This window comes from Musca vetustissima, unplaced genomic scaffold, assembly GCF_032173495.1.
Source record: "Musca vetustissima isolate MV318-11 ecotype Yass unplaced genomic scaffold, APGP_CSIRO_Mvet_v1 utg4278, whole genome shotgun sequence".
NCBI lineage: Eukaryota > Metazoa > Arthropoda > Insecta > Diptera > Muscidae > Musca > Musca vetustissima.
Genome location: NW_026882057.1, coordinates 108,280 through 252,458, shown reverse-complemented (window position 1 = coordinate 252,458; position 144,179 = coordinate 108,280). Strand labels below are relative to the sequence as shown.

The 144,179-nt window shown below is 34.0% G+C and overlaps 2 protein-coding genes across 2 annotated transcripts in view; both read right to left on the bottom strand.

Annotated features, from left to right (window-relative positions):
• Nucleotides 1-1,018, bottom strand: part of LOC133328210 (uncharacterized) — a 2,175-nt gene extending 1,157 nt beyond the window's left edge. Inside the window, exon 1 of the mRNA XM_061536760.1 lies at nucleotides 1-1,018. This exon is cut by the window's left edge and continues 1,157 nt beyond it. Coding sequence (XP_061392744.1) covers nucleotides 1-1,018 — 1,018 coding nt within the window.
• Nucleotides 1,019-51,563: 50,545 nt separating this feature from the next.
• Nucleotides 51,564-105,993, bottom strand: LOC133328208 (autophagy protein 5). The gene is made up of 6 exons (XM_061536759.1): nucleotides 105,838-105,993; nucleotides 105,674-105,773; nucleotides 75,047-75,149; nucleotides 58,326-58,548; nucleotides 51,869-51,974; nucleotides 51,564-51,682 (listed from the first exon to the last, which is right to left on the bottom strand). The coding sequence occupies exons 1-6, from the start codon at nucleotides 105,991-105,993 to the stop codon at nucleotides 51,564-51,566; spliced, it is 807 nt and encodes a 268-aa protein (XP_061392743.1).
• Nucleotides 105,994-144,179: the final 38,186 nt, after the last annotated feature.

Below are 144,179 nucleotides of genomic sequence, written 5' to 3'. Positions count from 1 at the left end.
ACAAAAACGATGACTGCGGCTGCTGCTTGTCTGACGGCTGGTGTGTTAGTGATTGTGTATACGCCAGGTTATGGTATTGATATGCTCGATGTTGATGGGCTTGTTGATGTATATGTGGTGGATGAGAAATGTGGTGTGCTAATATCGGTACTGGCAGTTGAACAGTTGCAGGTGTATGGTGTATGTATGGTGGGATACCGTAATGATGATGGTGGTGGAGTAGGGGTGACATTGTCGCTGCAGCGCTCCCACTGGCACCGATTACACGAGGGGGGCGTAAAGGCGATGACGAAACGGATTCACTTGAAACTGAAGATCCATTGGCTGACGATGATGGTGGGCTTGTAATAGTCATAGCAGCTCCGGCAGCAGCTGCAACAACTGCAGCCAAATTGGCAGCGGAAAATACACCCTGTGTTTGTGTGGTCGATGTTGTAACTCCAGATGACAATGATGGCACAATTATAGTACTATGTTGGGCTTCCGTTCGTGTCGCCTCTAGTCCCAAATGGCTATGTTGGTGATTGTTGTTGGTTCCGTATTGGTTCATCAACGGAATTGAGGCTCCAGGAATGCCCGATTTTTGACCATGTTGTTGGTGTTGGTGAATGCTGATATTGTGAAACTGATGTTTCACGGTGTTCTGGTTGATATTGGCCACGGACGAGCGTAGACTAGATTCGCATTGTAACCATTTCTGAATTTGTCTTCTGTGAATGTTGTATTTTCTTGCCGTTGCGCGTTGGTTGCCCTTGCAGTCATTGTCATTGCGATATGATTCTAGAACCTGCAGTTTGAATTGTGGCGTGAATATACGCCTGGAACCCATTTTGTGGCCACTACTTCCATTACCAGTTGGAGTGCTGGGACAAGCTCCCTCCGACTTCTTACAAATTATTTCTGGTTGTGTGACTGTGTCTCTGCATTCATGGCTGACTGTTATGCTGCCATTATTTGTGCTGGCACACTGTTGAACATTATCCATATTTTTCATCGAACTATTTTCATTATGTTCCATGTTGGTATTATATTCGTATTTATTATTTTATAAAGCAATACTGCGTAACAAGTTAAGTAGTATTCGACTAATGTTAATATTAACATATAAATATTTTGTATATAGGCACTTCCGTTCACAATGTTATGCTTTCTTAAATGTTGTGGTTTTTGTTTTTTATCGTTTATTTTCGTTACGAGTTCACATTTGATATGGTGATTCGTTGCTATCCGTTGCTGTCGCAATAGTGAGTGATGATGTTGATTTTTTAATGGTGAAATTTGGACACTTCACAAATTTGTTGTTTTTGTTATTATTTTGTATTTTTTTGAAACACATTCATTCCCACAGCTATTTTCTATGTTTGCGACCGAACACCTTCAAATCCAAAACACAAGTGTTATGCGTTCTAGTTCGAAGACTCGTTCTAGTTGTTTTGCTGTGCTATAGTGATTGCTCGCTTTGGTATTCACCGATACAACAACACATCGTAGTTGTTGGCTGCCGTCGGTTTGTCTCTTGGCGTGAATGTGTACAGAGTGTTTGTATTGTTGTCGCGCTCACAGTTGCCGACGTAGTCGTTGTTGTTGTTCTTACACTTTTCACTGATTCTAATTGTTAGCTTGAGTTTTTCAATTGACAAGTTAGTTGCTTGGTAAGAGGTGAGAGGAAAACGAGGTGTGAAACGAAACAAGCAGTGGTGGCAGTGACGATGGCGGCACATAACAAGAACACGTTCGATCGCTGTGTTTTTTCTTTTCCGACTAACTAAGCAACTCCGTAGAAGTATATTTTAATGTACAATTCGACTGACTCTGGCAGACATTCTGGCTCTAGGTGTTTTCGTTGTAGTGGTAATTGGTCTTTCACAGCAGTCAAACGAACACACACACACAAACACATACATATCCGACTACACTCCCTATGCATAACGTGTTTGTACAGACAATTGTTGGTGTGTGTAGGTACGTGCATGTTTAAAGAGAGTTCAGTCTTGCCCCGTCACTCTCTCTCGCGCTCTCTCCCAAATATCAACTGTTGCTATCAGTGTATACTTAACGTGTAGGTAGAACAAGTATAATGTTCTTTCGCATTGATTCAGCTTCGACGTCTGTTTGTAGGTATGCATGTGTTGAATATCTATGAGTCTCTCGGCACTCGAGTGCGGACATTCAAGAAAAGATAGAAAGGCGAAGAAACGAAATAACAGACATACTGGCAGACAAACGAACGAACGAAAAAACTTACATGCACATGGCATGTATAGATGGTTGGCTGGCTGGCTGGTGGGCTAGTCAGGATGGGATGTTCATTGACGAAAGGGGAACACAACAACTGCCACTTGTATATGTATACGTGGACATTACACTGCAATAACTAAACTCAAGTAATGTGTTTTGTTAGTGGTGCTTATGAGATGATAAGCAGTTCGCTTTGTACTTTTTGTACAATGCACAAAACAACAATGATGATAACACAGATTTATATCATTCAATTCGCCAATTGTATAAATCTATATATACCCCTAAATATATATGTATGTATGTACATTTAGCGATGAATACATGTGTCATATTTTCGTACGAGTGCCTGTGTAATGCTAAATATAAACGGTCGAAAACAAACCGAAAACTTAAATTTTCTATGCATGCAACTTGCACTTTCGGCTTTTATTTTAGAATAAAAACATGCATACATAGTATTTTAATTTTCAATACAGAATGAGGTCCATTCGTTACGTCAAAAAACATCCACATCAGGTGAGCATTAAAATGTATTGACACACCACTGTTATTTGGTTGATTGGCATAATTACTTCAATTCCGTCACACAATTCCTTTGCATTTGCATGGATGTAAATTCGACACATATAGATGTATTTCTAAATATGAAATGGCCAACCTGGAGACAAGCAGGCGCCATATTCTCTGATAAAAAGTTCATTTCATATATATTTTTCGACTTAAACGGGTGGGTCTGAAAACATGTATGTGTACGTGGGGCATACACACAGTTAATGCACCTATGAGCGAATTTATTTATTAATTTTTACAAAATTAGATTGAATCTAGGCTGGTTACAACTTAAAAGGAAATCTACGGAAATAAGGTTATGCCTAAAATACAAATTAATGGATTTCTTTAAATACATTGAATATGTATACAGAAGAAATGATGCATTAGTGCCAAAAAAAAAAAAGAATAAAGAGCTATGAAGCGAATATATACTTGTCGCCTATAGAATCATTCGAAGATATGCGTTTTCGACATGTGACAGCAAATTAACGAGCCAAAAATCGTTAGTTAATTATCACACTGTAAGACATAAGTATGTATGGATGGGATTAATGTAACCAACAAGGAGGAATGAAAGGATAGCATTAATATACTTTAACCATTTTAAACTGTGTGTCTTTTGAAAAACAATTGCACTATTTTATAGACTACTTTTTATCTGTCTGTAGACAGACAGATTTATATTTGGCCTGTTTCAAGACCTCCAAGAATGTACCATTTTTTACTACGATAAAAAATTGTCCTTTATGATATCGACGAAAATAGTACAAATTATGAGATTCTTGCAATATGGGAACAGACCAATTATTGTATTATTTGAATAATAGTAAGTCTTTCAACGACATTTATATTAAAATACGCCGGTAATTGTATTAACATCAGAATATATAAAATCAAATTCCTGTGTAACGATTATTATCATACTCTCCTATATATTGCAACAGTTAATAATTTTAGAATATTTAAGAAATTTTTACAAACTCACCTTTAGGCTCGAATCTAATTCAATGCGTTGCGTACTAAAATATCCACCTTCTCACCTTTATAGGGTTTGTTCGACGTCCACATTACCCAAATGCGCAAGGACCTTTTTTACATATGTGCCAATTGACAACGGCTTTTTTAAAAGCACAAAATTTTCAATGAATGGAAATCGATTTAAAAAAAATCAAAATAGGTAAATTTCAACTTTATATTTTGATACGCAATTCATATTTGGGTAAAATTCATTGAAATACATGTATTTAACTTTTGAGGTGAAGATAATCGAACGCATACGCATGAATTTTGGTACGATCGAAATCAATCAACATTATACATTTTTAACGGCATGTACATTAGAACTCGTTGCCGGGTTAAACGGCATTCACGTTAGAACTTTTTACCGGGTTAGCCTACTTTATGAGGATTTATTTGGCATACATACAATGGAATTGACCATTTAAACCCATTAAACGTACTTTTAGGCTTTATTTAACATTTATGCAATGGAGTTGATAACTTAAATTCTCAGAATTTACTAAATACAGTACAATGTAAATGTACGCTAGGTGTAACGATATAACGAATAAGCAAAATATTGACATTTTTACACAGACTATCGTATATAACGAACGTTTTTAAATTTGTATACTGGGTATAACGAATGATGCAAAAAATATTGGGGTATTCCTATAAAAACATATGTAAACATGTTATTATATTTTTGTTGGAAATCCGTTGAAATGTGGATTGCCATTTTTGTTATTAAATAAAATTGCAACTTTACCCAGATTACGTCAGAAATTTTAAATTTCAAATATTTTATTAATAAATAAATATTTTTCAGTAAAATGTTGTTTTCGCATGAAGCTAGGAGAGTATAGAACAAGATTTAACAACAAAATAAAATCATTTATAGAAATGCACTGAAATAGAGGTTCTTTCCTAACAGTGGTATTGACATTTTTGATGTTCTCTTAAAAGTACGTTGGCGCCAAATGAGTTAAAAAACTTCGTGATATAACGAATTGTTCGCTATAACGAATGGGTCTGACAATATATCATTCTATATACCGGTCGTTGACAATATTAGTTTTATTTTTATACTACTGAAACTTATTCAATTTCATTTTCAGTTCTTTAAGTTTAATTTTGCCACTGTCATTTTTAGATCGCACACACATTGGTCAGCGTAATAGTATTTGGAATTAATAAAAAAATATGTTTTCATAACATGAATAAAAATTGTATATATGGTTTTGTTCAACAGTGTATTGTGATGGGGTTCATAGTTTTTTTATATATGTACAAACGTGGGTAACGTGCGCTCGAATACACATATCTACATCTATACAATGTCTTTGTAGTCACCTCGTACGAGAGTAGAAGAGCGCCACTACGCCTACGTTTTAGTTTATTATTGCATATGACCAGGGCTCTTCTGTGTTCAGTCTGTAGACAAACAGGTTTTCTTGTGCCCAACAACAACGAACTCAACTCGACTCACCAAAAATGTACATGTTGCCATATTTCATCTGAATACTTGTTTGTGATCAGTTGACGCAATATAATCGAATAGTCCGCTCCACGCTCCCCCTCCTCATTTACAAAAAAATAAAACACTGTTTTTACTGACTGAGCGAGCAAGCAAACGAGCAGCCATTCGAAATAAAACGATTATATTATCATTCACATGAACGCACACATACATGCACTGACTGTATGGTATGGACGGATGTCGGTGTACGGCGTTCTACGGATACATTTATATGTTCGGTCGTCATACTGAGTCATGTGTGTCTGTCTTTGCGTTCATACAAAGCCACAGAGTGATGTGTATTTATATCTTATCCGCATTGGTGTGAAATTCCATTACAAATACACAAATGTGTTTTTTCGCTATTGTTATTTTTTATTTTTCTTTATTTCTTCTACTGTTGTTGATTTCATTGTTCTTGTCGTTGTTATTATTGCTGCTGCAGTTCTTGATTATATGGAAAGACAAACTCATACAGATGTACACTCGGTATACAAAGCACATTACTGAAAACGATAACACAGCACGACGGCACAGAATAGCAACACAATACACACATTCATACATTCGAGCAGCCAGCCAGCCAGCCCAGCCATCCATTCAATCAACCAGTCAACCAGCCAACAGAGTATAGTGTATATTGAGTTTTTGTTCTTTTGTATAGCCGAAGCTGTTGCTTCGTTGTTTATGCTCACGTCGTAGTCCATGCAGCTGTTAAATGTGGCAACAATGCCCAGCCTAAGCAGACAGAATGTCGCCACCTCATGCGATTATACCAGACATAGTGTCGACGTTTAGATTTAAGTCGAAATACCTTACCTTGCTTCGTGTTATTTCAATTTAACAATTGCATATACAACAACAACTGACTATGCCATTCAGCCAGCCAGACAACCAAACATCCAAACAAACTTATGTCTGTGTGTATGTTTTCCATTAGTATGTTTCTGCGTCCGTCCGATGGTATGTCTAGTAAATACGATATTCTACTAGATTATATGAACAAAGGTATATCTAGCCAAATTCATATGCAATGTTGGTATATATATATATATATATATAAATTTCAAATTACATTACAACAAGTAAAATAAGTTTTTTAATATCGCCGGTTTTATAAATGCAACATTATTTTATTATGATTTATACAACAAAAAAAAAACTTCTAGATATACAAAATATAAGAATAATATAATATGTCTTCGCCGTGAAGCAATGCAGCTAACATTCCATCAGTCCAACCAAAAGTGTATTCAAATGTCCTGTTCCCGCAAGAATCTTCTAGTTCAAATTTTCACAAAGGAAAGTTTTTTTTATCGTAGTAAAAGTAGTAGATTCTTGCAGTACGGGAAAATACCAAAATATATATAAGGAAATATAAATGCTAGTATAGTTTACATCATCTCATAATTTAAGAAATTAACTACGTGAGAAAGTCATGTATCTTCGGGAACTATCGATAAAATAGTGTCAATGAATAAAAAAAATGCATCCCAGATTCAACTGTAAAATTCTGACCATTTTTACATCTAAAATTAATTATATTTAGAAGGGACAATCTTGAATGTTACCAATTATTTATCAAAACACATACATATGACCCTATCCATTATTTTTTAGAACTGCAAATCAAGTAGTATCAAAAATTATTACAAATTAAAAATAAAATTGCAGACATATACTGCAATCGTATACAAAAAAAAAATAAAATTATTATTTTAGTGTAAAGAGTAGTACATATATATCACACGTTTTTTGTTTTTGTATACTACTATCATTAGCTTGAATAAACAATCTAAGATAGTACTTACCAAATACAGCATGGAACGAGTGTTTGCATTCTCCTACATCTGGAAAGAGTAAGGGAAAGTAGCCTGTCGTCTGTAGGAACACTTACACCATACCTACATGCGGGGAATTTCCTCCAAATGTGGGAAAGTTGGAATATTAGGTTCTGCACGGTGCAACGTTGTGTAAATAAACACTGTGCCAAACGTCTGTGTGATAACAAAGATAAGGGGTGGATTCAAAGGTGTCAAGAAATTTGGCATTATGGCTAAATCAACAAAACCCTCCTGACACCTTTCTCTGTGTTGTGGATTTCCCACAGATTATGCGCGATGAGCTCGCACATTTAAAACGAACTGTTGTTTTGATACATTTCAGATTGTAGGTGCGTACAACATAATACTAAGGTTTTTCCTTAATACACCATACTATACCGCTCAGTGCACTGCGGTGCACGGAAGATTGTATGTTACGCGTAAATCCTAATCGCGGGAAATACCAATCAGAACATAAAACGAAATAACAACGTGTCGTATTGTGGATTTCCCATCTACAATCCACACTTTCGTCCTCATTGTTCCTTGCCGTTTGGCTGTTGTGTGTGAACGTGTGAAATCTACCTGGATGCTGTGGGTTGTGTTCTTAAGACTGTAATTTTTTGTTGAATTAAACTGATCGCTTCCTTATACCTGACTAAGGGAGGGCACATCCTGCATGTCATATTAATGAATTTAATGTCTGCGGTTTGTCCTCGTTACAGGTAACATTTTCGATCAATTGTTTGGGCTGCACATCTGTGATGAAGTGTCTTACTAAATATTGCACAAATTTGCATTTATTTCCGAAATCGATAAAATGTGTGCCTTTTTGAAGTGGTTTGTCCATAATGTGTAAGAGTATATACAAATGAAGGGTTATATAACCGTGTGTAGTAGTCATACGTATGGAATATACATTGTTAATTTGTACCACAAAATCAATTAGTTTACTTATATTACTTTAATTCAATTTGACTACAATTCCAAATCTATAAATTATGAGTATAACAGCCTAGACAGAAGTCATCCTTAGTTGGCCAATTAACTTGTGCATCACCCTCGTTTTTAATGTACAAAATCAAACTGAATTTAACAATTTCAATATGGCAATGAAATTGATCATAGCTGTTATTCTTCATTTCTATCATGTATCCATATCATGTCAATACCTTCTTCCTACACGCAGACAAACAACTGTTTTAAAACCAGTAAGTAAAGTCGCCTTCACCTTTTTGGGTATATTCTGCATATGTATTCTAACAGACGTAGCCTTTTGGAAGGAACTTGACATGAAATTTAACGAACTTAAAAATATTATCTTTTTGTAAGCCCTACACATGTCATTCCGCAAACTTTGCTAATTATTATTAATTCATTAATAATATTAATATTATTAATTAATTAATATTAATTCAAATCAATAATTTACAGGCTTTCGTCTGTATAGATACCAATGTATGTAAAAATATATACATGCATATAAATGTGAGTCAGAATTGTCGAATTCCTGAATATTACACGATTCGGAATTAATTAAATTCATCCCCAAAATATTTATAAGTCTTCCACATAACGGTAGCCCAATATTATGTAAGATTTTGATTAGATGTCCTCATTTTGAGGTATTTGTAATTTTTTAATCACATGTTCCAAATGAATTGGTAACATCATGAGACTCTATGTTATATAAAGTGTTTTTTTTTTTTTTTTGAGATTTTTGGCATTTCTTTACATTCTATATTATCTGTGTTTGAAATCACCATAGAACTCGAAATACAGATGAAGAGCATTGATTTTTTGCACGATTTCAACCAAATTGGCTGTAATTTGGTATTTTGATTTTCATTATCAATAATGGACCCCCATATAATTTGGAAATTGTAAGCAGGGATTTGAAACTGAAGTGCATCTGTGGATCGCTATGTTGAAAGCGAAAGATCTCCGACCAATCCACTTGCTGCGATTGTAGTATGTGACGAAGATCTATTTCCAAATAAAAGCATACCCTGTTCCTCATTAGCACTTATGTCTATGCATTAAACATGAATTAAAAATGAAGTGAATACAGAATATATACAATAGATTTGGAAAATGAAAATATATGACAAAAACAAAAAATATATATTTTTAATAAAAATATAATATGTGTATAAAATTAACATTTTGATTTACTTATAAATATATAAAATTAGTTAAAAAGTCGTAAATTGCAACCGTGCCAAATTTTTAGTTCTAAGCGAATAAACTTGGTATCTTTATATAAAAAAAATAGCATACACCACAAGGAATAGTATACTACATTTACTTTTGAAGCCAGATTTTAGTTAAATTAAAAAAATTAAAAGTTGGGTTTCATTATATTAGGGGCACCTAGGGGAAATTTTGTAGGGAAATTCTTGAATTAGTTTAGATTCGAATTGAATCAAAAAAAAAAAAAATTGACAAAAATGGGGGGTCCCCTTAAATACATTTTCCATGGGAATATTATTTATATTTCTAATAAACAAATACGAATTTAATATGTGTACAAAAATGTATCTATGGGCAATATTGCCAATTTTTTAACATAGCTGAAGCGGAGGTTCACCCCTTTATAACTCGGGAACTACTTAAGTTTATGAAAAAAAGTGAATAGTTTTGGGTTAATTGATCTGTCGTTGCAAACTGTTTATGATATTGACCTCCAAACTTTTTTTTGGTGGAAGCTGTGTCTACTTTAATGTAAAAAATGTGTAAAAACAGGTTGAAGCGAACCAGTTTTTTTATGTTCTCTATCGTTTTGTGACTAAGCCACTCATTGCACGGTCTTCGTGTCAAAGTAAAACTCGAAGCCAACAAAATGGGGACTACGCCCCTTATGTATCATTTTTCAAAATTTTACCGGCATCTACCTTTAAATGATGCTGACATTTTGAAGCTCGATTTTGAGTGTTTTTTTAATTCTACTTCTAGCTTTAATACCCAAACAGGGATTTATAAAAATCGATTATAAGATTATTGTAGTCGCGAATCTGCGTAATTTGATATGTATTTTGTGTATGTAGTATGCACAGCTTCAGAGTAATACTCATCCGAAGGTGCGAATTTTGTGCGATCAAATTTCTAAAAAACCTATTTTTCGGGCCAAATTTTTTGATCTGTCAACTGAATGATATGGGTACCCGCGATCAATAAGGTTTTTTACGTTTCGGATGATATAAAATCTTCTTCGTGAAAATCCATCTACTAGAACGGCGGGAACTGGCCTTCCAAAAACACGAAATTTGGCAAAAAATGTTTTTGAAAATATCGCGGTTTTATTTGCGTTTTCTGTGTATCATTTCCGCTTCAATAAATGACCTCATACGGATTTTGATCTTTTTCGAAAAGACAACTTTAAAAACTTCAGTCGAAAGAGAGATGTACGCAATTTATCTCAAAAATAGATTTTGCTGGCACATCCGTGGTTCTTTATGGACCACATTGAAATTGGTATAGATCGATGTATTTTTTTAGGGTGCACACCGAAATCGGATGCGCGTTAATGGCATATGGAGTTTTCGGAAATTATTCGCGTTTTACGATTTTTTGGGTACTTCAATGCAACTTGTGGCACATCTTAGCCGTCAAATGAAATTTCGCAAAATATGTATGGATTGGAAGATAAACTTCAGTACTTCCTGGAAACCGCATGCGCATCAAATGATTTTGAGAATTACTCGATTTACACGCAATTTAAAATGTATATTTCATAATTTTATTTTATTTTAAGATATATTCCTCTTTATAGAACCCCAAGATTTATCGGAAGGGTCTTGATATAATCCGCAAGGCGTATACTTATACACAAAAAGTGATTAGTTTTATATATGTCAATTTTTCGGCGAAATTCGGGTAAAATAGCAGAATAACTCCAACATTTTTTTCTGAAATTTCTTGTAAAAAATTAAAAAAATAAATGTGATGACATTATTTTTTCGAACCAAAAACAAATATTTTTCCTCAATATCTTGTTTTGTTGTCGCTGTGATTTACAAACCGTTACACGGACTTGTGTGATTTTGATATCATTTGATTCATCATGGTGTTTAGATTATGTAGATATTTTTAAATTAATTTTTAGGTGTGTATATGTCATTAATATAATGAAAATATTTACGTAATCTCCTATATTTTCATTATTTTTCTCATATTTCGCGAAGATGTGCAACTTTTTCGCGATTATTATAATATATTCATATTCTTATTTTACAGAGGAAGATATATATCAACGTTTTTGGTCAATATAATAAACGGCGTAATTTTAAGATAACTTTTGCGCGCATCAACCAAAAATTTGATCGCGAACGGTTTCGGAGTCAGAACATTTTTCTCTATATATGTACCAAAAATCATTGATGTGCCACAAAAACAAAAAAGCTGATTTTTTGAAAATGGAATATTAAAAAATTGGCAATATTGCCCCTATATTAAAATCAAGCATTGTTTTACAACTTAATCATCTACTCATATCATATTTATGGAAGAAAAACTTTACTTTTTATTTTGCAAAAAAAAAAATCGTTTTTTTCTTCTATAAAAAATTCAGATGCGGAGACTTGCGGCTCTAAGAGTTATTTCACTTTTTTAGTGTCCACCACCTATTCCAAAAATAAAATGGTTAGACGCCTAGTTTCGGATATGTCATGTATACAATTAATAATTTATTGAGGACCAAATAGGAAGGAGAATGACGAATCTAGAAAATAATGAGCGTGGAAATGTTTGCTTAAAATTTTTAACAACTTGTACAAATGCTATCGGAAGCACAGATATGGTAGAATTAGCTTTAAAATATTGTTTTTGCATGATTGCATTTGAATTAGATCTGGCAAGTTTGAAGATTATACTTATTTAACATATTTAACGTATCATTTGGGACTTATCTTGTGAATAGTGTTGGGCAAATGATGCTATTATGGTCTAACTTGGCAGTTCAGAAACAAGGCCACCTCACGTCAGACCAAACTCACGTTCTACAAGACGTTGATACTACCCATGCTGTTGAAGCATGGGTATTTGCGTAAGCAGATGAGGTAGCTCTTAGAGTATTTGATAGAAAAATTCTCTGGGCCGATCTGCGTCGACGGTGAATATCGCCATCGAATGAACCATGAGTTGTAGAATCTATTCTCGGACATCGTCAAACGAATCGATCTGTAGCGACTACGTTGGCCATGGTCATGTTGTGAGAATGGATGAGGATGCCCCAGCTCAAATGGCATATAAAAACGAGTCAACTGATGGATCAAGAAGAAGAGAAAGTCCACGAACTCGATGGAAAGATCACGTAAAACAAAATATCTCCGGTCTTTCAAATTGGAATGACTCCGTCAGGAAATCTTTTTTAAGCTCGGCTTATGGAACAAATGTTCTGTCTCAAGATACCTATGTAAGTAAGTAAATGTAAAATACTAATTTTCATTAAATTTAGGTGTATATTTACGGTTTTACAGGCCATAAGTCTGAATTTTTCAAAACCCATTATATGGCAGGTATACCAAATCCAATCTATCCAATTTCTTGTCAATTGCTTTTAGACCTATAATAACCACTTGTGCAAAATTCCATCCAATATTTTGCCGCGGTTAATATGAACTCGCGACATAGTGCGGTGTAACTAACGTGTTTGCCTTTTATATATATATAGGGGAGAGGGGGGCACCTTTGAACAGCGCTCTTAAAATCTCCGTTTAAATTTTTTCCGACCCGCGACCACATTTTTGTGTATGGCAATCTTTCACATATCGCTGGCTTAACTGGTAAAAGCAGCAAGTCCATATTTTATAATTTTACAGGAGAGACAAAAAACTATACAATTTTTTTTGAATAAATATTTTTTAAATCTGTAAATGCGATTGGTTTTCATATGTTATGAGTATTTAATTTGTGTCAAAATAAAATTAAAAAAATATATATGTTTGGGGGATATACACGCATTTGTGGACTTAGAGCTTTTTCTGTTTAAATATTTTTCCTAATTTTATTTTTAGTTTGTATGTTTTCTTGGACTTATGCCTTTTTCTTACAACTTGTCTCTCATTTTGTTTCTTACTTACTGCAATGAAAGTATACTTTTGTTACTTTTTTATTGTTTTGCAATGATAATAAAAGATTTTATGTTTTGATTGTTTTAAAAAAAAATAAACACAATTTAATTAATAATATATGTACAAAATGAAAAGTATGAAAAATTATTTTTTTTAAATGAAAATTAAATCAGTCTTATTTCAATGCTGAAAAAAATTATATTATATTAAGGTCATTTTATTCATGTGGCAAATTGTCATAAAATTTGTGACATTTTTTGGGCAAAGAAGATTTTAAATATTGTAAGTCTTCGTACTTTCTGGCTTTTATTTTTCTTCGCTCTCGTCGAAGTTGTTGTAAATCTGACCACTCCCGTGCGACTAAATTTGCATTTATTTTTTGTGGGAGTTTTTTCCATTCTTCGGGAAATCTGAGTTTAAAATTAATTTCGCCATTAGGTGTATATTGCATTCCTCGAATGTCTGTCACTTTGTGATCGCCTTTTCCACGGCCCGGGCGAATATTATTACAAAATTTTACACTGTTAAATTTTTTAAAAAAGGAATAATCCAAATATGTAACCTCATAAGGTTCAGGATTTTTTCTTGCTGATTTACATATTACAATATATTCAGCTGGTACATTAACATTTCTATTTTTGGTGGCTCGTTCTATCATAGAGTGTACACTATCCGCTTCCATTTGTGTATGACCAATTTCCAATATTTTTTGCTCAATTGTTACTTTATGTTTGACGGCAGCATTCAGCAAGGCATTGGCCATTACACAATTACGGTTCTGGTATGTGCAACCGTCACTATAAATATTATTTTTACCGGATTGCTATTTTCACTTAGAATTTTTTTCTCCACAAAGTAAACCCATATACTCGCAAATTCTGCGGCGTTAAGCCCTCCTTCTACTTCATCCCACAAAAAACAATACCCTTTTTGGTTTCTTAGATTGTAGAAAACTAAATTATGAACCTGTAATTTTGTACGGTAATATAGGCTGCTAACATGGGATTTTGGGCCATTAGAACCGCTTGCAGGTCTACTGTAAAAACATATGTTTCCTCTTTTTTATCTTTTGCCTTTTCATATCTAGCCTCGTTTTTTTCTGTTGGTGAAGGGCATATTCTTCATAAGGGAGATTATCGACTGAATAACGTGCACACAATTCGCATTGATATTTTTAGGTAGAAACAATGCCAAATTTTTTAAATCAAATGTTTTATAAAATGCGGCAATTGAAAGTGACTTCATTTTTTTTTCTCTTTGCACCAGTCATTCACATAGAAATCGTACAGACCCTTCTTTGAGCTCCATTCTGGCAACAGATATTTCTTTTGGGTATCAGCACGACAGTAATGCGATTCCATTGATGGAAGGGCATCGAAAAATGAATTAAGACATAGTCTTTCACTTGAGTCTTTCCTTGGAGTATTTTTCCTTGAACTTGAAGTTGGGGGCTTATTCAACCAATTATACACAGCCTTTTCACCAACATCCAACGTATTTAAAAAATATTTTTTGCACACTCGCATATTTTTGCCATGTACCTTGAAGTAATATTTTAAAGTTATATTTCTTTTTGATTTAGATACAATTTTTCTATTTCGCGGTCTTTTAATTGGGACTATTTCAATTAAAGTGTTTACATAAACTTTTTTTGTTCCCAATTCATGTTCCAAAATTTTTTAAAAATATTTTTTCTTTCATCGTTATTTATCTCCGCACATTTCATGGTGCCATATTTTTTACATCTGCATCTACCCTTCATTATTCTCGATTCTTTCACCTTTTTGTAATTCCAAACATTGTTTTCCTTTACTCTTCCAAAATATTTTTTCCATTCTCTCTGCGCATTCTATTTTTGACCGCAACCCAAGTTGCATTTTCAACTTGGACTCTTTTTTTGCGAGATTTACATGGAGTTGGTAACTCGTTGGAATCTTCAGAGTCAGTATGGAACCCATATGGTACCAGACCTATGACTCCATCGTCCAACTCAAATCCATAATCAACAGGTTGATTTTCGAAATTGTTGTTAACATTAAATGACATGGTAGGCGTCTATTTAAATAATAATTAACAATATATTTTACCAAATTAATATGTTGTAATACAGTTATCTTAAGCACTATTAATTAAAAACTTACTTTGTTTTTAAAAAAACTGTACACTGAATATTTTAAAATATTTTGCCAATTTCAACACGTGTGATTAACCTGTTAATGTACTCACTAGACTGATCGATGTCCATACGATTAATAGCTTGATTCTAAATGATTTTAAATGAAACAATTGATAATACAGCACTGGAAGAAGTGAGATATTACGCAAACTTGTGATAAGTTAGACTTAGCTCTCTTTCTCATCACTACAAAACAAAAACAAATAATATAACTGTATATTTTTGTTTCAATTGACATAACAACATCAAATCTCAATTTATTGACAAATTGGACTTACAGCCTTTACATGTTGTTAAGCCAGCGACATGTTCTAAATTGGACTTACCGCCTTTACTCATCACTACAAAACTACAACAACAAATGAGATAACTGTATTTTTTAAAAAAAAATCGATGTATTTTTATTAATTGAACATGTCTGCATCAAAATCTCAATTTCAAGCAAAAGTGGACTTACTGCCTTTACCAGTTAAGCCAGCGATATATTTTCTACAAAAAAAAAAAATTATTATAAATTTCCGTAAAATGCCACAGGTGGGGCACGTTTGAACATGCCCGATAAACTCCAGTAAAAAACGGAGTTTTTAACTTTTGGCTTCGATTTCTCAAAATTTCAAATGGGCTAATAAGATTAGAAATTGACCGTATTTTTCAACATATTAATTGTTGTTTTTAAGTAATTTTATATTTTAAAAGATTTTGGTTTGAATTTTTTAATTTTCGAAACTTTTTGTATATGTTTTTTAAAAAATAAATGCATTTCTGATATGTATGGATAAAATACATACATATTTGAACATAAACACTATAAAAAACCATGTCGTCATCCATTAAAACAGTAATAAAATATATTTATCAAGCTTAAAGTATGTCATATGTATATTCATTTTAAAGGCTACATATGTACCTATTAGTTAAAATTTATAAGAAACCAAAAATTACAAAATAAAAAATTTTATAAGGCTTGAAAGAAAAAAGTGTTCAAAAGTGCCCCCATCTCCCCTAGATGAGACCTCTTTTGGGCTACATTAGCTATATTATGAGAACAGTACGTAATGTTCTATAAAGGACATATAAGCATAAACTCATACGTCAATAGATAGCTTTTTCTATGTTATGATATATAAATAACAGAGTAAGCAATGTTAAGCGCTATATAAAATGGAAAATATATGGTATATAATTTTGGGTGCAGTGGTGCGCCCACGAAAAAAATGAAATATCACTAAGATGCGATGACGAGAACTCCGGACTTTATATCGAGAATGAAAGATGTTTCAAAACGTATAGAACATGTTACGGAAAAACAAGCTTCTGATATATTGCAAAAACTTAAGTATAACGTATTATGCGAAAGGGAAGGCATCGCCATGAGGGGAAGTAATGCCTCCTGAATACAGTCGTTTGACATACACTTAGAAAATGTTTGGAGAGGACACCCAAAAATTCAACATACCTGAGTCCCAGAATACAATAGTTAATAGAACTAATTGGAGAATACATCCAGAAGTCTACTGTTAAAGAAGTGAAAAGTGCTGTTTTCTTATCTGTTTTAGAGGATGAAACCATATAGGGGTGACTGGGGCACATTCGGCACTTTTTCAGAGCTCTATATCTCAACAGATATAAAAACTTAAGGGATGTTTATTTTCGTCTGATACATAATTATAAAAACTAATACCAAAAACATATGATCAATTAGTATCAGTTAAACATTTTTACAGTTCTGTAAAAAAAGTCAAATGGGGCACATTCGGCACCTAGTCATAGCCTGTTAATTATCAGCGCTATCAGTCAGGTTGAAATTCAGGCAAATAAGGACACACTCAAAAACTTTTTAAAGAAATAATATAGCAATATCTGTATATGGCCGAATTTATATATTTTTTTGTATTATTTCTTAAAGCATTATAATTTTCATTATTTTTATTACTATTATACTTAACTAATTTTTAATAATTTGAAAAGTTTTATACACGAAATACTTACGAAATGGAATGGAAATATTACAAACATGTCTCTGAAAACACGAAAACCCGTGCATTTAAATAAGTTTATTAGCTAGAGATTTCAAACTTTGCGACAGTTATTTATTTTGATATTCGATACCTATGTATCGAAGCGATGTACGGCGAAAGCTTCATATCGAAAACGCGATTGCCGAATGTGCCCCAGACAAAGAATGTTTACTTTGATACTTGGATTATCAGGAAAATAATGTTCGACCGCCATAATAAACACAGAAATCAGTTTGGGTTTGGATTCAACATTATAACATTTTAATGTAAAGATTTTAAACAAATAATACAATTTTATGAAAAATGTCTGAAAGTGGATCTGTGGATTACTATGTGGAAAGCGAAAGATCCCCGATCATCTAATTCACTTGATGCGATTGAAGTATGTGACGAAAACCTATTTTCAAATATAAGTATATAATTACAAATCTTAACAACGATACCGTTAACAACAGTATCAGCTGAAAGAAATTATTATACCCCACGTCGAATAAAACAGCATCTGAAATATCAAATGCAAAGACCTCGCTCTTATGTCTATGTATAAATCTGAAGTAAATACTGATCACATAACTAACAAATCTAAAAATTGGTCTTGATTTGAAATAAGGATTATTGTTCTAATATGCAAAGCATTTAATATATAGGCAATAAATTAAGAGCAATGAAGTTATATATTTTTGTGACCTTAAGGAATATAAAATATTGTTTTTAGTTTTAATACATTTTCACGACTAGTAATATCTTTCCATATATTTTCAAATAAACATATACCAGTTTAACATGCGTACAAATGTTATATATTAAAATAAAACACTGCTTTTTGTTTAACTAATCATCTACTCATATTATATTTAAGCAAGGGATTTTTTTTTACTTTTTTTCATTTCGTACCATTTGGTAGTTTGGTAGCTTTGTGTAATATTTCACAATTCTTAAGCTGATTCTCATTTTCTTTAATTAACCAGAGTTTACTACTGACAGTTTTTTGTGAAGTTCGTTATATCCGTAATTTACTAAAAGAGTAATGATTTGTAAAATATGTCTTTAAACATCGGGACCAGGAAATGCGTTCCCTTTAAAACAAAAAAATTTCGTTATATGTAAGTAATTTTGGAACTTGGCGGTTGCCATTTCCGCGCCCTCCTTTATTTGAAAATAAGGTGCCGACTTTGCAAAAAACATCTTTTGTTAAATCTGAATATGCAATACAAGAAACCCGGGGACCGAAACGAATGTAATCATGAAATGTAAAGCAACTCAATTCGAACACTTTTTCACATATAAGAAAAAATTGTCACAAACTTTGTATAACGTAATATTTTTACTGAATCTATATCGTGTTGAAAGGTGGGTATTATTGGTCATCTCCTTCTATTACCTCCCCACAAAGGGTCCATGTATTGAATATGTGTAAATATCTTATAATGCGAAAGGAGTATCCGATTTCGTAAAGTCCTCAACGTCGCATAAAGTAATATTATCTTTAAAACATCTAGGTCATATCCGAAGATGCAGACTATCGTACACTCTTTCTGAAATACGTAGCAAAGGGTTTAAATTTAAAAAATGGAAAAATAGATCCATTCCGAAAATGGGTTCTTTGGATCAACTTTCCCAGGCACCTCTTCCACAAATTCTGACTTTCATAGCTCATGTATTACTAAATTGTTGCCCAGGACTGATATGCCAATAAATAATGTAAAATTTATAACATTATTGGTCTGTTCCAGTACCTTTTTAATAGTAAATATAGTAAAAGGGAAACATTTCAAAATTGCTCTCAGAGTACAAATTAATTTGAAAAGTTCGGGAACGCAAATCTAGTAAATATGCCAAAATTAGATGGCAATTCTTCAAAATCAACATAACAGAAGTAGGCATTCATGTTTACCATTTTTACTCGGCCAAATTTCTCGAGTAAAAAGTTAACAAAGAGAACGCCATTTTGTTTTGTGCTCCCTTAAATTTGATTCAATGTTTTACCAGTTTTGTGGGTTGAGGAAAGATTTTCGAGTAAAAAGTTGCAAAACATGTAAAATTAGTAGATTCTTTTAGGGTCTGGAACGGAACTTATATGAGCCAGCTTGGCTCACAACCGTACTAATAAGTATAAAACAACTTCGAAATGTTATGGTCTGCGGAGAAGGCGGATTGACCTTTATATATATTTCATTGCGTAACTAAAAACCAATGTATTATTTTTAATCGTTAGGGACGCTAAAATCTGTTACACTTCCTCCAACATGTTTTTTCGCGTAGGCCCGTAAAAGAATCTGATGGTCCCAACGACGAGAAATTAAGGAAACATCTCTTGCAATAAAGCCATATTCGCATGTGGCGCCATCTTGTTGAAACCACAGATTTTCCTTCTTCAATGCTTTCTTGCAGCGACTCGACAACAAGTGGTTACGCCTGAAGATGACGAGGAAGATGTAGACCCAATCCAACACTTTGCGAAGCATTGGCGGCATTGAATGTCCTTGAAAAATACTGCCTGAATTAATCAAATATAGACCGAATTAATAAGAATGTCAGCAATTTTGGATAAAAAATCAATGTCAAAATTATGAAATTTGTAGTTATTATATGTTATGTTTCTTATTTAATATAATTATAAAATTAATCTAGTATTAATATTACTAACTTAATCATACTTTTTATACCCTTCAACATAATGTGTAGTGTATATTAAAATTGTCATTCTGTTTGCAATACCTCGAAATTCAGCAAATCCCAGCTGATTTGATTCCAACGTAATAGCTAGTGTCAATATGAATTTGACAAATTATGTTTTTTAAAATCACACTCCATAAAGTATATACAGTGACGAGCAAAAGTGTTACACATATATGTGGCAATGTTTATAGGAAAGATGTGGAAGCGATAGAAATATAAATTTGAAAGATTTTCATTCATGTTTTTCAATTTTTATTTTGATCCTCAAAATAAAAATAATTTGATGATAATTTGTTTGTTTGTTTACATTTTTCTGTCTTCAACCTTTTTTTAATTCAACCTTTTAATTAATCCATTGTCACTAATCCCATAATATGGAAGTTTAGCAATATTGTTTGATCTACTGGGTCAAAAGCTTTTGAAAGGTCATAGAACACGGCACCAAACTCCGCCAAAGTTTGCATCTAAGCCATTACAAATTATATTCCAATATTAACTACATCATTTTCGTTCCGCACCCTTTCCGAAATCCGAATTGCATTGGATACATCTGTTCACTGTGTTCAAGATAAGTTGAGAGCTGTAACAGTTGTGACAGTTTTTTTTAATATTTTATCAAATACTGGCAATAAGGCTATTGGCATAAAATTACATGTTTTATTTGCATTGGCAATTTGGGTACTGTTACAATTTTAGCTCTTTTAAGAACATCTGGATAGATACATTTCGAACCATATTCGCCAAAAAAAAAAACGTAACCCACAAATTTGAAATTTTACAGGAGAAGGTTTGTTTTAATAAATTCAGATTTAATAAAGCTGTTATTTTGAAATTTAGAACTATAGTTTTGTTATAAACTAGTTTTGTTCTAAACTATAGTTCTAAATAGCAAAATAGTAGCTTTATTAAATCTAAATTTATTAAAACAAACCTTCTCCTCTAAAATTTCAAATTTGAGGGTTACGTTTTTTTGGCGAATATGGCTCGATTTGTTTACCATTATGTTGAAATTTAAAAACCATTACAGAACCTTTAAGGAATGAGATCCCAATATGTTTCAGGTTTATTATATTAAATTTTTAATTTAAAAAATTACATAAAATACTTTAAGAAAATAATTAGAAGAAAAAAACTCAATTCGTTCACTTTTGGACTTATAAGAAAAAATAAACATATTAAACGACTTTTATTTGCTTTTACCAAAGCACATTCAAATTTGTCCACACTTAGCATGTGCTTTAGTATACTATACACCAATTTTTTATATTCTCCAATGGCGTGCATATTAAATTTGTAATTCCGTTTGCAACATCTCGAAATATTCACCGGATACCCCATAAAGTATATCCATGCTTGATCAGAATGAAATTCTGTGCCCATCTGTCTGTCTGTTGAAATCACTATAGAGATCGCAATATATAAAATAGAGCTCTGAAATTTTGCACAGCCATTGCTAGTACTCCTAGGATGTTTGGACACGTTTTCCATCTGAATTGGCTGTAATTTGGTATTTTGAGTTCTCATTGTATATCTCATCTCCGTACCAAAAATTGTTAATATTGACCCAAGTTTCAGGGTAGCTCCCATATAACGGTAATGGAGGTACTATTCGGTATTTTGGGGAATTTGGACAGTTTTCCAACCAACATGGCTGTAATTTTGTATTTTGGGTTCACAAAGTGTTAAATATTGCCCCACGTTCAAGGGTAGCCCCCATAATTTGCTAATAATATGATATGGGATTCTTTAACACGTTTTTTTGTTTGACTGTAATTTGGTATTTTTGGTTCTCTCCGCACTCAAAATTATTAATATTGACCCGAGTCGATATTCTGAGAATTTTTGAGACATGTTTAACCCGAATTGGTTGTAATTTGGCATTTTCGTTGGTTTTCAAATCTATCAATATTGATCTGCGTTTTATTATAGGCCCATACATAGGTAGCCTCACTATTAAATATTTTTAGAATTTCAATAACCTCTTTCTCACGTATTTTTGGTATGTACACGGTCCTGTCATTACAAGATTTTTTTTAAGGAGAAATTACGATTAGCCGCATGGTTATGATAGGACCTCATGGATGTTATGATCGGACCCCATGGTGGAAGGTATAAAAAGTTCGACCGGACCGAAGATAAGTTCGTATTTACTTTTTAAGATTTCAACTGGATTTTTATTACATTTATTTACATTTTATTACATTCCTCTGGTGCTCTTTGCCAGAGCTCGTCCATGTTCGTTGGTGCTCTTTCATAGCTACCAGTCTCCTAATTAAAATCGTTCACACATTTTCGATAGGAATACGCCATGAGTTTTGTGCTGGCCATTTGAGCAATTAAAATTTTTAGATAGACAAAAAATTTCTAGCAAACTTCGAGATGTGCTTAGGATCTCAATCTTGTTGAAATGTTAACTCCTCCATTCTGAATAGAGATCGGGTCCATTCAAGGAATTACGATTCTAACATCAGGGCCCTAAATAATTTGGTTTGAAAATAATAATAATAACAATAATAGTTCCATAGGAACATGTTGTTCCTTAAAGTAAAAGTATAGTTTCTATGACACGGGAAATATCAAATCAGGATGGTGGTTATTTTCCTAATCGTTGGTCATTATTATTGAACTTATTACAACACCTCGGATATATCTGATACCAGAAAAATAATATACGAGGATATTTTCTTTGCCAAATTCTATCATTAAGTTCAACTCTTGGTATAATAATAGAAGGTAACAGCAAGTGTTGTTGTACAACAAACGATACAACATCATATGACACAAAAATGTAAACAAACAAATAAATTATATTTATTTTGAAAATAAAATATTTTCGAATCCATAAAATAAAATTTGAAAAAACATGAATGAAAAACTATCAAATTTATATTTCTATCGCTTCCACATCTTTCCTATAATTGAGCTATTGCTTCTTATATGTGTAACACATATGAAAATGCAGGGAATTGCGAGTTATTCAATGAAGAAAGATTTGCTTCCTCAAACTTTCCCAACAGGCAGATTGTGTAAAATGAATACGGAAAGACATTTAATAAAGAACAATTTCGAATTGTATGCGTTCCCAATTTTCCTGTTGGGTGATTTTTAAAAATATAATTTGTCAAATTCATATTGACACTAGTATTACGTTGGAATCAAATCAGCTGGGACTTGCTGTTACCTTTTATAATTGTACCATGAGTTCAACTATAAAAAAAACAACAATTAAAATGTAGCCAAGGCTACGAGGATATTTTCTTTGTCAAATGTAAATTTCATTTATTATTATTAAGCTCAGCCATAAAAAAATAATGTGAAGATTATACCAAAACGTTCGTCAAAAAGATTTTTATAACAAAGAGTCTCATGTTACCTATTCGTATTGAACATGTGACTATCAAATTGCAAATACGTCGTTACGATCAAACTTTTTATAACTTCCAATACGTAGATTCCTTAGCTCGGTCGGGACATTTATATGGAGGCTACGTTACAGAATTATGTGGTAGTGAGTTGTCAATATTACAGACACTCAGGTTGGAAAACGGGGGTAAGAACTACAACATACCGAAAATTTAATGGGAAATCTATAGAAGTTTTTTTATTCATAGTAATCCGTTATGCCAAACTATAGCCAACTCTATAAAAAAATTGGATCAACGTCTTTATAATACCTAAAATGGGGGGTAGAAACATTAGTTTTACACTCCAAAGAGGCCAAACCCCACAAAACGTTAAATAATGTGGAATACCATTATATGGTGGCCATTCGGATGTTTGGACAAATATTGTTAGGAATGTTTCCAAATACCAAATATTAAGTGATAAATTTATTTGAGGGCAACTATTGATAATTTAATGTAGGGAGATTTCCAGCACAATAGGTATTATACCTCATATTAAAGTAGAAACATTATTATTGAAAAACGAGCCAAGGTACTAAAAAAATCCATATTGTCAATAAATAACAATTTTTAAAATCCGATGTCGGCAGAGGAACGCGCTTTATCTGAAAATGTACCACCTGACAAAGCAGGAAATACACGAAAATCTAAGGGAATCAACCAAAAATAATCAGAAGGCTCTTTTCCGGAGGAATCATTTGAAAATGTTGTAACCCAGAATTCATCGAAGTCTAGGAATGTGAATTCAAGTTCAAAAGCTAAGGGCACTGTTTTAAATTCGTGTGATCGTTCTCAATTCAAACGACCAAGAATATGTCAAGCATCGGAAATTCAATCAGGATCAAATCAAGTCATCTCTCAAAATAGGTTTACATTGCTAGGAGACATTGATGTTCTTTTCGAATCTGTTCCAAGAACAGAACCATCTCAACCACTTACCGAATCAAATGCAAAAAAGGAATCAGACGTAGGAAAGAATTCGCATCGATTACGGATGGTAACCATAGTTTAGTTTAGTTGCGTTGCCAGTTGCCAAATTTGCATTATGGATGGCAACTGTTGCCAACTTCAGTTGCTTCAAATAAAATTTTTCGGCAACCATTTATTTCTGGTTGCTGTTTATAATAACTGAACTTTGTAGGCTTCCCATAATGGTTAATATTACTACAAAAGAACAATTTGAGGACCTTATTTCCCGGATGGAAGCTCACCCAAATGAAGCACGCGGAGTGCGGACTTTTGGTCAAACCAAAGTCACTATCGATGATGTGTGGAAGGCCATTTCAGATGACCTTAACTGCTATGGCCTACCAACACGCATTCCAAATGAATGGCAGAAATTGGCGAAAATCTTCTTTTTGGTCCATGATATGTGCGTGTGTATCATCAATACACCCGACAACACCCTGGAACTTAGTTTTCGAATAAAAAAAAATTATTCTTCCCTTTTTCCTCCTCCGTTAATTTGGATACAATCAAAATTTTACACAGTTTTTGCTCTATTAGCCGGATAACTTCGGCAAAACCACCGACATTGTCTGTTGAGCCATGCCTATGGGATTTTTGAAAACTTCCCTCAGACTTTAAGAGAGGAGGAATTGCTGTTGACCGAAGGGCTTTTCGGAAATCAGGGTTTAAGGCTTAATCTATGTACACAACGGCATCTTTTGGTAGTCGCAAATATGCCTTCAAGCTAATATGAGCAGTTAATTGAACATGTCTCTAAACGTCAGCATTTACCCACAGAACTGATGGTAGTTCAAATAGATTTATCTCTTAAATGCATTCTAATAAATGACACACCTTGAACATAATTTTCATCATCAAAAAATAGTTACGCTGAGCTTATCATCACATATAATTAGTTTTTCTGAAATATTTTATTAATTTTTTTGTTTGTTTACAATATTTCTAGTTGTAGAAATGTCAAAACAGTATTATCGACAGCAACTGAGAAAAGTTGATATTCATAATGTTAAGTTTTATTTCAATTGCGTTGCCAGTTGAACTCGCCACTGGAGTTTGGTTGCTTTCCATAATCGACCCATTAAAGGTTTCTGTACTCCTATTTTTCTTTTTAATGTAAACGTCACAGACCTTTTGCAGTCTTTAAAATCTAAGAACGTTGAAAGCTTCAACATATCGAAAATTGGGGTTACCGTTATATTGAATATTTTTAATACCAAATATTCTAGGAGTAGTGCAAATTTTAAAGCTCTATCCTAAATCGTGGATGCTATAAAATGTTTACTCGAAAACGTTATGTTGAGATCTTATAAATATATTGGAAACAATTTAAATAAAACCAAAAGTCAATCTTATTTTTTACATTTCATTTTTTCACGAATTCACAAATAGCAACAAGACTCGCTCAGAAACATCAAATTGTAGATATTCAGTACGGTAATGTTACTTTATATGTGCTTTGATAAATACCAAGGTATTACAAAGAGCTGTCCACTCCACCTTATGATGGACAGTATAAAAACAAATCTAAAATGCCGAAAGTTATACATAAACAATATTGCTAGGCAGGACAACGTTTGCCGGGCCTGCTATTAATATATATTAATAGCAAGGCCTATATAAGGTCGGCCAGTATGCGAATTCATAGATAAATTTCATTTTGTTGCAATCTTGGGTAGCCATGAATATATGGGTATGAACCCATATATTTTTTGAAATAGCCCCTTTTAAGTGTACCGTCCCATTTATGGTATTTTGACGGTCCTAGCTTCAATATCCAACCGAAGCAGCAGTAATTTCGCATATCAAGTTTTCAGAGGATAGATTACCTCCTCATAGAAATGTTTTTAATTCCCATGAAAACGTCCCTTTTTTATAATGGTCCACATTACCCGACTTTCCATTATTTTATTTAACCCTTTCAGTGTAAAAAAATGTTTGTCGGAATAAAAATATAAAAGTTTGTATTTAAAATCATATAAAGGCACAGAAAAACATCAATTGTAACGGTACATAGGATAACCGAAAAATCGCAAAGTAAGAGAGTAATTTTAAATGTCGAATATATTCGACAAAAACACTGAAAGGGTTAAAAACATTTTTTAACTTAAAAAAGTAAATAAAAATTAAAACTAACCGAAAATAAAGTTCTATATAACTCTTTGAGAAAAACATATTCATTGACTCTTGTGATACAAATCTTTTCAAATCACAGATTTCAATAAGAGCTTAACTAAATTTTCAACAATGCAATTATGTACTAAAAATCATGATAGATGTTTGTTTTTTTACTAATTAGGAATACATATGTCAAGGCGGGATTGCCATATTTCAAGCGTTTTCTTATATATGGGGGTGGTCCAGACTAGACGCATAGTCCACATTACCCAAAGTTACTCTACACAGTTTTTTTTTTTTTTTTTTATTCACCTAATTTTCTACCTTGCATTATTGAACCATGTAACAATTTCGTTAATATTTGAAAACGAATTTCAGAATAGTTTTCAAAACCTATATTAGTTAATTAAATCTTCATCGTGTAAGATGTAGTCAACATCTGATAACAGTGTGAGTCAAAATCGAAGCCACGTTTTGGGGTGGGGTGGAAAAAAATATCCTGTTTCTAAAGTTTTGAACTAGATATTTAAATGATAAAACCGATAATAATTCTGTTCAAAAATTGTAATTGGTTTAAAACTATTGTATGGTCGATTGCTAACACGCCGGTCAACTTCGATCATTTCTCCGATTTTATAGACCTTTTTGACCACCGGCCTACCTGTGCGAGGTGCATCTTTAACATCAAAAATTCCTGAACGGAATCTACGAAACCAAAATTGCACATATAGGAACCATAAACACCATTCACAATTTTAGCTGCTTGGCTTGCAATTTCGCCTTTGTCAAAGAAAAACTTTAAAATTTACCGAATTTTCTCTTTGTTCACTTCCATCTGTAACACCCTGTAACTTACAACTGAATGCACCAAACAAAAAACAGCAAAATATTTTTTAATGCGAATGTCACCCTTCCAAGGAGCATAAATCTGAAATTGCTTGATCGATGCTTTACGAGAAATCCATTATTCCATCATCCATTATTTTTCGCCAATATAATTTAAATTATTTTGTACTATTTGAACATCCAGTTCAAACATTAAGAATACGGCCTCTTTCTTCCTCGAAATTTGTTTGTTTTTTTCCGTATTTGGCATAACTTTATATGTTTTAGTAAATAATTTGACCTAATCCGACATTTCTTTATAATATGGAATTTGTACTGATTTCGTGGAATTACATAGTAACATGACCCGGGTAAATTTGAGAAAAGGCGTACAAATATTGATTTCTAGTTTTTGAGGTTACAATCTTTTTGTAGAATATTGCGAAGATAGAAAATCGCAAAAAAAGTGTACATCTGTTGTATTCGTTGGTCGCCATTTCAATGGTAAAAATACAGGAAATTCCCAAACATAAAGAATATATCTTCGGACTGGGAACTGAAACTATGTACATTCTTTACAACGATGGAATGGCGCCAATGCCAAATTGTGTTCTCATCGAGACGGTGACATGTGCGTGAATTTCTCTAATTTTACTTTTGAAAATGTTGGGCGGAAATTCAATATTGTATATATCAGTGCATGCCCGACATGGGCGCACGAACTCAAATAAACTATCGACGACCCTACAATAAATACACACCACTTCAAAAGAGAAATCATGGATTGCCATCACCCAGTTAAACATTTATAAGAGCGATACAATATGTAGCTCGAGATTATACAGAATTTAGTACAGTTTCCACAGGCAGGTTTATTCTTTTCAATGTGTGAGTGAACACGTCCATTACCATTCTCTTGGTGCCATCGTCGGTCTGTTCGGCTGTCCGTCCAGCCCGGTCTCTGATTAAACGCCACAAAATATTGTGTATTGTTTGTTCGTTTCCAAAAACCCCTATCCTCCCTCATCGAACTATCGGCAGACAGCCAGTCATTCAGTCTGTCGATGAACAGACCTACGTCTTACTGGCGTTCTCGTTGGCGTTGTTGTTAATATTATTACGATATTCGTGTGTGTTCATCAAGCAACACCAACATGTTTTAAACACTACTACAGCCTTATGTGTACTACGTACATGTGTAATGTGAATGTATTCCACAATGCACTCAGGCCATGTGAAAGATACTTGGCGACATACTGTCTGGCAGTATCGGCTGGCTCTCAATCGTTATACAAATATTTGTGTAGGTATATACATATATACATACAGACTTCTATATATGTACGTATGTATATACTTGTATGAAATTCGTAGAGTACTACGCCGCTACATAACGACCAAAAAAACAATGCCTTTTTATCATCATGAATTTCGGCGGCGATCCCCATGATAATCTCCACACACCACTTGTGTGCATATATAAAATTATCAAGAAAAATGTTTTGGCGGAAGAAAGTCTCGTCGTAAATGTTAACATACCCACATGTATGTATACAAATAAATTGGACCTTAAAAAAGTACACTTTCGCGCAAGGCTATTTGGTATTGATCATAATGTTTAAGAATATAAATCAAAGTTTCGATTAACACAATATATTATTTGCAGTTTAGTAGCATCTTACAGAACAGCTGAACTCCTATAGATTTATTGCATTTTTTATCTTTTTTTACTCGGTTTTTTATTAACAAACGGATTTTTTTTGGATGGTTAATACGTGAATCGGGTGCCGTAGGGGATGATAGATACCAAGCAACGGCTCTGATTTGCTTTAACATGGCCGAGAGTTCACCCATAAGAACTATAAAAAATGGGTTGAAAAAGCTAAGAAAAAGAAAACCAAACCCCCCTAATGATGACGGCCCCCGCAAACGTATAAAGGACCACGATCTGCGAATCTGCACTTGGAATGTGCGCACGTTGTACAGAACAGGGGCAGTGTTCTCAAGAAGTACAAAGCGGATATTATTGCCTTACAGTAAATGCGATGGAAATGGACTGGCGTAAGTAAATCAGACGATTACGCCCTGTATTATAGCTGCCATTAGACGGAAGGCATTCATCCAGTGTTTTAGACGTCCGATCGATCCGAGGAGCGAATATCGATTCGGACCATTACCTTGTGGCAGCCAAGGTACGCAACCGTCTTAATGTTGCAGCAAAGGTGCAATCTAATACAACACGGAAACTTGACGTCGAAAAGCTGCAAACACAACAGGTAGCCGAGGCGTACTCCGCTCAACTTACCGATCTGATTGAAGAAAGGACTTCTAGTCCCGATAATAGTATAGAAGCACAATGGCAAAGAATTGCCCACTCCCTACAAACTGCAGCAAAAGGAACAATTGGGTACCAAAAACCACCACCAAGAAACCCATGGTACGATCAGGAGTGTCATAATGCTACTGATGTAGCAGCGTATAGGGCAACCCTGCAGACAGTAGCAACACGTATCGTGATGGAGAATTATCGGGAGAAAAGGGGAGAGGAGAAACGTGTTTCAGAAAAAAGAAGGAAGAACAAAAACAACGTGAGCGTGAGCAAATCGAGATGTACAAGAGTCAGAATGAAGTCCGGAAATTTTACCAACGAGTAAAACACCAAACCGAAGTCTTTGGTGCAGACACATCCTCCTGTAGAGATGAAGAAGGAAACCTGGTGACAGATACAGACAGCGTGTTGAGGATCTGGAAGGAGCATTTCGAAAAGCTTCTAGTATCAAATAGTGGCGATGAAAAAGATACCCCAGAACCAATAAGAGATGATGGTATAGAGTGTATACCACCTAGCCAAGATGAGGTCAGAAAAGCAATTAATCGGCTCAAGAACAACAAAGCAGCAGGAGCCGATGGGTTACCAGCCGAACTATTCAAGACTGGTGGTCAGATGCTGGTCAGGAGCATGCACCAGCTTATTAGCACAATTTGGCTAGATGAACGCATGCCCAATGATTGGAACCAAAGCATCCTGTGTCCCGTGCACAAAAAAAGGAGACAATGCGATATGTGCCAACTATAGAGGAATAAGTCTCCTTCCCATCGCATATAAAGAGCTATCCAGTGTGCTGTGTGAACGATTTAAGTCAATGGTCAATGACATCATCGGACCATACCAATGCGGCTTCAGACCTGGCAAATCCACCATTGACCAGATTTTCACTCTGCGCCAAATCCTGGAAAATCCCACGAAAAACACATCGACAGCTATTTGTCGACTATAAAGCCGCATTCGACAGCACAATCCGTTCAGAGGCGTTTAAAACCATGTCTGCGTTCGGCATTCCTGCAAAATTAATACGGCTATGCAGGATAACTTTAAGTGGCACAAGGCCAGCAGTTAAAGTAGGAAAGGACCTATCGGAGCCCTTCAATACCGAACGAGGATTCAGACAAGGTGACAGTTTGTCGTGTGATCTTTTTAACATCCTACTGGAAAAGGTCATACGAGACGCAAAAGGTGAACAGAAATGGCACTCTGTACTCCAAACAACACATGTTACTAGCCTACGCCGATGACATCGATATAATGGTCGAACATTGCGAGCGGTAACAGCCACCTTTTTAACAAATTGAAACGGAGTCTGCCAAAGTGGGTCTGGCAGTAAACGGCGAGAAGACCAAGCTGGTGGTATCAACGCGCAAGACGTCCAGTAGACTCGGACCAACTGTGGAACTTGAGAACTACAGCTTCGAGGTAGTTAAAGACTTTATATACCTTGGTACCGCACTAAATAAAACGAATGACATCAGTTTTGAAATTCGGAGAAGAATTGTGATGGCCAACAGATGCGGCGGTATGAAATAAGTCCCCAATGAAATAAGTCCCCAAACAGAAAATGAAGTAAGTCCCCAATTTTTTATACACAAAACAAAAACAACGATAATTGAGGACTTATTTCATTTTTTTGTGACTTCTTTCATTTTAAAATTTGGGGAGTTATTTCATTATGAAAAAACCCCCCAAAAATTTAAAATGAAATGAAATAAGAATTTGGGGACTTATTTCATTTTTCTAAAATTACAAAATAATGAGAAACTAGCAAAAACTTTCTTTATATATGGCTGGATACCGATTGAAGAACGTCGAGTTGTAAACGCAATGTAATTCGAAATCATTGACGGTCAAAGAAAAACATCGGAACAAAAAATGATTTATATAAAAATCTGAAAACCAAAGTGTTCAAAAATTTGAATGGAGAATTAAAACATGCTAAACTAGGGTAAAAAAACTAGGAGAAAATTGAAAGTGTTTTTTTTCTTTTTTTTTTTTTGGCAAAAAAAAAAGTATATTGACCATAATCATCCGAATGAAGAACAATTCTATATGGAATTGAAATCTTTAAATCAAATTAAGAGTAATTGTGATGTAATTGGTAGTGTCTTGGGAGGAAATAGAACTGATATTAGAAATATGGATAACCCGACAACAAAAACATTTGGTTGTTGGTAAATAGACCTTTTTTAATATATTAAATATATTAAAGTAATAAACAATTTTCATTCGAACACTTATTACTTCAATATATTTAATAAATCTATAATGATATTAAGTATTTCAAAAAAATTGAGTAGTTGTTAAAACATGTAGTTATTTTGGACTCAAAGAGTTGCACGGAAAAAGTAATTCACAAACACCTAAAAAAAAACAGTAAGGAAAGTAGTAAAGTCGGACTGGGCCGACTATATGATACCCTTCATTACTTTGGTTATTTTCTACATATGTATCGTAACAGATCTCGCATTTTCGAAGGAACACTGACATGAAATTGAACGAACTTAAATATGCAATCTTTATAAGTAAACCGACACATGCCATTTTGCAACCTATTCAATATTTTGTAAATAGATTAATGCAAACTTTACACACGCTGTTTAAACTGTAATATCAATCAGGCACCCATTGATTATTTGGTGTACAATCAACATGAATACGTCGAAATTATATATGTAGGCTATATTATATCTAAATCTGAACCGATTTCAAGGAAACTTGCCAGAGATTAGTTTATATTAATCTCAGTACGTTTTGTCAATCGGCCTAGCTACGGTTCTTTAGTTCACCATTTACTTCAAATCGGACGAAAGTACGTTCAAAAGTACGAAAGGTTATAGCAATTTCAGTAAATTGTACAAAATTGTATGCCGGTCGGCCAAACTTTGGGTCGAACAATTTACATTAAATCGGACGAAAAATATATAAATATATGGATCCTAAGCACACAATTCCAACCGTAAAGGACGGAGCAGGCTCTGTAATGGTATGGGGCTGTAGAAGTGCAGTCGGAGTAGGAAATCTCGTTTTTTGTAGGATTTATGGATAAGATTTATTACTTAAACATTCTAAAAGATAATTTGAAATGTGATGCTAACAAATAGGGTTGGGACAATATTTTAATTTTATCAAGATAATTCCTTTCAATCCTATAGGGAACTTATGGTGTATTTTGGAGAAAAATATTAGAAGACATAACATCTCAAGCATATCAAGTCTGGAAAATGAATGGGGGACAGACATCTTACACGGAAAACTTCGTAAAATCTATGCAAGGTTGAATGCTGTAAAATATAACAAGGGATATCATACGATTTACGTATTACTTACTTACTTAGCTGGCTTGTTACTGAACGGTTCTTCCATAAGCCGAGCTTAAAAAAGATTTCCAAGCGCGTCGGTCTTGTGCGCAAGTCCACCAATTTGGAAGACCACGTTCCAAGATGTTGTTTTCTACTTGGTCTTTCCAAGGAGAAGGGCTATTTATGCCATTCATAAAATATTTCGATTTTTGGATGCAGAAAATTCAAATTACCTCTGCAGTAGTGGCAAAGGGGGCAAACATTTAACTTTTTTCTTAAAGATAGAATAAAAAATATATCACATAAAAAAAATTATTTGGGGATTTATTTCATTTTGCGAATTATGGACTTATTTCATTATGAAATAAATCCCCGTTTTTAGGGACTTATTTCATTTTACTTTGGGGGAGTTCCTTCATTTCGGTGGGGAGTTATTTCATATTACTTTTTAGGGATTTATTTCATAATGAAATAAAGCCCCAAATTTGGGGACTTATTTCATACCGCCAACAGATGCTACTATGGTCTAAGTAAGCAGTTTAGAAATAAGGCCACCTCCCGCCAGACCAAACTCACACTTTACAAGACGCTGATACTACCCGTGCTATTATATGGATCAGAAGCATGGGTACTTGCGCAAGCAGATGAGGCAGCTCTTGGGGTGTTTGAGAGAAAAATTCTCCGAAAGATCTATGGGCCGATTTGCGTCGACGGAATGAACCACGAGCTTTACAATTTATATGCGGACATCGACATTGTCAGACGTATTGAGCTGCAGCGACTACGGTGGCTAGGCCATGTTGTGCGGATGAATGAAAATACCCCAGCTCAAAAGGCATATAAAAATGAGCCTACTGATTGTTCCCGTAGAAGGGGAAGGCCACGAATTAGATGGAAAGACCAAGTAGAAAACAACATCTTGGAACGCGGTCTTCCAAATTGGTGGACTTGCGCACAAGACCGACGCGCTTGGAAATCTTTTTTAAGCTCGGCTTATGGAAGAACCGTTCAGTAACAAGCCAGCTAAGTAAGTAAGTAATACGTAAATCGTATGATATCCCTTGTTATATTTTACAGCATTCAACCTTGCATAGATTTTACGAAGTTTACCGTGTAAGATGTCTGTCCCCCATTCTATTTGTAAAGCATTTTCCAGACTTGATATGCTTGAGATGTTATGTCTTCTAATATTTTTCTCCAAAATACACCATAAGTTCCCTATAGGATTGAAAGGAATTATCTTGATAAAATTAAAATATTGTCCCAACCCTATTTGTTAGCATCACATTTCAAATTATCTTTTAGAATGTTTAAGTAATAAATCTTATCCATAAATCCTACAAAAAACGAGATTTCCTACTCCGACTGCACTTCTACAGCCCCATACCATTACAGAGCCTGCTCCGTCCTTTACGGTTGGAATTGTGTGCTTAGGATCCATATATTTATATATTTTCGTCCGATTTAATGTAAATTGTTCGACCCAAAGTTTGGCCGACCGGCATACAATTTTGTACAATTTACTGAAATTGCTATAACCTTTCGTATGTCAAGTTGACTTGAAATTGGTTCAAATTTACATATAGCCTCTGTATATACTTTCGTCCGATTTGAAGTAAATGGTGAACTAAAGAACCGTAGCTAGGCCGATTGACAAAACGTACTGAGATTAATATAAACTAATCTCTGGCAAGTTTCCATGAAATCGGTTCAGATTTAGATATAACATAGCCTACATATATAATTTCGACGTATTCATGTTGATTGTACACCAAATAATCAATGGGTGCCTGATTGATATTACAGTTTAAACAGCGTGTGTAAAGTTTGCATTAATCTATTTACAAAATATTGAATAGGTTGCAAAATGGCATGTGTCGGTTTACTTATAAAGATTGCATATTTAAGTTCGTTCAATTTCATGTCAGTGTTCCTTCGAAAATGCGAGATCTGTTACGATAACCAAAGTAATGAAGGGTATCATATAGTCGGTCCAGTCCGACTTTACTACTTTCCTAACTGTTTTTTTTTTTAGGTGTTTGTGAATTACTTTTTCCGTGCAACTCTACATTGAAGGCCTTGCACACGTAAAATTCTTGAAATTATCGGTCACTTGTCAGAGCAACCACTTTTGGTCTCTTCTACTGAATATTTTTGCAAATTCGATTAACGGTTTTGTGCCTAAATATAATTTTTTATTGGACAGCAGATCGAGTAATACAGTATTTTTCGGTTAATTGCACATCAAAATTTGCAAACATTTTTATTCAATTAACCGAGGAACCAATTATCCGAACCCGCTTAATTGAATAGTTTGTTCAATTACAGTAATCACGTATAATTGGAACTACTACAAATTACGCTTTCTCGCAGTTTTTCCTTAGCAATAAACATATATTTTGAATTAGTAGAGATGCCACCTAGTATTTTTCAGAAATTATGTCAAATATGTATGTAAAAAATGCCAGATTATTTTTCAATTATTATTTTGCAATTAACCGGGGAAAAGTAAAAGGAAATTTATTTTTGATGACATGAATTTTGAACCAATTAAGCGGGAAAATCAATTAACAGGGTTTAATTATCCGAGAAAATTTACATGTATTTTCCTATGAAATATTTTTTGCTCCATCATCTTGTTCAATTAAGCGTGGAAACCAATTAACCGTAGGTTCAATTAACCGAAAAATACTGTATTGAGTTTTTCCACTATTTTCCATTTAGATTTTCCTAGTTCAGCATCGTGAAGAACTTTCTCTCGCAAATCGTTGTGTGTCCAAATAAGCAAACTCACGCGTAAAGTGAAAAAAATTCTGATTCAATAATTAACTTGATATTCCGCGATAAGATTGATTTTTAACCTCTATTAAGTTGTATTATTCACAACTGTGGGTGGGTATTTTTCACTGTTTGTTTAACAATGTTTATTTTTTTATATGGAATTTTCATAAATATTCGTTATTTTATTTCATTAATTTTAAGTAGCATGTTAAAGTTCACATATAAAATATATACAAGATTATGGGGTCTCCGGTGGATATTTCGAGCTGTAGAAAATTTAATCCACCTTAAGGTGGAGGGTATAAAAACCAAGTGGATAATTTTGACTGTGACTCACAGTATACAGATGTCTCTTGTTCACTGACTTGTACTAAAATTGTATGAAGAATATTTTTTTATTCCGTACCATCGCTATAAAACGACATCTTGTGGGAAAAAGTGGTACAAATTCGGAATAAGAACAGTTTTAACCCTAATACCATAGACAGGCGGCAGCCTTAATTTGAATCAATATTTAGCCTGACAGACGAGAGTTTCTGCATGTCTGTGTGTAGGAAGAAAATGTTGGGATTTGTTTTCAATAATTTTCGGGATTAGATCTTTATGAAATAGATACATGGTATAAAAGACGAAAAGTCGCTATGATTTTAGCAAAGAATGCTACAATTTGCTAATGCTAAAAAATACTCCTAAAGAAGTTGGAAAAAGTCCAACGTGTAAGAAATTAAATAAATTAGATTTATTTATTCTATAAAAGTATTAACCAATTTAGGCGTTCACACAATTTTGTAACTAATTCTGAATGAAAATATTAATTATATTACAAGCGCATTATACTGTTTTTCATAAAAAAATGTTTCTTCGCTTGTTTGTACATGCAATGCCATGACATAATTATGCAAGGTAGTCTCATGCAGTCATACGTTTCCATTTTTTTCGCAAATTTTTTTATTTTTGACAATATACTGTTTTCAAAATTAAATGAAACACCCTTCCTTCGAAATGTTCGGATAGCATGGCAAAAAATTGCAAAACTATTTATAAATATATTTTAAAGATCCCTGCCTCTAGAACCTATATATACAAGTTGTAACACCCAAATTCTATATCTAGGGAACAATGTGCAGCTTTGGAAAATATAAATTTGTAATTTGCCAAACGACGTACACAAAATTTTATGGAATTTATTTTTCATTTTATTTGAAAATGGTTCGCTTTTGTATGCCTTCTAGGCTGGGGCTTCTTCATCCATTCTCACAACATGACCTAGCCAACGTAGTCGCTGCAGCTCAATGCGCCTAACAATGTCGATATCCGAGAATAGCTGGTGTTAAAATGAGATATTGAAACCCAACCTTCTTGTTCGATTGTAGTTTCAACTCTAATTTATTTATGAAATATTCGGACTTAAGTACTACATAAACTAATCTAACTTAGCCTATCTTAAACACATAACAACAATCAGTTCTCACAGTGCACATGGGGTTTGCGTTTATTTGTTTACATCAAATGAGCGCACCAATATCTCTGTGTTTGGACTTCTATATTCTTGTGACTGCATTAGCCACTTATCATAAAACCACTTGAACATCATTTATGAAATGCATAAATGTGAAGTGATCATAAAATAAAAAGAATGAAGCCGAGCATGTTCATATTTTTATGAACATTCTCCCGGCCGGCAAATATTATTCTAGATATATTATTCTAGATATATTTCAAAAGAGTTGCGTTATTAATTTCTCAAATGAGACTACCTTCCCTTATTTTGCAATTTATGTTTAGGTTTACTTTACTGTTACCGCGTTTTTACATATGACTTTTTTGAAGGCAATAGCGAAGATACAAACCTTTTTCAATACATTTTTATATTTGTCAATTGTCTAGTGACTGTCTTGAATTTTTCATTTTCAAGCCGTTGTTACACGACCATCAATGCATATGTACTGTCAAAATTTACCTCTGTGAATACTGTACACATCGTGTGGCCCAAACAAAAAATTCCATCGGTAAAGCAATATGGCAACACATACCCTGCATTTGCAAGTGACAGGACAATCGAAGGCAATTGAGTTCAAGTACTAATTGCCAAAAGATTAGATATTGGCTTTGTGTAGTGGGTGACTAGATAATATAAAAAAGGATTTGAATTTTTATGATAATGTTTTTCTATTCTTTTTACGTTTGGCAACACATACCCTGCATTTGCAAGTGACAGGACAATCGAAGACAATTGAGTTCAAGTACTAATTGCCAAAAGATTAGATATTGGCTTTGTGTAGTAATATAAAAAAGGATTTGAATTTTTATGACAATATTTTTCTATTCTTTTTACGTTTGAATTTTGACATTTGGAATGAATAGTTGAATTTTAGGTAGGGCTGTAACACTAGTGTCAGTTTGATATGTCGAATAATGTAAACAAAAATACGAAACATCAATAAATTTTATTTATTTTCAAAATGCATTTTTTTGAATTTTCAATATAAAGTTGAAAAAAATCCTATTGCTTCTAGATCTTTCCTGCGATTGAGTCATTGTCATATGTAGAGGTAACTCATACAAAAACGCTAAAAATAGCGTTTAAAATAGGAATTTTTCAGGAAGGACAACGAACTTCTGCTGGGATTTCTTTGATTTGATAATGTATAATTGTTAAAGCAAGAGTATTAAACTCTTTTATATTATTATAATTGAAATTCTCGTGCCAATTTATGAAAACCCGGTTCATAAAAAATTGAACGCTGAATATATCAAAAAGAAATGTCAAACATTTCACAAAATGGCGTTGTATTTTTTTCTGATTCCCTATATATTGTAAAGCGGTGTACACACTATAATTTTCGAGTGACAATTTCGATAACTTATCGGTTGTTACAGTTTTGTTGTGTTGTTTGTAGCGGCCATATTATCATTCATTCCTCTTTTTCAACCCGACATTCAAATTTATAAATTGTGCTATTAAGACGCCGTAAAAAAGAAATATATTAATAAAAATGGATGATAAAAAAATTGGATGTGAATTTTTAATGATAATAATCAAAAATAGGCTTGGAATTTTATTAGTTTCTTAATGAAATATCGGTCTCACAATTTTTTTGGGAGATTGTTGTTGACCATTATGTGGATTTTTATGGACGATTTTTTTTTTTTTTTTTTTTTTTTGATAAATCAGCTTAAATACAATTCGCTCAAAATTGTCATTCGGATCATAAATGTGACCCGTACTTTGTTTACAATTTAATATCAACAGACGACGGACATGCATAAATCTACTCAGAAAGTAATTCTGTGCATGTTTTCAAAAAGAACCATGTACCCACCTCCTTTTTTCATTTTGTTGTTGTATAAATTACCCTAACGGTCATTGTTGTTATTATTATTATAATTTATTCGAAATAAAAAGAAAAACAAATTAAATAAAATAAAAATAATTATTATAAACAAAACAAAAAATAATAAAATAATATTAAAAAATAAAACATATAAAACGAAAATTAAGCACGTCCTCATTTTTTATAAATAAAACAATAGACAGAGAGAATAGGGCAAATGTCGTAGTATTAGCAGCAGCAGCAGCAGTAGAAATTAAATTGAAAGAAAATCTCCTGTTTTGTATCTTTGGAATCGAATTTATCCGACCATTGAACCTTGAAATAGGCAGCATAAGCCAAAACCATTTAACTGTCGGAGGTAACATCACAAGGATTTAACATTTCGGGGATTTCGTTGGGTGTTACATTTGCAATCCAGTTGTTGATTTCAATGCGTCCTCTTCGGCTTTGGTTCTGAAGTCCAACGATTCAAGTTAATCTTGGAAATTCTCCTTCATGCAGGCAGCCAAATTGATGGACTTATCGAAGTAGATACGATCGGCAGCGGTGAATTCCAAAGGCATTTTCTTGGTACGGCTGTAGCGCATTTGTTTCTCCAGGCGATAGCCATTGTTGACATGTTTCTTGTTCTTGGCCGACTGCAGACGTAGTCCCTGAACCAGCTCCTCAGTGTTGATATGCTATCGGTTGGTTTCTCATAGCTCTGGAGAAACTTGCACGGCTCAAAACACGAAATCTTCGCCTGGTAAATATTGTCCGCTCCAGAAGTTTCAGACTGCTTTATTTTTTTGAGTTCCCTTCTGTAGGATGAACGAATTGTGTTGATTTTCCTTTTCACGTCGTCCACAGTACAATTTTTTATACTTTTTCAATTTATGCAGCAGTTCTCCATACGATTTCATTTTAATGTCGCGTGACATGTACTCTGGACTGGTTATGTCCCAGAGACACCGTTGCATTTCATAGCAACATAGGAATTCTTTTAAAAATTCGTTTTCGGAGTCCATGTTATTGTTGAAATTTATTGTCTGACTGTCGTTTTTTATGTTCACATTATCGAACCAACAAACATCTAACATCTGAATATCACGCAACCATAAATTTTTTTGTGGTTGCCTGATGACTTAGAGAAATTATCGGCCACACTGGCAAGCAAACAGATATTTCACCAAGAGTGTCAGTGTGAAAGTGTGTATACCGCTTAAAGCTCAAATTGTGTTATCGTATTTTTATTTCACATATAATTGGTCTGTTCCAATACTTTTTTAATAGTAAATCTAGTAAAAGGGAAACATTTTAAAATTGCTCTCAGAGTACAAAATAATTTGAAAAGGAACGGAAATCTAGTAAATATGCCAAAATTAGATGGCAATACTTTAAAATCAACATAAGAGCCAATCAAAAGTAGGCATTCCTGTTTACCATTTTTACTCGACCAAATTTCTCGAGTAAAAAGTTTACAAAGAGAACGCCATTTTGTATTGTGCTTTCTTAAATTTGAATCAATGCTTTACCAGTTTTGTGGGTTGAGGAACGGTTTTCGAGTAAAAAGTTGCAAAACATGTAAAATGAGTAGAATCTTTCAGGTTCTGGAACGGAACTAATGTGTACAAAATTTTCCTGCTGGGTCGTTTTACATAAATCAAAAATGTGACATCGTAATACACGAGTATTACGATACAATCAAATCAGCTGAGTATTGCAGTTACCTTGTATAATTGTACCATGTGCAAGCGGAACTAATTGATTACCTTTTTATCCTACAGTAAACGATAAGTCACTTGCGATATTAAAGAAAACCTCAGATTTTTTTAATAGGAACATTATCTCCGAACAGCCGTAAAAACTAGTTTTTGTATATTATGTAGCTGGTCCCAGCGCTAGTTATTACCAATTACAAATTTGATAAACCAAACCAATTAATACTACAGTCGGGCACGGTTATAGCGAACTAGAAGAATGAGGCAAAATATAGGCTTCGCAGAAAAAGTATATATTCAGTAAGAAACGGGTAGGTTTGTACCCTTTTTAACAATTTTTAAGGTGTTTCTCTTTTTTGTGATGAACATGACATTACAGCTGACATTTATTTTTAAAGGCTGCCAGCTTTAGCATCGTCAGTATTACATATATTTGTAGAAAGTTCGTTATAACCAAATTAAAATATATGAAAACTGAATGTTTGGACGAAAAAAAATAGCTATAAATGAAGTTCGTTATAAGCGCACTCGACTATATTTTATTCCGTAGTTAACGAGGAGTCACTTGCGATCTTAACCCTACCGTCAATAACCGGGTACATTTGCACATTTTTTTTTTTTTTTTTGAATCAATAACCGTGGTACATTCGCACATTTTTTTTTGAATCAATAACCGTGGTACATTTGTACCCATCCATAGATAGCGCTGTAATTAATTAAAAAATTGGATTACCGTGCGTTTTGTATACCCTCCACCATAGTATGGAGGGTATATTAATTTTGTCATTCCGTTTGTAACTCATCGAAATATTGATTTCCGACCCTATAAAGTATATATATTCTTGATCAGGGTAAAATTCTAAGACGATCTAGCCATGTCCGTCCGTCTGTTGTAATCACGCTATCTTCTGAAGGAATTGAGATAGGGTGTTGAAATTTTGCATAGGGTTGTCTTTTGTCTGCAGGCAGGTCAAGTTCGAAGATGGGATATATCGGTCCACGTTTAGGAATAGCTCCCATATAACAGTACCCCCCAATTTTCGGTATTTTGGGGTTCTTGGGCGCGTTTTTCAACCGAATACGCTGAAATTTGGTACATTGTGTTCTTATTGGGTACTTAATGTCCCTACAAAAAATTATATAGGTCCACTTTTTCTGATAGCCCCCATATAACGGTGGCTCTTAATTTTCAGTATTTTGAAAATTTGAAATATAATTATGAATATAGGTCAATTTTTTCGGATATCCCCCATATACGGGTACCCCCAAATTTTCGGTATTTTGGGGTTCTTGAGCGCGTTTTTCAACCGAATACGCTGAAATTTGGTACATTGAGTTCTTAATAGGTTCCAAATCTCTCCACAAAATATTATGAATATAGGTCCATTTTTTCGGATAGCCCCCATATAAGGGTACCCCCAATTTTCTGTATTTTGGGGTTCTTGAGCCCGTTTTTCAACCGAATTTGATGCAATTTGGTATTTTGTTGTCGTATATGGTAAGAAATCTCACCACCAAAAATTATTAATGTTCGCCCCCTTTTTGGGGTAGTCCCCATATAACCCCCTTTTTTATATTAAAATAGTTATCTGATTTGTTCCGCGTTTTGAGTTTGGTTCTAAGACACTTTTGTTATCATTTCACCTGCGGAGAATAGAGAGATTAAAAGTTAGAACGTAAGGTTCGATAATGAACTATAGCCGTATTTAGACCTAGCCCCTGATATTTCCAGAAGGAGTGGACCGATATTCCCCATCTTCGAATTTGAACTAAGCTTGGAAGAAATAATAAGATGGGCAAAGTTCGGATGAAATCTAAATTTTCTGAAACGGATTTGGTCCAAAGAAACATGGGGTCTAGAACCAATATTTCGATGAGGCACATTTTCATCGTGTTAAAGTGTAAACACCCTCATTAGCCATAAGGGTGAGGGTATAATTATCCTTTAAAAATGTCTAAAATTTTTATTATGGTTTACATAATCCGTTTTTAGAAATGTATAGGTCCACTTTTTGGTATGTTCCCCATATTTTCATTTATAGTACCTGTCAATATAACTATGGTGGAGGGTATCCAAAGTTCGGCCCGGCCGAACTTACCGCTTTTTCACTTGTTTGTTTTAAATTAGTCTTTACGGATCTGATCTAGATATATGAACTTAAATATTATATATTTAATTCGATGGGGTTGGTAAAAATTAACGAATTCATGGAAAATATATTTCAGAAACTATTTACCTATAGGCACACATAAGTTAGACACCTAGAGCATCTAATGCGCAATTGTCTCCATGTAGGATTCAAATTTATATATATCGCTCATTTGCTGCAAGAGAGGCATAACTCAAAAAACCTGATTTTCGAGTTAATGATGCACGATTGTTCGCTATAGTAGACCTCATGTTGTGTAAAAAATTCATATGGATATATCTTACACACTCTAATAGAGAAGCTGTAGAAGTTCCTCTGTCCCATAAAAGGTGTGAGTAAATTGAAAACCTAAAACGCATTTTCTGCAAAATCGTTGGGCGATATACTTCCCGAATATTATAAAATTCTAAATACAGTAGAACTTCGATAATTCGTAATTCAAGGTACTAGCAAATTTTTAGGAATTATCGAAGATTACGAATTATCGAGATTACGAATTAACGAGGTTAAAATAAAAAATACGAATTATCGAGGTTTTTTCATTGAAATATTTATATAAAAATTCAGAAAAAAACTAAAACTTCAATTCATATAGCTTAAATAAGTACACTTGATTTAAAAGCTAAAATAAAACTAAAGGGACCGAGAGTTTCTTACGAATTATCGAAGATAACGAAATATCGAGGTACGAATTATCGAAGTTCTACTGTACTTGAGGTATTTGTAGTGGACATTTTGGTATATCCTATGTATATGTATTGATAATTTTCACAAATAAAGCGGGTTTATTTCTTATTTAGAATACGTTCAAGTTTCAGCCAATGATTCAGATATCGTGTGGGATATATCCCATGTGTTGGTTTTATAATGTAAAAAATTGGCTCACCATTATTGTGCGTTTTTAAGCTTCCTTATATTTGGTCCATATTTTGGCATAGTACGATTTTATGTATTTTGAAAATAGTAACAAATTGCCTTTAATTCGGTATTTCATGTAGGACAAGGAACTTTTCTGAAAATTGTCGGTATAGTAGTACGTTTACATTTAACCAGATTTCGTTAACCCAGTGGGTTTCAAGTGTCATTTCCTTTGCATATATGTCAAATAAATCCTCATAAAGTAGGTTAACCCGGTAAAAAAGTTCTAATGTACAAGGAGTTTAGTATCACTTTATGGAATATGTCCCACATAATGGTAGGCAGATCGGTCCAGCCGTTGCTTCAAAATATTTTTGCGGATTTTTCTCAAAATGTTCTTTCTTTCAATTACAGACAACGGAAAGAAATTTTAAGTCAAATCGGTGGCGCTGTTCTCAATTGATGAGTTACTATACATTTTTACATCATTTTTATAAATAGATTTAAATTAGTATTACTTCAATTTGATAAGTTATTATTTTTTCGTTTGACTCCCACGGGCTTTTCGCGAAAAAAGGATTTATATGAGTCGGTTTCGGAATACTTAACGTCGGCACACGCCGATTAAGCACCCAATCTCTAATCGAGCAAAACACAAAGGAGCTATATATCGCGCCATCTGTCGGAAGAAATTGAAATTAAACACAAAAACACTACTCACGCCCCATAGAAAATATTCGTAATTTATGGTCAAAATCGGTGCAGTAGTTCTTGAATTATGGTGAAAAACCACAAAAAACTAAATATTGTGCCATCTGTCGGATGAACTTCAAACTACACAGAAACACTACTCACGCCCCATAGAGCATGTACATACAATTTGGTCGAAATCGGTGCAGTAGTTTTTGAGTTTAGCGATCACGAACATACATGTAATTTTTATATATACACCTTAGTCTGTTTTTACACGGTTTTGATATAACACGGTTTGAAAATTGAATATTTTTAATTTTTTTAGACGATTTTATTCCATTTAGCGCGATTTGAAATTTTTTTGTCAAATTTAATTTTTGCGAAGTATGTTCATATCACAAAAAAGTATTTATAAAAGAAAAAAGCCTGAAACCATCTATAGTATCGATAGTTTGCGAACACTAGCTTAAAGTTTAAGTGAATTCCATATAATTTTTACTGGTCAAAGCAAATGTGAATAGCACTAATTTAGGGGAATTCCCTTTATGTATAAGATCAATGTATTTTTTTACACGGCTTCTTCTGGAACCAATCTACCGTGTTAAAACAGACTTAGGTGTATAGAGATTTATGTGCTCCCCAACTCCTCTACAAATTTTTTGTGGTAAATGTAAATAAAATCAGAGATCTGGGGGGTTACTCTGTATTGCGATGCGTGAGAAAAATTGTAACGCATCGCGTAATTGGTACTCTCTAATTCGTTTTCGTATCTCCTTTCGCATCTAGTTTACGCAAATGTGGCATCACCGCACTCTGTAATACGAAAACGCATGTCAAACTCGTTCGTTAAGCGCAAATATCTTGCGTTAACAAAATAGCAAACGCAAAGGAAGCGAAACATATAAGTAAGCTCAATTAAATTTTTTATTTATATATAAATTGTAAATTATTTTAAGTAAAAGGCAAAAAAGTCACAGTTGCAGACCCAGCAACGTCAGTTCCTAACTTAAGTAGATTTTATGGGGCAACACAGTGATTTGGCAAAGGGACAGTTGCAGAGTTCAAATGCGAAACAACGCGCCAACATTTTGTGGACAAAACTGTCTGATGACCTCAATTCAAATTGACCTCCTGTAAAAGATGTCGGTGGTTGGAAAAAGTAATGTATTATATTTTTTATATAATATGTGAAACTATGTGTGCATATTTACATGTTGGTGTTGATAACCAACTTGTCCAAGCAATTTCAAAGCAGCGGCCTCTTTTATTGGAGTTGGAATTGTTGTGGATCTATTTGGAAAGACGAGCGTTTAATAAATACATAACGAATCTTTATTGAGACGAACATTTTGTATAAATCTATAAAAATTAAATATTTGAAAACGTTTGTCACATAATTCGTACTTCTATTTTAATACCCGTGGTCACTTAGGGAGAATATATTTGATCGATCTCATAAAATTATTTTTTTGATTTTAATTCGTTCATCATTTTTGTTTAAAAAAACACTTGTACCACACAAAAATATGTTTTCATTTAAAAATTTTTGACGTTTCCTTTTGTCATTCTTCGTTATTGATTACTTTGTGGCGACAGTGTCGCCGTATTTTCGATTTAGTTTGCGAATGCGTTTGCGTGAGCGTTACAGAGTACCAAATTATACTCGTAACGCATTTAGCTTTCGCATCGCACTTGCTTTCGCAACGCAATACAGAGTAATCCCCCTGTACTCAAAATATATGTTTTTATTTTATAAGCTTGCGATATAGGACTTAAAACGTTTAATAATGTTCGCTCTGTTGTATGTTGCTGCTATTCACGACTGTCTTTCACGAAATATTGAAGCATCTGAAATAGAAGATTTAAAATTATAGAAGCTTTTTTATCTTATATTTTTGCAGAATATTTAAATATTCAAAACTTTTAATAGTTAATGTAACACTAGTGTTTGATATGTCGAAAAATGTAAACAAAACATACGAAATATCAATAAATGTCATTTATTTTCAAAATATAATATTTATGAATTTCCAGAATAAAAATGAAAAACATGAATGAAAATCTTTCAAATTTGTAATTCTATAGCGAATAGAATGTCCGATTGGAACCATACTATGCACAATCCATTATCTTTACCAAGCCTAGATCAAGTCCGAAGAGGAAACACACACTGATTTGAACCAATCTTTGCACAACCTATTATCTTTACCAATCCTAGACAAAGTTCGAAGCTTGGTTATTTTTATTTATTTATTATTAAATAAGTTACCAGAATATACAATGGCCTTTACTTTAAATAATATTTTTAATGAACTCATTCCAAATTGGTCCCAAAACGTAACAGAAAAAAATAAAGAGATACATTTTAAATTGTGCCATTTTACCGTGATAATACAAAAATATGTTTATTTAGCAGATTTTCTTAATGTTTTATATATTTTCCGAAAAAAATTGTATGACCAATCGTAATATTCAATTACAGGCATTGACAATTCGTTTTCTATAACAATTTGTAATATAAATAGTTGTTGTAATTCATGCATACACCTTGGTACAAGCAATAGATAATTGGTATTATTGGAACGACATGCATTTTTTAATGGTAATATTTGTATGAATGGAAAATATCACCACCATGCTAAAGAATGGTACTTGCAAATATGTGATATTTATTATGGACAAAAAATTGGATCTCTGGTCCATAGTTGGCTGTAGAAAAAATCTTTTAAAGAAACAATAATTGGGAGTAGACAAAATATGTTCTTAAATATAACTTTAAATTCATCAGCTATTACCATTTCGACAAAAAAATACATTTCTATTATTTTTGGGAGCACATAAATCATAAAACATATAAATCCATTGTATATATATTTTTTCCCAAAACTTTAAAAAATAATATTAAACTAATGTACACAACAAACAATTTATAAATTTGATAGAATAACATAATTAATTTATAAATATATATGTAAATAAATTCATAGTCATAGTTTTTTTGTGTATTTAAATATATATATATAGTATTAAAACAAATAAAATAAATACGAAACTTAGATAAATTAATACTTAAAAATGGTTTAAAAAAACATGCTAAATTTGAATACGAGTTTTTGGATTCTTAAATAGAAACCAAATTAGAATCCATAGATGAAGATTGCAACAAGGTACGAAATGCATTTAAAAGTGTTTATTTTAGAGAAAATCATGAAGATTACAAATTCACAGCCAGAGATAAGTTTGAACATCAAAAAATAGAAAAAGTAATCGAAATAATGACGCTTAAGGTTATATTACAAATCCTTCACTATTTCAATATTCGAATACCACATTCGTAGAGATGGTATTTACCGGGTAAATACCCAAGGGGTGGGTTAATACCGGGTAAATACCCATTTTCGGGTATAGAATGGATAGTTTTACGATACTTTAAAGACGTGGGTAAATACCCGAGTATTTACCCAAAAATTGGGTATAAACTCATTAACTGCGGAACCACTTGACATAGGCGGCCAAAATTTTACATACATGTTTTTAATGTCAAAGCAAATATAGAAGTCCAAAATGGGGTCCCTGGGTCCAAGTTTTGATATAGCCCCCATATAACAGTATCTCCCGATTTGCTGTAATTTGGCACAGAGTGTTCTTTTTGGGTACCAAATGTCCATGCAAAATTTTATGGATGTAGGTCCACGTTTACTGGTAGCCCCCATACAAAGGTACCCCTATTTTGAGTATTTACCCAAAAATTGGGTATAAACTCATTAACTTCCGAACCACTTGACATAGGCGGCCAAAATTTTGCATACATGTTTTTAATGTCAAAGCAAATGTAGAAATCCAAAATGGGGTCCCTGGGTCCAAGTTTTGATATAGTTATTGAGCTTCCTCCAACTAATTTACAAATCTCTATATCTCTATCTCTATATTATTATTATATATATAAAAATTACGTGTATGTTCGTGATCGCTAAACTCAAAAACTACTGTACCGATTTTGACCAAATTGTATGTATAGGCTCTATGGGGAGTGAGGAGTGTTTCTGTGTAGTTTGAAGTTCATACAACAGATGGCGCAATATTTTTTTTTTGCATTTTTGCACCGTAACTCAAGAACTACTGCACCGATTTTGACCAAATTGTATGCACAGGCTTTGTGTTTGATTTCAAGTTCGTCCGACATATGGCTCTCTATATATTTTCTTTGAGTTTTGCCCGATTAGAGATTTGGTGCTTAATCGACGTTAAGTATTCCGCCACCAATTCATACATAACATGTTTCGTGAATAGCGCGTGGAAGTCAAACAAAAAAAAAATTTTCACATTGAAGTAAAATTAATTTAAATCTACTTATAAAAATGATGTAAAAAACGTATAGTAACTCATCAATATGAGAATGGATGGACGATTTAACTAAAAATTTCTTTCAGTTATCTGCAATTGAAGTGGGAAGGTTTTTATGAAAGAAAATTTTGCGAAAAATACTCAAAAATCTTTGAAACACATTTTTAAGGAACGGCTGGACTGATTTGCCTACTATACCGACAATTTACAGAGAAGTACATACTAAAATTTTTTTTTCAGTTATCCGTAATTGAAGTGAAAAGGTGAAAGAAAGAAAGATTTTTTTGAGAAAAAAAGGAGCGGCGGAACCGATTTGTCTATAATTATGTGGGACATAAAATGATACTATGCCGACAATTTACAGAGAAGTTCCTTACCCTACATTAAATACCGAATTAAAGGCAATTTATAGGGTATTTGTTACTACTTTCAAAGTACTTAAAATCAGACTATACAAAATATGGACCAAAGATAAGGAGACTAATTAGGAATAGAAACCTGCAATATTTGGGAAAAAATGTCAATACATATACATACGTTATTATGTTTAGGATATACCAAAATGTACATTTAAAATGTTAATTGCTACAAAAGATTACAAATACCTCAACAATTTAGCTAGCTTTGGAAGGTATTATTGAAAATTTTCTTAAACTCGCGAAGTATATATATATATATATAAATTCGAATCCGACATGGAAAAAATTGCGCATTAGATGTTCTTAGTGTCTAACTTATATGTGCCTTTATTGTTTCTCAAATATATTTTTCATGATGTGAAAAAGGTTTCCATTGAGAATGAATGCACCAATTTGACTCACATTTTCCTACGGCTATTTTTAATTTCAATGGAAAGAGTTTTACTAAGTTATGTCTTGAGGTAAGAGTAGTTATATCAAAACTTGACCTTCTCCTGAAAAATGTTTGGTGGAATAAGTTCGACAAATTGATAAACTGAAATATCACACATACTGACATAATTTAATATTTAACAATAACAATATTTCTTCAAATATTGGGGTATCAGTAAATGAAAGTTTACCGTCGTGAGGAAAACATTATGCGTATTTTTTATATTGGAAATTTGACATAAATTAAATGTAAATAGTTTCTGAAATATATTTTTCAGGAATTCGTTAATTTTTACTAAACCTAAATTGATGCAATTCTGATACGGCAAAACAACGTTTGCCGGCTCTGCTAGTATGTAAATAAAATTGTATTATTTATTTCTCGAACCACATTTTTTATTTCTAATGTTATTTTCAGAAAAATGTTGAACATTCCCAACTCTAAACCAGTGAGCGGAGCGGTATAGTCGTACGGGGCCAACCATATGATACCCTCCACAACTACCACGAAAATATAACTTTCTGTTATTCTATATTCTGAGCTTGGTCTAGAGTTCAACAAATATTGCTATTCAGTACAGCCTTTCTAATTACTTGTCGAAAAAACAAAAAAATAAGTTTTCGGTCCACTGCATCCCAATATTATCATTATCGAAAATTATATGCGTTGTCCTTGACCATACCAGGATCCTCATGGAAAATTTAAAGCGATCAGTGCTATATTTCCGGTAATGGGTTACTAAATATATGAATACGTAAGTACCTGTTAATATTTAAGTGTAACTCCCACATCCGAGTACATACGACAATATAATTGGTATAAATTTAAAGGCCAATCACTTCTCTTGGATATACTATCAACTTCTCGGGTCTATGTCCTTCAGGGGAAAATATATACGCTTTAGAATACAAATTTTGAAATTGTTCACACAAAAGTCAGGGTCCATTTGACCCGCTAAATATTGACTGATCTTTATCAAAACAGGCATGCTTATTCTTTGGCCCGATCCCCTTCTCTATGTAAAAATTCGCGATGTTTGCGTCATAATTGCGGTCTCTGGAGCGACCAGAAAATCGGACGAAAATAAAGTATTTGGTCCATTTCACCCCCTAAATATTAACCGATCTTTGTCAAAAACAATAGGGGTTTTCATTGGCCAGAACAGGTCCGTGTTTACAAATTATAAGGGACAGACGGACGGACGGACACACATGTCTAGATCGACTCAGCTAGTCGAGATATGACGATCGGTGTACTTAAAGGTGGGTCTAGGACCAATATTTCGCGGCGTTACAAACTCTTGGGGCTGCACAAAGCTATAATACCATGACAACATAGTTGTGTAGCTCATATTTCTAATTTAAAAATAAAATCCTGAACAAGTTGAATATGGGAGCAGGACTGGGATCTATCTGATTCCAGATAGGGGTTGGTATACTGATTACGCCAAAAAAATATATATACAGTGGTGGTCACCTAATTAGCACACACATGGAGAGAAACATGTTTCGAAACATATGTAGGGTAAATCCACTTTTTTCGAAAGATAGGACACAGAAGTTCGAAAAACAAATATTTTTAGTTGTTTATATTTATATGAATATACTGTCCTAAGAAATTTATTACACAGGTATGTGAAAAGTCACAATTATTGAGATATGAAAATTTATATCTGATATCGGAAATTTATTTCGATTATTATACTCAATTTATGACATCAAAAGTATTTGTTTATTTTCGACTTGCATATAAATCTCAAACATACATTCTTACACTGTGAGAAATGCAAATTGATGTGAATGAAAACATCTCGCCAAAATTGAAGTTTTTAACCACTATGGTAAACAATTACCAAATGAAGGAAGTTATCGGGGTAGCTTAGGTGTTCGGACATCCACTGCAGATGAGTTTCGGTGTGTATAACGATTCCATGCGTTTTTACTCCAACTGTAAATACATGAAAACAACATTTATCAATGTAGTCTTATCATTTTTGTTTTCAATTTTAATCATTTTAACATATGTTTGGCATAATTTAATGTACCGCGAATTTAGCGGTTATACTATAACCGAGAGTACTGTGTGTTTCTCGTACTCCATTAACCAAGATTTAGGTGAACAAATAATACATACCTGCCTTTCGTTCAGGTGTAGACAATTCTTCCAGCAAATCTTTCACGGTTTTCTTTTTCCCACTGGCTGTGATTGGAGACACAAGTTTCTGCATGTAAGTACCATCCTGCAATTGCGAAAGCAAATTAAAAATAATATAATCAATGGACTATCAATTACACAACTCTTGCAACAACATACATATGTATATATGTATATTGCCATTTTGTAAAATTTCAAAAAATTATGAATTTGTCGATGTTTTATTGACGCAACGTGCATAAGATTTGTATGCGCAACCGATTTTGGATAAAATACGCATGTTATTCGCGTATCGATGTATTTTTGATCTATATTCACACAGATTCGCGAATATGATAATACAAACATGAATGTATGTAAAAACAATTCGAAGAAAAACGCGATTTTATACACGAATTTGTCAAAATAGGTTTTTGCAGTTTTTCCTATGTACCTATATCCGCCGTTTTATTGGGCGGAATTGTAAATGACTGTGCTCATTAGATTCGGCACGTTGGCACGGGGTCCAACGGCATTTGAGTGGACTCCTTAAATTTAAACAAAAAAATCGGTTTTTTTTTATAAAAATTTACGCACCAAATTTTCGACTTTGGAATCCAATTTCAAAGAAGCTACGGCGAGCACATTCATGAGATATACATATACTAAACGACGCAAAATCACGAGCATTTAAGTGGACGCCTTAAATTTAAACAAAAAAATCGGTTTTTTTTTGTAAAAATTTACGCACCAAATTTTTGACTTTGGAATCCAATTTCAAAGAAGCTACGGCGAGCACATTCATGAGATATACATATACTAAACGACGCAAAATCACGAGTTCTACAATCCTATAATCAGTTTAGACCATTAATTAGTTGCGCGTCCTGATTATAAGTAAAATTAAAAAAATAAACACCGAAAACCCGGCTTCAAAATGTCAGCATCCGTTTTGGGTGGATGCAGTAAATATATCGAAAAATAATACATTAGAACCATATTCTTCAACTTATTCCCTGATCACATGTGTGTGCGTTGTGTAGTTTAGCCACAAATCAGGAAAGAACACAAAAAAACTTGTTTTCAACACACTTCCATAGAGTAGCCGCGGAAAGCGGGTCTAAGGGGAGAGTTACACCTGTTTCGCGACCTGGTGCCATGTCAAGGCACCAGCTGGGGACTACTTCAACACTGCCTTAAATGACATTAACAAACAATGTAAAGCACTAGACGTATGGGGCATATGTCGACCACACCCTCAGTATGGAGGGTGTGGTCGACTATGCTGACATATGAAACAATGGGATGCGGACCTCTCTTGGCGGAAGCTCCCATTTCTGCGTTGGCCGATGAGCCAGAACATTCGAGGCTAATAACCACCGAAGACAAAGCGATTTCTTCTTATTTTCACGCTACTTTCTACATTCTGCTTCTTTCTCTTATCTCCTGTCATCACATACAAAGTGGGGAAGACAATAACCGTTGTGAACGAGTAACCAACCAAATGAAGTAATCGAGATAAATATGCATTAGTTGAAAATTTATCTGAGAAATATTCTTACCCAGAGAAACTTTCCCCTCTTAGTAAGCAAAATTGCAGGAATGTTTAATTTTTATTTGAGTTTCTGTCTGTAATAGCGATGATGATTTATTATTTATTATGATTTAAGTCAGAAAATTTAACATAAATTATACAATGTTGCAGATCATCGCTCTTACAGGCAAAACCTCAATTGTGATACTAGCTTGATAATATTCTAGATTCTCCATTTTCGAGTTTAATTTAGCCTGGAAGAAATATAACGACGTATAAATTTTGGATAAAATCAGAAACTACTTTCGAGAGTTATCTTCTTCTAGGCTGCGTGTATAAAAATTGAGCTCATATTTAAAAATTGGAACAATTTCCATTAAAAAAACTTAAATTATCTGGTATGAGTCAAATTGGATCACTTTCGTAAATGTATAAGCTAATAAAAGTATATAATCTTTTTTTATAACATACAAATTTATAACCTCGTATTTTAAACAATGTTCTTATTTATTACATATTGAATATGTAATATTAATCATGTACTTGAGTAGTTAGTAACTTGCCAAACAATAAAAAATATTGTTGTATTTCCTTGATCTTCATTGGAATTCATATTCGCTCATTGACTATGCATTAGTAAGTGATGTTGGCGCAATTTCTAAGAGTATTCAGTTTAATTTCCCTGTGCTTAATTCCAATCACGCGTTTGCCCTTTTGCAGTACAAACTACGTACAATCAATGAAAGACAATATGTAACATTTCGTGATTACAATTCAATAATATGTGATAACTTTTTTTATGTGATTTTTGTTGACCTTTGATCTTTAAGTTTTCCTTAGACTTTCATTTTGTTCGGCTCGAGGTCGTTTTTAATAAAACAAATTTTGCTTTATTTAGCGTTTTTTTATTTTGTTTCCGATATTTCGATCGTCTTCGACGATCATCATCAGGGAATTGTTTTGTCTTAAATTGAAAATTTATATATATATATATAACAAAAATGTAACAAATAATAATTATATTATTTTATTCACAAACAGTATTCTTCTCGTAACACCTTCATTTCTTCACAAGAGTCATCTAACTAAATTTTATTTCTAATTTGATGTTTTTCTATTACATTCCGGTATATTTGGGCACAGTTCCCCGTATCTGTTTTAAAATTCATTCTCTTTTTAGCGGGAACATCAATTATGTGCAGCATTTCCATCATATATCTTCTCTTATAATTTCGTTCTTGTGTCAATATCTTCACGTCTTTGAAATTTGGTGTATGTCCACTTAAAGTGCAATGTGCTGCAAGTGCTGTTTTTTGCTCCAAAGGTTTGTTTTTTTCTTTTTGGTCGGATTTGTGAGCACTAAAGTCTAGTTTTCAGCTTCGTTTTTGTAGTACCAACATATACCTATTGGCATACGTTGGACTCGCCTCCATTATATCCAATTTGGTATACTACATTCGATTTATTGTCCGTTGGAATTTTTGCCTTTGTCTGACTAAAAAAGTTGTTGTTGTTGTAGCAGCCCTATTGCTTTTACACAATGGGCTGAGGTGACATACGTTGGCCGAGTAGGACTCGGGTTGTTTCGGATCGTAGGCCCCACTGTCGTGGAAACGTAAAAAAAAGTTGTTGTTGGTATTGCTGCTTTTTAATGCTAATTGGTATTTTCCTTTGTCATACACATTTGAGTTTGAAAATCTTTCTGAGAAACCTTAAATGTATGACGACCTCTTGTAAATTTTTGGTTCCCTATCATGGCGGTCAACCTTTTTAGATTTTGTTTTTCGAATTAAATCATTAATGGTTTTGTTTGGAAAATCATTAATTTTCAATATTTTACGAATTTTTCTCATATTTTTAGCGTGAAATTTGCAATCGGTAATGTCCAATACCCCTTTTATGAAATTTTTGGCTGTGTTTATTTTTATTTGTTTGCTTTGAATGAAAATTTATTATTCTTCCTGCAGCAGTGGGTTTTTGGTAATAATTTACCATTTCTCTGTGCACTGTGTTTTTATTATTTGACTCACATTCCATAGTGAATCGCAATTGTTTATTAAATTCGTTTAATGTCCTTAATGTATTATCTATTTGGCTTTTTTTAACAATACAAAATATGTCATCAACATATTTTGTTAGTATCCTTGGTTTTGTATTCCATTTTTGTATTCTTACGTGTACATTACGATGTCTGCAATGTGGGAGAGATTTTTGCCTTTTTGTTGTTCATAAATTTTATCTTTGTATAAAAAATATCTCGAATCTTTGATACATATCGTCAAAATTTCAATAAACAGCTCCATTGGTATTTTGGTATGTTGTTCTATTAGTATCCACCTGTTCTTAATAGTTTTTATAGCGAGGTTTACTGGCACACTCTTCTAAAGGATATTAGTATTTCTGTCGTCAATGGTTTGATTGTTGATCCTTGATTTGAATTCGACTGCATCTTTAATGTTGTATTTTGAGTCTTTCGTTATGTGTTTTAAAATTGTTGCTATATATTTAGATATTTCATAGGTTGGAGAATTAACGCATTCCATACCCTAGGTGCAACAGTGTTTTTGTCGGGTTCAATATATTTTTGCAATTGTTTATTAAATTCGTTTAATGTCCTTAATGTATTATCTTTCTGATTTGCAGCTAAACTATTTGAATAGCACATTGCAATATCTTTTTGAAACCCATGTACCTGAAAAAACTAGATTAATTAGAACAAATTCAAATCGATGGTTCAATCGGCCAGAAGTTCTTTCTGCTATCAGAAATAGGGACTTAGCTTTTAGTGCCTTTATTGAGAATTCTACAGATCACAATAAGCAGTTGTATAAGAAATATAAAAATATTGCTCGTAAAATTGTTCGACAAGCCAAGCGTCAATTTGGTAAAAGTATATTTAGTAATATTGATAATCCTCGTACTTTGTGGTCTAGGATTTCTGATTGTGGAGCGACACACTGTGATATAGATTTAGATCATTTAAATATTTTTTTCATCTCCAATAATGGTGCTAATATTACTATTTCTGATAACACTTCTATGACTATGCCTCGTTCTAATATTTCCAATTTTCGCAATGTCGACATATTTGAGCTCACTAGTGCAATATATAGAGTTAAGTCCAATGTTATAGGCTTCGATCAAATTCCGTTACGTTTCCTTAAACTTGTGTTTCCTCATTTGCAACATAATTGTTTACAACTTTACTGAAAAAAGGCGCTACTGGATTAAACTGTGCCCATTATCGCCCAATTTCAATTCTACCCGCACTGTCAAAGGTTCTCGAAGTTTTGCACAAAAACCAAAAAGTTTCCTAGTATATCAGGCATTTTAGACCTTTCTAAAGCTTTTGATTCTATCAATCACTGCATTCTCCGCTCCAAGCTATTTAATATTTTTAATTTTTCTCTACAGTCTTGCAATTGTATACGACGGTAATTCTTCGTCAGATTTTCCATAGGGCTCAATTTTAGGTCCACTCCTTTTTATGTTATACGTTATGTTTGTGAATGTGTTCAGCATTCTGCTTTGAATATATATGCGGACGATTTCGGATTGTTTATGTCTAGTCCATGTCTTGACATAAATGGTTGCATTTCTGCACTTGATAGTGTTATTAATCGAATTTGCAGTTGGGCTTCACGTAACTGTATTAATATCAATGTAGATAAAACAAAGTTAATTATTTTCCAAAGTGGTCGTGATTTACCTATTCAGCGAAGTATACCCGTGCATGGGAAATCAATTAATTCTTGGCAGTCTGTGACTTGTCTTGGCTTTGATATTGATTGTAATATAAAATGTTCAAAAGATAATTTTTGCCACAGGTGATTGTACATTGTGAACAATTTTTTACCATTCCACATTAAATACAAACTTGGGCATGCTTTATTAATGTCTGTTTTCTATATGGAATGGAGGTTTATTCTGGCACTGATAACACCCATTTACACAGGTTATGTAGTCGTTTTCATAGTGTTTTAAAATACGTTTATGGGAAACACTGCAATCGTGACTATAATCTTTATGAAAAAGAGTTTCTTCGATGTTCTTTTGATGACTACTTCATGTTCGATGCTTATATTTTTTTCTTTAAAACCATGAAATATGGTAACCTAACTATATTGCTGATAATTTCCGATTTTTGCATTCTAGCAGAAATTCTCAAATTCTTTTTGAACGCTTTGAGAGTCTGGTCCTGGAACGTTCTTTTGCCGTTCGCATTGGTAAGTTGTGGAACCAGCTTCCCCCTGGATTGAAAAATTTCTCAATCTCACCACATAATTTGAAAATTAAATTGCTGCAATATTTTTGTCCTTTGGAATAAAATATCTATATATCTGGCTCGATTACAGCATCGAGTTACATTTACATTACGGTTTGTTAAGCATATATGTAAAAATTAGAAAACTGTGCGTTAGGAAATTTTTAGTTTGTAATTTTATAAGATACTTTATTATACGCCTTCTATCAATTTGTAATCCAATGAGGAGTTTTTTGATTAATAAATTGAATTGAAAATTACATTTAATTTAAAGCATACAATGACCATCGGCCTTACAGGCAAAAACTCATATAAAAATTATTCATGCTGAGCACGACTGGGATTCGAACCTAGGTTCCCAGAGCAACATAAATGTAGCCACTTAGCGTTTAAACCTTTAAAACAGTTCCGAAGTTTGCACAAAAAACATGTGTATACCATATACTGTTTTGAAGAGGACTGCTTCTGAAGAGAAGACAAATGTCCAATATTGATAAATTTGAAATTAATTTAATTCGCAGATACAACTTCGTAATAACTGCAGGAGGTGAAATACAATCATACAAACAAGGAAATGTTGTTTTTTTTTCATAACATGAAACAACATAAAAATTTAACGGTCAAAAACTTGGCATATATAAACAAATTTCACTATTTACCTCATTATAAAATCTTGCAGGGGCGTATTTAAAGCATTCCTGTTCACCATTGAGTTCCATTAATCTGCGATTAATAGCCCAAAATTGGTCGAATTTATCATTTACCAGTCCAATCCACAATTGGTTGTGTTCCTTTTTTTGCATCGAAGATATAACTTGACCTCTATGCTTTAGAACGTCTGCTTCTTTTAAGCACGACATATAATAAGATTCCAGCAAGTCTCTGAAAAAGAAAATGTTGGTTATAATACATTTACAAAGCTATTGTAAAAACATATTGCTATATGCACATAAAACTGATAAAAATAAATTAAAAAGATTCCACTGTTTCAAATGCGTCCATACGAACGTCAGGTTGTTAATCATAAAAAAACATCTTGCCAACATCACAAGGATTTTTAAACCGATCTCATTCCAATTGTTTATCAAGTTGGAATAGTCGACTGACATGAATGTTAAAATGAAAGAAATAATAAATGTCCCCATAAAAATGGTATGTGGATATCATATACTATCACCGTCAGAAATGGATAAATAACCTAATAATGGTTCCTATAACATATAGTATGGTAGATATCACATACCATTTAATAACATCCAAAATTACAATACCCAAAATTCTGCAACCAAGAATCTTTTATTATTCCAGAACTGCTAGAATGTACTAATTTTTTACTTTTTCGATAAAATAACGAAAAAATTGTATCTTCTTCAATTTAAAACTATGAAAAGTTTACCCCTTTCTGAGTACAGGTACAGACAATTAGAAGCACTTTTTGTGTCTTTTTTGTAAACAGAATGCACGTCGCATTTATTAACAGAATGAAATTAAATTTGGAATTTGAGCCAAGGGAAATTGTCCAATTTAAATTGCTAAGAATCGGATCAGATTTAGATATATTGTGGTCAAACCTATGACCGATTTGTGTACAAATTTATTCTCACCATTCCACTTTGTATTCGGTGCAATTATCGAGAATATTTATGTTATATATCTGCCAAAAAATATTAAGTTGTGTTTTATATTACATCGGGTTGTATTCGAAGATAGATTCGATTTGAGAAACGTATTACTTCAAAAAATAATCTCATTTTTATATCTAAGAGGATACGGCTCATAAAATCTCGGTTTAAAAATGTTCCAACCTCCAACCATTTTTTATATGGCAATCTACAGTTTCAAATTGATTAAAAGCTTTGAAAAAATGTATTGCCTGTCATCATATATAAATAAGGAGATATTTCCACATAGTCAATTTCAGTTGCAAATGTTTTGGCCACCACTGTATATATATAAATATATATTCCTAGGGATATATATATATATATATATATAAATCTCATTTAATTTTACTACAATACTACAAATAGTATTCCTATCTAACGGGAAATGAAACGCTACCAACTTTCGCCCAAAACAGCTACGACGTAATGTAATCATAATAGCTCGATAAAAATTCGCAAAATGCTTCATATTTTTTTAGAAAATTTGGCAGATTTTCACGATTTTCGATTTGTGCATAACCAGACCATATAGCATTCTAAATTGGCAGGAAATCTTTTTATTTATATAAGATGTAACGTATATGTATATAAAATACAGTGCCGCTCCCTCGGGGAATTTGTGAAATATAAAAAATATATGCAAAAACAAATTTTTGCTAGCGAAATAAGTATGATGAGGCCTTTACAGAAACGACATCTATAATATCAAATCAATTAAATTCCAACGGTGTTAGAAAGAGTACATGTCTGGCTCTCGTATGAACTGGGATTATTGACTTCGCTCTAAAATTAATAAAATAGCGGACCTTTGAAAAAATATTTTTGGAAAATCGCCGATTTTTGACCAAAAACCAAGTTAAAAAATAAGGAAGATCTCCACCGATTGGCTTTATCCTAGCTCATACGATAGCTATACACTCACAGAGAAACGTGTAAAAAATTGGAATCGTTTGGGTTATTAGTTTTTGAGTTATCGTGCCCGCCATTCGCAAAAGAGAAAAACGCGTTTAAAGTTTGAGAAGCCCTTTAGCCGTCACTTGATGCTCACACAATAAATCGGCTATATTTTCAAGAGTTCTTGAGATTTTCACTTGAAATTTTGTAGGGACATTCTTGAATTAGTGTAAATTCGAATAAAATAAAAAAATGACCCCGAGAATGGGGGGTCCCCTTAAAGGCAATTTGTTACTATTTTCAAAATACATAAAATCGTACTATGCCAAAATATGGACCAAATATAAGGAAGCTTAAAACGCACAATAATGGTGAGCCAATTTTTTACATTATAAAACCAACACATGGGGTATATCCCACACGATATCTGAATCATTGGCTGAAACTTGAACGTATTCTAAATAAGAAATAAACCCAGCTTTATTTGTGAAAAATATCAATACATATACATATGATATACCAAAATGTCCATTACAAATACCTCAAGAATTTAGAATTTTATTATATTCGGGAAGTATATCGCCCATTTGCTGCAAGACAGGCATAACTCAAAAAAACGATTTTGCAGAAAATGCGTTTTAGGTTTTCAATTTACTCACGCCTTATATGGGACATCGCACAAGATTTTCACCTTTGGATGAGAATTACTCTGAAGATGTGCATACTACATACACAAAATGTATATCAAATTACTCAGATTCGCAACTCCAAAAATGTTATTTTTAGAAATTCCTGTTTGCGTATTAAAGTAAAAGTAAAATTCAAAAAATACCCAAAATCGAGCTTCAAAATGTCAGCATCATTTAAAAGTAGATGCAGTTAGAATTTTAAAAACTGATACATAATATAATATAATGATAAAATGATACAGAAGAGACTATTTTGTAGGCTTCTACTTTTACTTTGACACGAAAACCATGAAATGAGTTGTTTAGTCACAAATCGATAGATAAAAAAAAACTGGTTCGCCTCAACCTTTTTTTTACACATTTTTTTACATTAAAGTATACACAGCTTCCACCCAAATTAAGTTTGGAGGTCAATATCATGAAAAGTTGGCAACGACAGATCAATTAACCCAAAACTATTCACTTTTTCATATACATAAGTAAATCCCGAGTTATAAAGGGGTGAACCTCGGCTTTAGCTATGTTAAAAAATTGACAATATTGCCAATTTTTTAATATTCCATTTTCAAAAAATCAGCTTTTCGTTTTTGTGGTACATTAATGATTTTTGGTATACGTATAGAGAAAAATGTTCTGAATCCGAAACCGTTCGCGATCAAATTTTTGGTTGATGCGCGCAAAAGTTGTCGAGGTTTTAATTTTGGGCATAAGAAAGAAATCTTCAAATTACGCCGTTTATTATATTGACCAAAAACGTTGATATATATATTCCTCCGTAAAATAAGAATATGACTATATTATAATAATCGCGAAAAAGTTGCACATCTTCGCGAAATATGAGAAAAATAATAAAAATATCGGAGATTACGTCAATATTTTCATTATATTAATGACATACACACACCTAAAAATTATTTTAATATCTACATAATCTAAACACCATGATGAATCAAATGATATCAAAATCACAAAAGTCCGTGTAGCGGTTTGTAACTTACAGCGATAACAAAACAAGATATCGAGGTAAAATATTTGTTTTTGGTTTGAAAAAATAATGTCATCATATTTATTTTTTAATTTTATACAAGAAATTTCAGAAAAAATTTTGTGGTTATTCTGCTATTTTACCCGAATTTCGCCGAAAATTTACATATTTAAAAATATTCACTTTTTGTGTATAATTATACGCCTTGTGGATTATATCAAGACCCTTCCGATAAATATTGGGGTTCTATAAATTGGAATAAATCTTAAAATAAAATAATATTATGAAATATACATTTTAAATTGTCTCTAAATCGCGTAATTCTCAAAATCATCAGGAAGTACTGAAGTTTATCTTCCAATCCATATATATTTTGCGAAATTTCACTTGACGGCTAAGATGTACTACATGTTGCATTTAAGTACCCAAAAACTCGTAAAACCGATTTCAACGCGGTCCATTAAGAACCATGGATGATCCAGCACAATCTATTTTTGAGATAAATTGGGTACATCTCTCTTTCGGCTGAAATTTCGGAAATTATTCACAGAAAACGTAAATAAACCCGCGATATTTTCAAAACCATTTTTTGCCAAATTTCCTGTTTTTGGAAGGCCAGTTCCCGCCGTTCTAGTAGATGGATTTTCACGAAGAAGATTTTATGTCATCCAAAACGTAAAAAACCTTACTGATCGCGGGTACCCGTATCATTCAGTTGACAGATCTACAAATTTGACACGAAAAATAGGTTTTTTTAGAAATTTGATCGGACAAAATTTTCACCTTCGGATGAGTATTACTCTGAAGCTGTGCATACTACATACACAAAATATATAAATTACTCAGATTCGCGACTACAATAATCTTGTAATCGATTTTTAGAAATTCCTGTATGCGTATTAAAGCTAGAAGTAAAATTCATTTAAAGGTAGATGCAGTTAAAATTTTAAAAAATTATACATAAGGGGCGAAGTCCCCATTTTGTTGGCTTCTAGTTTTACTTTGACAAGAAGACAGTGAAATGAGTGGCTTAGTCACAAATCGATAGAGAACATAAAAAAATTGGTTCGCCTCAACGTGTTTTTACACATTTTTTACATTAAAGTAGACACAGCTTCCACCAAAATAAAGTTTGGAGATCAATATCATGAACATTTTGCAACGACAGATCAATTAACTCAAAACTATTCACTTTTTTCATATAATTTATAAAGGGGTGAACCTCCGCTTCAGCTATGTTAAAAAATTGGCAATATTGCCCATATATTTCAAGATTATTTTATATTTATAGAATCCCACGATTTATTTGAAAATCTGGTTATGCCAGTTTTTATGTGAAAAAAAGGGTAACTCCAATATTTTCCGAAAGTTATTGTATTAAATTGTATAATAGGGGATAGGGGGCACCTTTGAACAGCGCTCATAAAATCTCGGTTTAAAATTTTTCCGACCCGCTACCACTTTTTTGTACATGACAATCTTGTTCTCTATCTGCGAAAACCGCTTTAGCTAGCGTTTTCAGTTGTCGACATAATGTACATGCGTGACCATGTTTTCCCAGAGCCATTGTAATCTTTTATTTATTCTTTTTTTGTAAGGGCGCAGGGAGAATGGGTGGCGTAGGGGATGATAGATACCAAGCAACGGCTCTGATTGGCTTTAACATGGCGAAGCCCAGGCTTATCTTGGTCCCTCTTTCATCTCAATTGTGGACACTGACCTCCCCGCGGTGCCACCTGGGGAGCTATTCTCATCACCCGATGAAATAGTGAGCTAACATGTGCCGCGAGTTCACCAATAAGAACTATAAAAAAATGGGTTGAGGCGTCGGGTTAGTTGCCCACCCTCGGAAAACCCAACCTACTATGAAAAAGCAAAGAAAAAGAAAACCAAACCCCCCTAATGTTGACGACCCCCGTAAACGTATAAAGGACCACGATCTGCGAATCTGCACTTGGAATGTGCGCACGTTGTACAGAACAGGGGCAGTGTTCGCTTTGGCGGATATACTCAAGAAGTACAAAGCCGATATTATTGCCTTACAGGAAATGCGATGGAAAGGGACAGGCGTAAGTAAATCAGACGATTACGCCCTGTATTATAGCTGCCATGAAACGAGACATGAATTTGGCTGCGGATTTATGGTTAACAGGAGAATAAAAGACCTTGTCTCCAGATTCACTCCAGTAGATGAGCGAATTGCTATAATCCGTATAAAAGCGAAGTTCTTTTACATCAGTCTAATTTGCGCCCATGCTCCGACCGAAGAAAAAGATGAACAGACCAAAGACATATTTTACGAGCGCCTAGAAACAGCATATGACCGTTGCCCTGGCCATGACATTAAAATTCTGCTAGGAGATTTTAATGCAAAAATCGGAAGGGAAAATATCTTTGGCCCCACCGTCGGAAAATTCAGCCTTCATGAAGAAACATCCGACAACGGCATGAGGTTGATTGACTTCGCGGCAGCAAAAAACATGGTAGTTAGCAGCACCAGATTCAAGCATCTCGATATACACAAGGCCACCTGGATTTCTCCTGATCAAGTAACGAGAAATCAAATTGATCATGTTGTGATAGACGGAAGGCATTCATCCAGTGTTTTAGACGTCCGATCGATCCGAGGAGCGAATATCGATTCGGACCATTACCTTGTGGCAGCCAAGGTACGCACCCGTCTTAATGTTGCAGCAAAGGTGCGATCTAATACAACACGGAAACTCGACGTCGAAAAGCTGCAAACACAACAGGTAGCCGAGGCCTACTCCGCTCAACTTACCCATCTGCTTGAAGAAAGCACTTCTTGTCCCGATAATAGCATAGAAGCACAATGGCAAAGAATTGCCCACTCCCTACAAACTGCAGCAAAAAGAACAATTGGGTACCAAAAACCACCACCAAGAAACCCATGGTACGATCAGGAATGTCGTAATGCTACTGATGTGAAAAACGCAGCGTATAGGGCAACCCTGCAGACAGTAGCAACACGTAACGTGATGGAGAATTATCGGGAGAAAAGGAGAGAGGAGAAACGTGTTTTCAGAAAAAAGAAGAAAGAACAAGAAAAACGTGAGCGTGAGCAAATCGAGATGTACAGGAGTCAGAATGAAGTCCGGAAATTTTACCAACGAGTAAAACACCAAACCGAAGGCTTTGGTGCAGGCACATCCTCCTGTAGAGATGAAGAAGGAAACCTGGTGACAGATACAGACACCGTGTTGAGGATCTGGAAGGAGCACTTCGAAAAGCTACTAGTATCAAATAGTGGCGATGAAGAAGATACCCCAGAACCAATAAGAGATGATGGTATAGAGTGTATACCACCTAGCCAAGATGAGGTCATAAAAGCAATTAATCGGCTCAAGAACAACAAAGCAGCAGGAGCCGATGGGTTACCAGCCGAACTATTCAAGACTGGTGGCCAGCTGCTGGTCAGGACCATGCACCAGCTGATTAACACAATTTGGCTAGATGAATGCATGCCCAATGATTGGAACCTCAGCATCCTGTGTCCCGTGCACAAAAAAGGAGACAAGACGATATGTGCCAACTATAGAGGAATAAGTCTCCTTCCCATCGCATATAAAGTGCTATCTAGTGTGCTGTGTGAACGATTGAAGCCAATGGTCAATGATATCATCGGACCATACCAATGCGGCTTCAGACCTGGCAAATCCACCATTGACCAGATTTTCACTCTGCGCCAAATCCTGGAAAAGACCCACGAAAAACACATCGACACATACCACCTATTTGTCGACTATAAAGCCGCATTCGACAGCCCTATCCGTTCAGAGGTGTTTAAAGCCATGTCTGCGTTCGGCATTCCTGCAAAATTAATATGGCTATGCAGGATAACTTTAAGTGGCACAAGGTCAGCCGTTAAAGTAGGAAAGGACCTATCGGAGCCCTTCAATACCGAACGAGGATTCAGACAAGGTGACAGTTTGTCGTGTGATCTTTTTAACATCCTACTGGAAAAGGTCATACGAGACGCAAAGGTGAACAGAAATGGCACTCTGTACACCAAACAACATCAGTTACTCTCCTACGCCGATGACATCGATATAATGGGTCGAACATTGCGAGCGGTAACAGCCACCTTTGAACAAATTGAAAAGGAGTCTGCCAAAGTGGGTCTGGCAGTAAACGGCGAGAAGACCAAGCTGATGGTATCAACGCGCAAGACGTCCAGTAGACTCGGACCAACTGTGGAACTTGAGAACTACAGCTTCGAGGTAGTTAAAGAATTTATATACCTTGGTACCGCCATAAATAAAACGAATATCAGTTTTGAAATTCGGAGAAGGATTGTGATGGCCAACAGATGCTACTATGGTCTAAGTTAGCAGTTTAGAAACAAGACCACCTCTCGCCAGACCAAACTCACACTTTACAGGACGCTGATACTACCCGTGCTATTATATGGATCAGAAGCATGGGTACTTGCGCAAGCAGATGAGGCAGCGCTTGGGGTGTTTGAGAGAAAAATTCTCCGAAAGATCTACGGGCCGATCTGCGTCGACGGTGAATATCGGCGTCGAATGAACCATGAGCTCTACAATTTATACGCGGACATCGACATAGTCAGTCGTATTGAGCTGCAGCGACTACGGTGGCTAGGCCATGTTGTGCGGATGAATGAAGATGCCCCAGCTCAAAAGGCATATAAAAATGAGCCTACTGATGGTTCCCGTAGAAGGGGAAGGCCACGAATCAGATGGAAAGACCAAGTATAAAACAACATCTTGGAACGTGGTCTTCCAAATTGGTGGATTTGCGCACAAGATCGACGCGCTTGGAAATCTTTTTTAAGCTCGGCTTATGGAACAACCGTTCTGTAACAAGCCAGCTAAGTAAGTAAGTAAGCAGGGAGAATTCGGTAATCGTTTTCCTTCGTTAAACAATTTTTTTGCATTCCAACTATCATTTCAATCATAACTAATGTATTTTCTTTCATATATATTTCTTACAGAAAAAGTTCTTATAATCACTGCAAAAACAATGCCGTTCAATAATGCCCCTAATTCAATGCTGCACCCCTGGGCCCAGTTTTGAACATATTGACTTCGTCCATTAAAACAGTAATAAAATACTTGTATCAAACTTAATGTACATATTTAGCTATTAGTTAAAATTTAAAAAAAAACTAAAATTATAAAATAAACATTGATGAAATTTAAATTTTTTTCAAAGGTTAAGTATGATGACATTATGTTTTCAAACAGGAAGCAATTTTTCTCTTTATATTGTTTTTGATATACAGCCTTATTCTGGATGTCAATTCCACGTGAATTTACTCGCTCTTCCCCTTCGACTTATTCTGAACTACATTTCCTGTGAATTTTTTCGCATTCTCGCTTTCGCCTTATTCTGAATGAAGTTCGAAAGCGAAACAACAAATAAAATGCCATTGGAAATCCTATTGATAACGATGCATGCTGAACCAAATATTTTTGAGGCGAAATACAGACATTTTGGGTGAGGATCTGTCTCTCTGTCTCACAAGAAAAAAGTTTTAAAAATTATGGAAAAACGATATTTGCCTGATGAGCCGTAAAAAATTAAATAAAATAATGAAAGAAAAAAAACTACAAAAAATATTTTTTTCCAAAATTATCGTTTGCATGATTTGAAGGAAAAAATAAAGGAGTAGGAGCAAATCATAACATAAGTGGCCACTTTAAGAATTTGGGGAGATAAAATATGGAAATTAAATAAAAAGGCACACAATTATGTAGTGAAATAATAAACTGTGAATAATTTAATTCAATAGCAGATTTCTTCCTATTATTCGTTGTGTTTTTGCCATCATAAAAAATGTTCTTATATTTGTAATCTATTGTAGTTGTTGCACCAAATTGCATCAAAACAATGAACAGCTGTTTCACATACCATATTGTAGGTTTGCCATATTTTCAAACTTCAATATATTTTTTTTAATTACAAAGCATTTATACAGCGGATTCTTGATATTTGACATTTGTATTGTTATAAAGTCTAAATAACAATAAAAAGTAACAATTTTTAATAAAAAATCAAAATCATTGCAACTTAAATTACAACATGGCAACACACATTGCAACTTAAATTACAATATGGAAAAACGAATCTTATTTTCAACCACCATTTTCGAAAACTCGAATTCGATATTCATTCATTCATCCGCTACCACTTTATTGTACATGACAATCTTGTTCTCTATCTGCGAAAACCACTTTGGCTAGGGTTTTCAGTTGACGACAAAATGTACATGAGTGACCATGTTTTCCCAGAGCTATTCTAATCGTTTATTTATTTATTCTTTTTTTTTTTGTAAGGGCGCAGGGAGAATTCGGTGATCGTTTTCCTTCGTTAAACAATTTTTTGCATTCCAACTATCATTTCAATCATAATTAATGTATTTTCTTTCATATATATTTCCTACAGAAAAAGTTCTTATAATCACTGCAAAAACAATGCCGTTCAATAATGCCCCTAGTTCAATGCTGCACCCCTGGGCCCAGTTTTGAACATATTGACTTCGTCCATTAAAACAGTAATAAAATACTTTTATCAAACTTAATGTACATATTTAGCTATTAGTTAAAATTAAAAAAAAAAAACTAAAATTATAAAATAAACATTGATGAAATTTAAACATTTTTTTTTTCAAAGGTCTAAGTATGATGCCATTATTTTTTCAAACAGGAAGCATTTTTTCTCTTTATATTGTTTTTGATATACAGCCTTATTCTGGATGTCAATTCCACGTGAATTTACTCGCTCGTCCCCTTCGACTTATTCTGAACTACATTTCCTGTGAATTTTTTCGCATTCTCGCTTTCGCCTTATTCTGAATGAAGTTTTGGTGCGAAAGCGAAACAAAAACAAAAGCAATACAAAACGCGAGTACAAAATTTTCTTTCATTTTTCCTCTCTTTATATATATATATATATATATATATGCAAATATAAAATGCCATTGGAAATCCTATTGATAACGATGCATGCTGAACCAAATATTTTTGAGGCGAAATACAGACATTTTGGGTGAGGATCTGTCTCTCTGTCTCACAAGAAAAAAGTTTTAAAAATTATGGAAAAATTATGGAATTTAAATTATTAAATATAATAATGAAAGAAAAAAAAAACTACAAAAAATATTTTTTTTCCAAAATTATCTTTTGCATGATTTGAAGGAAAAAATAAAGGAGTAGGAGCAAAACATAACATAAGTGGCCACTTTAAGAATTTGGGGAGATAAAATATGGAAATTAAATAAAAAGGCACACAATTATGTAGTGAAATAATAAACTGCGAATAATTTAATTCAATAACAGATTTCTTCCTATTATTCGTTGTGTTTTTGTGTTTGTATTGTTATAAAGTTTAAATAACAATAAAAAGTAAAAATTTTTAATAAAAAAAAATCAATAAATAAAATATTGAAAAATATTACTCAATTAAATTACAATGGGACAACACACATTGCAACATAAATTACAATGTGGCAACACACATTACAACTTAAATTACAATATGGAAAAACGAATCATATTTTCAACCACCATTTTCGAAAACTCGAATCCGCATCTCGCATTTTTGCGAATTTTTTTACATGCGCGATATCTCCCTAGCAAATATCCAGAATAAGGCTGATAATTTTCAAAACGGTACACTGATTTGTGTTATTTTGGTATCATTTGATTTATCGTGGTTATATAGATATTATAAATTAATGTTTGTAACGTAATGTTTGTTTCTAAGTAATTAGTGTAAACTTAAATTTTTTATTTATATTTAACTAGCAGACCCGGCAAACGTTGTTTTGCCTTATCAGAATTGCATCAATATGGGGTTGGTAAAAATTAACGAATTCAATGAAAATATATTTCATATTATTATTTTATTTTTTTTTAATTATTTTTTTTTCGTTTTATATTTTATTATTTTTTCGTTTGACTCCCACGGGCTTTTCACGAAAACAGGATATGTATGAGTCGGTTTCGGAATACTTAACGTCGGCACACGCCGATTAAGCACCCAATCTCTAATCGGGCAAAACACAAAGTAGCTATCTATCGCGCCATCTGCCGGAAGTACTTGAAATTAAATACAAAAACACTACTCACGCCCCATAGAACATATTCGTAATGTTTGGTCAAAATCGGTGCAGTAGTTCTTGAATTATGGTGAAAAACCACAAAAAAACTAAATATTGCGACATCTGTCTCATCAAACTAAACAGAAACACTCCTCACGCCCCATAGAGCATGTACATACAATTTGGTCAAAATTTGTGCAGTAGTTTTTTTTTTTTTGTGTTTAGCGATCACGAACATACATGTAATTTTTATATATATAGAGTTTATATTTAATGAATGAAATGAAACCATATATCAACGATTTTGTTCAATATAATAAACATCATACTTTTAAGATTTGTTTGTAATGCCTAAAATTTAAACCTCCAAAACTTTTGTGTGAATGGATCAAATATTTAAATCGCGAAAGGGAAATGTTTGTAAACCGAAGTACCAATTTACTTCACGTTTTACAAATTTGTATTTGTTTACTGTGCCCGTATATTTGAACGTTTCTATCAAAAAATCATACTCAAAACTAAATAATGCTAGATGATAGGATTAAAAACTCAAGAAACAATAAGACTTCTAATGGAAGCTCAATTCCCACCGAGCACATTGAGAACTGATGATGCAACGATAATAAGGGAGAAAGGATTGGAGAACCCTAAAATTGACGAGTTAATGGTACGTGGTACGGTACGGTTGAAAAGATTCTCCCCATTCAATGCGGTAGGGTCAGACAACATCTTTCCAGCTTTATTACAAAAAGAGACGGACTGTTTATCACCAAGCTTAGCAGTACTTAACGCGTATATAAGGTTTGCGTACACTCCAGCCTCTTTATGTCATCGAATTGTTTCTTCCACCTAGACTTAACATTCTCCAGAGCATATCTAGAATCCAGCATTATCTACTTCCATGGCACCAGAAAGCTTTATAATCTTTCTCCGAAACTATGACAGCACTGCATTTTTCCTTTCATTATTGGATTGAATTACTCTTCTCGATGAGGGAATGCTTTACTTACTGTAACTGCATAATCAGCTGTATTCTTTATTGTAATTGCTGAACTTGTTCCCGCAGGTTCACAGAAAAATGCTGCTGCTGCTGTTCCACTAGCTCTGCTACCTCTTGTTTTTCGGGTTCTTCTTTCAATTTCTGCATGAGACCTCCGCATATTTCATGCACGTTCATGATTCTGTCCCATATGTTGTCCTTGAAGTACATGTCATTATTTGGAACTTGAACAATGTCGGCACTGAAACACTTATCCTTAGAGCCCTTTCGAGTTGACCATGCAATCATAGCCTGGAGCAGCCAACTGTGGCCTACAGGACATAACCAGCAGGAACACAGTTTCTTAAGGACATTGAGGGATTTAAACCCGTCAGTTTTGCAGACGAAATTACAATACTTCTGAGAGAAAGAAATCCAAAATCACTATGTAGAAAGGCCGAAACGACGTTAAACATCATTTCTAAGTGCGCGTGGCCAAAGGGCCTTAACGGGAATCCCGACAAGACAAAAATAGGACAGTATGAAGAGCCCACGTTACATAAAATTATAATCATATCAAAAAAATTAAATATTTGGGGGTCATTCTAAATGGGAAACGGATCGACAAAGCCCACTGAATATGAAATATTTTAGGACACTCGTTATTTTAGGGAAAAAGACATAGCTAAAGAATATATTGTTACGAATATAACTTTAGATTTAAGTTAATTCAGATGAATTCCGTTAATTTAAGAATTTGAATTGTAACGTAAATTTCTACTGTGCAGCTTATTCGAATAACTTCACAACAACAACTACTGTATAGATTTTTCTACATCCTTCCATTTCCTCTTTCATTGTCTATTTTGTTGTTGACGTACAATTCTTGTTAAACGTCATCATTGATGATCGCTTAATTCCTCTTTCTTTGTTACTCCCTCGCCTGTGGGCGAATCCAACGGTGGGGAAGTCTCTTCAGTAGCTGCCAGGGTTGACGATTTCAGAGACATGCTGGCTAAAATGTTTGAGGAAAATTCCAGAAAGTTAGTAGAAAACACGAGACGAATGTTCGAAGAGAATTCCAGAAAGTTAGATGAAAATTCGAGAATAATGAACGAGAAAATCGAGAATGGAAGGAGAGTGGAAACCGTGGAGGTCCAAATTACAGAGTTGGATAAGAAAGTGCAGTCGGTTGACGAGAAGATTCTGTCTGTGGATGAGAAATTTCTGGTCCACGACCACAGGGTTACGAATCTGGAGAAGAAAATGTCAGAACTGGAAATTAAGGGTGGTCCGGTGCGAGTTCCTGATAACACATTCAATGTTTTCAAGTTACAGTTCGAGACAGTGGCTTCTAGAAATTCGTGGAACGACAGCGACAAAGCGGTTGCACTACTTCTGGCATTGAAGGGCAGTGCTGCTGATGTTATGCAGAGTTATCCTGTCGCTTCTAGAAACAACTATGAAGATGTTATTGCTGCACTGGAACGTAAGTACGGTGGCGAACATAAACAAAACATCTACCTTATGGAATTAAGGGGAAGAGTACAGAGGGCAAACGAGACGTTACAAGACTTTGCAGCTGAGGTGGAACGTTTGGTGCTAATGACGTATCCAGGAGAGAATCACCCATTGGTGGACCGTATGGAAATCGAAACCTTTGTGAATGGCATACGTGATCCTGAGATTAAGTGTGCAACATATGCGTCACCAAAAGCGTCATTTGCCGAAACTGTGTCGTTTGCCCTTGCCCAAGAGATGGCAAGAATAATTGTTAAGCCCGAGACCCACAAGATTCGCCAACTGGAGACCGAATGTTGCGAACCCAAATCTCTAGTTAACTTGATCGAGGACGCCATGAGGCGGGTAATAGAAGAAACAAAGTTAGTAGGGATGACTAAGCCCAGGGTTAGATGCTACAACTGCGATAAAGCAGGTCATATTGCGCGCGAATGCAGAGCTAAGCGCAAACGATCCAGGTCATCGTCACCACCTCCAACGAAAGATGGTAGAAGAGTGGCTCAACAGTCCACCAATGAGTCACCGTTAAACAGAATCGAGCACAGAAAAAGCGGAAAACACGGTAATGCTGATGCCCTGTCTCGTCGGCCATGCAAGGTAGAATGCAGGCATTGCTCAAAGGCTGAGAATAAAGAGAATATCGTTGATGTCCGACTATTGCAGTTTGAGTCGGGTGAAGATTGGTCGACGGAACAACGAAGAGATCCCATTCTGGGCAAAGTAATTTCGGCCATAGAAACGGGCAAGCGACCTAGTCGCAAAGAAATTACCTCCGAAAGCCCTCTTTTAAAATCCTATTGTGCCCAGTGGGACAGTCTACTTATAATAGATGGTTGCTTATATCGCAAATGGAAAAGTGAGGAGGTAAATCCCACCGGAACTTCATCGTCGTCCCAGACTCCAAAATAAGAGATGTCTTGTCGGGGTTTCACGATGAGCCAAGTGGGGGACATCTTGGCATAGCAAAAACCGCTGAAAAGGTAAAGCAGAGATTCTACTTGGTCGGCTGTCAAAAATCCATTGCCGACTGGATCGCCAATTGTGAAAGGTGCATAAGAGCTAAAGGTCCAACACGGAAGAGTCGAGGCTACATGCAGTAGTATAACTCAGGAGCCCCTTTGGAAATATAGCAATGGATGTAGCTGGACCGTTCCCAATAAGCGACTCTGGGAACCGGTATGTCTTAGTGGTCATGGATTACTTCAGTAAATGGCCAGAGGTTTATGCTATCCCAAATCAAGAAGTCAGGACAATTGTGGATGTGTTCAGCAAAAATTGGATTTGTCGCTATGGTGTTCCATCTGAGGTTCATTCCGATCAAGGTAGGAATTTTGAATCAGCAATCTTCAAGGAAATGTGTGACTCCTACGGAATCAAGAAAACCAGAACGACGCCCCTACATCCACAATCAGATGGCATGGTGGAAAGATTCAATCGCACCCTGGAAGAACATCTACGGAAAGTGGTGGACAGTGGGCAACGAGACTGGGATGAGCATATTCCAAAGTTTTTACTGGCTTATAGATCGGCCATTCATGATTCCACATCCCGGACCCCAGCCAAAGTTCTGTTCGGAAATGAATTAAAGCTACCTGGCGATTTGATATTCGGTGCTACCCCAAACGACGATGTGAACCAAGATGAAGACAGTCAAAACTCTTTTAGTAAAATCCACGATGCAGTTCGCCATCGAGGGGCAAATACCGATGGGTTTCAAGAAGGGCAAGTGGTACTATTGTTCAATGCACAACGAAAAAAAGGACTATGCCCCAAATTGCAAACGCACTGGGAAGGACCCTACAAGATTGTCACGAAAATTAATGACGTCGTATATCGCATCCAGAGGAGCGACAGTCCCAGGTCGAAGATGAAAGTTGTACATTTGGAGCGGCTGACCCCCTACGGAACGGGAACTGTGCCTATTCGGGACGAACAGGCTTAAGCGGGGGGCAATGTTACGAATATAACTTTAGATTTAAGTTAATTCAGATGAATTCCGTTAATTTAAGAATTTGAATTGTAACGTAAATTTCTACTGCGCAGTTTATTCGAATAACTTCACAACAACAACTACTGTATAGATTTTTCTACATCCTTCCATTTCCTCTTTCATTGTCTATTTTGTTGTTGACGTACAATTCTTGTTAAACGTCATCATTGATGATCGCTTAATTCCTCTTTCTTTGTTACTCCCTCGCCTGTATATGTGTTGTTGTTATTGTTCACTCAATGTAAGTTTGTATGTGTTTGCTGCATTGGTAGATTGTTCGTAATCTAGGTGTTACCAGATCGTCTAGAAACTTCTGTAGCGACAGGCAAGGCTCATATAAATAGGGGAAATGGAAAGGCAGTGAGTCAGTTGTGAATCAGATCGCGAATTGAAACCGCCAAGTAAAGTAAAGTGCAAAGTATAGTTGTGTCAATAAAATCATTGTAATATTCGTAATCAGAAAGAACCCGCGTTTTATTTAGTACGAACTGTATTGGGAAATAAAACACCGTATACACGGGATTAAGTAAAATCAAAGAACGTAACAATATAAACAATGAAGTGCTTACTTTGTGTCAAATTTTACCAATGTATCTTCTGGAAATTTTGAAAAGTGTATTGTTAGACACCACGGTTGACTTCCCTCTTCTTGAAACAAATCGTATAGAATTCCTGAAAAAAATAATAAAAATTGTAATATTATTAAACGTCGAAATACACATTCCAATTGAAAAAGCCCTCGGTCACTGATAATTGCTACCCTCTATTTATCAATGAAAAATTTTAAATTTTTATTGTTTTGGGACCAATATTCAGAGCTGACAAATTAGCACGTTTAGTGCTAGGTTTTGCATTTTAAACACTTTTTATATCAAAAAAATTATAATAAAGCAACTAGCACACTTTTAAGAATTTTTATTTGCATTAGTTCCGTTCCAGAACCTAAAAGAATCTACTCATTTTACATGTTTTGCAACTTTTTACTCGAAAACCGTTCCTCAACCCACAATACTGGTAAAATATTGACTCAAATTTAAGAGAGCAGAAAACAAAATGGCGTTCTCTTTGTAAACAGGATGCCTACTTCTGATTGGCTGTTATGTTGATTTTGAATTATTAACTTGCCATCTTACTAGATTTCCGTTCCCGAACTTTTCAAATTATTTTGTACTCTGAGAGTGATTTTGAAATGTTTCCCTTTTACTAGATTTACTTTTCTAGATTTAGTACTTTTCGGATACTTGTCGTTCGAATGTCCAAAAAACCCTATGCTACATCTATTCTACACTCCATAGCTAGGAGTTCTATCTATATCGGTTCGCCAAATACAAATGCACCACATTTAGTACTTTTCGTATCGTTCTAGCACGACTTTCCAAAAACCCAGCTTTATCTGACACGTTTGGACCAAGAGTGACCCCCAGTGCATATGTAAAGATTTTATCTTCAGCCGTTTCGTCTGGGTGTTGATTAATCGTTAAGTCAGTCAATCACGTTCTCTTTTATTTGTACAGATTTGTTTAATTTCATCTTTATTTACTTTGTAATTGAAGCCAAATTACAATATAATGGCCAAATTATATGTAATTACAAAGAATCCACCTTAAATCATAGCTACTCTAAAACAAATTCTTATATATATAATATGTTAGATATTTTAAACATGTTTAAATCTGCATTACATCATGACTACTCAAATATCATAAACAGTATTTAAACAAGTTATTATAAATAAATTATGTAATTACAAATGTAATTACTTTTAAAACATTTTGAATGTAATTATGAATGTAATTTTAAAAACTTCGTGACATCATGGCTACTCAAATATAAATTATTAAATAAAAATTGATAAATACAATACATTGAATACTAGTAGAGCTATTACGTATCTTTAAAATGATAATCATTTTATGTAAATCAAGTAAGGCAAAATCATATAAAGGATTTAAAATATGTATAAAAAATCAGATCAAGTTTTCGTAATAATGTTGAAGAAGTTTTTTCCTGAATAAGTTATAGGAAAAACAGAAAAGCTTTAAATTACTTGGAAGTATATTAAATAAACGAGTTACTCTAACAGTAAACGATTCATTCATATGGGGGCCAATTCTTGGTATGATTAGTTGATTTAATCGAACCGAATGACTAAAAGTAAAGTAATTTGTTAGAAACAAAGGTGATTGTTGTTTAAACACTTTGTAAAATAACACCAATATTCTGTAATTGACAAAATCGTGAAATGAACAACCGAGAAAGCGATATACATAGGGGGAAATATGATCGTACCGTCTTCTGGAATATAGGTAGCGCATAACTCTGTTAAAACCTAGCTGCAGCATACAAATATATATATCATAAGTGCCCGAATTAGGGTTTGGGAATTCTCGAATTTTTTTAATTCCCGGGAAATCGGGCATTCAAAATTTTTATTCCCGGCTACCCGGGAATTCTCGGGACCTTTCACAACCTTTGTAAGTTAAAATATTAAAGGGTAAGTGTTTAATTTGAAATATAATTTTATTTGAATTAAAGTAAATTCTAATCCATCGTTATATCTTGTTCACTACCTTTATATACGTCTTTGAGTATTTCGTACTAAAGACAAAAAGTAGTAGCAAAATCTAACGAGTAACTATGTCAAAGCGCCGCTTTGTGATATCTTAGCTTTTAATTACACTCGTTCTTTGGTTCACGACCAAAAAGCATCAACCCCTACATGTAGCAAATCTAAATCTACGTTTGGAAAAAAATCTAAACAATTGTGTTATTTCTTTATTTTCATATTTTGCAACAACGCAAACATTGCTCCGTTCGAGTCGGATTCTACAATCAACCTTTACAAGGAAAACCTAAAACGACAACGTCGTCGCAAATATTGGTCCAATCGATTGTACAGATTTATTTAATTTCATCTTTATTTACTTTGTAATTGAAGCCAAATTACAATATAATGGCCAAATTATATGTAATTACAAAGAATCCACCTTAAATCATAGCTACTCTAAAACAAATTCTTATATATATAATATGTTAGATATTTTAAACATGTTTAAATCTGCATTACATCATGACTACTCAAATATCATAAACAGTATTTAAACAAGTTATTATAAATAAATTATGTAATTACAAATGTAATTACTTTTAAAACATTTTGAATGTAATTATGAATGTAATTTTAAAAACTTCGTGACATCATGGCTACTCAAATATAAATTATTAAATAAAAATTGATAAATACAATACATTGAATACTAGTAGTGCTATTACGTATCTTTAAAATGATAATCATTTTATGTAAATCAAGTAAGGCAAAATCATATAAAGGATTTAAAATATGTATAAAAAATCAGATCAAGTTTTCGTAATAATGTTGAAGAAGTTTTTTCCTGAATAAGTTATAGGAAAAACAGAAAAGCTTTAAATTACTTGGAAGTATATTAAATAAACGAGTTACTCTAACAGTAAACGATTCATTCATATGGGGGCCAATTCTTGGTATGATTAGTTGATTTAATCGAACCGAATGACTAAAAGTAAAGTAATTTGTTAGAAACAAAGGTGATTGTTGTTTAAACACTTTGTAAAATAACACCAATATTCTGTAATTGACAAAATCGTGAAATGAACAACCGAGAAAGCGATATACATAGGGGGAAATATGATCGTACCGTCTTCTGGAATATAGGTAGCGCATAACTCTGTTAAAACCTAGCTGCAGCATACAAATATATATATCATAAGTGCCCGAATTAGGGTTTGGGAATTCTCGAATTTTTTTAATTCCCGGGAAATCGGGCATTCAAAATTTTTATTCCCGGCTACCCGGGAATTCTCGGGACCTTTCACAACCTTTGTAAGTTAAAATATTAAAGGGTAAGTGTTTAATTTGAAATATAATTTTATTTGAATTAAAGTAAATTCTAATCCATCGTTATATCTTGTTCACTACCTTTATATACGTCTTTGAGTATTTCGTACTAAAGACAAAAAGTAGTAGCAAAATCTAACGAGTAACTATGTCAAAGCGCCGCTTTGTGATATCTTAGCTTTTAATTACACTCGTTCTTTGGTTCACGACCAAAAAGCATCAACCCCTACATGTAGCAAATCTAAATCTACGTTTGGAAAAAAATCTAAACAATTGTGTTATTTCTTTATTTTCATATTTTGCAACAACGCAAACATTGCTCCGTTCGAGTCGGATTCTACAATCAACCTTTACAAGGAAAACCTAAAACGACAACGTCGTCGCAAATATTGGTCCAATCGAGCCGGATTGTTTTTGACAAAAACTAACCGTCTCCTCCTTTCACGAAGGAAAATATCGACATCGTCGAGAACAACAACTACAAAGATCCACGATCACCACAATTCAATAATTGTATTTATTTTAAAACATAAAATTCGAACAACACAGGTATGTACACTGTCATGGTACAATTATAAAAGGTAACAGCAAATCCCAGCTGATTTGATTCCAACGTAATACTAGTGTCAATATGAATTTGACAAATTATGTTTTTAAAAATCACCCAACAGGAAAATTGGGAACGCATACAATTTGAAATTGTTCTTTATTAATGTGCTCCCGTATTCAATTTACTCAATCTGCCTGCTGGGAAAGTTTGAGGAAGCAAATCTTTCTTGAAGGAATTACTCGCTATTCCCAGCATTGTCATATGTGTTACACATATATATGACAATGGCTCAATTAAAGGAAAGATGTGGAAGCGATAGAAATATAAATTTGATAGATTTTCATTCATGTTTTTCAATTTTTATTTAGAGGATTCGAAAATATTCCATTTTCAAAATAAAAATAATTTGATGATAATTTGTTTGTTTTTTGTTTACATTTTTCTGTCAAATGAGTTGACACTAGTAGAACTTACAACAACAAATTTCCATGTGGTTGTTGTATCGTTTTTTTGTACAACAACACTTGCTGTTACCTTTTATTATTATATCCATGGTACACTGTTTAATTTATTTTTTCGAAATAAAAAAGTGTCATACGGTGAGATTTGTATTGAGATTTGTTCGTGACATCATGGCTACTCAAATATAAATTATTAAATAAAAATTGATAAATACAATACATTGAATACTAGTAGTGCTATTACGTATCTTTAAAATGATAATCATTTTATGTAAATCAAGTAAGGCAAAATCATATAAAGGATTTAAAATATGTATAAAAAATCAGATCAAGTTTTCGTAATAATGTTGAAGAAGTTTTTTCCTGAATAAGTTATAGGAAAAACAGAAAAGCTTTAAATTACTTGGAAGTATATTAAATAAACGAGTTACTCTAACAGTAAACGATTCATTCATATGGGGGCCAATTCTTGGTATGATTAGTTGATTTAATCGAACCGAATGACTAAAAGTAAAGTAATTTGTTAGAAACAAAGGTGATTGTTGTTTAAACACTTTGTAAAATAACACCAATATTCTGTAATTGACAAAATCGTGAAATGAACAACCGAGAAAGCGATATACATAGGGGGAAATATGATCGTACCGTCTTCTGGAATATAGGTAGCGCATAACTCTGTTAAAACCTAGCTGCAGCATACAAATATATATATCATAAGTGCCCGAATTAGGGTTTGGGAATTCTCGAATTTTTTTAATTCCCGGGAAATCGGGCATTCAAAATTTTTATTCCCGGCTACCCGGGAATTCTCGGGACCTTTCACAACCTTTGTAAGTTAAAATATTAAAGGGTAAGTGTTTAATTTGAAATATAATTTTATTTGAATTAAAGTAAATTCTAATCCATCGTTATATCTTGTTCACTACCTTTATATACGTCTTTGAGTATTTCGTACTAAAGACAAAAAGTAGTAGCAAAATCTAACGAGTAACTATGTCAAAGCGCCGCTTTGTGATATCTTAGCTTTTAATTACACTCGTTCTTTGGTTCACGACCAAAAAGCATCAACCCCTACATGTAGCAAATCTAAATCTACGTTTGGAAAAAAATCTAAACAATTGTGTTATTTCTTTATTTTCATATTTTGCAACAACGCAAACATTGCTCCGTTCGAGTCGGATTCTACAATCAACCTTTACAAGGAAAACCTAAAACGACAACGTCGTCGCAAATATTGGTCCAATCGAGCCGGATTGTTTTTGACAAAAACTAACCGTCTCCTCCTTTCACGAAGGAAAATATCGACATCGTCGAGAACAACAACTACAAAGATCCACGATCACCACAATTCAATAATTGTATTTATTTTAAAACATAAAATTCGAACAACACAGGTATGTACACTGTCATGGTACAATTATAAAAGGTAACAGCAAATCCCAGCTGATTTGATTCCAACGTAATACTAGTGTCAATATGAATTTGACAAATTATGTTTTTAAAAATCACCCAACAGGAAAATTGGGAACGCATACAATTTGAAATTGTTCTTTATTAATGTGCTCCCGTATTCAATTTACTCAATCTGCCTGCTGGGAAAGTTTGAGGAAGCAAATCTTTCTTGAAGGAATTACTCGCTATTCCCAGCATTGTCATATGTGTTACACATATATATGACAATGGCTCAATTAAAGGAAAGATGTGGAAGCGATAGAAATATAAATTTGATAGATTTTCATTCATGTTTTTCAATTTTTATTTAGAGGATTCGAAAATATTCCATTTTCAAAATAAAAATAATTTGATGATAATTTGTTTGTTTTTTGTTTACACTTTTCTGTCAAATGAGTTGACACTAGTAGAACTTACAACAACAAATTTCCATGTGGTTGTTGTATCGTTTTTTTGTACAACAACACTTGCTGTTACCTTTTATTATTATATCCATGGTACACTGTTTAATTTATTTTTTCGAAATAAAAAAGTGTCATACGGTGAGATTTGTATTGTGATAAATAATAAATCAATAAACAAAGCCGTCGGTCGTTTACAACGAGCAATAACACATGCGCATAAATGTCCGTCCGTTGCCGTCGGTAAATTACATTGCTAAAAAACAACATCAAGTGTCATCCCCACACATTTGTTTACAACAACAAAATCAAAACAAACACAGAGATATTTTTTGTATTTATTCTCTCATCTATTTTATTCATTTTCGTGTTCCACATAATTTTTATATATTTCATTTTTATTGTTGTGCTTTTCATTTATTCTTCTTCTTGTTTGACAAACAACGAAGAAACAGAAAAACAATAACAACATCACATGAGAGAGTGATTGTCATCTCTGTTGATTGTTGCCACCCGTCACTATCACATGTGACACATTATTGGAAACATATGATCAGTTTCCTTAGAGGTGTTCACACGTCCGAATAAATTTGATGAATATTTATAAAAATATTTGTGTGCCGTTTTCTGATATTTTTCGAGTTGAATCCTTCGGATATCAACTAAAAATAACTTTAAATTGTGTTTTTGACATAGTGCACCCTACATTTGACAATATTTAACAAATATATTAATTTCATATAAATAATATTACATATTATATTTATAAAAAAAATTACATATTTATTTCTAAATAATTTTTCTTGGCAATTGTTATCTTCGATACTTTGCCATTGTTGACGTATATTATACGATACACTGCAATAAATTTGCGAAAAATTAATACACTGAGAGAAATTTTAGAGAAATTTAAAACATTTTTCTTAAAGTTTCTAAATTTTTGCTGGTTTTAATCACGATAAACCACATTTTTGTTGTATCCACGATACAATATAGATAAAAGTTCACGACTTTTTATAAATTCAGTGTATTTTCAACATTTGATTTACAGCATCACGTGCTATTTTCTAATTTCTTTTGAAAATCTTCATTTATTTGTAGATTTTCATTTACAATTGTTGACATCACGTGCCAATTTTCAACGAAAACTCTTACTTCCCCATATTTTTCTGAAATTAACTTCTCTATTTCAAAATGCCAGTCACCCCTCTAGATTTATTCATCCGAGCTACTGATGCTTTGGTTAAATTTGACGCCAAATTCAGTTCCCCACGGGACGAAGAGCTCGATGTCTATATTTTAGAACTACAGGGAGCTGAAGTCCAAAGGTTATGGGACAAGGTAGAAACAATGTTCGATAAATGTCTCAATTATTTGACAGAACAGATGTCTTCAGAGGCTATCACAAAATTGCGTCACACTTTGGGAACAACGCTTTGTCTTCCTGGGACGATTTGGATAAGTTTCTTACAGAACGTATCCAAACTCTTACCTGTCTACGTGACATTCGTGGCATTGATAACGTCAATCAGCCAAGTAGCAAAAAAGTTCGTCCACATTTCATGAATCCTGGCACGAATCGAACCCCTCCTTTTAATCGAACATCGCTTAATTCTTCTAGGCAATCTCCATCATCTCCCAATAAGTCTTGCATTATTTGTCCACGACAAATGCATCACCTACCTGCATCATCCCGTCCTGTCGATATATTACTTGGTGCACTTACGTCCTTCTCTTTAGGGTAACATTTGGGCGACTTTGAGCAAATTATGCTCCCTTCTATCCATACTCCCTTTTATCCATAGGTGTCGATAGTAACTAAAATAATTGTGCTAGGTTAGTTTTCTCACGGAAAAAATAAACATTACATCGCCTACACTTTTTCCTATATACATGCTACGCAAATGTATATTCTACGATCTACATTCCGGGACATCGTCCCAATTGGCTAGTGTTACTTTTTTAATACAAATTTAAACTTTTTTTTTTTTGTTTTTGCAAAATAGTCAGGCTGAATCTCAGTTTGTTGTTTTTATAAAAAACAACTATTTATTAGTGGGGAATGTATGGCATTGTTTGCCGAGGGGTAAGGCAGGGAAGACTATAGTTTCGGATCACGCCACTGATCCTCATCAGTTCCCTTAGTTTTTTGTTGGGATATTCTCCCCAGAAGCTATTGCTTCTATACAAAAAACCTTTCATACCCAAATGTCTCTTGTAACAAAGCGAAGTACTTAGCTGACCAACGACATAAACTGCATGAGAATTTCGCTGGAGCCTCACTTCGAGGTTAACAAGGCATTTACAAACAATACCACACCTTTCCCACTGTTGTGTGTTGTCACATCGCGACAAATGCACACAACGACTTTGTTGGTGTTGCTAGTATACAGCAACAAACCAAACAGTTCAACCGTGCCTGCGTCTACAACTTCAGTAGTGTTGGCGGTTTATTTGGGATACCATTTGTATTTTGTTTTTGCAAAAAAAAAAAAAAAAAAACAAATAAACCGCCAACACTACTGAAGTTGTAGACGCAGGCACGGTTGAACTGTTTGGTTTGTTGCTGTATACTAGCAACACCAACAAAGTCGTTGTGTGCATTTGTCGCGATGTGACAACACACAACAGTGGGAAAGGTGTGGTATTGTTTGTAAATGCCTTGTTAACCTCGAAGTGAGGCTCCAGCGAAATTCTCATGCAGTTTATGTCGTTGGTCAGCTAAGTACTTCGCTTTGTTACAAGAGACATTTTTTTGTATAGAAGCAATAGCTTCTGGGGAGAATATCCCAACAAAAAACTAAGGGAACTGATGGTTTGTTGCCCCTCGGCAAACAATGCCATACATTCCCCACTAATAAATAGTTGTTTTTTATAAAAACAACAAACTGGGATTCAGCCTGACTATTTTGCAAAAACAAAATGCAAATGGTATCCCAAATAAACCGCCAACACCAAGTTGTAGACAAAGTCGGTTGTGTGCATTTCGTTGTGTGCATTTGTCGATGTGACAACACACAACAGTGGGAAAGGTGTGGTATTGTTTGTAAATGCCTTGTTAACCTCGAAGTGAGGCTCCAGCGAAATTCTCATGCAGTTTATGTCGTTGGTCAGCTAAGTACTTCGCTTTGTTACAAGAGACATTTGGGTATGAAAGGTTTTTTGTATAGAAGCAATAGCTTCTGGGGAGAATATCCCAACAAAAAACTAAGGGAACTGATGAGGATCAGTGGCGTGATCCGAAACTATAGTCTTCCCTGCCTTACCCCTCGGCAAACAATGCCATACATTCCCCACTAATAAATAGTTGTTTTTTATAAAAACAACAAACTGAGATTCAGCCTGACTATTTTGCAAAAACAAAATACAAATGGTATCCCAAATAAACCGCCAACACTACAAATTTAAACCCTTTACGCGAGCAAGATTCTATCATACAGTCCACCACTCTCCCAGAGTCATACATTTAAAATTATACTTCCGGTCACTTTCAGTTTCTTCTATTCATTTGCCACGCAAATGTCTCAGAACTGTCCTACGGGTTTACGACCTCTTATATTTATTCTAAATCCCATAATGTTCTGCAGGCATATTTGTGGAATCGAATCATATATTGATGTTACGCTTCTTTCATAATTACAAATACATCCACTTCGTGGAAATAACGTTGAATAGTAGAGGTGCACTCGGGATTTTCATACGGAAAACGGTACTATATAAAAGTTGTTGCGCAAATAATTATCATAGTCCATATCTCGAGTCGTCTTTTGCCACCTCTTTACTTTTTCGCGTAATGAAAAATGACCATTGATGGTCGCGATAGAGTCGCGTATTATGGGACTATGATAATTACAAAACGACCTACGGTTTTTACTGGTCATTCTGGCCATACATTCATTAATTATAATCCTCATCGTTTCGGTATCACATCTCTCTATTTTCACAGAAGATGGAAAATTTAGGTACGATGACTGCGGTACGATATTGAAGACGACGTCCTCATGTTCGATGAAGAAAGGGACTTCAACCATACAGGTGTCCCCATCGCCAACGAGTCCATGCCCTTCGGGATCTTATGAAGCTGCTTCTCCATCGGAGGAAAAATAATTTAAAGTCCGTCTTCGACGGTCCTTGAAGTTCCTTCAAGAGAAACGGTGGTGTCGCCACCTCTTTCGACACACCGTCGAAAGAACGTCGTCGACGGTCCCTGAAGTTCCTCCAGGAAACCCGGTGGTGTCGCCACCGAAAGAGCATGCATAATGTTGTTCCAACAAAACAATTGGTTTGGGACATATCGAGAATCATTGGTTTGGGACATATCGTTGCTCCTTCGGAGCCCATGTCCGTGCGGCTTAAAGAATATCATGCTGGCTTGCAACTTGCGATTCTCGGTTCAACGAAGCTGCGACGGTCAGCATGATACTAGGCCCAGAGGTTTAAAACAAGAATAAAGCCACAAAACTTATTCTAGCCCTGGTTTCCATGTAGCATTTCATCACCAAGCGATGGGCAATCTTCAATTGCCTAGCCGCAAGACTCGCCGAGTCTTTTGATTATAAAAAAGTTGACGGATCAGATCTTGACGAGACATTGCACGATCCTGCTCGTCGAGCAAAACTTTAGCCATAAAATGTTTTTTGAAAAAAAAAAGAGAAAAAGAAAACAAACGAAACATTACCTACATATATTCATTTTGCAACATAGCAAGATGTTGCAACGCGGGCAATGTTTAATTTGAAATATAATTTCATTTGAATTAAAGTAAATACTAATCCATCTATATATCTTGTTCACTACCTTTATATACGTCTTTGAGTATTTCGTACTAAAGACAAAAAGTAGTAGCAAAATCTAACTAGTAACTATGTCAAAGCACCGCTTTGTGACATCTTAGCTTTTAATTACACTCGTTCTTTGGTTCACGACCAAAAAGCATCAACCCCTACATCCTGTAGCAAAGGTAATATTAATTGTTCCAAGAACAATTCAATAAAACAATCCAAATCTACGTTTGGAAAAAATTCTATTCTATTATTTCTTTATTTTCATATTTTGCAACAACGCAAATAGTAGGAATGATATTACGTTCTACGTCATTGTACAATAACACTTAAAAATAAATAATTAAGAAGTATTTTAGTACATTGTATTAAGAACTATTTGTACACATTAACAAACATATGAAGAGTTTTTATATTGTGCCTTCAACAGGTTGCTTGATATACTGTTTCTTATGTTGATGTCAAAAAGTCCAACAATTGGAAATATTGTCCCACATTTTATAGACTTTTACTCACTTCAGTAGTGTTTGGCGGGTTATTTGGGATACCATTTGTATTTTGTTTTTGCAAAATAGTCAGGCTTAATCCCAGTTTGTTGTTTTTATAAAAAAACAACTATTTATTAGTGGGGAATGTATGGCATTGTCCGCCGAGGGGTAAGGCAGGGACTTTTACTCACTTTATATAAAGCTTAATTCTTAAAAAAACTACAGTGACAAGTTTTTGATCTTATAGGGGTTGACTTTGCAATCATTTTAATTTAATTTCAAAGCATGTATACCTTTGGAGTATCTTCATCACTACTAGATGACCAGATTCCAATTTAATTCAGATATAAATTTTAACTTTAGTTTATATATAAATTTTAAGTCACGTCGGTCGCGTATTAGTCGATGGAAGTTTGTTGATCTTACAATGTTTTCAAGACAGCATCAACAATAATTTAAATGTATGACATGATTCCAGCAAAATAACCCGTCAATAGGATTTAGAATAAATTTTCTAATTACGTTCGCCCTATATGAAACAGACGCTACAACGTGGATTTCAAAACATAATTCCAGCATCTTTCTTCTATCATTTTCCTATTATAAAAGTCGGTTTTAAAATAAGCATCTTCCACTTATACACACATTATAATCTCCCCTTGTAGTTATTGTATTATCGATAACAAATAATACTACGAATGGATCAACGGATCCATTCTGTTTATGCCATAAGCATTGAAATTTTTAATTCCGTATTAATATTTATTTAAGCGGTGTACACACTATCATTTTTGACTGCCAATTTTGTTATCGATTACTGACTGTCCAACAACCATAAATATTTTTGTGGTTGCCTGATGAATGACAAACATGTGAGGCCACACTATCAAACAAGCAAAATTTGGGCAAGAGTGCCACTCAAAATGATAGTGTGTACACCGCTTTAGAAATACAATTTCCCGTCTTCCCGGGAAATACTATCGAGAAATCCCGGGAATATCGAAGTCAAAAAAATCGGGAATACCCGGGACGAGAATTCCCGACCCCAAACCGTAGTCCGAATACACCTCTAAACTGTAAAGAATATTGGGCATAATAAGAGCATATACCGTATTTTTCGGTTAATTGCACATCAAAATTTGCACAATTTTTTACTCAATTAACGGAAGAACCAATTATCCGATGCCCTCTTAATTGAACTGTTGGTTCAATTACAAAAATCATGCATAATTGGGCGCAATTAATATCTAATGTTATTGTCAAATACAAATTAAAAACTTACGCTTTCTCGTGGGGTTTCCTTAGCAATAAACATATGTTTTCAATTAGTAGAGAGGTACCCTAGTGTTTTTCATAAACGATGTCAAATATGTATGTATAACCAGTAAGGAAGGTAATAAAGTCGGACTGGGCCGAATATATGATACCCTTCACCACTTTGATGTATTCTACATATGTATCCTAACAGACGTCGCACTTCGAAAGTACATTGACATGAAGAAATTGAACGAACTTAAATATGTGATCTTTATCTATCTATATTTATGTGAATCGACTAACATCAATCCATACATATACCATTCTACAACCTAGGTTAATTTTCAAATTGGAAATTTGGTGCAGCATTTACCTAAAACCGGACAAAAATATATATGGGAGCTATATTTAACTAATAACCAATTTCAATTAATCTTGTCAGAGATTAAGTTATGTTAACTTCAGTACATGGTACAAAATGGTGTGCCAATTGGACAAATTCTGGGAAATTCGCACACAACATACATAAAAACGGAAGAAAGTATATATGGAAGCTATATATAAATTGTGACATTGCACATTGACTGTATATATAGTTTTACTTTGCATTTAAATTTGTCATGTGGGATATAGGAAATTTTGAATTAAAAGTAGGCAAAGCGAAAATAATTTTTAAAAATAAAGAAAAAATATAGAAAGGGAAAATTTTGTAAGTTTTGGATTATTAATTGAATAGTCACCTAAGAAGCTAGACGTCATAAAATATAAAAAAAAATTGGAAAATTTGATTTTTCGAAAATTTTGTTTATTCCGGAAAAATTTTATTTTTGCCCGTTGGTGTGCTTTGGAAAATAAGAACATACGAAGACACGTTATTGGGCCCAATCCTTATCTTGAACTGGTTAATTTGGCAATCCAAGATCTATATATTCTAATTCTTTGGTTGATGGACAAATGGGTCATTTCAATTGCAAGATTTGGATGTTAACTATCTAAGCTGATATTTCATTCGGAACAAGCATCTCATATCTTAAATCATTTGTCTTAACTGAAACCACGAGGATTTGCTTTTAATTTGGAGGATAATCTAATTTGGATTAAATTAATTTGGAGGATAGTCAAAGAAAATATTGAAGAACAATCTCCAACTATAATTAATAAGAACTCACATTCCTACACAATAATCAATTAATCGTGGATGGTGAAATGAAATTTTAATTTAAAACATTGTAGTAAGTCGGCATCGAAATCCAACGTCAACAGGCCTGAGGACTACATAGGATTTATTTGGGTAAGTCGGCAAAAATATATGTTTTCATTTCATATCCACGAAACCATATCACACGTTTCATTTGCGTTTTATTAATACATTTTTATCCTTGATTATAAATTTACATAAAAAAACATATTTAACAAGTATTAACTTGACATCTTTATTATTTGATTATCCTAATTTTTTTTTTATTAATTATGAAACAATATTAACGATACTCACTCATTGTTGAATTCTGTTTAAATAATATATGTTATTAAATATACGCGTTATTTTATTTAATATGAAACAGTAAAGAAGTTGATTATGCCGCGAAAGGGAAAGGAGTTCGAGTAGGAGATACTTTAGGGCTGATTGAAAAATGAAATGTCAGCAGGAAGGGTGGGTAGAGAACTTGGAGCAACGCACTTATACCTCATGTTGCTCCCAATAAATTAACGCCATTTACAGTACTACATTTTTACTCACACACACTCACACATACACATAACAAAAGCTACCTTAAAACTTTACTTTTATGCGTACGTATCCGACTCTATCTCCAAAGGAAAAAGGACTGCCCCAGACTGAGCACGGCCGGGGCCAGAAGGTAGCAAACTCTGGAGGAGATTGAACCAGAAGGGCGGATCGTCACATAAATTAAATGGCGCCCAACGTGGGGCCTCAACGGCTAAGCAAATATTGAAGAACATATGTCATCTACTTTATCCGTTGAGTTCCATCACTTATTAAATGTAGATATAGAATCTTTGTAGAATCTCAAGAGCGGATTTTTCGTTTTTTGGAATTATGGGATATGTATACCCTTTGAGATATGTCAACATTTCCACACATAAACATACATACACAAATTTTAGATAAGAATTTCATTGGAATTTTGGATTTGAGCGCTTGTGCTGAATCAAACCAATAACATTATTTCTAAAATTCATATACACTTATTTTATTAAAATTGGATTCAAAGAGTGAGTCGGATTTAGAGGCTGGCACTGTGTCTGTCTTATACCCTCACAATTTTTGTTTGGAATACTCATTCCTGGGAAGATTTTTGTATCTGGAATATATTCTGGAAACATACCTTAAGAATGACATTCGAAGTTAATGGTGTTAATTAAATATATTTAATAGTATCTCTTGAAAGAATTCCCTTCTCCGGTAGCGGCACTTTATTGGATTATTTGAGCTTATTAAGAGAGTCTCGTGTATTTGTTATTTGAAAATATTGTTGAAATTAATTGTATTAAGATTTGAAAATGCCTGTTACACGAAGTTTTGAAGATCTGACAGCAGAAGATTTGGAGAGGAGTAATAACGTGTCTTTTGTTGTCAATGGAGAAGAGGAAAGTAGACGTATGACAAGGTCACAAACTAGAAATATTCGAGGTGATTCAGGAAGATCGCGTAACGAAGCAGTGGATGTTCCCACGTGCACCTCAAATGTAATACATGATAATGTGTTTCGTAGTATGCTTACTGAATCTCTTTCCACTATGAGGAGAGAAATAACAGCATCCATAACAAATGAACTGGGAACGATGTTATCAGAACTTAATTTAGGTCAAAATCCGAGAGATAGATCTAATAACCCAATCCTTGATAATCAACCAATATTGACCACAAATAGGCCTAGTGTACCTCCTGATACATCCGAAAAGGCAATGAGTGTAATAAGGAACTGGCGATTATCATTCACAGGAAAAAGTAAGGATATTTCCATCGACGAATTTATATATAGGGTTAATATAATGACTTCGAACACTCTTGGAGGTGATTTTAATTTATTATGTAGATACGCACATTTGTTATTTGACGGAAAGGCTCTAGAGTGGTTTTGGAGATACCATCGCCAAAATGAGAGCATTGTGTGGTCCGAACTTTCGACTGCTTTAAAGAAGCAATACAAGGAATTCTACAACGACTACGATATTAGAGATGATATCCGTCGTAGAAAACAAAGACAAGCCGAGTCATTTGATGAGTATTGCGATTCCGTGTTGGAATTATGTTATAGACTTCAAACGCCAATGACCGAGGAGGAATTGTGTGAAACATTGCTACGGAATTTAAGAACAGAAATTCGTCACGAATTGTTACACGTCAGTATTAGTAATGTAGCAGAGTTAAGGAAAGCTGTTAGCAAGCATGAGAAATTTGTAGGGGATACTCAAGCTATAAATCGTTATAGACAGTTCCGAGATAAGGGTAAGGTAGCACAAATTAGTGAGGAAGTATATGTGGGGGATGACGAAATACACGGTGGAGATTTGCTAGAAATACAAAAACCAATTCTTTGCTGGAATTGCGGAGAGAATGGCCACAAATACAAGGAATGCATGAGGGACAAAAAAATATTTTGTTACGGTTGCGGACAAAAGAATACATATAAACCTAATTGCATTAAATGTAATGAATCGGGAAACTCCAGGAAGGATGTCCCTCAACTAATGAGAGGACATCCTCATGTGTCATCAAAGAAATAAATATTACAACAAACGTGGAAGACAGTGAGGGGAAAGGAACAGCATATGGTTATCAATGTGAGCTGGTTCCGCAGGATCTTTTACGAAATAAACAAGGAGATATTAACTTAAGTTTGAAGAAAATAACCAAATCAACACGTAGTGCGGTTCGAATGAGAAACTTTTGGGATAAATTAAAATCATTTAAAAAATTCACAGTAGCATCAATAGTAATGAAAGATAATGACACTAGACCATTTTTACCATTATCTATTGAAGGGAAATTGTATTTTGCACTGTTGGATAGTGGAGCAAACAAGAGTGTAATAGGTGGAAATTTGGCTGAAAAAGTAGAAAGCCTTCACAGTTTTAAGAATTGTCACGGAAGCGTAAGAACTGCGGATGGCCAGAAACAAAACATTTCAGGCCTAGTAAATTTGGAATTTTTATTTCAAAATCAGGAGCATTCATTTGAATTTCTAGTAATCAAATCTATCAAACAGGATGTAATATGCGGAATGGATTTTTGGAACAAATTTAAAATTTCTATAAATGTTACTAAGGAAATTGCTGAAATCAAAAGTCATAGTGCAGATTCGGATTTTATAGATTTGACGCATGAACAAAGACAGAAATTAAACGCTGTTGTCGATATGTTCCCAAATTCGGATAGGGAAGGTTTAGGTTGCACAAATTTGGTTGAACACAATATTGACACGGGGGACGCTAAACCCATCAAACAAAGATATTATCCTATATCACCAGCTAAAGAGAAAATATTGTGCACGGAAATTGACCGGATGTTATCGCTAGGAGTAATTGAGGAATGTCCACAATCTCCATGGTCTTCTCCTGGAGTATTAATTGTGAAGCCTGATAAGGTCAGGTTCTGTGTGGATAGCAGAAAATTAAATGCAGTGACTGTCAAAGACTCTTATCCGATACCTAATATTGAAGGTATACTGTCAAGATTGCCAGCTGTTCACTACATTTCAAAAGTGGACTTAAAAGATGCCTTTTGGCAAATTAAGCTAGATGATTCCTCAAAACCAAAAACCGCATTCACAGTTCCAAATAGACCCCTTTATCAATTTACGAGAATGCCATTTGGGCTCAGCAATGCACCCCAAACTATGTGCAGATTAATGGACATTGTAATCCCATATAATTTGAAATCTCGCGTCTTCGTTTATTTGGACGATTTGTTGATAGTATCCGAGGGTTTTGATGAACACTTACAACATCTCCAAGAAATAGCTGTGCGTATGCGGAAAGCGAATCTTACTATTAATGTAAAGAAAAGTTCATTTGCAATAAAAAGAGTGAAATACTTGGGATATATTGTAGGTGAAGGATCACTGAAGGTTGATCCAGATAAAGTTAAAGCCATATCCGAATTCCCTAAACCAAGTTCGTTGCGCACACTCAGACAGTTTTTGGGAATGATTGGGTGGTACCGCCGCTTCATTGGGGAATTCTCAAAGTACACTTTCCCATTAACAGAACTATTATCCAAGAAAAAGTCATTCAAATGGACTGAAGAGGCACAAAATGCGTTTGACTTGTTAAAATCAAAATTATGTAGCGCACCTGTTCTGGTTCATGCGGATTTTAATAAACCATTTGTGTTACTCTGCGATGCTAGTATGGTAGGAGTGGGAGCAGTTTTGGCTCAAGAAGACAGTAATGGGATTGAACGACCCATTGCATATATGTCACAGAAGCTTACCAAAGCGCAAAGAAATTATACTGTAACGGAATTGGAATGTTTAGCTGTAGTTTTGGCCATTAAGAAATTTCGTGCATATATAGAGGGGCACGAGTTCAAGGTCGTGACAGATCACGCTAGCTTGAAGTGGCTTATGCGGCAGAGCGAATTATCAGGACGGTTGGCCAGGTGGGCATTAAAGTTGCAGGGTTTTCAATTTACAATTGAGCACCGAAAAGGCAGAGAACATATTGTACCAGATGCCTTATCACGAGCTTTTCTAACTGCCAAGGCAATTTCGGATGTACAAATAGAAGTATTACCCAGGTTGGATATGGATTCTGAAGCATTTTGTGGGGAAGAGTATACAAAATGGCGTGACATCCTTAAAAAGTCCGAATACCCAGACTTTAAGATAGATGGAAAATATATTTACAAAAAGATTTTATCGTCGAATGAAAATGAAATTGTTAAACACTCCTGGAAGTTGGTAGTACCAAAAGAGCTGAGAAATGATGTTATATACGCTGCTCATAATCAACCAAATGCGTCTCATTGTGGCATTGCAAAAACCATCGAGTTGATTCGACGATACTTCTATTGGCCAAGACTGGTGACGGATGTGAAGGAATACATAGGAAAGTGCAGTATTTGTAAAACAACAAAGGTACCAACAACAATTTTACGTCCACCAATAGGTCAAATGGTAACAACCGAGAGGCCGTTTCAAAGGCTTTATGTGGATATTATTGGACCTTTTCCTAGAACTCGGAAAGGACATATAGGAATTTTAATTATTTTAGACCATTTCTCAAAATTCACTTTTATCAAACCGTTAAAGAAATTGGTGTCGCAAGCAATTATTACTTATTTAAGGGATGAAGTGTTTATGTGCTTCGGTGTACCGGAAATTATAATTTCAGACAACGGTTCGCAATTCAAAAGTAAGGAGTTTGAGAATTTATTGAAAACGTATGGTATCAAGCACCAATTTACTGCTGTTTATACCCCACAGTCAAACGCTAGTGAGCGCGTGAATAGGTCCATAAACGCAGCACTGCGAGCTTATGTAAAAGATGACCATCGAGAGTGGGATGTCTATTTAGCAAGTGTAAATTGTGCATTAAGAAACACGATTCATGCGTCGACAAATGAAACACCATACAAAATAATTTTTGGTCAACACATGATTACGCATGGGAAAGAGTTCGATATTTTACGAAAGTTACATATTCTGGAAGATTGCGATACAGCACTTCAAAGAACGGATAAGTTTACATTATTGAGGGATTCAATACAATCCAAACTTAAATCCGCATATGAAAAGAACAAGAGGATATACAATCTGAAGTCAAAAATGAGACAATTTGAGATAGGTCAAGAAGTTATAAGAAGGAACTTCACGCAAAGTTCAAACTTAAAATATTATAATGCGAAGCTAGCTCCTATAGGAATAAAAGCAGAAGTTATTAAAAGGGTAGGAAAGGTCAATTATGAACTAAAGGACATTCAAAGTGGGAAAATTGGAATATACCACGCAAAGGATATATGGACATAGAGAAAAAAATAAAATTAATAATAGTATTATTAATTTTTTTTTTTTTTTTTTTTAAGCACGGTATGATTTGTGACATTGCACATTTTTTTACTGTGCATTTAAATTTGTCATGTGGGATATACGAAATTTTGAATTAAAAGTAGGCAAAGCGAAAATAATTTTGAAAAATAAAGAAAAAATATAGAAAGGGAAAATTTTGTAAGTTTTGGATTATTAATTGAATAGTCACCTAAGAAGCTAGACGTCATAAAATATAAAAAAAAAATTGGAAAATTTGATTTTTCGAAAATTTTGTTTATTCCGGAAAAATTTTATTTTTGCCCGTTGGTGTGCTTTGGAAAATAAAAACATACGAAGACACGTTATTGGGCCCAATCCTTATCTTGAACTGGTTAATTTGGCAATCCAAGATATATATATTCTAATTCTTTGGTTGATGGACAAATGGGTCATTTCAATTGCAAGATTTGGATGTTAACTATCTAAGCTGATATTTCATTCGGAACAAGCATCTCATATCTTAAATCATTTGTCTTAACTGAAACCACGAGGATTTGCTTTTAATTTGGAGGATAATCTAATTTGGATTAAATTAATTTGGAGGATAGTCAAAGAAAATATTGAAGAACAATCTCCAACTATAATTAATAAGAACTCACATTCCTACAGAATAATCAATTAATCGTGGAGGGTGAAATGAAATTTTAATTTAAAACATTGTAGTAAGTCGGCATCGAAATCCAACGTCAACAGGCCTGAGGACTACATAGGATTTATTTGGGTAAGTCGGCAAAAATATATGTTTTCATTTCATATCCACGAAACCATATCACACGTTTCATTTGCGTTTTATTAATACATTTTTATCCTTGATTATAAATTTACATAAAAAAACCATATTTAACAAGTATTAACTTGACATCTTTATTATTTGATTATCCTAATTTTTTTTTTTTTATTAATTATGAAACAATATTAACGATACTCACTCATTGTTGAATTCTGTTTAAATAATATATGTTATTAAATATACGCGTTATTTTATTTAATATGAAACAGTAAAGAAGTTGATTATGCCGCGAAAGGGAAAGGAGTTCGAGTAGGAGATACTTTAGGGCTGATTGAAAAATGAAATGTCAGCAGGAAGGGTGGGTAGAGAACTTGGAGCAACGCAATTATACCTCATGTTGCTCCCAATAAATTAACGCCATTTACAGTACTACATTTTTACTCACACACACTCACACATACACATAACAAAAGCTACCTTAAAACTTTACTTTTATGCGTACGTATCCGACTCTATCTCCAAAGGAAAAAGGACTGCCCCAGACTGAGCACGGCCGGGGCCAGAAGGTAGCAAACTCTGGAGGAGATAAAACCAGAAGGGCGGATCGTCACAAAATCTGAACAGATTTTCACGAAACTTAGCACAGATCATTATAGACACAATTCAGTGCGCTATGCCAAATTACGTGCAAATCAAAAGATATATAGGGACATTAAAACGGCAGAAAAAATATATGGGAGCTTTATCTAAATTCGAACCGATTTCAAAGAAACTTAACACACGTGCTAGACTTAAATAAAAACGCTATGAAAAATTTTGTGCATTTACATAAATCGGACGAAAATATATATGGGATCCATATCTAAATCTCAACCGATTTTCACGAAAGTGAGCACACAATATCCTAGTCATAAAACAGTATGATATGCCAAATTTCGTAAAAATCGAAGAATATATAGGGACTTCGGTGCACCATTTACATAAAATTGGACGAAAATATATATGGGAGCTATATGTAAATTTGAACCGATTTTTCCCAATTTCAATAGGGTTCGTCCTTGGGCCGAATTAGAAATGCGACCAGTACTTCGTTTACAATTTAACATCAACAGACGGGCATGCATAAATCGACTCTGAAAGAGATTCTATGGATATTCCTAAAAGCAACCATGGGTCTATTAAAATGTCAGAATATTTTTCAATAATAATTTGAACCAATTAAACGGGAAAATCAATTAACATGGAAATTATATTTACATGTGTTTTCATGCATATTTTGTTGACCAATTAAACGGGAAAATCAATTAACATGGATTAATTATCCGAGAAAATTTACATGTGTTTTCGTATGCAATATTTTGTTGACCCATCATGTGGTTCAATTAAGCGGGGAAACCAATTAACAGAAAGACGATTGGCAGACATCCAATCGCTGAGATTTCTCATAACGAGATCAAGTTTAGATTGCAATATATTTTCGTATGCGTATTCGCCTACAAAAAGAAGTTGTACATCATCTGCGTACGCAGGTATACACCAATATTTTATTTTATCAAACAAATCATTTAAAAACATAATGAATAAAAGAGGTCCCAAGACCGAACCTTGCGGAACGCCACTTTTACAACGACAAATTGTTTGCTATCATGTAGGTAAGAAAACAATAATTTACAGGCGAATTTATTGAATCTATACACATTGTTAAGCTTTTGCATAAGACAGAAATAGTCTACCTGATCGAATGTTTTTTCCAGATCAAGTGAATTTAATACACATAGTTTATTGTCAGCAAAATACCTTCTTATATTATCTGTTAAACCGACCAACAACAAAGCAGTGCTTCTGCCACTTCGGAACCCACATTGACAATCATTTAATAGTGTTTTTCTTTCGATGTACAATATTATTTGTTTTTGTAGAACATATTCCACAACTTTGGACAGAACAGGCACCAAGGCAATCGGTCGATATTCGCAGAAATTGCTACTTGTTTTCCTAATAGGATTGATTTTTGCTTCTGGACACCTTATCCAAGTATCGCTGGTATAGAAAATTTTCTTCTTTTTTTAATAAATACTGTGTGAATACAGTTTAGACTTTCGGTAAGGAGGCTTAATTGGTCATTAACACTAGATGTAAGTAAGATTCTATCCAGACCGGAACTATTCACCTTATCCTCCAAATCTTCAATGCAGTAATTGTTATAATCAATGAATTCTTAAAAGGCTTCATTGCGCCTCAGAGGATATTTAAAAGACAGAAATACAAGCGCATGTTTCGAAATATTTGGGCATAATACTTGTCCAGAAAACTGTACAGAATCGTTCTGCGATACTAACAAATAATCAATTAATGATGTAGATTGGTGAAAAGTGTCAAAATGGGTTGGACAATTATTATGTATGATTGACAAGCCAATTCTAGAACAAGCTTGTCGGACAGAAGAAGCTAGTGAAATATCAAACAGATTGTTATTAAAATCACTGTACTGTACAAAGAGATCTGAAAGTTCGTTCTCAAATTCAACAAAATTACTGTTAGGCAAATATACCACCTCTTTTTAAAAGAGGTCTTGAATTCTCCACAATTTCAATAAATAAACATTCAACTGACCCGAAATTTAATTTAGATTTTGCTGTATGCTTGAGAAACAATTGCGAAAAAATTGATTATCATGGACAATTTCGCCAATTTATCATAATTGTATGCTGCACAAAAGACTGTTTGAGTCAACCAAATTAAAATTTAGTACAAAATAAAAGAATAGGGCATACAACAAAAACAAATGTGGCTCAGTTTCACCATTGTCAAAAAACTCTTTAGAGGAGAGGGGGGCACCTTTAAAAACTTTTTGCTTTCAAGCCTTATAAATTTTTTTTATTTTATAATTTTTGGTTTCATATAAATTTTAACTAATAGGTACATATCGTTAGCTAAAATGCAAAAAGGCGTAACTAACAAAAAATTGAAAATTGACTTTTTTAATGAATATTGTGAATGTCAATAAACTACATGTGCTGACAAAGTTTTACACGTCTGCGGTCAAAAAAGGAGGTTCTATTAACAAAAAACAAAAAGGCGTAACTACAAGTGGGTTTATTTGATAAATGCAAAAAGGTGTAACTAACAAAAAATTCACGTTTTTTACTTAATTTTTATGACTGCCATTAAACTAAACAACTAAATTTGTTAAAAAAAATTATAGTCTATTATTCGTCATATGCAATATCACCCTGCCGGACAAACTTTTTCATTTCACATGACATGTTTATAGTTTTCATTCAAAACAGTATTTTGCTTCTCCTATACAATTATGATTTTGTTAGTTACACCTTCTTGGATTTTAGCTGACGATATGTAACCTTTAAAATGGATATACATATGACATACTTTAAGCTTGATAATTATATTTTATTAAAGTTTTAATGGACGAAGTCAAACTGTTCAAAACTGCCCCTCAGGGTTGGCATTTTTGAACGATATGGGTTTTTACAGTGTTAATGTTTAAATATGTATGTATTTTATTCATTTATTTATTTATTAAAAAATATATACAAAAAATTTCGAAAATTAAAAAATTCAAATCAAAATTTATTAAAATATAAAATGATTTAAAAACAAAAATTAATATGGTGAAAAATATAGTCAATTTCATGATCTTATTAGCCCATTTGAAATTTTGAGAAATTGAAGCCAAAAGTTAAAAACTCCGTTTTTTACTAGAGTTTATTGGGCATGTTCAAAGGTGCCCCACCTGTGGCATTTTACAGAAATTTATAATACATTTTGTTTGTAGGAAATATATATGAAAGAAAATACATTAGTTATGTTTGAAATGATTGTTGGAATGCAAAAAAATTGTTTATCGAAAGAAAACGATCACCGAATTCTTTCTGCACCCTTACAACCAAAAGATTAAAAGTTTACAATTGCACTGCGAGAACATGGTCACCCATGCACAATTTGTCGACAACTGAAAAAGCTAGCCAAAGTGGTTTAGGCAGATAGAGAACAAGATTGTCATATACAAAAATGTGGCTGCGGGTCGGAAAAATTTATACCGAGATTTTAAGAGCGCTGTTCAAAGGTGCCCCACGTTCAAAGGTGCCCCCTCTTGCTATCTTTCTATTATGGCATATGGATTTCGTTAACCCAGTGGGTTTCAATTGCCAATTCCATTGCCTATATGTCAAAGAAAGACCCATCAATTGGATTAAACTAGTAAAAATTTATAATGTACATGCCATTTAACGGTACTCTACCATTAGCTTGTGTGTTCTACTCTTTTTCCTTTTTATTGTGAATCATTTAATGGCAAAATTTGTAAGAGAGCAATAGCGCATTAAATAAAATGCCAGACAAAATGTTATCCTTTGATGTAAATCAGTTGCTGAAAATGTGATCGAATTGTTTTCACTTACACGAAAGACAATTTACAATCAAAGTACGAAAATAAACTATATTAACGTTGCCAATTGTTTTGTTCCGTACTTTCCAAAAGAACAAAAGGAAACCACACATAAAGTTCATTCGTTTTGTGTATCGTACCGCTTGCGCTCATGAGAGCAAATAGAATGAAATCGAAAAGTTTTCTGCTATAACAACAATGCATGAAAACGTTTCAGTTGTTTTGGGAAAAAGTTTGTGGTTTTGTTTCGTACTTTCAAAGCAAATGAACGTTAAGTTAATTGTGGTCAGTGTTGCCAAATCTTTGTTGATTAAAAATACTAGATTTTGTTTAAAAAAGTGCTAGAAAGTGCTAAAAAATTTTAAAAAGTGCTAAAAATTTTATAAGACAAATTAGAAGAATTGACTTTAAGGGGAACATCCCCTAGGTCATACGATAGCTATACACTCATAGGGAAATGTCCCAAAATTTCCGCCATTTGCAAAAACGCTGTTTGGTGAAAAATGCGTTCAAAGTTTGAGAAGCCCTCTTGCCGTCACTTGATGGTAGCACGATAAATCGGCTATATCTTCAACAGTTGTTGAGATTTTCACTTGAAATTTCATAGCGACGTTCTTGAATTAGTGTAGATTCGAATTAAATCAAAATACAAAATAATTTTTTTTTAACCGAGAATGGGGGTCCCCTTCATTTGATATTTTGTATTCTCATTAGGTAAACATGTCCCTACCAAAAATTATCACGTGGGTCAATGTTTCGAGGTAGGCCTAGAGAACGGCATTTTGGGGTCGTCGAGTAAGTTTTTCATCAAATTGACTATAATTTGAAACTTTGGATTTTAATGGTATGTCAAATTTTCCCACTAAAAAGTATTAATATCGATTAATATGTAGGGTTTCGAGAATGGCATATATGCAGAAAATTGTCTAGGCACATGGTACTCATATTAAAGTACTGCTCTACCTTCTTTATTTGGAAGGTTTTAGACGCATTATCTGTGTTCTCGTAGGGTAGGATATATTTTTGCGGACAAATATTTATATAGGTCTATGTTTGGACATATCCCCCATATAAAGGTTCTATCCTATTTGTGTCCTTTAAGAATTAGAACCATTTCCCGACGAAGTGTAGGTCCATCTTTTGACATAACCCCATTATAAAGCGGGACGCGACCCATTTTCGGTACTCCGAAATGGCTACAATTTGGCATTCGAGATTCCCGATGAATAAAGAACTTCTTTTTCCATTCTGATTTAGGTTCATGATTTTTACATTTTTTATTTTAACTAATAAGCAGTAGGTTGCTATAGTAAGCATATGAAGTACCCGATCATTTTATTACACTCCACATGGTGTAGGGTATAGACAGTTCTGACCGTCCGAACTTTAATACTTATTTACAAATGTACTGGCACTTTTTAACATTGGAAAATTAAAATTATAGCGTGAATCATAGGGACATTGTAATGCGTCAATGTAAAATCGAAATAATACCCAAAATTTTAACTAATTCCAGAAAAAAATAAAAATGCTAAAAAGGTGCTAGATCAATTTTGTTGGTGCTAATATGTCCTCAAGTAAAAAAATTTGTGAGATCCCATAGATTTCACCAGACTTTCTAATCAGAAGAATACAATCAGATAATTTTTAGAATTCAGTAAGATTTCATAATGAAAACATAAATATTTCAATAAACTAACGTAATAATTTGCATGAATAAAATGATTAGATACATGTAATTCTCATGCAATTATAAATTAAGAAGAGCTAACATATGTATGATTTGTAATAACAACATGCAAAGAAATAAAAACTCATAATAGGTTAACAATAGTTATAGAGTCGGAATATATACAATATCAAAACCAAATAAGTCATAAGTTTTTTTTTCTTGAGTGAAGACAAAAAGATAAGCATTTGATAATAATAAGAAATTTGATGTAACAAATATTAATAGGTTGACGAGATTGGTAAAACACCCAGGAGGGAAAAAACAAAGGCAGATTAATCGGTTGTAATCGAAGTTCTATTACTTGTGATGCTCTTTCCAGAGATCGTTTGAGAGTAGGAAACAATTTGATGTGTGCTGTATAATAATGTCAGTTTAACATTAACATTCTGCCAACAGCAGAAAATTTTGCCTTCAGCATAGACCAATGTACAGCCAAGCCATATCACTGCATACACAGTGGTGATCAACTAATTAGCACACACATGAAGGGAAAAGTGTTTTGATTAACCCTCGATTCGTTTGGAATGTGTATTGTACTAGAGCGATTAAGCGTGGAAATAGCAAATAATAATGGGAAATTTGTGATATATAATGGTATTTAAGAAACAAGTCAACTTGTGAAAGGGGCACCTAATTAGCACACCTTGGAACTGTTAATTGATATTAAAAAATATATACAATAAACAACTTCGGGTTAGCAAATTAAGTCTGATAAGTCATTTTCAGGAAAATAAAAAAGTTACTTTAAATCTAATCAAACTTCGTATTCGTATCTGATTACTTGAAAATATTACTCAACCTAGCTATATAACATAGATAATATGACGCTAAACCAAATACACCTAAGTACGGTAGATTGGTTCCAGAAGAAGCCGTGTAAAAAAACACATTGATCTTATTTCCCCTAATTTAGTGCTATTCACATTTGCTTTGACCAGTAAAAATTGTTTGTACGCGCTAAAGGGGAATTCACTTAAATCTTTAAGCTAGTGTTCGCAAACTATCGATACTATCGATGGTTTCAGACTTTTTTCTTTCATAAATACTTTTTTGTGATATGAACATACTTCGCAAAAATTAAATTTGACAAAAAAAAAATTAAGTACATAAAATTTCAAATCGTGCTAAATGGAATAAAATCGTGTAAAAAAATTAAAAATATTCAATTTTCAAACCGTGTTATATCAAAACAGTGTACAAAAAAACCGTGTAAAAACAGACTTAGGTGTAGTTTAAATATATTTCGAAAATTTTAAAGATAGAAAAGAGAAATTTCTGAAAGTACAAGATAATATAATCGGAGCCGAACGACAGGATATAGCCAGGTGTCTTATAAAATATGTATCCTTGCGGAAGTAGATCAATTTGTGTCCCACGTTGGGCGCCATTTATATTATACTGTAGCATGGAATGTTAGGTTAATAATACCTGCTCGCATTCCTTATAGCGCGTACGTGTGCTACATGAAATTTTAATATTTTTGTTTATATTGCGTGCAAAATAAAGGATGTTAGTAATGTATGAGAAGACAGGAAGCGGTAATAGAAATTAATATAAATTATAACAGAGTGAGAGAGAGAAAGTCAACAATAATATTGAAAATAATGGAAATAAAGTACATTAGAGAAAGTTTTAAAGAGAAAGTAATGGAAGATCAAAAGACTTAGCATCAGGATAACATTTGCTGCTGACATCGCCCAACAATCCATAGTCATTACCAGCCTTTCTAATTAGAATAATACCATGAGATCATGTTTAGAATTCAGTAAGATTTCATAATTAAAACATATATCACCAAGCAACATTCATGCATAAATAAATCCATAACTTAACCTTCGTAACAAGTAAAACATAATATATATGTAAACAAGTGAAAAAGCGTTGAATTCGGCCGGGCCGAAGTTTGGATACCCTCCAAGTTTTGAGCATGTGTGGAATAAATAAACACATGCCCAACAACTATTGAGTTCAGGAACGTCTGTTGCAAGGTAGTTATATAAGGTAGCCGCGTCGGCGAATTTCTATAACAAACATCAGTTGTGGTATTTTGATATGTCAAAAATATTTTGCCAAAACGAACAGATTCATAAGATTTTTTTACACAAATTCTTGTAGAAAATGTTAATAAAAGTATTGCCAAACAAGCTCTTCAAAATTCGGAGATTTTCATTTATAATTTTGTTTTTTTAATTTTTTGGTTCTACACTACAACAACATTTTTGACATTTATTTGCTCCAACAGCTGGGCCGATGCGGCTACCTTATTAAATATACCTTGGTCTGTTGTTATTCTTGTTATTGACTGTCCTTATGACCTTATGAATAAACCATGATCGGCAGTAGCAGTATGGCTGTATAGCAATGAAGCCCATCAGTATACTTTAAAGTAGTCGTTGTTTGACAGGCAACGAATGAACACATGCTGGGGTGCGCGCACGACGTCGTGTTCGCACAACTAGAAAATCAACGAAATAACACTTAGGGATAAAAGTGTTTCAGTATTTTTTGGATTTTTATTCTATTATTCAAAATGCGTTTTTTATGTTTAAAAATTTTAAAAACAACAGAACAATTGTTGTTTCTCTAAGAATTAAATATTTGATAATTATCGTAATATTTAATATTATAATATGATTATTATCTCGGTATATGCTACTTTATAAATATTATTTGAATTTTGTGTTGCATATACAATTTATAATTCATATAAGAACATTTTTAATAATGCTTTTAATTTATATAATAACAAAAATTAAATTCAATAATTTTTTTCGACACACAAAAATGTACACACGATTTTGTTCAGTACTGTTCTGTTTTCTCTCGCACGTACTAACGCATTTTAATTTTGGGCACCTATGCTGTATAGTATGGCCCCCACAACACTCATCGAAATACATGTATTTAACTTTTGAGTTGAATTAAATCCTTTGGTATACAGCGACTAAAACAATGCTTATTGTCCGTTGTTCTCAAATTATTCATTACATTGGGCCTGGAACTTTTGCTTAAAACGAATTTAACTGACATTTTTCAGTTCTGAATTAGCTTTTAAATACACTAACATAAAATAACGTTTCAAAGTATTAGTAAATGCTAAAAATGCCATAATCACAATCTTTAAACTAACAAAAAATATATAATTTTGTGTTCCTACATCTAGCTCACATCCGTATGGACTAATTTACAAAAAAACGCATGATAGTCCCATCTCTGAATGAATTACATCCAAAACTTTGGATGGGTACACATGTACCTCGGTTATTGATATACGTATTTTGTTATTGACCATAGGTTCAATCTCTTCAGGAATGAAGAGTCTCACAAGAGTGCTCTTTCTCTGACCACTAATATGTTGAGTCTAAATGTTATGGCCACCACCGTGACACATATTTTTCCAAAACAAATCCAAAACTAGCCTCATAAAATTCTGGCATTGTTGTAGTATAGGAGTGAATACATAAAATAAAAAAATTGTTTTAAATTTTGTAAATTATTTTTTGAGTATTTACTGAATATTTTTTTTTTGATTTGTATGGGGTACCATGACTTTTGCTGCTCACTGTAGGTGGATCACAATGATCGATACTAAATCCGTAAAGTAGTAGACTGTCATCTTTGTAAATATAAAGAAAAGCGGAAACGATCGAACATATACTCTGTAAATGTTCGTTGGTAGATATACGACTGACACTCTGATTTTCCCTCCGAAATAGATTCCACTATCATTATCAGTTTTGTCGAAAAATGTTTATAGATGAGTTAACAAACCTAATATTAATACCCTATTTTTCCTATGCCTTCTCTATTACTTTTTCTAGCCTAAATTTTTTTTCTTTGGAGTTAAATAGCCCAAATTATTAATAGAATCATTAAGTTAACATGTTGTGAAGGATAATACTAAAAAAACCAATAACTGTCCCATCATATTAAGATATCAAGATATCCATACATTGTTTTTACGAATAAGTTGTACATACACATTAGCGTTAGAATACACTTACCAATCGGATAATGAAGCTTCAGAGGAGTGCCATTGCAATCAAACCATACTACTCCATCTTGTTGGCTGTCGGCAATAAACCGACTAAAATATTTTTTAACCTAAAAAGAAAATCAAGAGTGACCAGGAGAAGAATGTTGAAATAAAGGAGTAGAATGGCTTTACTTTGTCTGTGACTAATGGTAAATAACTGAGACGAGACACCATCAAATAAAAATTTTCCGGTTGTTGAAGCCCAACTATTTCATCAGGATCTGCTTGGAAACATAGAGCCAATTGTCCTTCCCATATCATCCGAAGTACTTCTCTATCATTAGCCATTATTTAATTCCTCGTATTACACTGTTAAAGATGTTAAAGACCTAAATCGGTATCTTTGTTTAGAATGAAAATAAAAATGGAATACAAAATAATTAATTCACGTTGGAATGATAGCATGTTTTATAATATGTCTTTCAGACCATGGCCTAACAATGGCCTGACAATACATATAACATTTAATCATGATAAGAAGCCAAAACCGGGTTTATTTTCGTAAGACGTGAAAGAATAAGCAGAATGTTCGGCTTGAGCGTTTTTTTGTTATCGCGTTAACGCACGCAAAAAGTTAAAAAATATTTTAATTCGAAGCGCAGCGCACATCAAGTTCAAGCGTTAAGGGTTAAACAGTATGCTCGCGATATGCTTTTGTGTTATCGTTTCCTTGTGGTTGTTGTATTTTCGATAACATATAACACGACGGATGGCTCAACGCGAGCATTCTGCTTAGCCCATTAGTGTTTTCGTTTCCTTGTGGTTGTTGTAATTCATAACGCAACGGATGGTGCGAACATTCAGTTCTGTGCCCTCCCTTTTAATAATTTATCATGGTTTCAGCCTGACGATTTTGCAAAAACAAGTTTACATTGAAGTTAATTGAAATAGTTGTTGTTTGCCGTTCACCCATACATTAGCGCATTTTCATACGCACTTAGATGGTGATGCTCCTTGTGGTTGTTGTAATTCATATCGCAAAGGATGGCGCGAACATTCAGTTCTGTGCCCTCCCTTGTAAAAATTAACCATGTCTTCAGCCTGACTATTTTGCAAAAACAAGTTTCCATTGAAGTTAATTGAAATAGTTGTTGTTTGCCGTTCACCCATACATTGCGCATTTTCATACGCACGTAGATGGTGATGCTTTGAGATCATTTCCAATGATTGTCAGCTGGTATTTGTTTACGTACACACACAAATTTTTTCAAAAAAAAAAAATATTAATAAAAATTACCAACAATTTTAAAATCAAATATAAGATTTTAACTCCAATTCTTATTGGAATTTGATATTTATAATATTTCCGGTTTATAAACCAAACATTTGAAATCATGTGTTTGGTGAATACCGCGCTTTATGTGGGTTAGCAAAATCTAACGCTTACATTGCGACGCGTAACGTAACACAACGCGCAACGCGACCATTCTGTTTAGCCCTTATGGGCGATAAAGTCACGTTTAGACTATAGCTTTTAACGTGATAAGGGGTATTATCTCGATTTAATTGCTAAATACAAAATTAATTCCATTCAATATCTCGATTTGCTCTAAAACCTATGCTAAATCGAAATAATTTCAAATACAACCCAAAAAATAATAGTTTCTCCCTAAAGTATGCTTTAAAATTTTTAATATTCAAAATATTAATATTCAGGCAGTTAAAAAAATGTCAACTTCTGGAAATTTATTTTTTGTTTGCATTCATAATTAATATTACTACAGTTTAGATCGACATCGATTTTTATGTATTTCTGACCTAATAGAGACGAATTCCTAACAAAATTATGAGAATATTGATTGAAAATTGCTACAGAAATCATGGAAGCACTGAATTGTATATGTATATGTTAACAAATAACATCTGACAAATCAACTTCATTTCATTTTAATACTAGTCTAAAAAGTTAGGATTTGATATATTGATAAATCGAGTCGATTTACAACGCATAGTCTAAACGCGCCTTAATCTTTATTATGCGGAAAATTATTACAAACATTGTACAATTATTCAAGATAGGCTACAGAAACTTATAAATTACAATTTTTGTCATAAAAAAATTGTGACTGTGTGTGTAATGTTTTGAAAAATATAAAAAATATATTCTAAAAACCATTAATTTAAAGATAAATTTTGCAACATTGGTAAGAAGAAATTTCATATTCCTGGTTCGATTTTAAATAGAAAATCTGTAAAATTATTCAAGGTAGGCTACAGAAACTTATAAATTACAATTTTTGTCATAAAAAAATTGTGACTGTGTGTGTAATGTTTTGAAAAATATAAAAAATATATTCTAAAAACCATTAATTTAAAGATAAATTTTGCAACATTGGTAAGAAGAAATTTCATATTCCTGGTTCGATTTTAAATAGAAAATCTGGTAATCTATTTATTTTTATAAAAATGTTATGTGGCCTGCAAACGGTCATGCATGCATGACATGCATATTCTCATTTGTGAGTTTTTTTCTCAAAGCGAAAGGTTATATAGATATAATGGATATTGAGAAAAAATGTTGTTGTGTTGTTGAAAGTTTACCGGTCATTGCCTGCACTTTGGGATTTTAAATGTGAAGAATATAGCAATCGTGTTATTAAAGAAAATAAATATGAAATATTAATGTCCAAATACCGTGAACAAAATCCAAATGCCGAGAAGAAAGACTTGACAAGAAAAATAAATACATTGAGTACTAACTATAGACGCGAATTAAAGCTCACGGCTCAAGCGATAATTAAATACTTTCTGGTCCTCCTCTAATAGCCTAGACAGACGACAGCCTTAATTTGCATTAACAGCCTTAATTCAAATTAACTTGTACATTATCCTCATTTTTATGTGTTGCTAATGCACAAAATCAAACTGAATTTATACTGAATTAGACAATTTCAATATGGCAATGCTGTCATTAATTGTTTCTTGTCAAATTTATTTATTAAACTGGGAGCTGTTTTGCTGAGATCATAGTTGCTATTCCTCCTTTAGGTCATGTATCTATTTCCTAAAGATGTAATCGCGAAAAATATCGAAAGAAATGTAAAAAATGTTCATCCTACACACAGACAAACAATTGTTTTGAAGCAAAAAACTGTTTCGTAAAAGCAGAAACGCTCGTCTGTCAGGGGTAAATAATAATTCAAATTAAGGAATTTTTAATGCAAATTAAGGCTGTCGTCTGTCTATGGTATAAGCCAATCTGAGAAAATGGTTTCATAAAGTTTTCAGTTAGTTGGAATGCATCGTCTCCAATGAAGACGTATGGAAAGCACCTTTTGCCACAAGGTGCTAGTTCAGGACATGGAATATATTGTTACGTTCTTGGATTTTACTTAATCCCGTGTAGACGTTGTTTTATTTCCCAGTACAGTTCGTACTAAATAAAACGCGGGTTCTTTCTGATTACGAGTATTACAATGATTTTATTGACACAACTTTACTTTGCACTTTACTTTACTTGACGGTTTCAATTCGCGATCTCATTCACAACTGACTAACTGCCTTTCCATTTCCCCTATTTATATGAGCCTTGCCTGTCGCTACAGAAGTTTCTAGACGATCTGGTAACACCTAGATTACGAACAATCTACCAATGCAACAAACACATACAAACTTACATTGAGTGAGCAATAACAACAACACATATACAGGCGAGGGAGTAACAAAGAAAGCGGAATTAAGCGATCATCAATGATGACGTTTAACAAGAATTGTACGTCAATAACAAAATAGAAAATGAAAGAGGAAATGGAAGGTTGTAGAAAAATCTATACAGTAGTTGTTGTTGTGAAGTTATTCGAATAAACTGCGTAGTAGAAATTTACGTTACAATTCAAATTCTTAAATTAACGGAATTCACTAAATTAACTTAAATCTAAATTCGTAACATTGCCCCCCGCTTAAGCCTGTTCGTCCCGAATAGGCACAGTTCTCGTTTCGTTGGGGGTCAGCCGCTCCAAATGTACAACTTTCATCTTCGACCTGGTACTGTCGCTCCTCTGGATGCGATAAACCACGCCATTTATTTTCGTGACAATCTTGTAGGGTCCTTCCCAGTGCGTTTGCAATTTGGGGCATAGTCCTTTCTTTCGTTGTGGGTTGAACTAGTACCAGTTGCCCTTCTTGAAACCCATCGGTATTTCCGCTCGATCGTACCTTGCCTTCATGCGGTTGCTAACCATTTTTATTCGATGGCGAACTGCATCGTGGACTTTACTAAAAGAGTTTTGACTGTCTTCTTCTTGGTTCACATCGTCGTTTGGGGTAGCACCGAATATCAAATCGCCAGGTAGCTTTAATTCATTTCCGAACAGAACTTTGGCTGGGGTCCGGGATGTGGAATCATGAATGGCCGATCTATAAGCCAGTAAAAACTTTGGAATATGCTCATCCCAGTCTCGTTGACCACTGCCCACCACTTTCCGTAGATGTTCTTCCAGGGTGCGATTGAATCTTTCCACCATGCCATCTGATTGTGGATGTAGGGGCGTCGTTCTGGTTTTCTTGATTCCGTTGGAGTCACACATTTCCTTGAAGATCGCCTATTCAAAATTCCTACCTTGATCGGAGTGAACCTCAGATGAACCGTCCTCATTTTCCCATTTGCGATATAAGCAACCATCTATTATAAGTAGACTGTCCCACTGGGCCCGATAGGATTTTAAAAGAAGGCTTTCGGAGGTAATTTCTTTGCGACTAGGAAATGATGGCCATATAGGTATTTGTGGAAGTGTTTAACGCTCTCAAGGACAGCAAGCAGCTCTCTCCTCGTCACACAGTAATTCCTCTCAGGTTTCGACAATGTCCGGCTGTAGTACCCGATGACTTTTTCCTGCATAGCATGTCTTTGAGCTTTCTGAATGCCTCTTCTTGGTCGTTGCCCCACTGAAATTTCTGGCCTTTTTGCGTCAAGCGGTGTAGACAGGCGGCGATGTTGGCAAAATTTGGGACAAATCGACGGTAGTAGGTGCAGAGACCCAGAAAGTTTCGCAGCTCATGGAGATTTCGGGGCTTCGGCCAATCTCTGACGGCTTGAATTTTCTCATTATCCGTCGATATGCCCTCCGGCGTCACGTGGTGCCCCAGGAACTTCACCTCTCGTTGGAAGAGACTGCACTTCTTTGGATTTAACTTGAGACCTGAAGACGAAAGCTGCTGTAGAACATCCTTTAAGTTCTTGATGTGTTCGTCGAAGTTGCGTCCCATGACTATGATGTCATCCAGGTATATGAGGCACGACTTCCACTGCAGCCCTTTTAACACACGCTCCATCAGCCTTTCAAATGTAGCCGGGGCGTTGCAGAGTCCGAATGGCATGACATTGAACTGCCAGAGACCCCCATTAACGCCAAACGCTTTTTTCTCTTTATCTTTCTCGGCGATCTCTACTTGCCAGTACCCACTCTGCAGGTCGAAGGTGGAGAACCATGACGTCCCGGCTAATGTGTCCAATGTGTCGTCGATTCTTGGGAGCGGATAGCTGTCTTTCTTGGTGACATCATTCAACTTTCGGTAGTCCACACAAAATCGGGTGCTTCCGTCTTTCTTCTTGACCAATACCACTGGGGAGCACCATGGACTTGACGATGGTTCTATTACACCACTCTTTTCCATTTCACTTATCAGCTTCTTGCCAGGGGAACACTTCTTGGAGGCTGTTTAATGGGTCTCGCGTCCGCTGTATGGATTTCATGCTTCACCACTGATGTTCTTCCTTGGTGCTCTTTTGTCAACGCAAAGGTAGAGGCATATTTCCATAATAGCTGCTTAGCCTTGTTCCTCTCGGAAGGTGATAATTGGTGTGTCCACTCTTTTATGTAGCCGTCGAAGTGCTTCTTCTCCATGGCTGTTGGCTTTTCGGTGCTAGTTTCCAAATTAATTACAGCTTCAGCTGGTGTGCATTGTCCAACATCGGAAAATTGGCAAATTTGCTCTTGCTTGTTTGACAGGTTCAAAACTCTAACAGGAATCAATCCGTCCTTGTTGCTTTTCACCAGGGCATTCGCTATTAGGATGTTACTGTTTATGTTTTCTGCTGGTTCCACCACCCACAACTTCTCGGCTCCACAATCTCCCTTCATTGGTACCCATATTATTGCTTCGGCACAGGGCGGTATTATCTCTGGATGGTCCGTAGTCAGACGTCTAACGGGTGTACTTTCATCGTAGCCAAGATTTAACAGAATTTCGACGTTAGACCAGGTCATCACACGCTCTTTCATATCCAGATTGATACCAAAGGCAATCATAAAATCTGCGCCTATTATCACTTCGTCTACGATATCGGCAACTATAAACTCGTAATTTTCCGATTTATTGGCAATAGTTAGTCTCAGGGTAATCTTGCCGTGTACTGCCGCGGGCTCCCCCGTTGCTGTGCGCAGTCTGACTCCATTAAGTTGCGTTATTTTTCCCTTTACCAGATCTGATCTTATGATGGACTTTGATGCGCCAGTATCTAACGTCAGAACTCGCTTATCACCATCGATGTACCCAGTTGTTGTTAGGTTGTGACTTTTCTGTTGTACTATTGCTATGGAGATTGTGGGTCCATCGTCGATGGGAGCCAGTTCATGCCCCGCTGGACTGGCTCGATTTAGTTTAACGGTGACTGATTGGTGGATTGTTGAGCCATTCTTCTACCATCTTTCGTTGGAGGTGGTGACGATGACCTGGATCGTTTGCGCTTAGCTCTGCATTCGCGCGCAATATGACCTGCTTTATCGCAGTTGTAGCATCTAACCCTGGGCTTAGTCATTCTAACTAACTTTGTTTCTTCTATTACCCGCCTCATGGCGTCTTCGTTCGAGTTAACGAGAGATTTGGGTTCGCAACCTTCGGTCTGCAGTTGGAGAATCTTGTGGGTCTGGGGCTTAACAATTATTTTTGCCATCTCTTGGGCAAGGGCAAACGACACATTTAATCTCAGGGTCACGTATGCCATTCACAAAGGTTTCGATTTTAATAGGTCCACCAATGGGTGATTCTCTCCTGGATACGCCATTAGAACCAAACGTTCCTCCTCAGCTGCAAAGTCTTGCAACGTCTCGTTTGCCCTCTGCACTCTTCCCCTTAATTCCATAAGGTAGATGTTTCGTTTATGTTCGCCACCGTACTTACGTTCCAGTGCAGCCATAACATCTTCATAGTTGTTTCTAGAAGCGACAGGAATACTCTGCATAACATCAGCAGCACTGCCCTTCAATGCCAGAAGTAGTGCCACCGCTTTGTCGCTGTCGTTCCACGAATTTCTAGAAGCCACTGTCTCGAACTGTAACTTGAAAACATTGAATGACGTAGAGCCGTCGAATACAGGAGGTTTGATTTTTAGTGTGTTATAAGGAACTCGCACCGGACCACCTTTGATTTCCAGTTCCGAAATTTTCTTCTCCAGATTCGTAAACCTTTGGTCGTGGGCCAGAAATTTCTCGTCAACCGACTGCACTTTCTTATCCAACTCCATAACTTGGACCTCCACGGTTTCCACCCTCCTTCTAATAACTTCTGTAATGTACTCGAGTTTATCGTTCATTCTACAATTCTCTGACTTGAGTTCATCTAACTTTCTGGAATTCTCTTCGAATATTTTAGCCAGCATTTCTCTTAAATCGTCACCCCTGGCAGCTGCTGACGAGACTTCCCCACCGTTGGATTCGCCCATTTCCGATAAATCCACTTCATCCTTACTGTCAAACTCATATGTATCGATGTTCATACCACGGCGCTCGAACTCGTCCAACAGACGTTTTTGTAGTTCAGCCTTGTTGCCAGTAGAGGACAATTCCAATTTATTGAGCTCCTTCTTCAAGTCTTCCACTCGTAGATCCTTAAACTTCATCGTAGTATTATCGTAATCTCACTTCCGACACCAATTGTTACGTTCTTGGATTTTACTTAATCCCGTGTACACGTTGTTTTATTTCCCAGTACAGTTCGTACTAAATAAAACGCGGGTTCTTTCTGATTACGAGTATTACAATGATTTTATTGACACAACTTTACTTTGCACTTTACTTTACTTGACGGTTTCAATTAGCGATCTGATTCACAACTGACTAACTGCCTTTCCATTTCCCCTATTTATATGAGCCTTGCCTGTCGCTACAGAAGTTTCTGGACGATCTGGTAACACCTAGATTACGAACAATCTACCAATGCAACAAACACATACAAACTTACATTGAGTGAGCAATAACAACAACACATATACAGGCGAGGGAGTAACAAAGAAAGAGGAATTAAGCGATCATCAATGATGACGTTTAACAAGAATTGTACGTCAATAACAAAATAGAAAATGAAAGAGGAAATGGAAGGATGTAGAAAAATCTATACAGTAGTTGTTGTTGTGAAGTTATTCAAATAAACTGCGTAGTAGAAATTTACGTTACAATTCAAATTCTTAAATTAACGGAATTCATCTAAATTAACTTAAATCTAAATTCGTAACAATATAGTCGGTTTTACAGCACGAAATCAAAAGCGAAATGAATGCAAGAACAATGTGCGCTGAAACTTCATGCACATGTGGTTTAAACCATGCATGCATGACCGTTTGCAGACCACTTTACAATTATGTCATATGAACGACTTGTTTGTGTTTATCCGCTAGGTAGAGGAGTATTTTCTTTAAGTCAACAAAAGATATCCTACCTTTTATAATTGTACCATAATTATATGCATAGTACAATTATTCATAATTGTATTATGAAATATAAAAATTATTTTACTTTAATATGTTTGAAAAGGTGGGGTTAATCTATATGCACCGAGCGATTCATTTAATGAGAACAGTTGCAACTTTTAGTACTTTATAGCACAAAAACAGGATTGTATAGTACGGTGTTTTAGCGCCTTATTTAAAATAAATGACGCAACATTGTATGTAAATGCGATTGAAAAATGCTACAGAAATCATGGAAGCACTGAATTGTATATGTTAACAAATAACATCTGACAAATCAACTTCATTTCATTTTAATACTAGTCTAAAAAGTTAGGATTTGATATCTTTATAAATCGAGTCGATTTACAACGCATAGTCTAAACGCGCCTTAATCTTTATTATGCGGAAAATTATTACAAACATTGTACAATTATTCAAGGTAGGCTACAGAAACTTATAAATTACAATTTTATCATAAACAATTGTGACTGTGTGTGTAATGTTTTGAAAAATATAAAAAATATATACAAAAAAGCCATTGATTTAAAGATGAATTTTGCAACATTGGTAAGAAGAAATTTCATATTCCTAGCTCGATTTTAAATAGAAAATCTGGTAATCTATTTATTTTATGTGTTTTTTATAAAACTGTTATGTGGCCTGCAAACGGTCATGCATGCATGACATGTATATTCTCATTTGTGAGTTTTTTTCTCAAAGCGAAAGGTTATATATGCATGCATGACCGTTTGCAGACCACTTTACAATTATGTCATATGAACGACTTGTTTGTTTTTATTTATTCTGACATTATAGCCCCGCTGGGTAGAGGAGTATTTTCTTTAAGTCAACAAAAGATATCCTACCTTTTATAATTGTACCATAATTATATGCATAGTACAATTATTCATAATTGTATTATGAAATATAAAAATTATTTTACTTTAATATGTTTGAAAAGGTGGGGTTAATCTATATGCACCGAGCGATTCATTTAATGAGAACAGTTGCAACTTTTAGTACTTTATAGCACAGAACAGGATCGCGCCTTATTTAAAATAAATGACGCAACATTGCATGTAAATGCGCTTTTAATTCATGTCGCTAGAGTTTATTTTTTCAAACCTTATGTTTCTTGGTTTACTCAAATATTTGAACTTAATGGCGTGCATTATATATTGATCTAATTAAAAAATAAATTCTCTTCCTTCTAGTTATAGATAAAACCGGTAGCTAATTATTTCTTTATTAATGTTTTTAATTTGTTCATAAAAAATTGTCGTTTTTCATAAATTTTTTCTTAATGAACACATGTCATGGCATAATTATGGAAGGTAGTCTCACTTGAGAAATTCATAATGGCAACCCTTTTTAATATGGAATTCACAACGTTACCTAAACTCCAACCATGATGCAATAATAAGGTGATGTATCAAAGAAAAAACTTTGTTTTTGTCTCGATCATCTGTCAAATGTTTCCTTATAATATTTCACAGGGTTGGCAACATTGTACATCGAATTCAAGTAGAAATTACACACTTTGACAGTTAATCAAGACATCAGCTGTGCTTAATGGAGTGCCTATTTATTGTGCCATGATTCCAACGAAGCGTACAAAAATATTCATCTTCCCCACTATGGCAAAATGTTTTGTATGCCCGTATTACCCAAATACGTTGAATTCTTTTCTCTTAGCGAACTAAACAATATCGCGAAACAAAATTAGGAAATTATAAAAGTGTTCAAATATTTCACATTCTTTTTGAAAAAAATAATTTTCTTTTTGTATTGTTTCTATTTTCAACAAAAGAAAAAAATAAAACTGCGTTCTGTCATAGTTGAAGTTTTTCAACTCTGAAAATTCGTACGTCGACGTATTTCGCTAAGATTCATTTTCAATAAATTAAACAAAATATATTTTCTAAAGCTGAACATTGCTCTCAAGATTTAACCATGGTTGTTACAACTTATATTTAAAAGTTGTATATGCAGGGAACTTCAAAATATTTATAAATATAAATGATTTACCAATTTTTTTTTTACCAATTTACTAAATGCTGTCAAAGGCAACTTGATGAAAAAATTGAAAGCATATGACTGCATGAGACTACCTTGTATAAATATGCCATGAAATTTCAATTAGATTTTTTATTGATGCTAAAATGGACAATTTTATCTACCTCAACAATTTAAAACAAAATGTAAAGCAAAGTGCAGACAAATTGGGTATCGCGAACAACTTTGCCTTTTATCAAGACAACGATCCCAAGCACACATCAGGTGTTGCAAAGCTTTGGTTGATCCATAACTGCCCAAAACGTATACAAACACCAGCACAGAGCCCAGACCTTAACGTAATTGAGCATAATATGGAAATAAATTTAACTCCTTAGTACAGCTTAAGGTGGCTTTACTGGAATCGCGGAATTCCATAGAGCCGGAGGTATGCAAGAATTTGGTGAAATCAATACCGAAGCGTTTACAGGCCGTTCTGGACAACAGAGGATATGCAACTAAATATTAATTTCTCGATTTTTTTCAGTTTTTAACATTGATACTTTGCCTTGTCCGATTTTGCGTTGAACACAATAAATTGAATTAATTTTGTTTTTCTGACGAAATTTACTGTTATCACAAGAAAAGTTGTTGTTTTTTGTATTGTTCAGAAATATAAGTAAGTAATGTGTAAATAAAAGCGAAAAAAACTACACATTTAGACAATTTTTTTGAAATGTATAGCATTATTATATCTGACAACCACTTGTCCGATTATTCGCTGGAGCCACTGTATGTTGACTGAAAAGGTTCATTTTCGAACGTGGCGGTTTAGTTTGGTATCTTCAAACCCTCCGGAGGTAGTAATATTATAACAAAGGAACAGAAGGGCTAATAATGACTAACATATTATAGAATATAAACTGACAATTTCGAGTACTGAACATCCCCCATACTATGGGATACTCAAGAGGGACCCAAATTAAAACAAATCCTGTTGAAAATTGTGTTCAAAAACCTCTAAATAAAAAATTAATAAAAGTTAAATTTGATCTTTGGATATCCTGAACCTTTGGGAAGAGGTTATGTTTGTTAGTGAATCCTTTTGATTTCGCTAGCCATTATGTACCAAAGATGTTTCTATAGGGTGAAGATCTGATGATTGTGTTGGCTATTAAAAAACTCTGATTTTTGACTCCCGCAACCAACGTTTTGATGTATGTTTGGAGGTTATTGCCAAGTTGAAATACCGAAGGGAACTAAGCGTTTTCCAACACATTTGTATAAACAATCCGATCCATTACTGTATAAATAAATCTCTAAAAAAACACAATATCATATTTGACCCTCCTCCATGGTTCCCAGTATCCGATATCATAATACTTCTCCACTGATTAGTTTCAGAAACAAAATAACTTTTTTGATAGTCTCCGGGCATGTAAGCCCGTCCCCGTTCTGTTGTTTAAGTAATATCCAACAGTAACTCTCTCACCAAATCCATTGAACTCTTAAATGGGTATTTTTATACCCTCCACCATAGTATGGAGGGTATATTAATTTTATTTTTCCGTTTCTAACTCGTCGAAATATTCATTTCCGATCCTATAAAGTATATATATTCTTGATCAGTGTAAACTTTTAAAACGATCTAACCATGCCCGTCCGTCTTTTGTCTGCAGGCAGGTCAAGTTCGAAGATGGGATATATCGGTCCACGTTTAGGCATAGCTCCCATATAAGGGTACCCCCAATTTTCGGTATTTTGGGGTTCTTGAGCGCCTTTTTCAACCGAATTCGCTGAAATTTGCTACATTGGGTTCTTATTGGGTACTAAATGTCTCCACAAAAATTATAAATATAGGTCCACTTTTTCTGGTAGCCCCCATATAACGGTAACTCCTAATTTTTAGTATTTCCACCGAATTGGCTGTAATTTAGTATTTTGAGTTCTTAATAGGTTCCAAATCTTTCCACAAAAAAATATGAACATAGGTCCATTTTTTCGGGTAGCCCCCATATAAGGGTACCTCCAATCCAAAGTCCCTATATATCTTTCGATTTGCTCAAAAGTCAACATACACAATCAATAACACTTTCGTCGTGGATTGTATGAATCAAACAAATACAACGAATTCGAAACTCTCATACTTGAAACAATTCATGTTTGTTGTACACTCACTCATTGCACTTCATCTCAAACAAATTTATGGAATAGAAGCCATTACTTTGTGTGAGTGACTCATGGGTGGTGTTTTGGTGCATTCATGCAGATGTCTAGTCAAAACTATTTTCCTTCTATAAATTCTCTCAATTTTTATTAATACACATGTATTAATATTTTATATTTTTTACTTACATCCATTTCATGGATGCATTACCAGCATTAACCTGATTGCCGGTGACAATATATGTTTAATACCAGTTTGAAAATATTCTTAAAATTATTGAAGGTTTTTCTACTAAATGTATTAAGTGACAGCATCATTTTATTAATCCAATATCTGGTTTCTGACATTTTAATAAATTTGATACAGAATTATACCGGCCAAACATAATTATTCATAAAAATATGAACATGTGATTTTTTAAACATGTCATAAATAATATTTAAGTATCAGAACTAATATGTAATCAGTCTTAGAATCTATTTGTGTGATATTTTGATATTTTGCAACCCTTCATTGTCAAAATGATTTTTGACATAACTTAGTCCGCTTTTCCACAGGCAAATTGTTATTTGGCAAATTTTTTGTTTTCTCTTTTGAAATTTTCGCTTGCTTTTCGACTAGCAAATTTTTCTTTGCCAAATTTGCAAATCTAAATACAAAGGAAAATAAGAAACGTCAAAAGTGTTTACATTTTAAAGAATTTTTTTATATTTTATTTATTTTTATATATTTTTTATATAAATTGCAAAAATTAAAATTTAAATTTCACTGTGTGTCAGTAAAACGAATATGTTAAAAAGGAAATGTCAACAAAATTGTTTTCAACGAACAGAGCAAAGCAGAATTTGAACAGGCAATGTTTTGTTTTGTTTTTATATATGTATATGACAAATACATACAAATTGAAAACAAGAACCTAACCTAAAAGGATCTACTAATTTTACATGTTTTGCAACTTTTTACTCGAAAACCGTTCCTGAACGCACAAAACTGGTAAAACATTGAACCAAATTTAAGAGACCACAAAACAAAATGGCTTTCTCTTTGTAAACTTTTTACTCGAGAAATTTGGCCGAGTAAAAATGGTAAACAGGAATGCCTACTTCTGATTGGCTGTTGTGTTGATTTTGAAGTATTGCCATCTAATTTTGGCATATTTACTACATTTGCGTTTCCGAATTTTTAAAATTATTTTGTACTCTGAGAGCGATTTTAAAATGTTTCCCTTTTCCTAGATTTACTATTAAAAAAGTACTGGAACAGACCAAATGTTTTTAAAACAATTTTGTTTAAAAAAGTTTTCAGAATAAGTGTGAAAGCTGGAAAAGGGAATTTTGTAAACAGGAGGTTATTAATCAATTAATAATAATTTTAAATATTTTTAGAAAGGATGAAATTATTGAAACAATGACGTTATTATCTTCCAAATGGGGTTGATCTACACAATTTAAAAAAGACTGAAAACATAAAAAATTCATATTATAGTGAAATAAAATTAAAAACGGTGATTTTTAAAAGTGCTCAATGTCCTGTATTATAGAAAAGATATTCTTATAGCACAGGGTTAGTGTTCTATCTGGAGGCATTTTTTAGACAGGTTCGGGTGTTCTTATAAGAGATCTGAAGGTCTTTTTATAGAAAAGAGGTCTGATGGAAGAGCTGGTGGTCTTATAACAGAGCTGTAATTCTTCTTATAGTTCTGGAGACCTTTTAAAAGAGCTTGTGACGACCCGCTTCTCTACAGACCCTACTTCTTCCGACCCAACGCTACCTTTAATTCCGGCTGTGCTCAGGGCTAGTGGGGGTGTTCTTATCGGATGAAATCAGTCTAGCTCGACCAAGAAAAAAGAACTTTTTTTGGTAGCATTATCTTAGATATACAAATCGACGGTATATTACTTATTTTCTTCGGAAGGAATAAGACGAAGAAGAGCTTGCTGGTGTTTGTCTTCCCAAAGTCTAACACCCTCCCAACCATGCCGACTTTTAACCTAGCCCTTCAATTTCGTGGAAATATAAATTTAAAATCTATTAAAAGTTCATATTAATCACTTAATTCTTAAGAAAGATCATATAACAGTACAATATTTAGGATCAATGTGAGTAAATTAACAAATAAAATCAAAAGATTGACTATAACGCGAAAAAAAATAGTTTAAAAAAATTAACAATAATAATATTTTTATGTATAAACTATTAAAATGATCTGTCCTCCCAACGCACTCTGTTTTCTTGTATATTTAATGTATATTCCATTTAATACTTACAGTTTTCAGTATCCTTGTCAACAAGCGCTTGAAGCGCTACAATACTGAATTTCAATTGCTTAAATGCTTCATTATAGATTCTTCCAGCTGTTGTTTTTTTAATGTCGTAGATGTGGATATTCTATGTCATCAATAGATTCAGTAATACAAGTAAAAATCTTCAAAATTCAGCGAAAGAATTAATCTTAAAATTTCTGGCAGCAATTGTCCGTCTTATTGGAAAATATCCAAATTCTTTTATATGACAAATTCAGCGAGTTTCTTTTAATCATTTAATCGAATATCCTTTCATATAAAAAAAAATCAGCAAAAATTCTTTTAAAATTGTACGGCATCGAATGACCTTTTAAACTTTCAGCAAGAGGAATTTTATACTTTTCGGAAATTCATTACTAAATTCAGCGAAAATTCTTCCAAAAATTCTATTTTGACAGCGTTATTGATAAATTTTGCAGGTAAAATTATTTTTAGTCCAAATGTCCTGTGGTATTTCAAATAATTCTGAAGGAAATCCGTAAATTTATATATTTTTCTAGTATTCTCGACAGCCCGTTTCAAATTCTATTTATTGAATGCCTTTTCTTCCCCCAAAAATATTTCACCAGCACAAAATTTTTATTTTTTTTAAATATCTTTGCCTTCTATATTATTTTCATATAGTCAAAGCGAAAAGCAGTACAGTGCTCACAAAATTACACTGCGATTAAAAAAAAACAAAAAAAAAATATTTCTATATATACATCTAAATCCAAACGTCCTTTGCATGATAAACGCCCTTGTTGGTTCCTTCCATATCTTCCAATTCATAGTATACTTTTCCAAACCTACGCACCACTTTAGCTCTTACTCCTACTGGTGCTAACTTGGAACTATAGTTCCCGAATACGTCTTATCACTTCCTGTCCTACATTAAATTCTCTAAATCGAGACCTCACGTTATAGTTCCTTTGATTTCTTTCGTACGCTTTCTTCATATGTTCTCTTATTGAGTTTCTTACCAATGAAAATGAGTCCTGTCGTTCAACTTTCATGTCCGATTCAGATGGAAGTTCTAGTCTCCTCAAAATTTCGTAATCGCTACCATGAGTTATCATCCCTTGTCCAAAAACTATTTCATAAGGTGTTTTCCCAATGCTCTGGTGAACACTGTTACGAAGAGAAGCGTTAACTCTGTATATATACTTATCTCACTCTCTATGATCTTTTCTAAAATATGACCGTAATGCTTCGTTCACCACACGATTTACGCGTTCACTTGCATTAGATTGAGGACTATGCACCGCAGTAAAATACCATTTTGCTATAACACCGTTCAAAATCCTTCATCCTAAACTCTGAACCGTTGTCCGTCACTATCACTTCCGGGACACCATAGCAATCAAAAATTTTCTTTTGAAGAAATTCCAATATTGGTTTAGTTATACACTTTTTGAGTGTTTTAGAAACGTAAATTTAAAAAATGGTCCAAAGTAACCAATATTGCTATATGGCCACATTTAGTTCGAGGCAACGGTCCTATTGAATCAACGTATAGACGCTGAAACGGTCTTTCTGTAACTACCATTTGTCCTAATGGAGGTTTTAATATACTAGTAGGAGCCTTTGAGGTTCTACATAAATTACATTTTTGTATATATTGCCTTACATTAACAACTAACCCTGGCCAGAAAAAGAATTTTCTTATGCGTTCAAGTGTTCTAACAATACCACTATGACTTGATTTCGGAATATCATGAGCCCAGTATATAATTTGTTGTCTCAAGTCTACTGGTACGTAAAGTTTCCATGATTCCGACTCGTCTGCATCCCCTTTTGCAAACTCCATTCGTTTGTATATATACCGATCTACAACCCTAAAATCGGGCAATTTTAATCTAATATAATTAGTTCTTTTTGTCCCATTAACCATTTTAAACTGGCATGATCCGTCAACACTTTAAATTCTTGATCCTCAATATATGCTCGATACTTGGCCATTACAACAGCTAAACATTCTAACTCTGATTGATTAATTTCTCTGACTCTTATTTAATTTGTGAGACAAAAATGCAATGGGCCTCTCCACGCCCTTCTCATCCTCTTGAGCTAATACTGCACCAACGCCAAAAGTGCTTGCATCACATTGCAATATGAATGGTTTGTCGTAATTTGGATGGACAAGTAACGGAGCTGATGTTAATTTTTCTTTGAGAAGATCAAAAGATTTCTAAGCATTTTCGTTCCAAACAAACGTCTTCTTTTTGGAAAGTACCTCCGTTAGGGGGAATGCTACCGCTGAATAATCCTGTATAAATCGACGGTACCAACCTGTCATTCCCAAAAACCTTCGAACTTGTCGAATAGTTTTAGGTACCAGTATACTTTTTATAGCATTAACTTTGTCCTCGTCAACTTGCAACGTCCCATTTCCTACTATATAACCTAAACATTTCTTTCTTCTTAACGTTTATTGTTAGGCCTGCTTTACGTAAGTGCGTCGCTATTTCTAAGAGGTGGTTTATGTGTTCGTCAAAACTTTTAGAAACTATCAATAGATCATCAAGATATACAAACACGTGTGACTTCATGTTGTATGGAATTGCCATATCTATTAACCTACAAAGAGTCTGTGGGGAATTACAAAGAACGAAAGGCATACGTGTAAACTGATACAGCGGTCTATTGGGGACAATAAATGCCGTTTTTGCTTTTGAACTCTCGTCCAGCTTCACTTGCCAAAAGGCATCCTTAAGATCTATCTTAAAAATACAATGTACTGGAGGAAGTCTAGCAAGAATGACATCAATATTCGGCATTGGGTAAGCATCCTTTCAGTAACCGAGTTTAATTTACGACTGTCTATACACATTTTCACTTTTCCAGGTTTTATTACCACTACTGTCGGTGATGACCAAGGTGATGTGGGTGCCTCTTCTATTACACCCAACGATATCATTCTATCTATCTCTCCACATAACTGTTTTTCAACTGCAGGAGATATGGGGTAATATCGCTGCTTTATTGGCTTTGCATCACCTGTAGCTATATGATGTTCTATTAATGTCGTACATCCCAAACCTTCAATTTCCGAATTAGGAAACGTTGATATATCATTATTAAGTCTACGTTCTTGTTCTGGTGTCAGTTGTAGCTTGTCTGGATTAATTTCTCTTGCGTCTAACTCCCCAATGTTTGGTAACGAAATTTGTAATCCGAATTCCTTCCAAAAATCATAATCGCAAATGACCTCCTGTTGTATCGCTGGTACAATTAAAAATCCAAATAATTTGCATTTGTTTTAAAATGTAACCTCTAATGTAATTGTTCCTAGTAAACTCTGAACATGACCGTCTGCGGTTTTTACACTTCCTTTAAATTTTTTAAATTCTCTATTTTGAATTTTATTTGATAGCACCACTATCAAGCAATGCAAAATAGTTCGATACCCCAATTTTTAGATTTATATATGGCCTATTATCGGAATTGCTTTCTTCTTAACGTTTATTGTTAGGCCTGCTTTACGTAAGTGCGTCGCTATTTCTAAGAGGTGGTTTATGTGTTCGTCAAAACTTTTAGAAACTATCAATAGATCATCAAGATATACAAACACGTGTGACTTCATGTTGTATGGAATTGCCATATCTATTAACCTACAAAGAGTCTGTGGGGAATTACAAAGAACGAAAGGCATACGTGTAAACTGATACAGCGGTCTATTAGGGACAATAAATGCCGTTTTTGCTTTTGAACTCTCGTCCAGCTTCACTTGCCAAAAGGCATCCTTAAGATCTATCTTGAAAATACAATGTACTGGAGGAAGTCTAGCAAGAATGACATCAATATTCGGCATTGGGTAAGCATCCTTTCAGTAACCGAGTTTAATTTACGACTGTCTATACACATTCTCACTTTTCCAGGTTTTATTACCACTACTGTCGGTGATGACCAAGGTGATGTGGGTGCCTCTTCTATTACACCCAACGATATCATTCTATCTATCTCTCCACATAACTGTTTTTCAACTGCAGGAGATATGGGGTAATATCGCTGCTTTATTGGCTTTGCATCACCTGTATCTATATGATGTTCTATTAATGTCGTACATCCCAAACCTTCAATTTCCGAATTAGGAAACGTTGATATATCATTATTAAGTCTACGTTCTTGTTCTGGTGTCAGTTGTAGCTTGTCTGGATTAATTTCTCTTGCGTCTAACTCCCCAATGTTTGGTAACGAAATTTGTAATCCGAATTCCTTCCAAAAATCATAATCGCAAATGACCTCCTGTTGTATCGCTGGTACAATTAAAAATCCAAATAATTTGCATTTGTTTTAAAATGTAACCTCTAATGTAATTGTTCCTAGTAAACTCTGAACATGACCGTCTGCGGTTTTTACACTTTAAATTTTTTAAATTCTCTATTTTGAATTTTATTTGATAGCACCACTATCAAGCAATGCAAAATAGTTCGATACCCCAATTTTTAGATTTATATATGCCCTATTATCGGAATTTTTATCTATAATCGATGATATTATATTTCGTTTGTAGTCTCTAATTTTGTGGTAGTAATCCCTAATCCTTCTAACCGATCGCTTACTGTGTAACGTTCGTGCTTTTAATATTTGGTTTCGTATCTCACTAATCCAGGTATGAAATAGCCTCAACAGATTATTATCTGTGTTTTGAAGCCCTACATCTACTTTCTTATCGCTTTTGTTTTCTTCATTATCGCATGTCCGATTTACTTTTTGCGGACATCGGACTTCGCGTTTCCCTGAATTTTCTGATTACATTTCGGGCAAGTTGGTTTATATGTATCTCGTAAATCACATCCATAACAGAAAATACGTCGAGTTTTCATGCAATCTACATATATATGCCCAGTCTCATCGCAATTCCAGCATTTCACTATGCGTAGAGCACAAATATCTTCCTGAGATTCATCTCCTTGATCTTGGAAATATCAATCACATCTGTTATTTCAGCTAACCGCGTCCTGACTGTTCTCGAGTCTTTTTGAGAAACTTCTTGAATAAAACGTTCATGCTTACGTACTTCCTTTCTTAGCTGCGACATGCTGTCAATTTGAAAATGTAGCAGTTCATGCCCCACCTCTGCTTTCAATTTTTTTTAACATTGTCCCGCAAAGCTCGGATCCTTAATGGGATGTTTGAGTTTATCCGTCATTGTAATTATCACCTCCAAATAATCGTCTATAGTTTCTTGGGATCGCTGCTTACGTCGTCGTCTCTCATCTAAGATATCGAAATCACTAAAGTCATTTTTGAAATAATTTTTCAGAGCATTGGTTAAAGAGTGCCAAGCAATATCATCTGTATTCCTGGGGAATCTCCAACACCATTGCAAGGCTTTTCCGTCAAATATGCCGTGCGCATTCTTGCACAAAAGTTCGCAGTCTCTATTCAAGGTGTTATAAGTTAAGGTATTTATACGGTAAATAAATTCTTCAACGCCTATGTCGGGAGAAATTCCCGTATATTTCATTTTCCAATTACGAATAATGTTAACAACTCTTTCAGAATGCATTCCCTCTGAACTACGCTGTTCTTCTGCCCTAGTAGATGTTAATTGGGTTCTATTTTGATCGTGGTCTGGTCCTGATCCTGGTAATGTGTTATCCACCCTTAACATTCTTATTTCATTTGTTATAACATTGGTCAATTCCTCCCTCAATCTAGTCACCGATTCATTAATCAGCTTTATTCTATTTCTGGGATTCTGTGACCTAGTAACTCTTCGAGCTGAATTTTGCGCTGCTCCTGTATCTCCGTTTTCCAAATCTACCGTAAAACTACAGTTGATTGTTTCATCCACATCTAACACATTCAAATTATCCCTACTTCTTGTAAGCGGCATTTTTATTAATTAATTATGGTTTAATAAATTATAAAGTTAAATCTATTTATTTACTTTTTTATAGCTACTAATGAATTAAAGTATAAGTTATTTCCACTACTCTTGAAGGTTTCGGTAAAAAAAGTATACTACATATATTGAAATCAAATTCTTTCCGAAAAAAATATTAATTTTGAATTGCGATAAACTTTTGTCTAAGGAATTGGATACAAAATATCTTCATAACCAATAATCTCAATTAACTACATTGTTTCGAAACAAGAAATATGAAAACTATTTTTGAATAGGGACAATAAGCTATTTAGGGGATTATAAACGAAATAATCCATTTCAAATAGTCTTCACTAAACAAAATTTACCAATATCCAAAGAAAAACATTAGAAAGTATATTCCAATCTGAATCAGAATATAATCCGTACTAATCTTTTCTATGATATACCCTCTCTAGCCTCTTTACTTAGTACATTTCGATATTAACCAAAATGAAATCCAATAATGTATAGACTATTGCATAATTAAAAGATAGGGGACACATCAACCTTTAATTTTTTTTAAATAACCTAAATTTAAATTTCTTATTACGATGTGGCCACACGTTGGGCGCCATTAAATTTCTGTCGTGACCCGCTTCTCTACAGACCCTACTTCTTCCGACCCAACGCTACCTTTAATTCCGGCTGTGCTCAGGGCTAGTGGGGGGTGTTCTTATCGGAAGAAAGAACAAGAAAAATAAAAATTTGTAGGTAGCATTATCTTAGATATACAAATTGACGGTATATTACTTATTTTCTTCGGAAGGAATAAGACGCAGAAGAGCTTGCTGGTGTTTGTCTTCTCAATGCCGACTTTTAAACTATATTGTCAGCCCACTTTCCTTTCTTTAACCTAGCCCTTCAATTTCGTGGAAATATAAATTTAAAATATATTTAAAAGTTTATATTAATCATTTAATTCTAAAGAAAGATCATATAACAGTACAATATTTAGGATATAAATTCTATGTGAGTAAATTAACAAATAAAGTCAAATGATTGACTATAACGCGAAAAAAATAGTTAAAAAAATAACAATAATAATATTTTTATGTATAAACTAATTAAATGATCTGTCCTCCCAACGCACTCTGTTTTCTTGTATATTTAATGTATATTCCATTTAATACTTACAGTTTTCAGTATCCTTGTCAACAAGCGCTTGAAGACCTTGAAAATCTTGAACTAAACTGGTTTGATAGGAATTGAAATGTGTTGGAATGCTGAATTAATTTAAAAATTCAAAGTTAAGTAATCGTTATAACTATAATTCTTTCAAAGAACTAAAAAATATGGCATATTACAATACTGAAGTTCAATTGCTTAAATGCTTTATCATAGATTCTTCCAGCTGTTGTTTTTTTGTTTAATGCCGTAGATGTGGATATTCTATGTCATCAATAGATTCAGTAATACAAGTAAAAATCTTCAAAATTCAGCGAAAGAATTAATCTTAAAATTTCTGGCAGCAATTGTCCGTCTTATTGGAAAATATCCAAATTCTTTTATATGACAAATTCAGCGAGTTTCTATTAATCATTTAATCGAATATCCTTTCGTATAAAAAAAATTCAGCAAAAATTCTTTTAAAATTGTACGGCATCGAATGTCCTTTTAAACTTTCAGCAAGAGGAATTTTATATTTTTCGGAAATTCATTACTAAAGTTTTCCAGGTAAACTTATTTTTAGTCCAAATGTCCTTGATAACGAGTCTGGCACCACATTATATTTTCCGCTTCGATGCTCTATACTAAAAATTAAAGCCTTGTAATTTTAACGACCATTGCTATATGGCTACATTTAGTTCGAGGCAACGGTCCTATTGAATTAACGTATAGCCGCTGAAACGGCCTTTCTGTAACTACCATTTGTCCTAATGGAGGTTTTAATATACTAGTAGGAACCTTTGAGGTTCTACATAAATTACATTTTTGTATATATTGCCTTACATTAACAACTAACCCTGGCCAGAAAAAGAATAACCGTTGTTCTAACAATACCACTATGACTTGATTTCGGAATATCATGAGCCCAGTATATAATTTGTTGTCTCAACTCTACTGGTACGTAAAGTTTCCATGATTCCGACTCGTTTGCATCCCCTTTTGTAAACTCGATTCGTTTGTATATATACAGATCTACAACCCTAAAATCGGGTAATTTTAATTTAATATATTCGTCGCGTAATTTACCATACTCCACACTTTCGAAAGCATCGGATTTTAAATCTATAGCTGGTATATTTTCTATGTCAATCGACTCTAGAAATTCTTCTCCTTCATAAACCCTTGATAACGCGTCTGGCACCACATTATATTTTCCGCTTCGATGCTCTATACTAAAAATTAAAGCCTTGTAATTTTAAAGACCATCGGGCAAGTCGTCCGGATAGTTATTTTTGTCCCATTAACCATTTTAAACTGGCATGATCCGTCACCACTTTAAATTCTTGACCCTCAATATATGCTCGATACTTGGCTATTGCCATTACAACAGCTAAACATTCTAACTCTGTTATTGAGTAATTTCTCTGACTCTTATTTAATTTGTGAGACAAAAATGCAATGGGCCTCTGCACCAACGTCTGCACCAACTGCACCAACGTCAAAAGTGCTTGCATCACATTGCAGTATGAATGGTTTGTCGTAATTTGGATGGACAAGTAACGGAGCTGATGTTAATTTTTCTTTGAAAATATCAAAAGATTTCTAAGCATTTTCGTTCCAAACAAACGTCTTCTTTTTGGAAAGTAGCTCCGTTAGGGGGAATGCTATCGCTGAATAATCCTGTATAAATCGACGGTACCAACCTGTCATTCCCAAAAACCTTCGAACTTGTCGAATAGTTTTAGGTACCAGTATACTTTTTATAGCACTAACTTTGTCCTCGTCAACTTGCAACGTCCCATTTTCTACTATATAACCTAAACATTTTACTTTATTTAACGCAAATTCACTCTTCTTAACGTTTATTGTTAGGCCTGCTTTACGTAAGTGCGTCGCTACTTCTAAGAGGTGGTTTATGTGTTCGTCAAAACTTTTAGAAACTATCAATAGATCATCAAGATATACAAAAACGTTTGACTTCATGTTGTATGAAATTACCATATCCATTAACCTACAAAGAGTCTGTGGGGAATTACAAAGAACGAAAGGCATACGTGTAAACTGATACAGCGGTCTATTAGGGACAATAAATGCCGTTTTTGCTTTTGAACTCTCGTCCAGCTTCACTTGCCAAAAGGCATCCTTAAGATCTATCTTGGAAATACAATGTACTGTGGGAAGTCTAGAAAGAATGACATCAATATTCGGCATTGGGTAAGCATCCTTTTCAGTAACCGAGTTTAATTTACAACTGTCTATACACATTCTCACTTTTCCAGGTTTTATTACCACTACTGTCGGTGATGACCAAGGTGATGTGGGTGCCTCTTCTATTACACCCAACGATATCATTCTATCTATCTCTCCACATAACTGTTTTTCAACTGCCGGAGATTTGGATAATATCGCTGCTTTATTGGCTTTGCATCACCTGTATCTATATGATGTTCTATTAATGTCGTACATCCCAAACCTTTAATTTCCGAAACGTTGATATAACATTATTAAGTCTACGTTCTTGTTCTGGTGTCAGTTGTAGCTTGTCTGAATTAATTTCTCTTGCGTCTAACTCCCCAATGTTTGGTAACGAAATTTGTAATCCGAATTCCTTCCAAAAATCATAATCGCAAATGACCTCCTGTTGTATCGCTGGTACAGTTAAAAATTCAAATAATTTGCATTTGTTTTGAAATGTAACCTCTAATGTAATTGTTCCTAGTACACTCTGAACATGACCGTCTGCGGTTTTTACACTTTAAATTTTTTAAATTCTCTATTTTGAATTTTATTTGATAGCACCACTATCAAGCAATGCAAAATAGTTCGATACCAATTTTTAGATTTATATATGGCCTATTATCGGAATTTTTATCTATAATCGATGATATTATATTTCGTTTGTAGTCTCTAATTTTGTGGTAGTAATCCCTAATCCTTCTAACCGATCGCTTACTGTGTAACGTTCGTGCTTTTAATATTTGGTTTCGTATCTCACTAATCCAGGTATGAAATTGTCTCAACAGATTATTATCTGTGTTTTGAAGCCATACATCTACTTTCTTATCGCTTTTGTTTTCTTCATTATCGCATATCCGATTTACTTTTTGCGGACATCGGACTTCGCGTTTCCCTGAATTTTCTGATTACATTTCGGGCAAGTTGGTTTATATGTATCTCGTAAATCACATCCATAACAGAAAATACGTCGAGTTTTCATGCAATCTACATATATATGCCCAGTCTCATCGCAATTCCAGCATTTCACTATGCGTAGAGCACAAATATCTTCCTGAGATTCATCTCCTTTATCTTGGAAATATCAGTCATATCTGTTATTTCAGCTAACCGCGTCCTGACTATTCTCGAATCTTTTTGAGAAACTTCTTGAATAAAACGTTCATGCTTACGTACTTCCTTTCTTAGCTGCGACATGCTGTCAATTTGAAAATGTAGCAGTTCATGCCTCACCTCTGCTTTCAAATTTGTCCCGCAAAGCTGGGATCCTTAATGGGATGTTTGAGTTTATCCGTCATTGTAATTATCACCTCCAAATAATCGTCTATAGTTTCTTGGGATCACTGCTTTCGTCGTCGTCTCTCATCTAAGATATCGAAATCACTAAAGTCATTTTTGAAATAATTTTTCAGAGCATTGGTTAAAGAGTGCCAAGCAATGTCATCTGTATTCCTGGTGAATCTCCAATACCATTGCAAGGCTTTTCCGTCAAATATGCCGTGCGCATTCTTGCACAAAAGTTCGTAGTCTCTATTCAAGGTGTTATAAGTTAAGGTATTTATACGGTAAATAAATTCTTCAACGCCTATGTCGGAAGAAATTCCTGTATATTTCCTTTTCCAATTACGAATAATGTTAAGAACTCTTTCAGCATGCATTCCCTCTGAACTACGCTGTTCTTCTGCCCTAGTAGTTGTTAATCGGGTTCTATTTTGGTCTGGTCCTGATCCTGGTAATGTGTTATCCACCCTTAACATTCTTATTTCATTTGTTATAACATTGGTCAATTCCTCCCTTAATCTAGTCACCGATTCATTAATCATACACCGTATGTGACAATCATCTGACAAATTTCGCGAAGCTGTATTTCTATTTCTGGGATTCTGTGACCTAGTAACTCTTCGAGCTGAATTTTGCGCTGCTCCTGTATCTCCGTTTTCCAAATCTACCGTAAAACTACAGTTGATTGTTTCATCCACATCTAACACATTCAAATTATCCCTACTTCTTGTAAGCGGCATTTTTATTATTTAATTATGGTTTTACTTTTTTATAGCTACTAAAGAATTAAAGTATAAAGTTATTTCCACTACTCTTGAAGGTTTCGGTAAAAAAAAGTATACTACATATATTGAAATCAAATTCTTCCCGAAAAAAATATTAATTTTGAATTGCGATAAACTTTTGTCTAAGGAATTGGATACAAAATATCTTCATAACCAATAATCTCAATTAACTACATTGTTTCGAAACAAGAAAAATGAAAACTATTTTTGAATTGGGACAATAAGCTATGTCTAATTCCATTCAGCACTGGAAACGTCACAGTTACAAACAGGCTAGCTGTGACGTTGACAAAAAAGAAGAATTCATTCGAAGTTTGAAAGTTAAAAGCGATCGTTGCTACACCCCCGCCGAGTTAAAAGTGAAATCACCTAAGTTGAAAATTTTTAAGAGAAAAAAGTTAAAATTCATAAAAACATTGTACTTACCTATGAATATAAAAAGTTACACTTACCTTGTATATAAACCTTTTACTTACCTTGAAGACAACCCTTATACTTACCTGTAAATATATTTAATTTTGCACATAACTGAATTCAAAATACCTTATACTTACCTGTGAAGAGAAAATATTACTTACCTTAAAATTAGCAAAAAGTGAAATAAAACTAAATAAAACAAAAAATAAAAGTGTTCTGGGGTGAAGTGAAGAAAAGGCTAAGTATCAAACATTTTGGTCCAATCGAGCCGAATAAGTGCTGGGTTAAGAAAAAAAACTTAACCTTTACAAAAATTTTTTGAAAAAAAAACACATTTTGAAAAAAAAAAAATCTTGAAAAAAACCAAATTTCTGTGGAAAACAATTTTGGTGAAAATTTTGTAAAAAATTAAAAAATAGAAAAAACACAATTTTTTGTGAAAACAAATTTAAGAAAAAATTGCAAAAACTTTTTGGAAAACAAGAAAATCAGAAATAATAAATTGAAAAAATTGTGAAGCTATATTTTTAGAAAAAATTGCAAACAATTTGTGGAAAAAAAAATTAATTTTGAAAAAATTAACAAAAAATTGGAAAAAAATTTGTGGAAAAAAAATTAATAAGAAAATTAAAACAAAAAGTGGAAATTTTTCAAATTTACAAAGAATATTAGAAAAGAAATTTTTTGGTGAAACAAAAACAAATTTGGAAAAAATTGGAAAATTCTGGAAAAAAAATTAAATTTGGAAACTAAAAATAAATTTGTGGAAAAAAAATCAATTAAATTGAAGAAATAAAAAAAAAAAAAATTTGAAAAAAAATTATATAAGGAAAAAATTTTGTTTGGAAAAAATTTGAATTAAAGAATACAACACAACAACAACAGTGAAAGAAAGTGAACAGAAATTAATAAACAAAACATAAATAAATTAACAAAATCAAAAACAAATTAGTGAGCATTGAACATTACTAAACAATTTCTACAAAACTACAAAAACCACAAAAATAAACGCGATCACGTTTCGGTACAACAACAAACTACACATAACCTGCAGCTGAAAAAAAGGGAAAGCGGACAGACGGACGTAAGAAACAAAACCCAACAAAGAGACCCAAACCCCATACAAAAGCATCAAAGTGAGTACCCACCTGAAATTATATCAAGAACCTGGAAAAACGCCGAGGGAAGACATTTTATGGACCCTTGCATTTCGTTGGTTCGAAATTAAAAATAATTTGACACTTTTATAAAGGCAAATATTTTGAAGAGTACACCGGAAAGACACAAAAGGGAAAAAAATTATTCTTGGACCCTCGTGCATCCTATGGTGAAAAATTCAAAATATTTAGACTCTTACATCCACATGCGAGACCCTTTACATACATACAACCTAGAAAAATTGCATTTATAAAAGACTCAATCCGCCATTTTTGTATGTAAATTTTTGGAAAAAAAAATTGACCACTGGGAAAAGTCATTAGAAATCTTATGGAAAGATACTAAAACTTTTGGAAAAAATACATTTTAATTTTTTGGAATTTTTGGAAAATTTTTATGGAAATTTTGGAAAAATTATTGGACCTCCTTGAACATTTTTTGGAAAAAATCTTAGAACATTTTTGGAAAATATTTGGAATTTTTGGAAAAAAATTGGATTTTTTTTTTGAAAAAAATTGGAAGCTTTGGGAAAATATATACACATTTTTGGAAAAAACTATTTTTGTAAATTTGGAAAATTATACATACACACATATTTTTGAAAGCACACATTTATCAACGCCATATTGCTTGGAACATTTTATGGATATTTCTGTAAGCAATTTAAATAAGATTAAATTCCCTCGCAAAGGGTGTCTTAATTTGTACAGACAAATTTTTTTATTAATCTGTAATTTGATTTATGTCTAATTTTGGTTCAAATTATACAGATTTTAAAATTTTTTGGAAAAAATTTATTCGTTGACCCGAATTGCTCTAAAAATATTAAATCCTCCAAAATCAAACTTGACACATAATTCTTCTCTAAATTGATTGGAAAAATACAAAAAAAAAATATTTGCGATCTCAAATGTTTGTTAATTGGTACAAACATTTACTAATTTCTTCGTTGTTTTAAAAATTTATATTGTTGTTTCCTCAATACCAAATTTAAAGAAAAAATATTTGCTCTTTTGTTGGAATTTCTCTTCAACAGACCCGAAATTACTTGGCTTTGAAAAATCTAACCTCATTTTATTAGCGAAATTTCTAAATTTTCCAATCCGAAATTGGAAATTGGCAATTTAATTTTTGTAAAAAAAAATTAATTATTGCAATAACCATCAAATAACTATTTTTGTGAGTTATTTTCTACTCTTTTTGGTCATTTCAAAAATTTGTTAAGAAATACCAGACTCATAATTAACCATGGATAAGATCAAATGTGAAAAATTCAAGAATTGCGTCACAGATCTTTTGGATTTTACAGAAGTATCGTCAGCAAAGAAGTCAGATAACAACATTTTCACTTTGGAAATAATACGAGTGGAGTTAGACTCATTATGGGACCAAGTCAAGAAGGCATATTTCGAGTGTCGTGATCATGTACCACAGGAAGGAGAAATCACAATCGACAAAACAAAACTCAGGACTCATTACAGAGAGGCCATGGAAGGTTATAAAACTTCATTAAGTTCATTAAACGAGGAAATTCAGACGATCAAGGATAAACAAATGGAAGACAAAACTAAAAAGGAGTCAGGAATATCACCTGAATTTACGTCAGTGTCCAGATTACCGCCGTGCGACACAGATACATTCAAAGGAGGATATACTGAATGGCCCACGTTCCGAGACCTATTTTCAGCGATATATATCCAAAATACTAAACTGAGCAGTGTCGAGAAACTCTTCCATTTGACACAAAAGACGACAGGAGAAGCGAGAGAGATTATTAGACACGTTCCACTTACTAATGATGGTTTTGAGTTAGCGTGGAGAAATCTTACAGAGCGATACGAAAACAAAAGGATGCTGGTCAACGAACAAATAAAAATTCTGTTTAATTTACCCAATGTCACATCAGACTCAAGTTGCACAATACAAAAGCTACAGCGTACAGTAAATAGTTGTCTTCAAATCCTAGAAACACTTGATGTAGACATAAAAGGTTGGGACCCAATACTTATTTATCTTTGCTCCACTAAATTACCTCGTCATTTCTTGGAAGAATTTGAAAGCACATTAAAAGATATCAAAACTTTGCCCACTTGGGAACAGGTCAATAATTATTTGACCAACAAATTCAAAACTCTAGAATCTGTTGGAAATATCAAACCAATAAATCCAAAATATACTCAACAAAATTTAGAACACAGTAAAAAATTAAAATTCACCAATAGCTTTCAAACTAATACATGGCAAAATACTCAACCACAGGGGGGTAAAACGAATAAACAAACTTCGAATCCACATTCCAAGACTCAAACAGTACAAAATTGTCCACTTTGCAAATCAAATCACTTTATTAGAGATTGCCCTCGATTTATAGAGAAATCAATTTCACATCTTTGTTTTAATTGTCTTTCGTCAAATCATGGCGTTAAAGAATGCAAAAGTCGTTTTGGATGTCGAAACTGCAATATGAGACACCACTCGATGCTGCATAAGGGAACGGAAACCCAACAACAAAACTTTGCTCGAGATGAAGTACGCCCTAGTACTAGTGCTTCAGCTCTCACAAATATTATACAGTCCACAGAACCTGCGAATATTACAACCTTGACCCTACAAGAACATAGAATTTGCGAACATAACCCTAGTTCAACCTTGCTTTTCACTGCTGTCGTTCAAATCGAATACAGAGGACAATCATACGATGCCCGAGCAATTATCGACCCTGGCTCACAATCTACGTTTATATCAGAAAAACTTAAAAACAAATTGAATTTGCCTACCAAGAAAAACCTAGTTCATGTTACAGGATTGAGCCAAATTGTATCCGAAACATCAACAAAATCTTGTCTCTTCACTTTGCGATCTCGTTTAGACCCTAGCTTTGAATTAGATGTATGGGCGCCAGTATTAAAGACCCTCCCATCTAACTTACCTCCACAAAACATTGTAAATAATAACCTCACAAATATAATTGGTCTCCATTTAGCAGATCCCAATTTCCACATAAGTCAGCCTGTTGATCTTCTCATAGGAATGGATATAAGTTATCTCATATTCAAAATTGGGACCCCTATGAAATCTCTTGGTCCATTTTTAGCACAAAATACTGTATTTGGTTGGATAATTGGTGGTCCAATACCCGAAAGTACTCGAAAGCACTATAATATTTCCTTGTTTAACACAACTGCTATAGAAAAGATAATTACACGTTTCTGGGAGGTGGAAGAGCCCCCAAAAAGAGTTTTGCGGTCAGAAGATGACTTATTCTGTGAGCAAAACTATATCACAACAACCATACGAAATAAAGAAGGCAGATATATAGTTACCCTACCCTTTAAAAATTGCGAAGAATTGGGAAATTCTCGAAACATTGCCCTCGCACAGTTTTATAGAATGGAGAAAAAACTGTTAAAGACTCCTGATATAAAAGACTCATATGACAAAGCACTATTAGAATATTTAGATTTGGGTCATATGAGAAAACTAACACAAGAAGAAATAAATCAGACCCCAAACTACTATTTACCACACCATGCAGTCATTAAACCAGATCGGTTGACTACAAAACTCCGTGTAGTATTTAACGCCTTTAGTCCTACTTCAAATAAAAGAAGTCTCAACGATAATTTGTTTGCGGGTCCAATTCTCCAGCAAGATCTTGTTTTGCAAATATTAAAATGGAGATTCTTTAAATATGTTTACAACGCTGATGTAACTCAAATGTACCGACAGATTCTCTTAGATAGAAAACAAACTAAATTCCAAAGAATATTATTCAGAAAGTCTCCAAACGACCCTGTGGAAGATTATGAACTTTTAACCGTTACATTCGGAGTAAATTGTGCACCCTTCTTAGCCCTTCGAACTCTTTTACAACTCGCTGAAGATATAAAAGAAACATATCCTAAAGCTGCTAAAATTATATTACAAAATCTATATGTTGATGACGTCCTAGCGGGAGGTCATTCGATAAAAGAAGCAATAGACTCACGAAAGGAACTCATTGCTGCCTTCGGATCTGCAGGGTTTCAATTAAGAAAATGGACTTCAAATGAGCCCAAAATAATTCAAGATTTGCCTACAGATCAACTTTTACCATTAAATTGGCTAGATATATCCGAAAATGCTTCTACTAAGACCCTAGGTATCAGATGGGATATATCAGGAGATTGTTTCTCTTTCACATCACCTTCGATAGAAAATAAACTCAATTTCACTAAAAGAGAAGTCTTGTCTACCATTGCAAAATTATTCGACCCGTGTGGGTGGTTAGCGCCAATAATCGTCGTAGCTAAATTAATTATGCAACAGATATGGTTAGACAAAATAAATTGGGATGACACTCTTGCTCCGATAACATCAATAAATTGGCAAAACTTTGTTAAAAATTCAAATTCAAATGAAATTCATGGATTCTGTGATGCATCTGAAAGCGCATACGGCGCGGCTTTGTATATTAGGGTTCAAAATAGCAATAATGAAGTTGACACATTTCTTTTAGCCGCAAAAACCCGAGTTGCACCAATAAAAAAGATTTATTTGCCTCGACTCGAACTTTGTGGAGCTGTACTTTTATCAAAATTAGCTTCATCCATTAAAAACAATATTCAATATCCAAATATCGAAATGCATTATTGGACTGACTCTACAATTGTTTTAGCCTGGCTCAAAAAACCTCCGTGCCATTGGAGCACATTTGTAGGAAACAGAATTTCCGAAATTACTGAAAATGTTGGAATTGAAAGATTGCGTCACGTTGACTTTGAAGCCAATCCCGCTGATGTCGCCAGTAGAGGATGTTCTCCAAACGATTTACAAACCAATAATTTATGGTGGCACGGACCGCAGTGGTTGAAATTTCCAAAATCCAGCTGGCCATCGAATAATATACCAGAAGATACAAATCTAGAAATGAAATCAGTTAAAGTTCTTACCCTTACCACTATAACTGCAGATGCTAAGATAGAACTTATAAAAATGACCCACTCAAAAACTTCTCTATTTTGTCAAGAGCTTTTAGAGCATATGCTTATGCCATGCGGTTTTGGAGAAACACAGGTGTAAATAGAAGACACTTAAGGGTTTCATCTGATCTTACTTTTGAAGAAATGCAGCATGCTAAAAGGCTAGTTATAATTGTTACTCAAAAATATTATTTCGAAAATGAGCATAAATTACTACAGAAAAAATCAAAACTTCCTCCGAACAGTTGTCTTCTACCTCTGAACCCGTTTATTGACTCGAATGGCCTTATTAGAGCAAATGGTCGCCTTGTACAATCACCCGCTTTAACATACAATGAGAGACATCCAATTTTACTGCCTTATTTTTCCAAATTATCACAATTATTAGTTGAATTTACACATAAAATAACTCTACATGGCGGAAATCAACTCGTGACTCGAATACTTCGCTCAGAATTCTGGATATTCAAATTAAAAATCTTAGTCAAAAAGACAATTCATCGTTGTAACACATGCACCTTATACAGAAAAACCAACCAAACTCAAATTATGGCTTCTCTTCCTCCAGAAAGAACATATCTTTCACGACCCTTTCATAACACAGGGGTTGACTTTGCAGGACCCTTTAATATAAAAAGTTTCACTGGTCGAGCTTGTTTAATCAAGAAAGGTTATGTGTGTGTTTTCATATGCTTCGCTACCAAAGCAATACATTTAGAACCAACAAGCGATCTTTCAACACAATCATTTTTGAGCGCCTTTGCTAGATTCATTGGACGACGAGGTTGTCCCGCTTGCATATATTCAGATAATGGTACACATTTTGTAGGTGCCTCTGAATCTCTTAAAAAAGATAAAGCCGAATTTATGAAAAATCTTACAACACAAATCATCAACCAAAATGCCCATCAAAATCTAGAATGGAAATTTATTCCTCCTGGTCCTCCTCACATGGGTGGATTATGGGAGGCCGGAGTGAAATCCTTTAAGATTCATTTACGAAAAAGCATTCCAAAACTTAATTTTACCTTTGAAGAATTTAGTACAATATTAGCTCGCATAGAGGCTTGCCTCAATTCAAGACCCTTGAGTCCTGCTAGTGACGACCCAAGTGAAATAGCTCCACTAACCCCAGCTCAATTTCTCATTGGTACGCCTTTGCTAGCACCAGCCGAACCAGATATTTCCGACACAGAGATTTCGCATGCCAATCGCTGGAAACGGCTTAAAATTATTTCACAACACTTTTGTCATAGATGGAAAAATGAATACTTAAATGAATTACATAGAAGATATAAATGGAAATATCAAAAAGACAATTTAAAGGAAGGGGATTTAGTGGTTATCAAGGATGATCGCTTGGCGCCAACTGAATGGAGATTAGGAAGAATTATAAAAACATACAAAGGGGTGGATCAAAATATAAGAGTCGTAGATATAAAAACTTCCATTGGAGTAACTAGTCGACCCATAACAAAAGTTGTCAAATTATTTTCCGACTGACTAGTCGGACCCCCATTTATTATAAAATTTGGTACTCCCTTCTCATCAATTACAGATATGGCTGCCTATCTACCAAACCGGGACTGGGAAGAAGAGGAACGATCCCCCAATAACAGGCGCGACGAGCAGCAGCAGGCACCCAGAAGACGGCAACAATCCAGAAGAAGGTCTGGTCAGCGAGAGAGTAGGAGAGAGCGGCCCAGTTTCTGGCAATATTCCTGTGGGCTATGTCAAGACGATCATGCCATAAATACATGCCCCAGGTTTCGTGGGCAAACTCCATACCAACGCTACGAAACGGTAGAACTGCCGAAGCTGTCTGGCAAGGAGTCACCTAGCCCCCGATTGTTCGAGCTTGACTGGTTGTAGAAGGTGCGATTACAGACACCACACCTTACTACATGGGGCTCCGCAGTTGGAAAATTCATTGCAACAAGCACCGATCGTTGTAGCACCATTTACATGGGACCTGGTGTTTGTTCCAACTGCTCTGGTGCGTGTTGTAGCCGAAAGTGTAGATTCTTGGAAGACTGTAAGGGCACTTATTTGTCAGTCGGCAACCATGTCCAAGATTGGATACTCAACGTTCCAAAGACTTGGTTTGCGATCATTCACGCACCAGAACCACCGATTTACAACATTCAAGATCATGGCCAGACAAAACAACAACAACGAATTGCCACGCAGCCCCTACTCGGACCCTTTATTAGAAGACCCTACATCATATTTTAATCAACAAGCTCTCGCTGACCCAGACCCTCGTAGCAACATCACCATAGACATAGAATTGGGCGCCGACACATACTGTGCAATACGGCAAGATGGCTGTACTTCTGCAGGAATTGGCGATGTCCAGGCGTTCCAGACAAAACTAGGATATGTATTTTCTGGTCCTATTAGAAATATGCCATCTAATTAAAAACTATTTATTTTTATCATTCACAGATATCACGGCGGGGGAGGCATGTCTAATTCCATTCAGCACTGGAAACGTGCTGAAACGAAATAATCCATTTCTAATAGTCTTCACTAAACAAAATTTACCAATATCCAAAGAAAAACATTAGAAAGTATATTCCAATCTGAATCAGAATATAATCCGTACTAATTTTTTCTATGATATACCCTCTCTAGCCTCTTTACTTAGTACATTTCGATATTAACCAAAATGAAATCCAATAATGTATAGACTATTTCATAATCAAAAGATAGGGGACACATCAACCTTTAATTTTTTTTAAATAACCTAAATTTAAATTTCTTATTACGATGTGGCCCCACGTTGGGCGCTATTAAATTTCTGTGACGACCCGCTTCTCTACAGACCCTACTTCTTCCGACCCAACGCTACCTTTAATTCCGGCTGTGCTTAGGGCTAGTGGGGGGTGTTCTTATCGGAAGAAATCAGTCTTGGTCGACCAAGAAAAATAAAAATTTTTAGGTAGCATTATTTAGTCCCAACCATGCCGACTTTTAAACTATATTGTCAGCCCACTTTCCTTTCTTTAACCTAGCCCTTCAATTTCGTGGAAATATAAATTTAAAATCTATTTAAAAGTTCATATTAATCATTTAATTCTAAAAAAAGATCATATAACAGTACAATATTTAGGATATAAATTCTATGTGAGTAAATTACAAATAAAGCCAAATGATTGACTATAACGCAAAAAAATAACAATAATAATAATATTTTTATGTATAAACTAATTAAATGATCTGTCCTCCCAACGCACTCTTATTTCTTATATATTTAATGTATATTCCATTTAATACTTACAGTTTTCAGTATCCTTGTCAGCAAGCGCTTGAAGACCTTGAAAATCTTGAACTAAACTGGTTTGATAGGAATTGAAATGTGTTGGAATGCTGAATTAATTTAAAAATTCAAAGTTAAGTAATCGTTATAACTATAATTCTTTCAAAGAACTAAAAAAATATGGCATATTACAATACTGAAGTTCAATTGCTTAAATGCTTTATCATAGATTCTTCCAGCTGTTGTTTTTTTGTTTAATGCCGTAGATGTGGATATTCTATGTCATCAATAGATTCAGGAATGCAAGTAAAAATCTTCAAAATTCAGCGAAAGAAATTAATCTTAAAATTTTTGGCCGCAATTATCCGTCTTATCGGAAAATATCCAAATTCTTTTATATGACAAATTCAGCGAGGTTCTTTTAATCATTTAATCGAATACCCTTTCATATAAAATTTCAGCAAAAATTCTTTTAAAATTTTACGGCAACGAATGTCCTTTTAAACTTTCAGCAAGAGGAATTTTATAAAATTATTTTTAGTCCTAATGTCCTGTGGTATTTCAAATAATTCTGAAGGAAATCCGTAAATTTATATATTTTTCTAGTATTCTCGACAGCCCGTTTTAAATTCTATTTATTGAATGCCTTTTCTTCCCCCAAAAATTTTTCACCAGCACAACATTTTTAATTTTTTTTTTTAAATATCTTTGCCTTCTATATTATTTTCATATAGTCAAAGTAACAAGCAGTACAGTGCTCACAAGCTGGAGATTCTTTTATAGAAGAGTTAAATGAGTTTGACCGGGATAAAGATCTGGATGTATTTTTAAAGCAATTTTTTTTATTTTAAATTGTATTTGAATTCACATGCCTTTGATCGGACATTGGGGCGGGTGTGAGGTTCACCTTTTGTCTTTCCGAAATGGATGCAAACAGTGTGTTTGCTTTGCAACAAGTAGCGGTGGCCGGCTTCAAAATCAGTTGATCGAAGGTGCTAACCTCACCATCAGCGCATTGAAGATACGTTCTCAAATAGTCATCTTGGGCACTTTGATTCTGGCTGTTGGGCTGCATTTAAGAAACGGAACGTTAAAATGCAATTTAGGTGCGTGAAAGCTAAATTTAAGCCGAAGTGCTGAATACCTTCATATATAGGAAGTGATAATATTGTTATAGATGAAGCGAATGTCTTCCCTTGAAATAGCTGAAGGTTTCCTTAATTGAAAATGATTATGTCGGATTCCCTTTCTTTTCCCAACGCCACCTTTTCGATGTTGGGTTTAATAGTTGATGTACTTCATTGAATATTCCTCTTCTCTTTTCCAAACGAACGAAATGAAACAAAAAAGTAAACAAACAAAACATTTTTTGTTTAAATGACATTCAATAACAACAACAATATTCATGTTGTATTTGAGGTGCTCAGGTACAAAAAGCACACTGTTGTATTCAAATTTTCGAAATGAGACTACCTTTATTTTGCCATGTGTATAATATTAGGCTAAGTTATATTAGGTTAGGTAGTTCTTAAGGAATAATATTAAATAATAAAACTAGAATCGAATCAGCATTCAACGAAGAGAGTTGTTGTTTTTGATTCTCCCTTTTGCCTTTTTTTCCTTTTTTGAAAAATTCAAACATTTTTTACTGCCGGTTCTTTTTGTTTCTCTTGAAGGATCAAATATATCGAAATATTTGAATCCGGCTCGATTGACCAATAATATTGGGCTTATCTGATACAAATCACACTAAATTTTAAAATGATATTCCCTATTCAATTAATGATGTTTTCAGAAATTCAAATATATAATTTGCTGTAGATGATAAACACTCTTTAAAATTAATAAAATAATAATGTACAGACGATGTATCATTGTTATACAGCCTTATTTTGAATATTCGCTAGGGAGTATCTCGAATGTAAAAAAAATCGCTTTGACATTCTCGCCTTATTCTGAATGAATAGGGAGAAACAAAAAATGCGAGATGCGGATTCAAATTTTTGAAAATGGTGGTTGAAAAAAGATTTGTGTTGCTATATTAATTTAAATTGTAATGTTTGTTGCGCCATTGTAATTTAAATTTGTAATATTTTCAATATTTTTTTTATTGATTTAAAAAAATACAAAATATAAAGAATCCGTTAATAATTAGACTTTGGTTGATAATGCATCGTTATCAATAGGATTTCTAATGGCAATTTATTTTATTTGATTTTTTTTTGAGTTAAAAATGTGCATACAACCATTTATAATATTCAAATTCGTCATAGAATAAATG

Bases quoted from the DNA above. Each gene is read 5' to 3' on its own strand.
- LOC133328208 (XM_061536759.1), bottom strand. From the start codon at position 105,993: ATGGCTAATGATAGAGAAGTACTTCGGATGATATGGGAAGGACAATTG. The intron at 58,549-75,046 runs GTAAGCACTTCA...TTTCTTTTTCAG, and splicing joins TTGGTAAAATTTGACACAAA to AGACTTGCTGGAATCTTATT. The intron at 51,683-51,868 runs GTATGTATTATT...ATGTATTTACAG, and splicing joins TACACCTGAACGAAAGGCAG to TTGGAGTAAAAACGCATGGA.